Below are 144,179 nucleotides of genomic sequence, written 5' to 3'. Positions count from 1 at the left end.
ACTGCCATCACTTCTCTTGATTTAGTGCCACTGTCCTACCTTCTTCAATGGTCATGCTTGACTATCACAAGAATTCTCTTATGCAATCCACCCTTTTTTTATTGGACATCCTCACTTCCTCTTGCCTTCTTCATGTCTCTCCCAGATTTTCTTCTCCATATTCTCTTCTGCTTCCCTGCACGTGTTCACAAATGATTAGAATCTGTTTTGTTTGACCTTCTCTGCAATTGGAGCTACTTTGATTTCTGCTCCAATGTCATCATTTCTTTATCTGGCCCACACTGTATATCCTACCACCAGCCTAGGTTACTTCATCTCCATCGACTCCAGCTTGCTCAACTGCTCTGACTTGGTTTCTGTACCATACTGAAGTACTAGTCGCATTGATGTTCTGTACACCTTACTTTTCAGACACTCTAGCATTCTTCTGTCACATACTACTCCTGACACTCTGTGCCATTTAGCTGCAGCCCCTCTGATTCTAACTTTGACATTCTCATTCAGACGTTCTTTCTCCTCAATCACTTCCTCACAGATACTTGAAGCTGTTTAAAGGTTTCACTATTTTCCTTCTATCTCAGTTTTAGCTATTTCTGATTTCACCCATTTGCTGCCATGGCATTTGATTCTATCTCATCTGTAGTCCATTTTATCTCACGTCCCTCTAGCTTCAGATTTCAATCCTCTATTATTTGCTCATGTTCCTGTTCAGATTCTGCTTGCAATCTCATGTTACCAACAAGTTCAAGAGTGTACTGGAACCCAGACAGAGTCCAAAAAATACAACATTAATAAATAAACCAAACGTCCACCAGCTGAGGATAAATCCAATTTTAATGTTGAAAATGGTAAGCACTTTCGTGGTCATCTGCTTCTTCAGACCTCCTCCTCCTCTTCTCTTTTGGCTATTCCCATTAGGGGTTGCAATAGCAGATCATCTGTTTCCATTTCTTCCTGTCCTCTGCATCTTACTCTGTCACACCAACCACCTGCATGTCCTCTCTCACTACATCCATAAATCTTATCTTAGGCCTTCCTGTTTTCCTCTTACCTGGCAGCTCCATCCTTAGCATCCTTTTCCCAATATACCCAGCATCTCTTCTCAGCACATGTCCAAACCAATGCAATCTCACCTCTCTGGCTTGCTTCTTCAGACCATATTTTAAAATTATACAATTAAAACACTTTAAATAAAAAAACTCTAGCCAATCAAAATCAAACACATAATCACATGACACTAATCAATGATGTAAACCCCTCTTTATTAATACTGGTTTTAAGGGGCCAGCATTATTAAGACCAGGGGGCATATTAGCTCTCAGGTCCACAATCCACCTTAGCTCTGCATATTCAGTATCATTTACTATATCCTCCTCCCTTTAGCTACTATCAACTTTCTGCAAAACTAAAAATTTAAAATATAGGGTTCTCTACATTCATGTACACAGCTAATGCATTGCTTAACTTTTTATTGTGTATATCATTCAAAGTGTTCTAATACCCTCTCTTTCAGTGTACAATTAGTCTTACCTATGTAAAAACTATCACAGAGACTGCATTGCGCCAGATATATTAAATTTTTATTAGCACAATCAACATAAAAATAACTCAATATGCCTCAATGACCTAAGATGAACAAATGAGTTGACAGACCGGGTATTTTTACATGCTTTGCATGATCTACAAGCAAATGTACCTTTACGTTCCAAATAAATTTTACTTGATTGAGTATGCTTATAGCATAGTCGCTGTTTTAATGTTCGATTATTCTTAAAAGTAAATTGAGGATAGGGTCCTACAACTTTACAGAGATCAGGGTCTGTTAAGATTACAGGCCAGTTCCTTCTAACGATATCACATACCATATTCACATTGCTTGAATAAGTTAAATTCACTCTACTGATATGTCCCATACCATTCATCTGTGTCTCTACTGTAGGCTGCAGTGATTTCTCAGAGAAATAGGTTTTATTCTTATCAGTCTTAGACCTTTTTGCATCTTTATTGGCCCATTCAATATCTCCAATTCTATGACCCCTATCCAGAATATCAACTCGTAATGTGTCTAGGTCTACCTCTAATAATTCCATATCAGTATGCAACCTCATGGACCTCAACATCTGATTGTTAAAGACATTTCTAGGAATGTGTCTTGGGTGCATAGTCATCCTGTGAAGTATGTCCTACTTCCTACAAGGTTTTCTATACATATTGGTGGACAGTTGGCCAAACATGTTCTTACTAACAGTAGTATCCAAATAATCTATACTCTCAATGGATTGATGCAAAGCAAATGACAAAAAAGATGTTGTACTTTCTAAGTAATTCACACATTCCAGCAGCATCTCAAAAGGGCCATGCCGAACAAAAAATACGTCATCCACAAAGCAACTGTAGAATATGACATAAACATTTTAACATTCATTTTAACATTCCTCTGACCTAGCACACATCTGTAGGGGTCATTTATTGCACTGTTCTGACTAGTTTGCTACTTGTGTGTCTCTGCTATCCTTAAACAAAAACAAAACAAAAAAAAATCTTGCTATTTTCCCACTTTCTATAATTTAAAAGAAAGTTCAGTTACAGAGTTGCTGTTCTGAATGATTTGTAAGTTTCTTGGAGACCAGTGCTTACTTGGGCTAAAGGGAAGTCTCTGCATTCACTAGTGGCAGTGGTTAACACTGAGCAGCCTGCCTGTTCCTGTAGCAGTGGTTACTGCCTAGAAACTGTAGTTTTATTGGCCATTTTGGGTCAATTCCAAATTCCTTGATCTCTATCTCTCTCTTAAAACCCTGCAGCCGCATGGTTTTGTCATCTTTCCAGGCTTTATAGTTGTTGCTGAAGCTCCTACCAAGAGAAGAAAATGCTGAGAGCAGAAAGGAGCCACTTTTGAGATTTTAAGTATTTTCTTCTGATTTATTTCTTAAAAAAACTGCATTGCCGCCTACTTTTCGGCATTTTCCTGCTTGCAAAAGTTGATATCTGTGTTAGAAACAGTGTTTAGAACATACCTAGAGCCTGTTTACTGCATTTTTTGTGTTGCACTTAAATTAAAATCGTTTTTTCTTAAAATTGCATTTTACCTGCTTCTGACCTAGCACACACATGTTGGGGTCATTTATTGCACTGCTCTGACTAGTTTGCTACTTGTGTGTCTCTCTGCTATCCTTAAACAAAAAAAAAAAAAAAAAAAATCTTGATATTTTCCCACTTTCTATAATTTAAAAGAAAGTTCAGTTACAGAGTTGCTGTTCTGAACTGTTTGTAAGTTTCTTGGAGGCCAGTGCTTACTTGGGCTAAAGGGAAGTCTCTGTTTTCACCAGTGGCAGTGGTTAACACTGAGCAGCCTGCCTATCCCTGTAGGAGTGGTGACTGCCTAGAAACTGTAGTTTTATTGGCCATTTTTGGTCAATTCCAAACTCCTTGATTTCTCTCTCTTAAAACCCTGCAACTCTCTTTTTGCGCGGTCTTGTGCACAGAGCAGCATCGGGGGCAGCACCGCTTAAATGGGTTTAAACTATTCCCAGCTCCACAAAGTCTACTCTTCACTTTTTCCCTTAGAAATGTTCTAACTCTCAAAGTAAGCACTCTATTTTCCTTCTAACGCCCTGCACTTGCTCAAATCTTATAAGTAAACACTAACAAACTAAAGCACTACACCCTCTTATACTCTTTATAAGTACTTGGCTCTCTATTGGACATTTCTGATCAGTCAATAAGCAGTTCCTTATACTATTCTGGCATGTCCAAAAGACAGTTTCAGGTTTACTCTCCAGTCCAGCTACTGAATCTGGGATTCTTGAGGCAATGTTACAATTGCCTTATGTACACAGACCACCCTCTCCTCCTCCCAACAAGCTCAAATATATGTGAGAGATGCAACTATACAGCCAAACTGGTGGCTGAGCTCTCTCAACCCAAGACTGGCACAGTCAGTCAGGAGGAGAAGGTAACCACTGACACCACAAATCCAGTCTCACACAGACCTATCGCATCAGCAAACCAAACACATAAACACACAAAAACATACTCTGAGGCTCTAAATAAAAATCTGCCAAAGCAGCAGAGACCTCCAAAGCAGACATCCAAGCAACCGCTACCCCACAACACTCACGTAAAACATATTTCACAAAGTCAGTGTGCCACACAGTCACAGCCCTTAAGGCTAAACAACAAACCAAATACACTTGTAATAGGTGACTCTATTGTCAGACACACTGACGTCCCACTCACCAGACTGAACAAGGAGAAGGTCACTGTAAGCTGCCTATCAGGTGCCAGGATCCACCATATAACACAAGCACTCCGGTCACTCCAAAGCAAGTAAAAATATGACTCTGTCATTGTCCATGCTAGTGTTAATGACCTGAGATGTACCTCCCTGGACTACATGAAAAGAGACAGAGGAGCTCTCTGATCATGTAGCCCAGGCCAATATGATCCTGACCTTGAGTAGCATCTTACCCTCACCAAGAATGATTGCCACAGTATAAAGACAAAATGATCAATTTTAACAATTGGCTAAAGTATTGGTGTCATTCAAAGGGTATCCAGTGTCTGTCAGCCTGGGATGATATGCTCGACAAGCCACGTTGCTTTGCTAGGGACGGCTTTCACCTGTCACCCCTGGGCTTTCGAATACTGGCTAAGGCTCTTGCCACCCCTATAGTGCCTTTTTTAAGCAAGGCTCAAAAGACAAACCCACCTCCATAGACAACACAAGGAGAAAAAAACTAAGGGTAATGCTACTCAATGCCAGAAGTCTAAACCTCAAGATGCACACACTCTAGGCTCTCCTCAGTATGGAGAATATCGATATCTGTGCAGTAACAGAAACCTGGTTCAAGGCTCCCAAGAGCACCCCAGCACTACCAGGTTATAACTCATACCATGCTTTTCGGCCCCAAAACTCAGACCAAAACACAAAAGGAGGGGGAGTATCCATATTCATCAAAGATACCCACACCTCCTGGTTAGTGGCACTGCACGAAGCATCAGAGACCATCCATGTGCAACTAACAGTGGGCAAAACTGCCTTTCAGTTTGTAGCCTGCTACAGATCACCCTCTCAATCTCAGGAACCCCAGTCCGCTTTCCTGAGAACATTGGAGAATATGAAGATCTCTCCAAACAATAATATTGGGTGACTTCAACTACGCAAACATTGATTGGGAAAACTACTCAAGCCCCAGCACCCTTGCCCAACGGTTCCCAGAATTTATAAACTCAAACACTATGGAACAACTGGTCACCACTCCCACAAAAGGGGAAAACATATTGGATCTGGTCATCACCAACATGGGGACTCTATGTTCCACACCAGAGGTGAACCCCAACATGGGGACTCTATGTTCCACACCAGAGGTGAACCCCTCATTGGTAAGATCAGACCATAAAATAATCTCACTGGACATCCACATCCCGTCCCCAACCCAGCCAAGGAAACCACTGTGAAAAATTTCTCAAAAGCAAATTTCACACTTCTCAAAACTGAGGTGGAATCCTTCAAAGCCCCCGGGCCAGAGGAAAATACTGCCCGAACCACAGAATCCTTTTTAAATGCATTCTATGAGAACCTACAGCAATGCATGGATTGTGCTATCCCAAATAAAACCAAGACTCATGCCTTCAAAAGCAGGAGACCTGTCTGGTGGACCCTGGCCATAAATAAGCTATACAATAGAAGGAGGAAGCTACTACCTGATAGAGCAAAATCCCAAAAAGGGAAGGCATTTTTGATCAGTACTAGCAAGAAACCATGATCCCTCATAAAATCATCTAAGGCCAGCTTCGAAATAAAAATTGTCCAAGACGCTAAAGATAATCACAAGGCCTTCTTTAGTTACGTCAGGAATCTGGGTGGCAACTCCCAGATATGCTCTGAGTTAGTGCAAAATGGCAAAAAATACACTGAACCCACAGACATTGCCAACATCCTGGCAGACAGGTTCAGTGTAAACCCCCCCCCTTCCCCCCCAACAGAGCAAATGTCTATCCCAACAGAATGTAGCCTCCCAGACATCACAGATGCACAGGTGAAAGATGCCCTCTCCAAAGCAAAAAACACAGAATCAATGGGACTGGACGGTGTCCCGGGATGTGTCTTACATGAACTACAAGAAGAACTGAACCCTCACATAAAGTCTCTGTTCAAACTCAGCCTTACTACAGGATATGTACCCAAAGAATGGCGTACAGCAACAGTGGTACCACTCCAGAAAGGTGGTGCCACAACATACCCTGGAACTATGGCCATATAAGCCTGACTAGTCTGGTATGCAAAGCTATGGAGTGTATCATCTTGGAACTCATAAACAAAGACATTGGGAACCTCCAGACACTGGACCCTACCCAATTCGGCTTTGTTAAGGGCAGAGCTTGCTTCTTAAACCTAGTTGACTTCTTTGAAACAGTTACCAAGGCCATAGATGAGGGGAAGGTAGTCCACACAGCCTACCTGGACCTCACAAAAGCCTTCGACACAATACCCCACTCGGGCATCATAAATAAGTTTACCAGCTTAAACATCAACCCCTATGTCACAAGATGGGTTGCAAACTGGCTCAGGGATAGAACCCACATGGCCAGAATTGCAGGTGCCATGTCAGACTCTAAACCAGTTACAAGGGGTGTCCCAAAAGGCTCAGTCCTGGGACCTCTCTTGTTCAGTATATACTTCTCCGAGGTACAGGCTAACATGGGAGGACTATGGCTGACCAAGATTGCAGATGACTGCAAACTGGGCGCCATAATTGACTCTCCATCTGACACAAGCATCCTCCAAAAGAGTCTCACAGAGATGGATACCTGGTGCCAGAGCCACAGCCTCAAGCCTATAATTGAATACAATGCCCCATTTGGGATGTACCTTACCCGACACTTGCAACTGGAGGGACCCCAAAAGTACCTCACCAAGAGGATCACGGGCCTTAAACAGATGCTCTATGCAGTTCGACTAAAGAAACTCCAGCTCTACTCAGTTGCTTACCGCCTATGCTTACCGTCTATGCCTGACATACAAAGCCATGTCTAACCCAGAATTAATGAACATACTCCACCTCAGGAAATCCAAATCCCTTAGAGCTACACGCTCCAGGGACTTAAACCTCAGCACAGCAATAAATAGGACATGCTGGAGGGACAGATTCATATCCCAGAGGCTCCCCTCACTCTGGAACAGAATCCCAATTCATGTTAGGCAGAGCCCCTCACTGACCCTCTTCAAGAGAAATCTTGACGAGTGGATGGGAGATCGTACGTTTACCCCTGGGATCTCTTCTATGTCCCTGCTAGACAGAGGCACAGTAAACTAACATTAAAGGGCTATCTTCTGTGACCTACTATACAGAGGCACAGTTAACAAATCTAAATGGGAGGTGAAAGCCAAACACACTCTGGCTAGGCTTATAAATGCCCTAGGGCAGATAGCTTAGCATCTACCTAGGAACCTATAAAGACAGACCGTTTCTCCCAGTGTGTGAGCACTATGTTAGTGCATGAGTTCACACACACTGTCCCCATTGCAACCCCCACTTTCATGGCGGTTGCAATGGGGACAGCATGTTCAAACAAAGACATTAATATAGGGGACAGCATGTGCGAACACATACGCTAACATACAGCTTGCACACTGGCTGCGACCCCACACCCCCCCCGCTCTTTAAATATACCAACTCTGAGATCGCACTGCAGTGTAGTAAAGGGAAATCTTCCCTTTCCACACTGAGCTGCATTGTAGTGAGATCTCGAAAGTTGGAATATTTAAAGAGTGGGGGGTGTGAGGGGTGCAGGGGGCCTTGCCCCATTGCGTACAACCATCAGGTAAGGTTTTTCTTTTTTTTTTTTTAAACATTTTCGAAGTTTTACAACTTCGAACATATGGGTTCGACCATAAGGCATTTGAAGTTGTAAAACTTTGATAACGTAATAGGAACCCCTTCTATTCCACTGTCTATCTCACTGCAAATATCAGGTCAGTTGCACTGTGTTTTGATCTCAATCTGACCTGCTCATCTACCATTATATTTTCTATTGCCCTATGCAACACTTACATACAGTGTGACAGGAGTTTGATACCTCCCTACTGCACACACTTGTTGTACACAAGCAGTAAGTTGTTTATTTCCAGTCATCTTGGATATGCCTTTCATTCCATACTGCTATGAGTACCCTCATGAGCTTTTTCTCCCCAGCTTGATCAATGAATTGGTCATATCTGCCATGACTTCCTCTGAGCCTGCTGCATTCCTTGGCTTCATTTTCCAAAATACTATTATTTCTTCCAGGCTGGGCTCTTCCTTCTCTTTCATTTTAGATCATCTGTATGGACAGTACAGCCTCTGTGGGGTTTTCTTCATGCAGAAGCCTTCAAATACTTCATTCCTTTTATTAAAAGACTTCCTCTCTGTCTCCTTGCTCCTTATCAGGGACATGGCTCTCTTAACACCCTTTATCACCTTTCTTATACTTCCCTTTAATGCACTAAATCACTTATCCTTCTTATCGCCTTTTAATATCTCACATTATTGTACTTCTTAAACTATTATACCTACTTCTAATTAGCACAACCAAATGACTAGTCTATCACTACTTTTCTGTTAACACTACCCTTGCTTATCTCCTCTAATATCTCATTCTATTGTATTTCTTAAATTACTCATACCTGTCTTATACACCACTCTTCTGTCTGTAAAGTCTCAGTACAAGACTTATAAATATGTCTATGAATACCAGTACACATTTTATTATACTAACTTTTATGCTCTGTATTCACTGAAATTGTATTATAAAAGTTGTTGTTATAAATATCGATTGCATTAAATATGATACCTTATAGCTTTTCTCCCCAATCCTCCACTGAAAAAGGGCACCTTTGCCCAGTCATACTTTACTGGTAAACAAATGTCAGTAAATAAACAAGTAAGTAAATACATTTTATTCATACGAGGGGGCTTTACTAGCTTTATTGTCAAGGTTTTACTTCATATTTGTTACCTTTGCTTCATTTTACCTGCATTCTGAAATGTGTGTAAGGAAGATCTGTATGGTGTTTCACTACCTGCAAGGCAATACTATCAGCTTTTTGATTGTTTCGGGTGATACTGTATATTGCCTCTTAAGGATACCACAGACACTTCCCCTCCCTTATTCTTCAGATATGGGACTTTGTAGATTTGATTACTACACAGAGATAGGGATTCAGCCATTTTACATGCATTTTATGTACACCATTATATCTCCACAGAAGTTCTACTCCATTGGAGTTATTGCTTGTCATTCTCATCTCTCATATCATTAGGCATGAGACTTTAGAGTTATATATATTATGCCAGTCTACCTGAATTAAGTTTTTTTTTAGAATCCCTCATGCAGGACTTTTACCAGGTACATGTTATTGATTCATATGTTCCTCATAACCTGTGGAATGCTTACAAGTACTTTTAGCAGGCCTGCTGGCATATTTGGCAGGTATGGTTTACAGGCATCTTGGCAGCCAGAAATATTACTGTTCAATAAGGACTACTTAGGTATACAGGTGATAAATCATCTTATAAGTTCATAGGTTCATAGTTTAGTACTAGGCTAACTGCCCTTATTGGCCATTTTAAGCCTAGCCAATTACCCCTTGTGAGAATCAAGCCTTGCACCTTGTGATTGTAAAGTAAACACCTTAACCATTATGCCAAACTCACACTCCCCTATTACATGATAAAACACTGCTGCATTGAAGTTAAATATTGGATGCAACAGCTAATTAGTTTTAAGACAGACTTGGCTTTAGACAGGCCTAGATATTCTTTGTTTGTATTCATGGTCAGCCGGAATATATTGCATGGGTACCCTGTTATTTTTTTGGGTGGTGTTGTATTTCTTTATCTAGCAGATAGCAATAAAGACATTTATGAGCTCATTTAGCTTATATAGTAGTATAAATACCACCCTGGATCTCCCCTAAAAAGAGGTTCCTAGCTCAATGGGCTAGCCATGTCAACAAAGGATAAATAAAAAAATGAAAATAAATCTCACTTTAAATTAACATATGAAGTGCCCATCAATTTATTTCATTAACAGGACAGAATGCATAGGAAAATAAGCTCTTGTAACATTTGAAATCTTTCACTGCTAAGGTTATCCAGGCTGTTAATCACTACTATCCAAATAGGTGCTTGTGATGTCCATTTCCAAATTTTGTTTTAACAAGCTTCCAGGAATGATAGCCTGCCAGTTGAAGTTAGCTAGTACCTGAAATCATGGACTCTAGAATTACTTTGACAGGTGCACAGTTCAATTTTATAGTAGAATCTGTGCCTCACTTCCTGGAAACACACTTTAATAGCTTCGTTATTAATGCCTGTTGGTTTGTATTAGTTCTAGTTAGTTACAGACCTATTTCACTCCTCATCATGAAGTACAAATAGTTTATAGCCATTTGGCCCACCAGACTGAAATCCCACTTGCTAAGCATTAAACATTCATTTCAATCAAGTTTTCTTAAAATTGGCAGATTTTAGCAAAATATCCATGGGAGAGACTTGTGTTTTTTTTTTTACAGAATAAGATCATAAATAACCAATTGCAGGTTATCGCATTGATTATTCCGGCTATTGACACTGAAAGTAAGGAAAAATGATTCTCTCTGTAAGGCCTTTCAAACATTTGAAGAGAGCCATGTCTACAATTACTACCCATCTCCTCTTTCTCAAGCTCTTTTCCTATCATAAAGGGAAGTTTGCCAAAGTAGTTATATGAACAACATTTCCTTCTATAATAACCATGGAGCTCCTTGGCGCTTCCTTGTTTGATGCCATTAATTCCTCATCAACCATGGAGGATGGTTTAAGTTATCACAACCAGTTAGATCTCTGCTAGTGATCTTATCTTACCGTCAAGGGATCGTCATATGTTTTTCCTTCAGTAAAGAAGTATAAATAAGATAACAAGAAATATCAGGTCACAACAAGAAATATCAGGTCACAGGGTTAATCCTGTTAAGTCCATTTGGCTTCTGGTAACTTTCCCATGTAGATCTGTACAAATCCTGGTAGTCTTTTTATCTGAAATTGCCATTATTTTAAATATATAGGCCAATAAAACCAACCAATTACAGCATGTGTCCATGCAGCCAAAAATATAAACTCTAAAGAAACACAAAGATGTGGCTCACATAGTATCTTCAAACTAGACATCCAACACCAGAGCAGTGTGAAGAAATGGAGCAACTCCTGACAAAATAACAATCCAGATTTTAATAACAAAAATTTCCATAAAATAAGTGGTTTAGCACTTTCATCCCACTACATATATGGGATTTCATCAGAACCAAATTCCTTGCAAAATACGGATTAAATAATCCCCCAAGGCAAAGTCACATGTAGATGCATCACCCAATCACAGTAATACTTGCTAACAATAATACAGAATGTACATTCTTAAAAAACATAAAACATTAAAAACACTACTGTAGATAAAATGGATTGTGAACATTCTAAATATAATGTTACAATCTAAGGAATTGAAAACACTTAAACATTATTAGCTCAACATTTTAATACTGGAACAATGGATACTTGGTCATTAAGGCTAAGTCTGTACGTGGCACCTAGCCATAATTGCCATATAGTTCCTTATATTCCAGTTTAGTTTTCCATGAGCCATCCCTTAAATTACAGGAAACAATTTCTAAAAATACAAATAAAAATTTCACTATGTTGCATTTGATAGTAAAAAAAGGGGGAAGGAAAAAAAAGTGAAAAAGTGAAAAGTGTATTGTTGGTATTACATTCTGATATAACAAATAAATGTTCATAGATTCTTTTTCTAACCTGTTGTTCTGTCTTTCCCACATAGAATGTTGAACACATCTTACAAATTGCAATTTACACCACACCTTTGGTGGCACAATTACTCAATGTCAGAGAAACCTTATGTGGGAACTGTCAAAAATAGAAATACTGAGGTTGTGGCCATGATGCTGACAAATTGACAGCACTTTTTCCTAGCTCTGCTATCTAAGTATATTTCTGAGAAAAAAATTTTAAAACTGAGACTTCTAAATATTTTAAACTTATCAAGTAACGTCTACTATAATCTTTGGACGTCTACACTGGTTTATTTTGTTTCATTATTTGATTTTTCTGTCAAAATTCAAGCAGAACGTGCTCAGACTTCTCCTGAAAATGGGTTATTCAAAGGACACATCACAGGACTAGTCAATGAAAAAGGAATTATAGACTTTACTGTCTACTATGCAGGATTTGTCTTTGAAGTTTGACAAAATAGATAATAAACTGGACTCTTTTAAAAAAAATGCACACAGCAAATGGAGCAGTTACAAGAATTAATAACGCAACATAACATTCAGATTGAAGGCACTGATAGAGCATTCAGTAGAATGGAAAGCAGACTTACTGAAGAAGACCTTCAACTTGATTTTCTTTTGTAACAAAACTCTCTTTTAATAAACAAACTGCATGACCTGGAAAATAGGTCTAGAAGGAATAACCTGCATATTTATGGGTTGCCAGAAAGGACTGAAGGAGACATTATGTTGAATTTTCTCGCATTCTGGCTTCCAAGTATTCTGAATTTACCCAAATCTCTTTCTTATGGAATCAAAAGAGCCCACCAGCAGTTCCTTCATCTTCTAATACAGTTACTAAAAGTCTGAGATCAATAATAGTGAGATTCATCTCTTCGCAGCACAAGGAAATGGTGCTAAAAAACTGCATGGTCAAATTCATCTGCCAAATTTAAAGAAAATTTAATAAGACTTGACAATGACTACTCATTGGAAGTAATCTCTAAAAGAAAAGAATGATTGCCTTTAATAAAGGAACCAAAGAAGAGACAATTCAAAGTTCTTATACTGTTTTCTGCAAGGATTAAAATTGTTTTTCCAGAAGGTGCGAAAACTTTTGAAAAATATCTTTAATGTTGTTTTTTTTTATAGGTAAAAAATAAATTAAATAAAAAATTAGTGGAATCATCACTTTTAAAGAGGGTCCAGTTCCTCCATATAACATTTTCTTTGGGATCAATAGAATAATGTAAGACACTATTGTTGTTTAAATTAAAACCAACTCCCTCCCCAATGAACAAATCATGTTTGGCCTTGAGTTCATATTTTATGATAGAGCTATATCTGTCATTTGAAAAACACAATTCCAGCACTGCACCAGCAATTCTTTATTTAAAAAGCAATCTGGTACCTCAGCAATTCGCCCTCATGGATCACAATTGCTTCAAGTTTAAAGCAAATATATATACACACACACAAAAATCAATTCACAGCTGTTACCAATGAATTCATTAACGAAATTCAATACATTTAAAGTAATAAATACATATAATAAATGTATAATATTTGATGAATACAAAAGCATTATAAAAAACACATGAGCAAAACTAATAAATACATAAATTAAATGGCCAGTTCCTGATTCAGACCAAAGGGCTTCAAAGTTTTGTACTTTAAAATCATTCTAGTTTCTAATTCAAGTATCTGTCATTTCTCCCAGCCCAAATACTGGCCTCAGTAGAATGAACAATGTCATTTGGATAGCCCCCCTCTACAAACATATTTTTGAGCTTAACAAACTCCTCCTTAAAAACCTCATCATTAGAGATAAGTCTGGAAATTCTAATAAATTAAGTATGTACAATGCCCTTTCTTGATGCCAATTATTATTGATGCCAAGGAAATTAAAAATGTTATACAAAGGAATTGGGCCCTCTCTGAAAGTGATTCAGAAGGGAAAGACAAATTTAACTAACAAACTGGATGAGATAAATAAGAAATACTCAGGCACACTACATCATAAGACAATGACTAATCTAGAGAAGATCAAGCGTATTCTTGTTTAATGAATCCCAGGAATCAGAAAAGAATAGCAAATATATAGAGGCATTTCAAATATTTTGGAAATTCTATGAGAGTCTCTAGAAAGCAGAGAAATATGAAATTCAAGAAAAGATAAAATGAAAGTGTTTATGGAAGAATTAAATATGCCAAGGTTAAAAAGTAGATGAGGCTCAATTACTAATGGTTAGGATAGGAGGAGATGAGATAGAAATTGTGATGTATAACCAATCTACAAGTCCCCAGGAATAGATGGTATTCCTGTGGAAGTTTGGAAGCTAGGAGGAAACCCCTGATAAAGATCTGGAAGGCTTTAACAGTATTTTAAGAGGAGGAGAAGTACCAGTGTTCTGGAAGAAAGCAGTGGTAGCAGTAATATCTAAAGAGGGCAAAGGTCCATCAGATCCAGCTTCATACAGGGATATTTCAATACTAAACAATGACTATAAAGAATTCATGTCTATAATGGCTAAAATAATGGCAAATGTAATGCCAGAACTGATAGATATGGATCAATGCTGTTTTGTGGAGGGGAGGCAAACATTTGACAACATTAACAGGACATTGATAATCCAGAGGGAAGCAGAATGTAAGAAAATACTGTTGTTGGTGGGTCTTGATGCAGAGAAAGCATTTGACAGAGTAAGCTGGGACATTATCAGTAGGGCAATGGAAGCATTTGTATTTCCAGAAAATAATGTACAGCTGATTAGGAGGATATATGAGGAATTGGAAGCAAAAATTAAAGTAGGTTGGGTCCTGTCTGATAATTTCTGCTTTAGCAGAGGAACCAGGCAGGAGTGTTTTCTTTCCCCTTTATTATTTGTAGTACATTTAGAGCCATTGGCAAAGAAAATAAGAGACTCAGAAATTCAAGGATATAACTGGTATGGTAGTCAGAAAAGTTGGTTTTATTTACAGATGATATTATTTTGTACCTGACAAAACCAGAAAAAGACATTACAATGTTATGGACCATTCTGGGAAAGTTTCAGATCTTTTTGGGATACAAAATCGATGAAGCTAAAACAAAGGCAGTAGTGGTAAACTACGTACCCACACATTAACTCGTTCAGAAATATCCATATTTATGGGGACATGATAAAATTAAGTATTTAGGAGTATGGATTAAAATTATTCTAGTCTTGCAGCTAAAGATATGCAGGAAGAGGCTAAACAAAAGATAATACAAAAGCTGACAAAATGGAAGCTTTGTTATATGGATATGGCTAGTAAGATACAAACAGTTAAAATGGTTTTAGTCCCTTTAGTCTTATACACAGGTCAGGCATATTTTTATCAACAATTGGAGAAGCTGTGGATAGCAATTAATAAAGAGTTGTAGGACTTTATCTGGGAGGGGAAGAAGGCAAGTGTCAAGAGGGATAAACTGATTCTTCCAGTAGAACAGGGCAGATTGGGATTACCCAGTTTGAAGGGAGTTTTCAAAGCTACACAGTTAAGACTCCTGTACATAGCACAAGCAGAAAACTTTAAGTCAAAGTGGAAAAGGATGATGATGAAATGGCAGGGAGCTCAAGAAACAAGAAGAGACTGGGATTCTGGATGCACGCCATTAAGTAGAATAACAATAATCATACATAATATTATATATCCATAAGGTAGCAGAAAGTAATATTCTAAGAACCAAACCAATATGAGAAAGAAGATTCTGCTGATAGGGGTGACTACAATTAGGGATGCAGACTATAGGCAAGAGGGGGTGGAATTTATTGGAGAAAACTGGCAAAGGAACCATGCTATTGCAATGCGTATAAACAAATCACAACTTAAATACCAAATTAATAACCTAAAACTAAATAAAGCAGCTGGCATAAATAATATGATCCCAGAAATGTTTAAACTTCCAACTACCGAACGTTTGGCATTATTTGTGAAAGTGTTTATATTAGTAAAATAAAACAAACATGTTCTTCCTTCTTGGAAATACATCATATCCCATATTTTGAAGCTAGACAAAAATGCAGACGATTGTTCAGCTTACAGACCTATATTTTTATTAAATATTGACTTTAAGATGTTCATGATAATACATGCAGCTAGAATTAAACAGATACTCCCTTTATTAATAGATGAAGACCAAAATGGTTTTATAAAAAAATAGAAATATATATGATAATATTACAAGAATCATTTCATTAATTCATTATACTAATTCTACAAAAAAATAATAGGACTATAGTCAGTCTTGATATAAATAGTGCCTTTGATTCTGTCCACCAGGATTATCTTTTGTTAATTCTAGAAGAATATGAATTTTCAAAAAATGTACATTATTAATTAAATTGCTTTATGAAAACTCATTAGCTTATATTAAAACTGGATCATGCTTTTCCAAATCCATAGTAATTACCCAAGGCAGAAAACAGGGATGCCCTTTGTCACTATTATTGCTTGCCATAGTTGTTAAGCAATTTGCAAATTGTACTTGGGAAAACAAAATATCAAAGACAATCAACTTGATTATAGTCTAGAAATAAAGGTTCAACTGTTTACAGACCATATTTTACTTTCTTTAAAAGATAATAATTTCTCAATAAAAGCTTTACTAAATTTAACTGAATGTTTTCAGAGGCTCTCAGGCCTGAAATTTAATGAAAATATCATTAAGATATTACTTATAAATTCCAGTAAGAAAGACTTAAATAAGGATTTTTTTAAACATTTAGCTGTTGACAATAAAATCAAATATTTACGAGTCACATTAACAGATGATTTAGATAAAATAATTACAATAAACTACACTAACATTCTAAACATTATTAAGTCTCTCATACAGAAATTGAATGTTTTTTTACAATGGAATACAGGTTATATCTAAAAAAATTATTATTTTTCCAAAAGTATTATATGTCATACAAGCCCTTTCTCTCCCCCGAAAAGATTTTATAAAACAATTCAATAAATTGATGTTAAGTGTCTTATGGTACCCTAATAAACCCAGAATAGCTATGAATCACCATTTAAATGATTTGGAGGAGGGAGAAATCAATTTTTCAGATATAGAAATTAATGTATTGTCATCCATCACAAAAACAATATCATTTTGGATAAATTATGCTTACTCTGCCAGATAGAACAACTGCAAGAAAAATATGGCTACATTAAGGTTTTACATTACTACAACAATATAAAGAAATTGTATCAGACAACTTTCTCTGGTTGATGAGAGAAATGTTTATAGAAAGTAGACACAAACATATAAATTCCAAATTTGTAAAAAAAATATATTAAATGGTTATAAAACCTTCATAAATAGAAACCCCAACATAAAAGCTTGGTCATTCATCATATATCCTATTGCATGTATGCAAAATAACATTACAGCCTTTGATTTACACAAATTAAGGCACTTAGGAAAAATGAATTCATTTATTGGCATCAGTTGTTAGATTCTCAGGACGTCCTGACAATGAAACATATAAGAAGTAAATCTGATCTAGACTATGTATGCAAGACATAAGTAAACTTATTTAAACAGACTAGAGACAATGCAGCTAACAAGTAGACAAAAGGTACCAAAATTCATACAGCATATGTTTTTTGTAACAACAAAAGTCATACATGGGAAAGGCTACCTATCAAGCTTTTATAAAATAATTAAGAAAAGAAAATTATATCGCAATAAAAACTTTTTGGACTGCTATAAAACAATCAACAATCAATGTCCAACTGATAATGATAAAAAATGAATACTTCTCTCCACAAAGCAAACCTCTCTATTATTGCAATAGAAACTTTTCACATGGAAGTTTATTCTTTGGTCTTATATGACACCACATAAAATGGAACTTATGTTTAAGCAAAATATAGCCTCCTGGAGATGTAAAGAGAATTTAAGAGCAGACTGACAACATATGTTCTATGACTGTCATTTACCTACGCCATTTTGGGACAAGCCAATTTTGAAAGTAAATGAATCTATGAACCTGTGCAATCAAGTCTGAATGCCAAAATATAAATCATCTGCATAAACCTAAACACCCTTGTATATAGTTTGATTTGATGTTTTTATGGTTGCTAATTTTATACTGTTGCTAATCTGTTTTAACTATATACTATATTACAAAGTTACTGAAAATATATTCACTTTAAATAATTCAATAAAAATAATCAAGAAAAAAAATAAAAGCATCTTGCTTAAATACAAGTTAGCATTGGTTACATGCCCCACATTTCCAAGTTCTCCCAATAGTAATGGTTTTAATACCCTTTGGGTGTTCAAGAAGATTTTTGCAGTTCCTAGCTGTGTTGCAAACAAAATGGAGTCTCTCCACAATCTTTTAAACTCTTCATCATTTACTTTCAAAATATTCCAATTTTGAGAGACAATATCTTTAATTTTCTTCTGTAAGACTCTGTTCTACAAAGTGTGTTAAAAAGTAGTCCAGAATTTCAAGTAGGGTCTCATATATTTTACATAAGCAATAATGCCTGAAAGGATGGTATATATCAGAGAAATAACAGACTGCTTAGGGGTGTTGTGAGGTCCACTGTTTCTACCCTGATAATGCTCCACTTGGAGGGAATTACTGTGCTTAAAGAGTTCTGTATTAAATTATTTTGCTTTCCTTTTATTACACAATTTTTATGTTTGTGATGTAAAGTAGTTCTTCTACCTAATGTTCCAAACTTGCTGTAGCATATGTAATTACTGTTGGATGAAGTATTTTGCACCTAAAATATAAGTTATGTTAGAGTTTAATGTTCAAAAACACAGACACACATACACACTGATGCAGAGGCACAGAAAGACTAAAATACACACACACAAAGACATGCGCGCGCACACACACACACACACACACACACACACACACACACACACACACACACACGCATCACAAATATGTGACCAGCAATTATAGTTTCATGCTTGACTTAAGAACACTTCAGATGTCTCATTGTGATCATATGAAAAAAAAAGTCAGTGCAAAGCACTATAACCACCCCATGCCTCTCGTATATTATTAATTTAGCTCTAAGCCCTTAAAAATATTTTATTTTCTGGAAAATCACTGAAGGCTACAATCCATCTATGAAGCCAGAAATTATAGTTTCATTCTTCTTATTGTTCAGAAAATGCATACTGATGGAAATCCCTCATGCTTTATTTACTTAAATGAATTAGGGTTACATGTACATTTTCTGCCTGATTTTACATGTTTTTCCCACATATTCTTGGCATTATCCAGACTTCTTGAGCAAAGAAGATAGGAGGTATGAACTTAGTCTGTTTCTCGCTGTTAACAAAAAAAAAAACCTACTTCTGGGCACAACAAATAGATGCTTGCAGTCTAAACTGAAGTATGTTAATTAATTAATTAATTAATTAATTAATTAATTAATTAATTAATTAATTAATTAATTAATTTATTTATTTTAATTTCATGAAACACACTGCTCAAGGAACAGGAAATTACATCAAGTATACTACCATAAGTGTCTATGACAAAACACTGCTATCTTGTGGCTGAACATATTATACATAACTGAAATATATTATACACACACAATAGTTGTGGCTACATATGTGTCTAACACCCCCACTCAACAACTACTACTTAAATCAACCCCATTTTTGATCTAAAATTTACAAACTTGTTCACTGTGAGTGGCTTTGTCATAGCATCAGCAATCATTTTATCAGTTTCACAATATAAAAGCAGAATCACTTTTTGATCACCCAAGTCATGAATGTAATGGTGTCTGACATCAATATGCTTGGTTCCTGCATTGATTTTCTCACTGGTTGCAAATCGAATGTATCCCTGATTGTCCTCATATAAGACCGTAGACTGGGACACTGGTTCTCCAAGATCTTCAAGTAACTGCCGCAACCAAATGGTGTCTTGACTAGCAGAGGCAGCAGAGATATATTCTGCCTCTGTAGAAGACAGTGCCACTGAGATCTATTTCTTGCTGGACCAGGATATAGGACTGTTTCCTAATTTGAACAAGTAGCCACTTGTAGATTTGTATGTGTTGAGGTCACCCGGCCAATCAGAGTCCACATATCCTGTGATGTTTACATTACCAATTGCTGACAACTTTAAACTCAAGCTTTATGTGTCTTTGAGATACCTCATAACTTTTTTTTTATAAAATTCCAGCCTCTTTTACATGGTTTATTTACATGCAAGCAGAGAAGCAACATGGCTGCTGCAATGTCTGGACATGTAGTGGTTGCAATGTATAGAAGTGCCCCCACTGCTTATCTGTGCTACTCATAAGGTGGTAGAAGATCTTCCTCTTCTTCCAATTTTGGATAAGCTATGCCCATGGGTGTGCTCGCTCCTTTAGCCTCAGCCATGTTAAACTGCTGAAGAACTGAATCGATTTTTGCACTCCGGTTCAACATAAAACTGCCATCCTCCTCACCCTGTATGTTAATTCCTAGGTAGTATGTCACCTCACCAAGAGCTTTCGTCTCAAAGTGCTGATTGAGTACTGTTATTAACTTTGCAGTTTAGTCATTCTTATTGTAAGCAATAATCAAGTCATCCACATAGACTGGCAGATACATCCATTTAGCATCTATACATTTAGAGTATAGGCATGGATTGGCTTTGCTTCCCATGATATCTTCATCTAGCAGAACTTTGTTTACTTTTGAGTTCCACGCTTGAGCTGCTTGTTTAAGACCAAACAGAGATTTCTGCAGTTTGCAAAGAATATGCTGTTCTCCACTTTTCACATATGCTTCTGGCTGTGACACGTATATTTCCTCTTTTATATCTCCATTAATAGAAGCTGTCTTGATATTAAAATGTTATACAATCATTTTCTGTAAAGCTGCCACTGTCATCAGTGGCAAATGGAGCAAAAGTAGCATCATAGTCTTCATCAAATATTTGTGAGCATCCTTTTGCAACTAAGCTTGCCTTGTACCTACAGCCTTTCACCTCAGAGTCACATTTCACTTTAAAAACCCATTGACATCTGATTACATGTTTACCTTGAGGAAGCTCTGAAAGTGTCCATGTCTGGAGTTCATTGAGTGATATCATCTATTCGTCAGCTGTTCTAATCCATATTTGCTTCTCGTGTGGTGGAAATTTTTGCATCTTTCCCATGAACCCAGCTCAGCCTGAACTGCTGTGCAAACGTTATAAGACAAACTTTTAGATGGAATACCTTTATTGCTTCTTATTGATTTCCTGACTGAAGTTATTTGTAGTTCAGCATCTTCTTTATCAGTTTTTGAATTGTCTGCAATAATTTCTATTTATGTGTAGCTTTGTGATTGTTTTTTCTTTAGACACAGATGTGGATTTTTCCCTCAGACTGAACAGTTTGCATCAGTTCCTGAAACTCTGAACACACAGAGCTTTCAGCAATCACACTTCTGTTGACTGTTACCTTGTTTGTGTCTGGATGTAGAATTCTGTATCCTTTTTGAGATTCACTGTAATCTACAAGTATACCTTCCTTTGCACATGAATCCCATTTTGTACATTTTTTTTCCTTTGGAATATGCACGTAGGTTTTACTTCCAAAAACTGTGATACGTCTCATATCTGTTTTTTTTCTGTTCCACAGTTCATACGAAGTTTTCTCTGTTGTTTTTTCTGGCTAGGAATTTTGAAGATAGCATGCAATCATGACATCCTCTCCCCAGTATGTGCTTGACATATCAGCATCAAAAAGTATGCTTTTTCCACTCTCATAGAGAGTCCATTTCATTCTCTCTCTGCAACCCTGTTTTGTTCTGGGTTATATGGTACAGTGGTCTGGAACATAATTCCATGTTTTCTGAGAATGGCTTATGTTGTGCCACTTATATATTCAGACCCATTGTCTGTACATAGCAATCTGGACATTCTGCCAGATTTATTACTTAGTTTAGCTACATACTCTTCTAACCTTGTTGGCATTTCATCCTTGTTATGCAACAGGTACAATGTGGTGCACCTGGAGTAATCATCAATGAAAGTAAGAAAATAACTCTCCTTTCCTGGAGTCATGTTTTTCATTGGATCACAAAGATCTGAATGAATTAAGTCCAAAGGTTATCAAGCTCTGCTGATGCTCTGTTTTGGAAAAGGCTTTCTCTTCATTTTTCCCTTAATGCAACTGGTACATTTCATTATTTGATCACACTGGCTAATTTTTACACCACTTGCATAGTTACCCTGAACTATTTTATTTATTGTGTCAGGATTTATGTGCCCAAGACATCTGTGCTAAGTGTGAATACAGTTTGAATGTTTTTCATCTTTGGCTGTATTAACCATTTCACTGCAGTTCAGCTGATACAGTTCATCTGTGATTTTGGCCTTTGCGAGTAAGCAATCCCTTTTTGTGATAACACAACTGTCACCTAGGAAAGTCACTACATTGCATTGTTTTGTAAGCTTCTTCGCTGAGAATAAGTTACTTTCAAGATCAGACACATACAGAACATTTCTCACATATATCTTTCTGGTAATTTTATGAGAGGTAGGACTGTAAATAAAACTTTCTCCAATTTCTTCTGACTTTATCACCTGCCCAATAGTTGTGTTTATTGATTGATTTTTTCTGGTCTGCTTTGATCGAGTTGAGTGAAGAAATTTCTGCCATTGGTCATGTGACTTGTAGTTGCTGATTCAACACAGCATGTCTGCACAGATGAGGTGTTACATTTGGACTCAAATGCATACTCAGTGTCCGAAGTGACATCTGCTTCTTCCTTGATATTCTTAGCTTGTTGTGATTTAGCTTGTCTTTTCAGCCAAGCTTTCCAGATTCTGCAATCTGCCTTAAGTGTCCTGTTTTTTAGACACAAAGCATGTACATGTTTCTAGCTGCATATTACTGTTTTTATTTCTGTTTTCATCTCTAAAGCAGCCTCTGTGCTGGACATACATTCACTGTTTATGCTTTCTGTCTATTGATTGCATTCATCTACAAGCTTGCCTTTAACATACTCTAATGTCAGTTCATTATCTGGACATGCATTATGTGCTGTAACAAGTTTCCCATAACTTTCAGGTAGACTTCTAAGTAAAACTGCTGCAATATGGACATATTTTATATCCTCCCCAATGCCTCTCAGTCTTTCAACTATTTCTAAGGTATGCCTTAAATAACTCTGCATATCCTGGACTTTAATCAGCTTGATCTGATATAGTTTTTGAATTAAATAAAGTTTATTGCTGAGATTAGCTCTTTCATGTTCTTTTGGCAGTTCCTCCCACAGTTCTTCAGTGGTTTCACAGTTGCATATATGTATAATTTGATCATCATCTATGCAGAGAGAGATCGTGGTTTGAGCTTTTTGGTCCTTTTCTATCCACTCATCCACGGGTTCTGCTTGCTTGACTTCATTTCCATGTACCTTCTCTTAATAGAAGTATCCTCATCTTAAATTTCCAAGACTGGTAGATTCATTACTGAAAGCTTTGCTGAAGAAGTGTCAGTAGCCATCTTTACTGTTTTTCTTATTACTTCATCTATGGCGGTATATTCCACTTATTTGCTATAACTGGTTGTATCTGTGTACTAGGGAGTCTAGGTGTCTGGGCCCATAATCTATTAGAAAAACTTCTTCTGGGCACAGTAAATGGATGCTTACAGCCTGACTGCAGTCTAAACCGAGGTACATTTATTTTATTTTTTTTTTTTTGTGCCATGAAACACTGTGCAGAAGGAACAGGAAACTGCATAGAGCATATCACAATTAAATGTTCACCAGAAAACACTGCCGTCTTGTGGTTAAACATAATATTACACATAACTGAAAAACATACACACATAGTAGTTGCTGATATATATATAGCTAACACTCTCTCGCTCTCTCTTTATTGCTCACTCATCCTCTCTCTCTCATTCTGTATCTCTCTCTCACACACACACACACACACGCATGGGCACAATATTTTTTGTTTTTATTTATTTACTTTTTTTTACAATCACTTAACATCATTTGCTTTTTTTAAGTATGTACTCAGCTTAATATGTATCCATGAAGCAGTAGACATTTTTTTTTTTTTTTTTTTTTTTGTTAACCAGGTGATATCTGTACATTAATATGCTGCTGGAGAAAGTGTGTTGTCCAACAGAGTTTGAATTTAAGTTTTTCCCATTACCCAAACTAGATTACTGCATTCAGATGAATAGCTCTCCTGAGATTTACAGCAAAATATGAGTATTTTATTTTCCATGTATTTACTCTCAATCTACAAATCTGTGGTTGTAGTTAACTGTTGCAACACAAATATGCAGTTCATAATCTTCTGACTTGCCAAACAGAGCAAGATGTCCAGTGCCTCACATATCCTAAGAGCATTTACTATATTTGTGAGACTAGTAGGAAGGTGAACCAATGTGCCCAAAAACACCTATAGGATGTATGCTGTTGTTCTAACTTTATTCTGATAGAAAAGCACTTTTAGAGTGCCATCAGTGTAATGATTGCTTGTTGTGATCTCTTTGATTTCCCATTACATGAGACCAGGTTTACAAATTACTAAAATAAGTTATCCACTCAAAAGTAAAGGGACTGGGCAATTTTTAAATATGTTACATTCGTACTGAAATGTATGCACAGTGAGTTATTACTCAAATATCTTCTGTGAAGTATTCAAAATGTTATTGGTATTTGATTCAGTAATACTTTTGCTACTGTCACATTGTTGTATTTTAGGGTAAATATATTTTGTTTTACTTTTCATCTTGCATTTTATCTTGCTGATGATGTCACTATGCCATGTGAACTGTTAAAACGTTTCTGATTGGTCAAATGCTAATTAGTTTTGGTATACAATTACAATAGTTCAAAGGCATTTAATCAGAGAAGGCAACTCTTACTGAGGTGATATAACACAAGTCTGGGTTTAAATACAGCCATATAGTAAGTTAAATTTACACCCATCCAACTGTGTCTCTGACTGGTTTATGTCAATATTAGTCAGAAAAGCATATTATATGACTAATTTAAATGTCATGCCCAGTCACTCCACTGATAGCAATGTCACTGCTTTATACCTCAGAGGTCTGGCACATTATTGAACAAGATATTATGCCTTGTAACCTTCAAACAAGCCATCTAAAAAAAATTAAAAAGATATAACAATCATTACTAGAAAAATTACTTAGTTTGAAAACATGAATTATTGAAAAAGGTTTCAGGAACTAACATATATTTTGTTGCTTACATATTATTTAGAAAAAGCTTCTGGTTGGTCTGTAAGTTGATCTGTAAAGCAGTATCTGATTCAATTATATTTGAAAGTACACACTTGGAATGCTGTCTCAGTGGAGATAATCCTAAACTTGGTGAACTTGAAGAGTCTAAACATAGAATGGCTTTAACTTTGGAAATGCTGTTCAACAATGTGCTTTTTGTGAGATCACAGTACAGTGAAGATCAGAATATTTGCCCTTTCCTTACTGTAGTGCAGTCTCGGACTTAATATATATAATTAGCAGGGTGTGTGTGGGGGGCACAGCCCCCCACAATAGTAAGTTTGAGTTCTGGCATTTTCTGCCTTTAAGCCGTTCAATGTTCAGCGTCTTTGGTGTTGTAATATAGACCCGATTGTACAATACAATTCAGGATTAAACCTTCCTTTACATTCAGTAGTAAGCTGTTAATATGCTGCAAAACTAATGTATGCATATATATTTGTATATGTAATCAAACAATGAATACAAAAAGCAATGAACTTCAAAGCAGTGAAAACAAAACACCACCACCTCAAAACATCAATAGCACCAAATACCAGTTTATAAAAATACAGCCTAAAAAACAAAACAAATCATCAAAACAAAGCAAAAAAAAAAACAGTGAAAAAGTGTTTTTGCAAGGGACCAGTTTGTCTTTACCTCCCATGTGTAGCAAGCACCCCCCCACAAAAAAAATAAATCAAACTTAAATATATTAAGTACACAACTGGTGTCTTGACTAGCAGAGGCAGCAGAGATATATTCTGCCTCTGTAGAAGACAGTGCCACTGAGATCTATTTCTTGCTGGACCAGGATATAGGACTGTTTCCTAATTTGAACAAGTAGCCACTTGTAGATTTGTATGTGTTGAGGTCACCCGGCCAATCAGAGTCCACATATCCTGTGATGTTTACATTACCAATTGCTGACAACTTTAAACTCAAGCTTTATGTGTCTTTGAGATACCTCATAACTTTTTTTTTATAAAATTCCAGCCTCTTTTACATGGTTTATTTACATGCAAGCAGAGAAGCAACATGGCTGCTGCAATGTCTGGACATGTAGTGGTTGCAATGTATAGAAGTGCCCCCACTGCTTATCTGTGCTACTCATAAGGTGGTAGAAGATCTTCCTCTTCTTCCAATTTTGGATAAGCTATGCCCATGGGTGTGCTCGCTCCTTTAGCCTCAGCCATGTTAAACTGCTGAAGAACTGAATCGATTTTTGCACTCCGGTTCAACATAAAACTGCCATCCTCCTCACCCTGTATGTTAATTCCTAGGTAGTATGTCACCTCACCAAGAGCTTTCGTCTCAAAGTGCTGATTGAGTACTGTTATTAACTTTGCAGTTTAGTCATTCTTATTGTAAGCAATAATCAAGTCATCCACATAGACTGGCAGATACATCCATTTAGCATCTATACATTTAGAGTATAGGCATGGATTGGCTTTGCTTCCCATGATATCTTCATCTAGCAGAACTTTGTTTACTTTTGAGTTCCACGCTTGAGCTGCTTGTTTAAGACCAAACAGAGATTTCTGCAGTTTGCAAAGAATATGCTGTTCTCCACTTTTCACATATGCTTCTGGCTGTGACACGTATATTTCCTCTTTTATATCTCCATTAATAGAAGCTGTCTTGATATTAAAATGTTATACAATCATTTTCTGTAAAGCTGCCACTGTCATCAGTGGCAAATGGAGCAAAAGTAGCATCATAGTCTTCATCAAATTTTTGTGAGCATCCTTTTGCAACTAAGCTTGCCTTGTACCTACAGACTTTCACCTCAGAGTCACATTTCACTTTAAAAACCCATTGACATCTGATTACATGTTTACCTTGAGGAAGCTCTGAAAGTGTCCATGTCTGGAGTTCATTGAGTGATGTCATCTATTCGTCAGCTTTTCTAATCCATATTTGCTTCTCGTGTGGTGGAAGTTTTTGCATCTTTCCCATGAACCCAGCTCAGCCTGAACTGCTGTGCAAACGTTATAAGACACACTTTTAGATAGAATACCTTTATTGCTTCTTATTGATTTCCTGACTGAAGTTATTTGTAGTTCAGCATCTTCTTTATCAGTTTTTGAATTGTCTGCAATAATTTCTATTTATGTGTAGCTTTGTGCTTGTTTTTTCTTTAAACACAGATGTGGATTTTTCCCAAAGACTGAACAGTTTGCATCAGTTCCTGAAACTCTGAACACACAGAGCTTTCAGCAATCACACTTCTGTTGACTGTTACCTTGTTTGTGTCTGGATGTAGAATTCTGTATCCTTTTTGAGATTCACTGTAATCTACAAGTATACCTTCCTTTGCACATGAATCCCATTTTGTACATTTTTTTCCTTTGGAATATGCACGTAGGTTTTACTTCCAAAAACTGTGATACGTCTCATATCTGGTTTCTTTCTGTTCCACAGCTCATATGGAGTTTTCTCTGTTGTTTTTTCTGGCTAGGAATTTTGAAGATAGCATGCAATCATGACATCCTCTCCCCAGTATGTGCTTGACATATCAGCATCAAAAAGTATGCTTTTTCCACTCTCATAGAGAGTCCAGTTCATTCTCTCTCTGCAACCCCGTTTTGTTCTGGGTTATATGGTACAGTGGTCTGGAACATAATTCCATGTTTTTTGAGAATGGCTTATGTTGTGCTGCTTGTATATTCAGACCCATTGTCTGTACATAGCAATCTGGGCATTCTGCCAGATTTATTACTTAGTTTAGCTATATACTCTTCTAACCTTGTTGGCATTTCATCCTTGTTATGCAACAGGTACAATGTGGTGCACCTGGAGTAATCATCAATGAAAGTAAGAAAATAACTCTCCTTTCCTGGAGTCATGTTTTTCATTGGATCACAAAGATCTGAATGAATTAAGTCCAAAGGTTATCAAGCTCTGCTGATGCTCTGTTTTGGAAAAGGCTTTCTCTTCATTTTTCCCTTAATGTAACTGGTACATTTCATTATTTGATCACACTAGCTAACTTTTACACCACTCGCATAGTTACCCTGAACTATTTTATTTATTGTGTCAGGATTTCTGTGCCCAAGACATCTGTGCTAAGTGTGAATACAGTTTGAATGTTTTTCATCATTGGCTGTATTAACCATTCCACTGCAGTTCAGCTGCTACAGTTCATCTGTGATTTTGGCCTTTGCGAGTAAGCAATCCCTTTTTGTGATAACACAACTGTCACCTTGGAAAGTCACTACATTGCCTTGTTTTGTAAGCTTCTTCACTGAGAATAAGTTACTTTCAAGATCAGACACATACAGAACATTTCTCACATATATCTTTCTGGTAATTTTATGAATGGTAGGACTGTAAATAAAACTTTCTCCAATTTCTTCTGACTTTATCACCTGCCCAATAGTTGTTTTTATTGATTGTTTTTTTCTGGTCTGCTTTGATCGAGTTGAGTGAAGAAATGTCTGCCATTGGTCATGTGACTTGTAGTTGCTGATTCAACACAGCATGTCTGCACAGATGAGGTGTTACATTTGGACTCAAATGCATACTCAGTGTCTGAAGTGACATCTGCTTCTTCCTTGATATTCTTAGCTTGTTGTGATTTAGCTTGTCTTTTCAGTCAAGCTTTCCAGATTCTGCAATCTGCCTTAAGTGTCCTGTTTTTTAGACACAAAGCATTTACATGTTTCTAGCTGCATATTACTGTTTTTATTTCTGTTTTCATCTCTAAAGCAGCCTCTGTGCTGGACATACATTCACTGTTTATGCTTTGTCTATTGATTGTATTCATCTACAAGCTTGCCTTTAACATAATCTAATGTCAGTTCATTATCTGGACATGCATTATGTGCTGTAACAAGTTTCCCATAACTTTCAGGTAGACTTCTAAGTAAAACTTCTGCAATATGGACGTATTTTATATCCTCCCCAATGCCTCTCAGTCTTTCAACTATTTCTAAGGTATGCCTTAAATAACTTTGCATATCCTGGACTTTAATCAGCTTGATCTGATATAGTTTTTGAATTAAATAAAGTTTATTGCTGAGATTAGCTCTTTCATGTTCTTTTGGCAGTTCCTCCCACAGTTCTTCAGTGGTTTCACAGTTGCATATATGTATAATTTGATCATCATCTATGCAGAGAGAGATCGTGGTTTGAGCTTTTCGGTCCTTTTCTATCCACTCATCCATGGGTTCTGCTGGCCTGACTTCATTTCCATGTACCTTCTCTTAATAGAAGTATCTTCATCTTAAATTTCCAAGAATGGTAGATTCATTACTGAAAGCTTTGCTGAAGAAGTGTCAGTAGCCATCTTTACTGTTTTTCTTATTACTTCATCTATGGCGGTATATTCCACTTATTTACTATAACTGGTTGTATCTGTGTACTAGGGAGTCTAGGTGTCTGGGCCCATAATCTGTTAGAAAAACTTCTTCTGGGCACAGTAAATGGATGCTTACAGCCTGACTGCAGTCTAAACCGAGGTACGTTTATTTTATTTTTTTTTTTTGTGCCATGAAACACTGTGCACAAGGAACAGGAAACTGCATAGAGCATATCACAATTAAATGTTCACCAGAAAACACTGCCGTCTTGTGGTTAAACATAATATTACACATAACTGAAAAACATACACACATAGTAGTTGCTGATATATATATAGCTAACACTCTCTCACTCTCTCTTTATTGCTCACTCATCCTCTCTCTCTCACTCTGTATCTCTCTCACACACACACACACACACACACACACACACACACGCATGGGCACAATATTTTTTGTTTTTATTTATTTACTTTTTTTTTACAATAACTTAACATCCTTTGCTTTTTTTAAGTATGTACTCAGCTTAATATGTATCCATGAAGCAGTAGACATTTTTGTTTGTTTTTTTTTTTTTTTGTTAACCAGGTGATATCTGTACATTAATATGCTGCTGGAGAAAGTGTGTTGTCCAACAGAGTTTGAATTTAAGTTTTTCCCATTACCCAAACTAGATTACTGCATTCAGATGAATAGCTCTCCTGAGATTTACAGCAAAATGTGAGTATTTTATTTTCCATGTATTTACTCTCAATCTACAAATATGTGGTTGTAGTTAACTGTTGCAACACAAATATGCAGTTCAAAATCTTCTCACTTGCCAAACAGAGCAAGATGTCCACTGCCTCACATATCCTAAGAGCATTTACTATATTTGTGAGACTAGTAGGAAGGTGAACCAATATGCCCAAAAACACCTATAGGATGTATGCTGTTGTTCTAACTTTATTCTGATAGAAAAGCACTTTTAGAGTGCCATCAGTGTACTGACTGTTTGTTGTGATCTCTTTGATTTCCCATTACATGAGACCAGGTTTACAAATTACTAAAATAAGTTATCCACTCAAAAGTAAAGGGACTGGGCAATTTTTAAATATGTTACATTCATACTGAAATGTATGCACAGTGAGTTATTACTCAAATATCTTCTGTGAAGTACTCAAAATGTTATTGGTATTTGATTCAGTAATACGTTTGCTATTGTCACATTGTTGTATTGTAGGGTAAATATATTTTGTTTTACTTTTCATCTTGCATTTTATCTTGCTGATGATGTCACTATGCCATGTGAACTGTTAAAACGTTTCTGATTGGTTAAATGCTAATTAGTTTTGGTATACAATTACAATAGTTCAAAGGCATTTCATCAGAGAAGGCAACTCTTACTGAGGTGATATAACACAAGTCTGGGTTTAAATGCAGCCATATGGTAAGTTAAATTTACCCCCATCCAACTGTGTCTCTGACTGGTTTATGTCAATATAAGTCAGAAAAGCATATTATATGAGTAATTAAAATGTCATGCCCAGTCATTCCATGGATAGCAATGTCACTGCTTTATACCTCAGAGGTCTGGCACATTATTGAACAAGATATTATACCTTGTAACCTTCAAACAAGCCATCTAAAAAAAATTAAAAAGATATAACAATCATTACTAGAAAAATTACTTAGTTTGAAAACATGAATTATTGAAAAAGGTTTCAGGAACTAACATATATTTTGTTGCTTACATATTATTTAGAAAAAGCTTCTGGTTGGTCTATAAGTTGATCTGTAAAGCAGTATCTGATTCAATTATATTTGAAAGTACACACTTGGAATGCTGTCTCAGTGGAGATAATCCTAAACTTGGTGAACTTGAAGAGTCTAAACATAGAATGGCTTTAACTTTGGAAATGCTGTTCAACAATGTGCTTTTTGTGAGATCACAGTACAGTGAAGATCAGAATATTTGCCCTTTCCTTACTGTAGTGCAGTCTCGGACTTAATATATATAATTAGCAGGGTGTGTGTGGGGGGCACAGCCCCCCACAATAGTAAGTTTGAGTTCTGGCATTTTCTGCCTTTAAGCCGTTCAATGTTCAGCGTCTTTGGTGTTGTAATATAGACCCGATTGTACAATACAATTCAGGATTAAACCTTCCTTTACATTCAGTAGTAAGCTGTTAATATGCTGCAAAACTAATGTATGCATATATATTTGTATATGTAATCAAACAATGAATACAAAAAGCAATGAACTTCAAAGCAGTGAAAACAAAACACCACCACCTCAAAACATCAATAGCACCAAATACCAGTTTATAAAAATACAGCCTAAAAAACAAAACAAATCATCAAAACAAAGCAAAAAAAAAAACAGTGAAAAAGTGTTTTTGCAAGGGACCAGTTTGTCTTTACCTCCCATGTGTAGCAAGCACCCCCCCACAAAAAAATAAATCAAACTTAAATATATTAAGTACACAACTGCATCAACTTGATGAAGAGAGATACCTCTATACATGTGACAAGCACTGTTGGCACATACAATAAAATAGTACTGGCAATTACAAATACAACGAATTTACCAACAACAATAAGCAATACAACAACTACAATCATCTATTAAACCCATCTAAACATAATATTCTTGGTGCACAAATATTCCACTTTAATACAGTCCAAGATTTGATCAATCGACATATTGTGAATTTGACATAAATACTACAAAACAATTAATCTTCTCAGACATTAACATCTACCACTGCCAAGAAATATATATTATAAATTATACATAGATACAAGTATATATTGACTTGTATAATTTAACAATTATTGCAGTACAGGCAACTGAAACTCTACATTTAGATTACACACTCCTATGAATGTCACTCACACATACATACATACATACACACACACACACACACACACACACACACACACACACACACACACACACACTGTACATTCCATCAAAATACAACCACATGCACAAATACTCCACACCTAGCCCCCGCTGATTATACCCACACATTCAAGCAAAACACACAAAAGGACACAGAACACCTCGGCACAAATACAGATAAATCACTGCAAACAGCACAAATACAGATGTATTGCTACAAATATTTTACTGCAGGAGTAAAGCTTTGCTGCATCTGACACCACCCCTATACTTTATATATACCAACTCTGAGATCATAGAACATTATGGAAAGATTATAGACCAATTCCCCGTGGTACTGCTATCATGTTCAAGTAAAATCAAGCACCTTTTCACTGCTGTCAAATCTTCCATTCAATGGATCATGACGCTATAGAAAAGATTTGATCAGCTGTGTATTAATTCATTCATTACATGGAGACATTATATGAACAAAATATATAGGAAGACAGATAAATAGATATAGGTACACATATATTTCTTATATGCTCCTACCACAAAAAGACAGTCAGAAGGCATTATTTAACTGTAATCTGTAAAAATAAGAAATAACTCACATAATTATCTGGGCTGACATTATAGATAGATAGATAGAATGATAGATAAATAAACAGATGCTTATGTGATATTTGATCACAAGTTCATTTTACTGTCAGAGAAATTTGGTGATACTCTAGGGGTCGACTTTATTACCGCGAAAGCCAAATCATTAGAATACAATTCGTGACACATAACGAGTGAAATGTAAGTACTTTGAACGGACTAAACCGCAAAAGTGGAAATATCGAATCCGCATAGTTGGCCCATCTGCAGAATAGCTCCGTAAGGTAAGTGTGCGATAGTTACGGACCTTAGGGTTAAGACTCCTATCTCTAAAAATACAACTTCTGAGGTCACACCAGATTAAAAAAAAAGTGAGTTCATGTTTTTCTATTTTCTCTGAGTTGGTGCAACCATAGCAGTACTATATTTAGACCTCTGGGGTTATGAGATCAGAGTCACTGGGGGGGTGCAGCCCTTATAAAAAATTTGTAGCTGAAATCTTGATTAGTTAAACATATTGCGGTGGTTATCTTGGTAGCAATATCATCCACAACAAACCATGCACTTAACTTTAGTAAGTGAAGCATTTAACTTCAGTAAGACCAAACAGACCCAGGGACTGTGCTAGTCATCTAACTATGCCAAAGATTAAATATTTTTCACAAAGTTCATCACTTCTCCAAATGACCTCCACAAAAACCTACCTACCTACAAAACACAGTCATTACCCATAACACTTGCCACAAGAGGACTCAAATTTTAAATTTCCCTTTTACAAAAACCTAATGACTCTTAACTGATAATCCTGATGTCACCAGCCACAAGGCTACAATTCTAAATAGTACGACTACTAATTATAATAAAGACTCACTAACCTATTCTCCAACATTTTAACACTGGCTGTGATCTCTGAACTGGGCTGAATTCTACAAAAGTGACAAACATGAATCACCTCCCTACCAATAAAAATAAATAAATAAATAAATAAAAATCTAAGTATTATTTCCTATGTCAAGGTCCCAGGTAATGTCTAAAATCTCGAATTTGAGTGCATTATCATGTTAACATAGGCAAATAAGTAAATGTGTTAAATAAACAAGTGAATTTTGACCAGCCCATCACTTAAGCTTCTCATTAATGAAATGAAAATTAGGATCAGTGCAGGAAACAACAGAGTTAGTGCTCCAGAAAGTTAAATATGGCCATTTCTACCTCTGCTGGCACCTATTGTTTAATCCAGTGTCCCAGAACAAAACCTCTTTTTTAGCACATAATCAGGGATGTTGGCAGCGAACTTCATGTAATTTACATGAAACTGATTATGTCTGGATCCTCTTACCTCATACAGTGCCAGGATAATCACTGAAATTTCCAACTATTTTTTTCTATACTTTTAGTAAACCAGTTAGTTAATATGATAAAAGTTTGAGAAACTGTGGATTTTGTGTTGATATTAAAATCTGTAGAACATGCTAAAAATGTGATATGATTTTAAGAGGCCTGCTTATGAGCCTGTGATGTATGTATGTATGTATGTGTGTGTGTATATATATATATATATATATATATATATATATATATATAATGTATATAATATAAAAATTACAAAAATATTACTTTTTGTAGTAAGTCCTCAAATTTTATAATGAGGTTGTGAAATTCAGCCATGGCAGTATCATCTATGTTAATGGTAGTTAGTTTCATGAAGGAGTGCTGTGCACATTTAAATACATGCACAGAGCTGGCAGTCCAACCCACCACCAAATATAAATGGAAATTCAAAACATACCTCCTCTGTGTTCCACCTACATAAATTTTACAATAAAAAGACATTTCTTTAAATTACACATCAAATCCAAAAATGTCACATCAAAAATGGGATCAAAAATATTACTAAAACATATGCCAGTGTTATAGCACACAGGGGCAAAACTCTAACGAAACCCCAGGTAACCTGGATTCAGTTAGGATCTAAGGCATTTGAGGCACTGGCATGGACAGGGAGAGGTGTCATCCATAGAGGGGAGTGGTCATTGGATGTAACAGGCAAACCAAAGGGAGGGAAGCACAACAGTGACACCCATTTCCAACAACCCCCCCCCCAAACAACTGTACTACCATCATAGAAGCACACCTGTTTCTATTCAGCCAATTCCCAACTTCCATCTAACCATTATCATTTTCCCAGCAAGCTTTCTCCCTGCCATACTGCTTTTCATAATATCCACTCATAGTTTCATAGTTTCATAGTTTAGTACTAGGCTATCTGCCCTGGGGCATTTGTAAGCCTAGCCATAGTGATGTGGCTTTTGCCACCCCATGAAATGGTACAAAAATGTACAGAATAAATTTAGAATACTGTGCCTCTGTCTAGTAGTGACACAATGAAGGTCCCCTTATATAATAGAATTAGTTTACTGTGCCCCTGTCTAGCAGTGACACAGATGTGACCCCTGGGGTAAACTTACGATCTCCCATCCACTCATCAAGATTTCTCTTGAAGAGAGTCAGTGAGGGGCTCTGCCTAATACGAAGTGGGATCTTGTTCCAAAGCATGGGAAGCCTCTGGGTTATGAATCTATCCCTCCAGCATGTCCTATTCATACTTGTGCCGAGGTTTAAGTCTTTAGCTCTCGTGGTCCTGATGGATTTGGATTTTTTGAGGTGGAGCATGTCCATCAGATCCTGATTGGACATGGCCATTTACGTCAGGCAGAGATCACCTCTGAGCAGGCGGTATGCTACTGAATAGAGCTGAAGTTTCTTTAGTCTGGCAGAATAAGACATATGTTGGAGACCCTTGATCCTCTTGGTGAGGTACTTTTGTGGTCTCTCCAGCTGTTGCAAATGCCGGGTGAGGTACATACCAAATGGGGCATTGTACTCAATCATGGGTCTGATGAGGGAGGAGTATAGGGGTACAATGACATCCTTGGATCTGGATGTGAATCCCTTCATGATGAGGTGTGCAAGGTAGAATGTTTTTCTAACCACTTTGGCAACGTGGGTATCAAATGAGAGGTCGCTGTCGACTTGGGTCCCTAGGTCTCTGATTACTTTTTCCGTACTCAGTGGGTTGCTGTCTATGTGATAATTTGTGGGTACTTTGTTTTTCCCAAAGGGATGACTATACATTTTTGGCATTTAGTTTAAGGCCGTGACTCCGCACCAGTTGTCCGTTTCTGTGAGGCCTTTTGTAGGATGTATGTGTCCGCTGGTGTATCGACTATGGCGCCCTAGTTTGCAGTCATCTGTGAACTTTGTCAGCCACAACCCTCCCATGTTTGCTTTAACATCTGAGAAATAAATGCCGAACAAGAGGGGTCCCAGGACAGATCCCTGTGGGACACCACTTGTGACTGGCTTTGAGTCTGACATTGCTCCAGCGATTTTAACTTTATGGGTTCTGTCCTTTAGCCAGTTTGCAACCCATCTAGTGACATAAGGGTTTACGTTTAAGCTGTTGAGCTTATCTATGATGCCTGAGTGGGGTATTGTGTTGAAGGCCTTAGCCAAGTCCAGGTAGGCTGTATGGACTGCTTTGCCCTCATCAATGGCTCTAGTGACTATTTCGAAAAAGTCAACCAGGTTCAAAAGGCAGGATCTGCCCTTTACAAAGCCGAACTAGGTGGGGTCAAGTGTCTGTAGGTCCCCTATGTCTCTGTTTATGAGTTCCATAATGATTCTTTCCATAGCTTTGCAGACCAGGCTGGTTAAGCTTATGGGGCAGTAGTTCCCAGGGTCTGTAGAGGTACCCCCTTTGTGGAGTGGGACCACTGTTGCTGTACGCCAGTGTTCAGGTACATATCCTGAAGTAAGGCTAAGGTTAAATAGCATTTTTATGTGTGGGTTTAGCTCCTCTTGGAGTTCACATAGCACGCAACCCGGGATACCGTCAGGTCCCATTGATGCTGTGTTTTAGCTTTGTTTAGGGCGGTTCTCACTTGGACATCTGAGATGACAGGGAGATTACATTCAGCTGGGATAAGTATTTCTTCTTTTGGGGGTGAGGAGGGAGAATTTGCACTGAACCTGTCAGCCAGAATGTTGGCAATATCTGTGGGTTCAGTGTATTTTTTGTTGTTGTGAACTAACTCTGAGCATATCTGAGGGTTTCCGCCCAGGTTTCTAACATAGCTGAAGAAGGCTTTGTGGTTATCTTTAGTGTCCTTAGCAATTTTTCTCTCAAAGTTGGCCTTGGATGTTTTTATGAGAGAACATAGTTTTCTGCTAATGTTGATCAGAGATGTCTTCCCTTTATGGGATTTTGCTCTGACGTGCAGTAGCTTCCTTCTATTGTTATACAATTTGTTAATGGCTGAGGTCCACCAGACAGGACGCTTGCCTTTGGTGGAGAGGGACTTGGATTTATTTGCGATTGCATGATCCATGCATTCTTGGAGATGTCCATAGAAAGCATTTGTGAAGGATTCGGCATTGTGGGATGTGGTATCCACTGGCACAGTGGGCTTAAAGGATACCATCTCAGTCTTAAGAAGAGTGAAGTCTGCTTTTGAGAAGTTTTTCACTGTGGTCTTTTGTGCTGGGGGTGAAGGTGGGATATGTATATCCAGGGTAATTAGTTTGTGGTCAGATCTCACTAGTGAGGGGTATACTTCCGGTGTGGAGCATTTTGTCCCCATGTTTGTGATGATCAGGTCTAGTATATTATCTCCCCTAGTGGGAGAGGTGACTTGTTGTTCCAGTGCATTTGAATTTATGAATTCCAGGAACCTTTGGGCTAGGGTATTAGGGCTAGAATAATGTACCCAATCTATGTTTGGGTAGTTGAAGTCTCCCAGTATGATGGTATTTTGTGATACATTCATATCCTCCAATGTCTTCAGGAAGGCTGAGTGGGGTTCCTGAGATTGGGAGGGTGGTCTGTAACATGCTACCAGTTGTATAGCAGTTTTGCCTATGGTTAGTTGCACCTGTATGGTCTCTGATGCTTCATGTGTTGCTACTAACCTGGAGGTGTGGGTGTCCTTCATGAATATGGACACTCCCCCTCCCTTTGTGGTTCGTCCCAGGTTTTGGGGCCGAAAAGCATGATATGAGGTATAGCCTGGTAGCAGTGGGGTGCTCTCAGGAGCCTTGAACCAGGTTTCAGTTACTGCACAGACGTCGATGTTCTCCATGCTGAGGAGTGCATCGAGTGCCTGCATCTTGAGATTTAGACTTCTGGCGTTGAGCAGCATTACCCTTAGTTTTTTTCCATTTTTGTTTTCTAAGGAGGTGGGTTTGTCTTTTGAGCCTTGCCTAAAAAAGGCACTATGGGGGTGGCAAGAGCCTTAGCCAATATCCGGAAGTCCAGTGGTGACAGGTGTAAGCCATCCCTTGCGAAGCAGCGTGGCTTGTCCAACATGTCATCCCAGGCAGACAGACATTGGATCCCCTTAGAATGACACCAGTACTTGAGCCAATTATTAAAGCTGATCATCTTGTCTTTGTATTGTGGTATCATTCTTGGTGAGGGCAAGATGCTGCTCAGGGTCAGGGTCATACCAGCCTGGGCTACATAATCGGAGAGCTCCTCTATGTCTCTTTTCATGTAGTCCAGGGAGGTACGTCTCAGGTCATTCACACCAGCATGGACAATGACGGAGTCATATTTGTACTTGCTTTGGAGTGACTTGAGTGCATGTGTTATGTGGCAGATCCTAGCTCCCGATAGACAGCTCACAGTCACCCTCTCCTTGTTCAGCCTCGTCAGTGGGACATCAGTGTGTCTGACTATAGAGTCACCTATTACTAGTGTATCAGGCATGGTGTTTGGCCTTAAGGGCTGTGATTGGTTGACACACTGATTTATTGAAGTAAGAGTTGCATGTGTTTTGTTTTGAGGTGGTGGATTTTTGGATGTCTGCTTTGGGAGCCTCTGTTGTTTTGGTAAGATTTTTATTAGAGCCTCCGAGTATGTCTTTGTGTTTTTATGTGTTTGGTTTGCAGTTGTGGTAGGTCTATGTGGGACTGGGATTGTTGTGTGTGTTGTTACCATCTCCTCCTGTCTGGTCATGCCAGCCCTGAGTTGAGAGAGTTCAGCCTCCAGTTTGGCTATACAGTTGCATCTCTCACAGTATTTGTGTTTGTTGGGAGGAGGAGAGGGTTGTCTGTGTACATGAGACAATTGTAGCATTGTCTCAAGATACCCAGATTGACCAGCTGAACTGGAGGGGACACCAGTAATCTACCACTCGACATGCTAGAACAGTATAAGGGAGTGCTGTACCTTTAAGGGAAGTGGATATTCACAGGGGTGGTAGGTAGATGTAGTGCTTTACTTAGTACGAGAGTGCTTACTTAGTAGAGAAGTATTGAGAACAAATGCTAGGCTTATAATATAGTGAGTAGTCTGATTATACTAAGAGTAGAGCTTCCTTAAGGGAAAATTTGAAGAGCAGACTTGGCGGAGCCAGAAGAAGTTTAACCTTGTTTAACCGGCGCTGCGCTATGCGCACAACCGCACAAAGCCGTGCAAACGCGGATTTTAAACAGGGAACTACAAAAGAGCTGAGGTCACTTCCTACAGGGACAGGTAGGCTGCTCAAGGCTAGAAACACACAGAAAATGCAGAAACAGTGATAAATCAGTCACACAGGCTAGCACACTTTAGTGGGCAGCCTCGACAGTTAAATTAAACAAACAAACAACAAACTTTCGATCAAATTTGACTAAAAAGTAACTTTAAGTGCAGATTTTAAAATAATGCAGCAAACAGTTAAAAAAACAGTTCAAGCTTGTTCAGGGTAAGCTACAGAAGCTATTCTGTGTGAAAAAAAAGCAAAGATACTTAAATCCAGAAAGTAGTCGCTTTTCTGAGTTCTCTGTATCTAGGACCACTCTGCAGGACCACGAGGAGCTTGTCTGAGCAGTATAGCCAGAAAAAACACCCAGAGGCGGATTTTAAACAGGGAACTACAAAAGAGCTAGAAATGGTCCAAAACAACCAATTACTACAGCTCTTGTGCTGAGGTCACTTCCTACAGGGACAGGTAGGCTGCTCAAGGCTCCCCACTCCCACTGGTGAGCAAAGAAACTTCCTTCTATCCAAGTAAGGTAATGGACAACACAGGAACTACACCACAGCCCAGAATACAGCAATGCCTGTAAACTGGTCTAAACTAGTCGAGGAGAGGCGGGAAAACAAGGATTTTTTTTTTTTTTGATAGAAACACACAGAAAATGCAGAAACAGTGATAAATCAGTTACACAGGCTAGCACATAGTGGGCAGCCTCAACAGTTAAATTAAACAAACAAACAACAAACTTTGAACTCATGCTCAGACCTTCCCCTAATAGTACCTTTAAGTCTGTTATTCTATATGCCAACTTCTACTTTTCCCAAGTAACCCTTCCCTACTTCCTGTCTTAACTACATCCTCATAGTCTGTACTTTTTTATGTTTCAGAAACATATTTCTTGTACAGTTCCTCATAATAGCATTTCTTCTCCTACTTACCCATTTAAAAATCGTATCAACATCCATTGCCCTCACAATTCCAACAAAAACTGTTATACTCTGTCCAGCAAGCAAAATAATTGTGAACCTCACCTCCCAATACCATATCTGTATCAACACTCATATATCCTACTGTTCAACAAAAAGTTATCCAAAGCCACAGCCATTTATTTACAAACTGGGTATTAAATATCAAATCAAGTAAAAATGCCACTAGCCATATCATTATGCCTCCATAACTATAAAACATAGTGGCAACATCCGCCCAAATCCAGGCCTATCTTGGCATATACAGGAACCAGACAGCATATCCCTATTAGCTCCTTCATTACTAACACTTTACCCATAGTCCTACTCTGGCCATCATATATATGCCACAACAACTTATGAAGTATTTGTAACAAACTCCCTGCAGTGCATGCATGGATAACACTACATACTACAAATATCTTAGTTGCCATGGAAACCTGGCTCTGCCAGCAAGCAAAAAAATAAATGAAAAATTTTCCCCACCAAGCCATTATATTATCAGATTAAACAGAGCCAACAACAAAGCTTGTGGTGTCACTATTTTCTATAAAGCACACACTCAATACCTCCCTTTTCCCCCATACCCTGCCGAGTCTCAGTAGCTCAGAAATCTTGCTAAACATATTAAAGCTAAACATTCACAAGACAATCACAATCATGGGTATATACATACCCCAGGGAAATAAAACTAAAACACTGGAAGATATTGTCCACTGGGCCTCCTCAAAAATCCCTCATGAAACCATATTAATGAGGAGTGTTAAGGAAGCAATAGTGACAAACAGGGTGTGTGTTACTGTGTAAATAATGCTCACCCAGGGGTGCTATAAGGCTTGAAGCTGCAGGTAGAGTGCCTTTACACATCCGGTAGGCTGTTATATACATAACAGCACACACCCCAGAGGATATTATTGCACTCAGAGAATATGCTAATTGTTAAATTGCTATATATATATATATATTTTTTGCTTTTTTCATATATATATATATATATATATATATATATATATATATATATATATATATATTTGTGTGTGTGTGTGTGGATTCACTTTATATCCTCAAAATACTGAAATGTCAAAATTCAGTATTTCGAAGCTATAAAGTCGAATTTTTGAAACCAAAAACTCAGAAGCGTGAAATTCAAAATCTCGCACACCAAAGATTTTGAATTTTGTGCTACTAATGCACACACACACACACACACACACACACACACACACACACACACACACACACACCATCCTCCCCACACATAAACACAAGCTCTCTACTACACAAAAGCAGGGGGGGCAAGCCCCCTTCCACCATGCATGTGGGGGCTGCGCCCCCACACCCCCCACTTAAATTTTCTAACTCCAAGGTTGTACTAAACACAAACACACACACACAACACCACCACACAAACTACATTCTGCTCACACACACACATCACAGCAACAAAACACACTAACACACACCACAGCCCCTACCCCAAACCCTTAACAATACACACACACACACACTTACCTGAATCCGTAACCACAAAAGAACCTCAGAAGCGTAAAATTCAAAACCTCCGGTATTCGAGGTTTTGAAATTCATGCTTTTGATCCTTTCGCTCTTTTCAGTATTCCACTTTATGGGCTCGAAATACTGAATTTCGACATTTCAGTATTTCGAGTTTCTAAAGTGAATCCATAAATATATATATATATATATATATATATATATATATATTAATATGTGTGTGTGTGTGTGTGTGTGTGCATGTATGTGTGTGTGTGTATATATATATATATATATATATATATATATATATATATATATATATATATATATATATATATATATACATTTATTATGTACTAAACTCTGAGTTAACCAGAATTCGTAGATGTCGGTTAAGTGTAGTTTTTGGTTCCTTGAGCATTACTATTAAAAAAAGACCTGACAAATACTGTACCCTATACTATACCATACCATATACATTATATTGATTTGATTTTAATATTGAAATACAGTAATTAAAAGCCTGGCTGGAATAATATTTTAAACTTAGATTTCTACTAGAATTCATGGCATGCAGAATGGTTTTCAGTGGCATGCTGAGTGGATTGCAATTGAATGAACTGAATCGAGAGAGAGAGAGAGAGTGAATGCATGTATGAAAGCAGAAGTGAAAGTGTGTGAGAGATCAGAGAGATATATGAAAGCTGAAGAGTGTGTGTTATAGATCGGAGAGAGAATGTGCAATCTGATGCAAACTGACTGAGTGGATCTGGAGCGAGTGTTGACATTTTAATGATTTGACTTGTTTGGCTTGACTTGTTCTCACGTTGGGGAGAGAGAGAATTTACTTGTATTTTCCTTTTTAAAACTCTAAAAATATAATGTATGTTTCTAGTGCAACAGATACACATGAAAAACTGAATTGTTTATACTGTACTGTATTTCTTTGATTTTGTTTCTGGTAACTTGAGAGTTCTGGTTGCTTAAATTCCAGTGAACTGAGAGTTTACTGTATTTTATATATATATATATATATATGCATACGTATATATATATATATATATATATATATATATATATATATATATATATATATATATATATATATATATATATATATATATACATACATATATATATATATATATATATATATAAATAAAATAATTCCTCCACCTGTAGTGTATGTAAGTGGCATTGGAAGAAGTGTTTTATATCCAAAATATAAGTTTTGTAAGTATTTAACGTATACACATACACACACACACACACACACACACACACACACACACACACACACACACACACACGCAAACACATACAGACATTCACCAAATAGTAAAATCACTGTTTTGTGGGCATAAATAATGGTGGCCATTGTTATTTTAACTGTTTGAGCTCCACAGCAACTTAATATGCTGCAATGAAGTGGTGGACTTGATTTCCAGCAGGCTTTACCTGTACATTAATACCCTGCTGTAGAAGATTCATTCTCCAATCACAGCGGCAATGCACAGGTCACCTGCTCTCTAATATAGATCAGCAAACCATGTAATATGAAAATCTAACCAATAATATACATCTGCACAAGTTTATCGAAATTATAACCACACCAACTAGATATGATAAACCCTTGGGTGAAAAATCAACCCTCTCCAAATAAAATATCATCCCATGTGATTATGTTACCCAGCCTAAGTGATCACTTGCCAATCTAAATACTAAAGTACTAAAGCAATAGCCCCAAAACAAATTATTACAGCCTGGTGCCTAGTAAGAAAACTTGTGACTTTTTATGAAGACACTTTTATTAATACACTGGGAGTCTCTAAAGATTCTCCATAGATGCTGTTGCCTTTGAATTCAACAAAATTTTCATAGCTGTTCTAAACAAACATATCACCCTCAGAATAAAAAGAGTAAAAGACAGCCCTGCCCCATGGCTATCCTTAACAACTAAATACCACATGAAACAAAGAAACAAAGCCTGGAAGTTCAAGACAAAAAAAAATAAAACAGCATATAGACAACAAAGATATCTAACAAATCACCAATGATAAGAAAACCTATTATTCAAACAATCAAAACACGCACACTAATAATACAAAACTGTTCTGGGTTTCAGTTAATGTAACTGTTAAATCTAGGGCAAGCTACACAGCTAACTCCAAACATACAGAAAGAAAATGAAACAATATCTAACCAGATCAATACCTGCTTTATATAGGCAGTACAGCCATTAACCAAACAGATGACTAATCAAGCTCCTCGGGTTCCTACTCAGTCAAATAACCTGTTTAAACATTTCTCCTTCCAACTTGTTCCCACAGATACCTTAAAAAAATACCTGAAAAAATTAAAGCCTTCTATAACTGCCCCTGAAGATCTACCAAGCGAATATCTGAAAATAGCATCTGAAGCTATTGCATAACTGGTTTCCGTTCTAATAAATCAATTCATATCTGAAAATAAAGTCCCATCACTATGGAAAAAATAATTTATTATTCCACTGCACAATAATGGAACCAATACATATCTTTCAAACCAATATTTTGTCTCCCCTATCAAAAATATTTAAAAAATGCATAAATAAGCAGCTTATCAGCTGTCTAACAGATAACCAGATAATGTTTTCAAGCCCAACATGGCTTCTATCTTCATCATAGCATAACTACCGCTTTGCTGAATTTTGTTAATGCCGTCACCACCCACAAAACTCTTGAAGCTTAGTCTTCAGCAGCTTGGCAGACTGAAACAAATGCAAAACAAGAGTGCAGGTACTCCATGACAATCAAAGCCAACCAGTCTGTATAAAAATAAATCCTTTATTTTGAGAACAGTAAGCGCATTCGCATCTACAAAGGACGCTTCATCAGACTTAAATGAAAACTTAGAAAACAATCTCATTAAAATACTCAAAGACATGATCACATGGGCCAATGACTGCAGAGTTACTAACATATATGTAAATCACCTGAGAAATATATATTATGTATATTACAAGAATGAAGTAATGTGAACACTTAAGTTATTACAAATCTCTATAAAGATAATATACTGTTAGAAAATGTATATAAAAAACATATTATAAAATCATATAAAAACCATTGTAAAAAACACAAAAAAAACTCGTTAGTTATGTTTGAGTGCACGGTCCTTAAGGAAAGGCTTTAAAGTAATTATTTCATTAAGGCCATGTCCAACATCTGCCTGCAGTCTGATGATCCATTTATTCTCTTCCTTCTCTGTAAAATTGCCAATGTTCCCTAATCTCATAGATGTATGTATTAATTCTAATGCTAAGAACTCAAAACTGTGTCTAGTACCTTTCAACAAGACATGTTTCACTAGGGCATTGGTTTCATTCTCTTTATTAATGGCATATAAATGCTCCCTAATTCTCTCTCAAAGGGTCCTGTTTGTCTTCCCTACATAAAACATTCTACATATCCGGCATACTGCAAGGTATACCAGGTTGCGTGTCCTGCAATCTGCATAATGGTTAAATTCGTAAACCTTCTTAGTGTCTGGGTGTTCAAAACTAACCTTGTTTGACACAAAAGAGCAATGGTTGCAGTTGCGACATGGAAAGGTACCTCTCCTAAATGACATGGGTCCACTATCCTTCTGTCTCTCATAGCACAACATATCCTTCAAGCTTCTGTTCTTTTTGTATGAAAAGCTGGGATGGGTTCCTAAAAGGGTTTTTAACCTGTCATCTAATAATAAGATCCCCCAATTTTTCTTTATAACTTCTGTGATCCTCTTATTTTTATCAGTGTAAGTAATGACCATCCTTTTCTTATGTGTTGGTATTTTAACTACTTCAGCACTTGTAGTAAAACTCTTATTGATATATGGTTTTGCCTTCCCTTCGCGTTCAACAAGTTGGAGAGCTGACAAATCACTATCATGATAGCCCCTATTCTTAAAGTCATCAAGTAAACTAGCTAATGCCTCTTCAAAATCCCTATTGCCACTTGTCAGGCGAGAACATCTCATAGCCTGATTCCTTACTATGTTCTTATGAATATGAGGTGGGTGCATGCTGTCACGGTGCAAAAACGCATTCTTCCTGCATGTCTTTCTATAAACTTCAGTCTCTAACCTACCTTCCTTCTTCAAGGTCACATCTAAAAAGTTTATACGATATCTAGACCATTCTCCAGTTAGTTTCAAAAAGGTGGTAGTACTGTTAATATAAGACAAAAAATCATTCAGAGTCAACAGGTCACTATTCCAAATGAAAAATAGATCATCTACAAAATGTTTATAATGTTTGATGTTTCTAGAAAATGTAGTGTTCGAGAAAATATATGTGAATTCCCAATATGCTAATACCAAATTTGCGTATGAATTAGCACATGATGTGCCCATGGCTACCCCCATGGTCTGCAAGTAATATTTATTGTCATAAATAAACACATTATTCTCCAGCACTAATTCCATTAAGGTAGTTATCCTCATAATTTTGGTATTACTAAAGCCCTTGTCTAAGAGGAACAACCTCAAAAAATCTATACCTGCATCATTCGGTATACTGGTAAAGAGGAAAAGCGCTTACTGTTTTCAAAATAAAGGATTTATTTTTATACAGACTGGTTGGCTTCGATTGTTGTGGAGTCCCTGCACTCTTGTTTTGCATTTGGTTCTTGTTGGTTTAGCAGGTACCTTACCCTGAGAGGATTCTGTTTCTATTGCAACTTGGCAGACTGACTGATACTGCCTCCCACCAGAAACTCTTAAATAAACTTTCATCCTTAGAGCTTACCAACTCTTCACTGCAATGGTTGATTAGCTACCTCTCAAACAAAACATACGAAGTGAAATGGAAAAATAATTTCAACACCTTCTTGCTAGTAACTATTGGTGTCCCACAGGGCTACATACTAAGCCCCATACTTTTCAACATATTCATCAATGACCTCTACACAGCTATAAATAAATCAAACACTTCCTGCTGAATACAGACTTACAGCAGCAAATTTAATAGTATGAGCAAACTGAGTTCCAAAAATGCATTCTCTCTTCTTTTGAATTTTCTTAGAATAGGCAGAGGAATGCAAAAGTCCCCACCATGATATGGATGCTACTGGATAGGTAAATTGGCATCAACAGCAGTTCATCATTACATCAGATGTTAAATCTTTTGTAAGTTGGCACTCCGAGAAACAATGTCATCAATAAAACACCCCCGTGGGTTGACCCACCAGTCAGGGATCTGGAAACACATAGCTAGAGTAACCTGGCCACAGACCAGCATGTGTCCAAGGTAGTAAAGGAATCTTTCTGTGTTGGCCAAGTTATAAGTAAGACCGTGGCATCTAGGTTCAGGGAAGTCACTGTACCACTATACTCGGCCCTCATTAGACCCATCATTAAGCATAATTTCCCATAATTCCCCTTTACTATGGAGCAACTGAAATGCCTACAAAAGTCCCTTACAAAAAGAATATGCAGCATAAACACAATGTCCTATGTGGATCAACTCAAAGCCCTATCTCTGTCCTTAGTCTCCTACAGACTACTGAGAGGCACTCTGTACCTGGCATGCAAGTCTCCCCCTGCTCTAATGAAACTTTTATATATCCTTACATATCCACAAAACAAACAGCATTAGAACTACTACATCTAAAGCCTAAATTTTGCTTGTGACATAAACAGGACATGTTGGAAATACAGATATGTATCTTAGAGAATTCTAATTCCCATTTGCTGGCACAGATGCCCATCCATGTGAAACTGAGTCCCTCCCTAACCATATTTAACTCTAACTTGGACCATTGGAAGAGAAATTGAAAATTCATTCCTGGTCTGGTGGTTATGTCTCTGATGGACAGAGACAGTCATTAAATCATGTCATAACCAACAATTGCCCCTAAATAGACATCTAAAACATATACCATGTGGGACTCATTTGGGTTGCTGGGTTTATAAAGTACCTGACAGTAGTTAGCCTAATATACAACTATGAATCTATGAATCCATCCAATGACCTTCTTGCCTCATTTTAGTTTATTTGCTGTAAACTTAAAATAGAGTGCCATTTCAACTGTAGTGCAATGGCAACTGATAATAATAATTACATACAGTCAGACTGGCAACTGGGAACTGCACTTTACTTTAAAAGTTAAAGAAGTTTAATAAAGGTAAAAAGCCACCAAAGCAGTTGAAAACACCTGACACTAGGAATGGCTCTGCTAAACATGAAAATTTGACATCTAGCAATCCATTACCTTAGCATCAGGTATTAAATGTCCTACATTACTTTAGCAACAGGTGTAGGCAGAGTTTAATAGATACGGGTTCATTGCAATCCTGTCCCCTAACAAAAATACTTACAGTATAGGAACAATGGTAAAATAATGTCAGCTGTGTTACTAAACTTATCCAAAGCTTTTCACACTGTATCACACCGATATCTACTCAACGAACTCTCTTCTACAGATCTCTGTCAATCTTCCCTTACATGGTTCCTTACTTATCGATCTGCAAGGCAACAAGCAGCAACATTTTTACAAGACCTCTATTCTTCTTTCCCAGTTACATAGTTGTTCCTCAGGGATCTATACCAGGCCCCTTTCTCTTCAATACTTTTATAAACACGTTTTTCACTGCTAATGACCAAGAAAATACAGAGGATTCAGTTGTTAAATGTACATCCCACAATATCCATACTTCAAGAAATCACTAACATTTCTTTTTCTTCAATGGAACTCTGGCTGAAACATTTAAACCTGCTCTTCGATCCTAAAAAAACAAAACTGATGGTCTTCACCGCAAAACATTATCTCAATAAAAAAACTGTCTTTCTTGGTTACACCTGCAAATAATACTAAAATTCAGGTAGTACCACATACTAAACTATTGGCCATTGATAACTAGCTTAAATTTGATCTGCATATTCTTCAAACAGTTAAAAGAACCCACCAGAAAATAAACTTGGCTACATTTACAGAGCCAAATAGTACCTTACAGACCCAGCAAAAAAAAAAAAAAAAAAAAAAGAAGAAAAAGCATAACCTCATCTATTTACTTCCAGCTATCTTATAGATGCTTCATCTGTCCTTACAAACTACACTAAAATCCAACTTAGCCTGCTGTTACTACCAACACTGCATGCAGAACCCACTTCTGCCAAGCCTTAAAACTAGCTAAACCGATTAGCACTTACAACAGCCTAACATACTGTCAGCTAGTTACTGCATACAAAACTGATATAAGATCCTGAAAAATGTTCTACATTAAAAATATACTTTTGCACTAAACCTCCACTACAGACCTCCATTCTGGTGATAAATTTCTACTATGCACTAGTAAGGCGAATAATTTATCAGAGGACTCACAGTACCCCTTTTACATCTCCAGACTCTGGAATGCCATGCCTACACAAGCAAAAATTAGTAACAAACTCCCAAGCTATAAAATCCTGCTCAAACAATGCCTTACCCTATCCTGGTCATGCTCATGTTCATCACTTGGTTGAGTCCTCTACTGAAATCACTTATTACCACCTATCTCTAACCCCCCCATAATTGAATCAATACACCCCTCTTTACACCCCTCTTAAAAAGTATTTCTCTTATTTTTCTTTTTCTAACTGCCCCATCTACCTCTCTACCCATCTCATGTATTCCCTATATACCTAAGTTATACACCTTCCACAGTTAACAATTTGTTAGAGACAGCCTAGGTAGAACTAATCATATACTCTCTTACTCAAATGCTATTACCAATGTCCTCCTATACAATACTGATATCTCCACTCCTACATAATTTGTAACTTACTTCTAAGCTATACTCTTCATTATATTGTTTGTTTAAATTCACTTGTTAATATAAATGCACTCTGATGGAGCTTTTCTACCCAGGCCTCTGTGAAAAATTGGCTCTGTCCTGTCTGCTTTTCTGGTCAACAAAGATAAATAAATAAATGAACATAACTTAAAGGAAATGCCAACTACCTTTTGCCAATCATGTGTAGTGCAGTTGAGACTGAAAATAACTATCTAAGTCAACAGTTGGAACTGCTATTTCTATTGAAATTTAAAAGATAAAAAAAAAATCACCAGATATATTGACTTTATAGTAAGAATGATTCTGTTATAAAAAAAAGTCACTGTTACAAATAAAATGTTCACATAAGAAAAATAATTATTCTGTATGGTACAAGTAATGACTGCAGTTGAATTATTTTGTAGATAAACTGGAATGAAACCAGTGTCGTTATTTTATCAGGGGAATTAAATTGTTCCCTGGTGACATGAAAAAGGTATAGTAGGGTGAAGAAAAAGGATTCTATCAGCTTAGCAGGTAGTACTGCCTTGGATAAAATGAGAGTAGGATGCCTTGCAGAACTAAACTGTTACAATAGAATGAAAGGTGGGAAGCTATGATATTTCAGGACATATGCTATCATTTGCTGTAAAAAAAATGTTTCCTGGAAACTGAAACTTTGACATTCTCCCCTTAAAACAGTTGAATTAATCAACTTGTATCCCCTTCTGTCATCAAGCAAATGTAATGAGATATCAGGCTCTGCTTACATTAGTCGTGAAGCACCTTTCTAATAAGCACTATACCCAATTTCCACACCTTGCAGAGGCGTACGTGTAGGGAGTATGACATTCTGGATGCTATAAAATATCTTTGAAAGATGTTGTGGAGTATTCTGAATTCTGATTATGCAAAATAAATAGAATAGCAGGGAGCCTTATGTTACAAAGAGCAACCTTTGGCTTACTTGTGATAAATAAAGCCAGTTCAAAGTAGTCAGGAAAAAGAAAACAAAACAGAACAAATAATGTAAAATGAATGACTCCTGCACTGTTGTAGAACTGATACAATTAATTGCCTGTACTCAGTGAAAAGTACCAGTAGGTTTTCTAAATATAAAAAAAATCAAGCTATTGTATTTAAAGAATGCAGCAAAATGATTTGACTATGACAACCACAGGTTTGGACTCAGCTGAGCTGTTGCTGAGACAGGGCATACTCCACAGTGTCTTCTATGCACTCCTGTTCCTATCACATAATCAGAGCATCACAGGTGACTGGATAGGGAATACAGAGAATTCCCTGAAAGATGACCGAGACCCCAGGATGCTCTTAGGATCCACCACCAGCCTCAGCAATATCAAAACAAGTCCAGGGGGTAGTGATTAGCTGGTAGACCCGGCGCAGATGTGGGTCACTGGGTAGTAGTGCTGGTGAAGATGAAGTACAGATGACCAAAAAAAAAATGGCAAGAAACAGTAAAGATGTCAGCTGTCTTCTCAGTCACTGACATTGGATCTTCCATGTCTTAAGTCTCTTTATGCTGATGATCCTGTACTACTTAAATCTATCACACGCTTGTCATCCAGCATGTCAAAAATACCTACAGATGGACAATGCCAAATCTAAATGTATACCATCTGACTCTTCCCAAAGATTTGTCAGACTACCTCACCAAACTAACCTTTGGTCACACATTAATACAATTTAAATATGTAGAGATCTCATCTACTAACACCTTGGTTTTCAAATCATATGAGAACTACAATATTACTTATGAAGCAGGAGTGAATTTACAGTCCTCCATCCATTTATCCAAGTTCTTTTTGAAGAGAGTAAGGGGCGGGCATTGTTTTATGAAGATGGGAAGTTTATTCCATAGATGTGGTAGCCTTTAGAGTCACAGATCAGGTCCATGGAATGCATAACCCTCATATAACTTTTTTGTGAATATGTAACATCTTCATCAAGGCTGGATCAGAGAATACCTTGTAGGTCATGCAGAAGTCCCCTTTCAGTAAACAATATGAGATGGAATAAAGAGACAGGACCTTTAGTCACTCTGCATAACCCATGTATGTTACACCTCATATGTTTTAGTGAAAAACCTCTGGGACCACTTGTTTTTGTGTAAGTACCTGGTTAGGTACATGCAGAAGGGAGCAGTGACTTGATTAAGGGCTTGATGAGTGCTGAGTACAATGGTACTGTGACTTCCTTTGAGCTTGATGTCTTGCCTTTACTGATAAGTTGAGCTACACAGAAGGATTTCCTCACTACTGTAGTTACCTGGAGGTCAAAGTTTATGCTACTATCTATCAATGTTCCTAGGTCCTTCACCACTGCATCTACTTTTAGGGCTGTGCTATCAATATTATAACCTGAAGGGATATCTGATTTACCAAAGGGTAAGATGCATTTTTTAGCATTTAGTCTCAGTCCATGGTTTTGTCACCAGTCATTTATCATTTTTAGGCCTGTTTGTAGGAGGTCAACATTATTTTAGGGATACAGTGAATGCTTACAGTCATCAGTGAACTTGGTGAGCCAGAGGCCCTCAACATTAGCCTTCACTTCAGAGAAGTATATACCAAACAGAAGGGGTCCCAACACTTAACCATGTGGGATACTGCTACTAGCAGGCTTCTGAACGGAAGTGGATTCACCTCTCTGGACAACATGTGCCCTGTTAGTGAGCCAGTTTGCTATCCATCTGATGATGTAGGGGTTTAGGCCTAACTCAGTAAGTTTATCTATAATCCCCATGTGGGGACAGTGTTGAAGGCTTTGACCAGGTTTAGATGAGTGGTGTGTACCATTTTACCTTCATTCATGACCCTGATGACTTTCTGGAAGAAGTCCACCAAATTGACTGGGAAGACCTCCCTTTAACAAAGCTAAATTGGGTCTGTTCAGTGTTTGGAGATTTCCTATGTCATTATTGATCAGGTCCATTATAATTCTCTCCATGTTCTTGTAGATAAGACTGGACAAGTTTATGACTCTGTAGTTCCCTGGGTCAGTTGATGAGCCCTCCTTGTGCAGAAGGACAACTGTTGCAATTTTCCATTTTTCTGGGACAAAGCCCATCCAGAGACTATGGTTAAAAAGGGTTGGAGGTTTTTTTAGTGCCCCTGACAGATGCTGTTCTAAGCTAATTAAGAAGCATCCTGGAATGTTGCTGGGACCCACAGATACCGTGTTTTTGAATTTAATGAGTACAGTAAGGACTTGTTCCCTCACAGTGACTGGTAGGGGGATGGTTGTGGGTATTTCTTTGGGTGTGGTAGGAGGTGATGGGGGCAGAAGTTTGAACCAAACTTGGCCAGCAGGTTTGCTATAGTTTCATGCTGGTTATAAGTGTTGCCTTTCACGATTAACTCTACACACTGCTGAGCATTTCTCCTGAGGTTATGAACATAATTAAAAAAAGTCTTATGGTTATCTTTCACCTGGGAGACTATCTTTGCCTCATAGTTTTCTTTTGAAGATTTGACCAGCGCTCTCTCATTTGTTTGTTTTGACTGGTGAGTGTCTTTTTGCACTGTTTTGTCTGTTCCTTCTTGGCTTTAGAGAGGATTTTTTTCCCTTTTGTTCATAGGTTCATAGGTGTGTAGTAGGCTAATGACCCTGGAGCCTATACAAGCCTAGCCCCAAAAAAATTGCCCAGGCACCGTGCCACCTGATGTTAGTTCACACTTCCCCTATCCGGTACGGCAACTAGCTTATTTATCCTAAGAGTCCACCGGGTGGTTTATTTTTGCCAGTAGTCATAGGCTTGATTTGGGTAGGTCTATGCAGCTATGAATATAGTTGTACACTGCTTTTGTGTACAACTCAGAGTAGGCCTCAGTGTCATCCATGTTTGGAGAGCCTTGAAAGTTTAATAACTCGTCACTTAGTTTGAGGTAATTGGCCTTAGCAAAGTTATTAACAGTTTTGGAGTTTAATAGGGGTTCTAGGTTAGTTTCAATACTATAGGAGATCATTTTCTGGTCAGATTTTACCAGGGATGAGTTAATGTACACAAGGGAGCAGCATACCTTCATGTTCATGAGTATTAGGTCTAGGATATATGTACCTCTAATTGGGGAGCTGACTAGTTGCTCCAGGGTGTTTGCAATGACAAAGTCCAAAACCCCCTAAGTGAATTATGGGCTGTATAAGTCTCTCAGTTTATGGAGGGGTAGTTGAAGTCACACATAGGTATGGTGTTAGACTGAATGTTAAGAGATTCCAGTAGGTTTAGGTAGGAGATGTGGTTTTCCAGACTGATGTTAGGGGATCTGTAGCTAGCAAGGATATGCTAGGAGGTTGCACTTATGGTTAGTTGTGCATGCAGCAGCTCAAGCGAGTCTTGTTGCTGTACCAGTCTAGCAGTGTGCTTGTTTTTTATGAACACTGAGACACCTCCTACCTTTTTTATCCTGAGCTGAGGAGGACTGAAATGTATGACAAGCATGTAAACACTGCAGGTCTGCATAAACACTAGTGAAAAAGTCCTTAGTATAAACAGGTGACTCCCATTGTTTTCAGGCTGTCTCATATTTCTTTCAACCACAAGGTGCTCTGTTTACAATACTACCTATAATCTGCATGTGCTCCAAATCCTATAAACAAGTTTATTCACTCAGAATTCAGACAATGGAGCCAACGTTTATAGAGACCACCAGTAAGATTGTCCATTCTTGCATACTGTTGCTAAAGTTTGGGATTCTCCATCTTCTCTTCAAAAGCAGAGTGTGACCATCTTTAGTCAGATCTCTGCATGCACTGTATGCATGGGTATGTGTTCTGGCATTTATACATGCTCTGTGTATACACATTATGCTTATATACATTACACACAGGACTCTTCCTTATTCTTAGTCATTACATACTACCTACCTACCTACTACTTTTCATTCTTGTAATTAGCACATCAAAAAATGTCTTCCTAACTCTGATGTGCTTCAATTCTTTCTAGAGTCTTTAGATTAAAAAAATAAAATTGTCTTTCAAATCACAGCAACTGCTTGCATCTACTATAGTTTATGCCACATACTGAGCACTAAAGTGGGTCAGTTCAGAAGTCCTGTTCTCGGGGGAAAAAAGAAAAAAAAATCCCTTCTCTGTAGCAACAATTTATGCCACAATTTTAAAGTCTTGTCCTGGAAAAAAAACTTGTCTCCTTTTAAACTGTAGTAACTTTGTGCTGCAACAAGCAGCTGCTACAGTCCACTCACTGAGTGCTAACGTGTTTCAGTTCTGAAGCATTGACCTGGGAGAACAAAAATCTTATCTTTTAAAATGTAGGAAAGCTGCTACAGTCCACTATGAAGAGCTAAAGCACTGTAATTCTGAAGTGGGTGTGGGTGGGTCTTGTCTCCTTTTAAAATGTGCCAGTTGCTTGCTACACTGTTAAACTGCAGCTGCTATTGTCAAAATCATGAAGCTCGGAAGTGCTTTGATTCTGAAGTATTGACCTGGGAGAAAAAAATCTTGTCACCTTTTAAAATGTAGCAAAGCTGCAACCATACACATATGAAGCTCTGTAATTCTAAAGTGTGGTGTGGTGTGTGGGGTCTTGTCTCCCTTTAAAATGTAACAACTGCTTGCTACATTGCTAAATCACAGCTGCTACAGGCAAAATCATGAAATGCTAAAGAACAGTTGCTACACTCAAAATCATGACTCGCTAAAGTGCTTCAGATATTATCTTCTTTTGAAGATGTAGCATGTAGCAAATAACTTAAATTCTGAAATCTTCATATATCTTAAAATAGCTATATTAACATTTAATAGCTAGTCCCTGCACTTGGGGCATTGTCTCAGGAACCTGGAACATGTTACTGAAAAACTAAAAAAAAAAAAAAAAAAAAAAAAAAACTACAGTCAATCCAAATCAACAATATGTCAGTGTTTCTACTACAACCACAAAAGCAGTGCATCACATTCGTTTATGAAGCCAGTACTGAACTCCTCTACCTTCAGCAAATGAAACATCAGCAGTATGAGTCTCAGCTTTTCCTCAGTTCATAGAATGTCCCCAATTTTGACATATTTTCACCTTTTTGCTCCATTAACATTTTTGATTTCCTGGTAAACAACTAAAGATTGCTGTCAGTCAATATTGCAATACTTTACACTCTTCAAACTTCTTGTTTAGCAAATGTACATTGATGGAAAGGCTATTAGATTTTCATGAGAATCAGCATAATATTTAAAAGCTGATGCTGGTTTTGGGTCCTTACATTACCACTTTATCTCCAAGTTTTGACAAAAGAAATTAAGAACTAGTAAATTAAACCACCAATGCAGAACATTAATATTATAGTTATTGCTGTATTTTTAAGTTTTTTTTTACAAGTATGATTTGTGATTTGGCAGAATCGTATATTTTAATTGTTTTTTCTTCTGTATCATATTAACATAATTACAATAACTGATGGGTGCATAAAGAGTGCATTGAACAGTAATTGACTGGTATATAAGATTTTTTGAAAGAGTGAATCGAACTTGCAGCTAATGAAGCTACTCTATTTAGTAAATAGGCTTGGGAGACAGATGTGATTGGAAACAAAGCGGCCTTGACTTTTGTTTCCCCACTGAATGAAAACAATCTTGGAAAAGTCAAAAAGGGTCATATTTAAACAACTTAGGGTGGGGAAGGAGTGTGCATGATGACACTACACTATGGGTGATATTACCTGGCCAAGCTGAAAGTGAGATGCTCCTAAAGTAAAAATGATGAAATTGCACACAAATAAAGGAGAAAAGTACAGATTCAGTGACACAGATCCACTGTATATTATTTAAAGTATGCATTGGTGTAAAAAAAAATAAAGTGTCCTGGAAGCTGCATCTTTGACACTCTCCCTTTAACTTTCAAAGCTAAAAAAGCAGTAGTTCCCAATAAACCAAGAAGAAAAATGCTTGCAATGATATCTATATATATATATATATATATATATATATATATATATATATATATATATATATATATATATATATATATATATATGTATAAAAGCTGTTTGAAATACTGTGTGTATCCCACCCCCCAAAAAATGATAGTTACTTCTGTATACCCTTCCTGTATTGGACTAAGATAAAAATAAAAACACCAATTGACCCAGGCTGAGGAGCTATGGGAGGAAACCAAAGCACCTGAAAATAAGCCGAGATAGTGAGTATATGTAGACTCCACACAGAAAGAATCTGAGCTAAAAACTCTACCAGATCACCAAGTACTGAGGGACAGTAATTCTACTCATGGTGCCACTGCAGTAATGATCAATTGTTCTTGCACACATCCTGTCCAGTTCAGAGACAGCCAACTGTTGTATGCAATTCTGATGTTTGACTATGATGTAAAGTGAAAAAAACTTATCACCAACTTACATACTCTCATTCAATTTCATCACAGACAACTTATATACCTATCAGTTACACCCAATTTATTGCATGCACATGCCGCAGATATTCTGATTTTGTTGCAATAGCCACAGTAAGACATTGCAACTGCCCTCACACAAATGCAGACTAGTTCTGCAAGGCCAGAACATAGTAAGTTAACTTGAAGAAACAACAGTAGTGTTTGTCACTTTCAGCAACATGCAGCCTCTATACCTAGCAATTAAAGACAATGTTATTGAATGTGTACACCTCAGATATCAGATTGTAATATATACCTCAGATATCAAATTGTAATAAAATAAAAATAATAATAATTGGCACAATAATATATATAACCACCTCACACACACACACACACACACACACACACACACACACACACACGTACCTCAAACACTTAGCACACACACACACACACACACACACACACACACACACACACACGTACCTCAAACAGTTAGCTCAAATATCAAAGAGAAATGTAAAAATGGATGTCAAATGATGAAAATGAGGGAGAAATATGTCAGTTATATACTTAGTTTGTAGAACAATGGGCTTTGTTTTAGCATACTTTTTAGAAAAGCTTTTAAGATTGAAACTCAGATGACTGTCAGTATTTAGTGATTGCAATCTTCTTTGATTTGACAGAAAAAAGTGCATTTTATCATACACAAGCAATGTCTGTACTCTATACATATAGTGAGGCCTGGTATGTATTTTGAGATCATCACCTACTAGCCATACATGCATGTTAGTATGTATTACATTTCTAGTAATAGATGTGAAGCTTCCTATATTTTGGGCCTCTCTTGGCCATAATGATATGTCCCTTAGTACTTCAATAAAAACACTGATTCAAACAGTGACATTACATATATAAAATGTAAATTAAAGAGCTTTTGTCCTATGAATTACAAGCAATTGGTCTTTAAATGAATCTACTGTTTCAACTACTATGTGCTGTATTCAGTATTTACCTTTTGAGTAGTATGAAGATGGCAAGGTGAGAGAAGCACAAATTCTTTGCTCTGCTTCATTCAGTCTTTTCTGATAGGAATATTTTTACATTTTCATCAGAAGCCTCTTAAAAGTTCTACATTATTGAATTGGAAGATATGTGGAATATTTTGGTAAAAATATCTACAAACATTTCATATATTTTCCTGTCATAATATCAAGAGGAAAATCTCAAAGAAAGAAGAAGAATCCTCAAAGGATGCCTTGCAAGAAAACTCAATGAAGGAGGAGCTGTATTCAATTCTTTCAAATACGCAGGACTTATCCTTGAAAACTGACAAACTAGATTCAAAATAGATAAAATAAAAGAAGCCTGTACTAAACAAATGGAATAAATCAATGATGTCATTAAAGAACAGAAAATACAAACAACTCTGGAAGACTCTCTTACAGATATTGATGACAGACCATCAGAAGGAGAGAACAACATTAACTTTATTCTACAACAACATAATAAACTCAAAGAGAAAATTGATGACTTGGAGAACAGAACAAGAAGAATTTATATCAGAATATATGGGGTTCCTGAACAAATGGAAGGTTGCAATATGGTAAACTTTTTAATATCCTGGACCCCAAAACTACTAAATCTCCCAGAAGCTCTGTCATATGTAATAGAAAGAGGTCATATATCTCTGGTTTCTTTTCCTACAAAAGGATGCACATCCTAGCTCCATTATAGTCAAATTATTTTCTACTCAAGATAAAGACCTTGTAAAACAGCCTGTTCAAATTCACCTTTGAAAACTGGGAACTCACTGGTCAGTTTTGATAATGATTATTCTCTAGTGGTCCCAAGAAAGAAAGCATACATACTATTGCTAATGTCATTGAAGAAAGCATGCATACTATTGCCAATGTCATTGAAGAAAGCATGCATACTATTGCCAATGTCATTGAAGAAAGCATGCATACTATTGCCAATGTCATTGAAGAAAGCATGCATACTACTGCTAATGTCATTGAAGAAAGCATGCATACTATTGCCAATGTCATTGAAGAAAGCATGCATACTACTGCTAATGTCATTGAAGAAAGCATGCATACTACTGCTAATGTCATTGAAGAAAGCATGCATACTACTGCTAATGTCATTGAAGAAAGCTGGAATCAAGACCCATCTAATCTTCCCAGCAAGACTTAGGCTATTTTTACCTGAAGGAATTAAAACCTTTGTCAACTTAGAAGATGCTATTTCTTTTGTTCAGAAGACGACTATATTGAATCCTGCTGAAGAAATGGATGCATGCACATCCTTAAAGAGACAAGCTACAAAAGGGGAATGGTCTGTTAAAGAAAAAAAAAAGCCTAGAGACAAATAAATCTCTTAACTGCAATTCAAATTAATTATTTTAGTTATGTGGCTGAATTATTTCTCCAAGAAAATCATCTAAAGGTAACATTTTTATTTTTAATACAAATAATTTAACACATATTAGTTCCTGTATTACTGCAACATCATTTAGGGTTAACTTAATAATAATAAACAGTCTTACCTTAATTACTATAAACAAATAGTAAAATGCCTTAGTTAAACTGTTTTGTGTACAACATCCTCACCATCACAACTTCCCATAACAGTATAATTATAGCAACATGGTAACACAAAATTCTATTACTTTAGCTACAGGCATTAGGGATGGTTTGAAATCCAGATATATCTAGATGTAAGCATAATTAGTTTACGTTCAATATTTAAATCGTTTTTTTTTTTTTGGTGCTTTTAATAGTATTTTTTTAATTTAGTTGTTTAAATGGCTATTAAGTGTAGTTTGACATTGCTGTATGTTTAAAATATACCAAGTTGATGCTTTTAATACACATTAGGTGTTTTTTCATCTTTTTCTAATGAATATTCAAAAATGGCTTTTCAGTTAATTCACAGCTTGTAGAATGCATCTGTGAGCTATTAGTGTTATTAGCTTTCCATTTTAGTGTTAGTTTCCTGCTGACTACAGTGCTTCTTAGATGTTTTTAAGCAAAGCTTGAGCTTCTGCATGTTGAAGCAGCACTCCATCTTCACAGGGGAATGCTCGCATGCCAGAAATGAAGTATGATGTAACCTTTGACCTCTCAGAAGCAGGAATTGCAAGGAAAATGATAAGAATGTCAAAATGAACTGTTTTAATGATTTTTTTGAGTAAAATTATCAATTGTAATTGAAAGAATATTGTAAGTAAAGCATTTTATACTAAAGTTACACATTAAATTAATATACTGATACACTTCAAATTATTTAATTATTTTAAGTGTAAATATAACAAGAGAGAATCTTTTTAAAGTCACACAAAGACATTTTATAAGGTGGCATCATTTGTAGTTTTTTACTATGACCTTTTGTTATAATACAAAATTAACTTCTAGCTCATTACTTTTGTGGAAAGTAAATCTTACATAACAAAGGAATTACATTAACAGTTGTATTTGATTTATTAATGCATTTGCTGCAGTTATTTTACAATTTCAAAGTCTGCTGAAGCTGCAAATAACTTGAAATCTGGTGCATAGCCATTCTACTGGTTTCAATTCCCTTTTGTGATTATTATAATACTATGTGATGTATGTGAACTAATGTCATATACATCTTAAAGGTACCCGCTAGAGTGATGTTATAGGATTTACACTAAGAAATGTTGCACACATGCATTTAATGTGATATGACTTACTCACTTACTGATACCAGATCAGAATATTTTTCTTATAAAGTGTGCTATCCTTATTTCATTTAGAGGAATGACAATCCATTCAGATATTTGATTGACAACTATGCCCCATTACCTACTTTATAAATTTGCTGAATAGCAAAACCTTGGTTACTATGTTGTTATACTTTGTTTAATTGTATGCTGAGGAGTGCATATGCATTAATCCAGTGTACCAAGTGATATTTCAAACACCAGTAATCTTAATATATGATTCTTCTAAATGTATAATTAACTTAATTCATATATATCCTTAAAGTTATTGTTACATTTAGTGCTAGATATTTTAAGCAAAACACACCACATTCACTTAATTGCTAATTATTTTGAATGATTTGAAAATTATTTCTCCATGCTGAAAACTTTTATATGAGAAGACTGTTGTTGAATGTTTACTTCTTTATATGCAAATAATATCTTCTTTAACTGCATGCAATATTTATACAGTAAGTATTAGGTTATATATTAGAAGCAGTAGCAATATAATGTCTGAAGGTGACATGGTCTGGTTGTCAAGAGGCTTGAATGAAAAAATCATTGAGCCTAGAATGATGTATTCCACATGGAAGGCTGTAAATGTTTTATATCATATAATTATTACTTTAACTTATGTATTTCTGTCCATAACAAGTACTTTTAATTTTACAGTAATGAACATAATTAAAAATAAATATAAAAAAGATTTTGAAAACCCCATACTGAATACTGCCTGTACTCAAGTGTCTGTCATTGAATGTTAATGGGTTAAATAACTCAATAAGGAGAGGTAGTATTAACAAATATTTAACACTGCATAAATCTGATGTTATCTTTCTACAAGAAAACCATTTGATGTCTAATGATGTAAACAGGTTATTTTTGAACGATTATTCGGTTTTAGTTGGATCAGTTTGAATCCAAAAGAAGAAGTATTTTAACTTTATGAAAAAAAAATCATTAAGTATATCCAAAATTGCAGACTCTTATTCAGATAAAAACAGCATGTTAGGACTGGTAGCACTACAAATGGGGAGAAAATACTACATTCTTATAAATGCATACTGGATACCAGGTTTAGCTGCAAATACTGCAAAAATGTACCTAGACATTATTACTTTACACTCTAAAGGCAAGATGTTATTTGATAGAGACTTTAATTGTAGTTTATCTCCTAATAAAACAACAAATAATAAAATAAAAAATAGTTCAGTAGAAAAATATTTAAACAAGTATATGAATTCTATGAGTTTGAGAGATCTGTCTCAACTAAAATTATCAACATCTTTGAAATTCACTCATTACTTTTATAAATTTGAAGCCCAGACAAATATAGAGAACATTCTAGAATCTAAGTTATTATATTCAAATATAGATGATGTGTTGATTTTCTCATCCCTGTTGGTTCATCACAATGCTATTACCTTTAAATTAACATTAAGCCCAAATAACCTAAGTTATTGTCAATGAATACCAGCATATATAACAAAGTTAAAAGGTTTTCAAGCATGGTTTTTAAATGAAATTAACCAGTTCATAGAACTCAATAAAAATGGTGAAGTTTCTGAGACTATACTTTGGGATACACTAAAAGTTGTTTTTTTATGGTAAAATTAAAAACTGGAACATTGCAAAAAGGAAAGAATAAGACAAAGAATTAACAGCCCTTCAAGTGAAAATTGATAAATTAAAACTAAAACTTAAACATAATGATAAAATCACAAATACCCAACTCAGAAATGTTATAAGAAATATACTGATATTCTTCAATATAGCATTTCTATTAATTTAGAAAAAGTAAAACGACAATCATTCTCAGTTAACTCCAAAAGCTTACATAAAATAGCAATCAGATCAAAAAATATGAATAAAATTAATCACATTCAGAAATTGTATATAAAGGAGGCGTGGCCAAGGATGAACACAGGATAGCAGCAGATTTCTTCAGCTCCACCAATTTCATTACATTGACAGGAATTAATTACTTAAAAAATTAATTTTTGAAGTAATTTTCTTTCTAAATATGTTTGTTTTATATAGTTCTTGAACTATATCTAAAAAAGAAAGGAAATCTTAATAATATTCCTGTCAGAAATTACTTTGGAAATTTTCCTGTCAGTTTATCAGTCTGAAATGAGTTCCAGTAAGACAAATTCTCAAGACTCCAGCATCAAGAAAGAACTTCAGTCTCTGATAATTATAGTCCAGCAACTTACTGCTAAGATGGATAAAATGGATACTAAAATAGACACTTTCATAGAAAAAACTACAAAACAAATAGACTTGTTACATATGGACCTGCAACAACAGAAGATCCAGATGACAGGCATAGAAGAAGCTGTGAATGACATGGAAAATAGAATACAAGAAGAGGAAATCAACATTGAGTTTCTGCTGAAACAAAATACACATTTACAAACAAAGCTGGATGACCTGGAAAATAGATCTAGGTGCAATAACATTAGGATTTTTGGACTGCCAGAAAATATTGAAGGTAACAATATTACTTCTTTTTAACAACATGGCTCCCTAAAACTTTAGATTTACCAGAAGCATTCTCTTTGGTATCGAAGAGCACATAGATCTATAGCTAATACTAACTCTAACAAAAACTATCCTAGATCAGTTATAGTTAGATTTCTATCATCTTTGATAAAGAGATGGTTCTTAAATCTGCTTGGGCTAAAGCTCCTGTTAAGATTAATGAAACAACAATGCGTCGCGCTTTGACAATGACTATTCTTCCATGGTATTAGCTAAAAGAAAAGTTTTTCTGCCACTAATAAGGGAGCTTAAAAAAGCACAGTTTAAAACATACCTTCTGTTTCCCACCAAGCTTAAAATCTTCCTTCCTGATGGTCCTAAAATTTTCGATGACTTAGACTCTGCTTTACTGTTTATCAAAAAAAATAAGATTTTGGAAAAAATAGAAGAAATGGAATGGGCTAGTCCAAAGAGACTGGCAACTGAAACTTCGTGGAAGACTTCAGAGAAGAAGAAGAGACTAAAAAACAAATGATTTGTACTATGGTTTTTTTTTCTCTCTCATTATTTTGTTTTGTTGTTGATCTTTTTAAATATAGTTCCTGCATTTCCAAGAAGCAACAAATATTTTGAAAAAGATTTGATCAAAGTTATTCTCTGTGTGCAAAGAAATGTTTTGTTTCATGGCTAGTCAAAATATCTGGAGATTTAATGGCAAGCTGTGATTTAACTTGTTTCTCTTTCTGAAGAGGAAAAATAAGGTCAGTAATTTGATACATTTTTCCTTTATCTTTTTCTTCTTTTCTTTGTTTAAACAATGACATTCTATTTAGATTATGTAGTGGGTAAAGGGTGGGGGAGGGCAGGGAGAGAAGAGTAATGAAATTATGATTAATAGAATAATAACATATTTATTCCTTGTAAAAAGTTTATATGTTCTTCAAATGCTATTCCTAATTATACTTTCTTGATTACACTGCTTATGCTTGTTTGTAAATAATCTGTCATGCTTTAACTAATAATAATTAGAACTAAATAATAGTAAATAATATGTTTTATTTTTAACTCTATTAATATAAACAGTAAGTAATATTCTATTGTACATACTTCTTATAGCTTTCTCTTACATTTATTTATTTCTGCCTTACACCCTTTTACTTTCTACTCTCTTTCTTTTCTTTATTAATATATAGAAATGCTTTTGATCATATAGACACAGTAAATAATAAGATTTGCATAGGAGTTGAGTTGGGACAAAAATGTTGAGTTTTGTTACTTATTAATAATTTTGGGCTTGATTTCACTTACATAGAGTCTGTAATAACCTGTAGAATGCATTGTGAAGGTTTTGTCATGTTTAGATGCATTTACACTGCTAAATGAATGTTTGTCACTAGTTTTTATAAGTTTCCGCCAAAATGTTAAGAGAGACAATCTGGGATGTGGGCTGTCTCATGCACAGTGTCCATGAGCTACTTCAAAAGCTTCAACTCTCAGAATTCTCACAGAGAAGCTGAAAGCAGCTGGTCTCACCTTTGACCTAGATATCACACTGACACATCACAGATACAGGAATAGCAGATTAATAATATGTGTTAAAAACCTATGTCCCAAACATATACATTACTATAACTCATTTAATTCATCTGATTGACAAGCATAAATAATTTTATAACTCTATACTAGAAGAAATTGTCATGTGATATATTTTAAAACAGTAGTATAGCATGTTTGTAAAATCTGGTTACTAAAATGTGTTTGCTGTGCATTATTTTGTATAAAGCAGACAGATTTATTGAAGGGACAGCAATGTAAGATGGTGCTCAGTAAAGATACAACTCAGTGAGATCAGATATATATATATATATATATATATATATATATATATATATATGTATGTATGTGTGTGTGTGTGTGTGTGTATGTGTGTGTGTGTGTTGGTGTGTATGTGTGTGTGTATGTGTGTGTGTGTGTGTGTGTGTGTTTATCTGCGTGTATATGTGTGTCTGTGTGTGTGTGTATGTGTGTGTGTGTATGCATGTGTATATATATATATATATATATATATATATATATATATATATGTGTATATGTGTGTGTATGTGTGTATGTATATATATATATATATATATATATATATATATATATATATATATATATATATATATATGTGTGTGTGTGTGTGTGTGTGTGTATGTAGATATGTATATACATGTTTCTGAGAATCTGCTTAACTATGAAGTATGATTTATAACAATTTCTATGAATACAATATTTTATTCTATTGGCAATAATGAGTTTGAGTAAATGCTCATATACAAGCAATTCAATGTTTTTTTTGGAAGCTGTTAACTGTATTTACATGACAGAAAATAGATGCATCCTAATATATGTAATGTCTGAATCATATTAACCAAAGTTTTTGATTTAAATGAATGTTAGAACTTATTTTTCTCTCCTCGTGATTTCTAACATCAAGATTATTTGAATGCTATTTGAATACAAGTGTTTTATATTACATGGATGTATATAGTAGTATGAACAGTTTTTAAAAAAAAAAAAAAGGTTTATTTTAGTTTATATGATGCTGTTTTACCAAATGTGTAGTCTTGTCTTGCTAGATAATTGAATTGAAAACTGTTAACTTCAGTTAAATATAACTAGTATTAAATTGATAAGGTGGTAGCTGACGTACTGCTGCTTAGGGTAGGGGTTAACTTGAGTGGTAAATACTACTCTAAGTTGGAGTTTATAACTCCAGGCTGGATGCAAGGTTTAATCCTTACATTATTTTCACTTGTTCATTGTTATTTGTATATAGTTTTGACATCCACAATATATTTTGTACATTCATTGTCACTACAAACAAAATTGAATCCTATACGAAATCCCATAAGAGATTCAATAAATACAGCTATATTTAAAGGTACACCTAAAGGAGGAGATGTAACATTACTTATCTTGTTATTTGTTATTTTGATCATACGATTCTTAAGTTTTAAAAATGCCAAATGACATCTTTAAAAGGAATTTCTTTAAACATTAATGGATTGAATAATCCATGTAAAAGGGCAAGCCTAATAAGATACATTAATTTACATAAGGCCAACTTAGTCTTCCTACAAGAAACCCATCTCTTGAAAAAAGATATTGATAAACTAGCCACAAACAAATATACAGTATTGGTTAGTTCAGAGCACACTCAGAAAAAGAGGAGTGGCTATTTTATGGAATAAAAGTATGCCCATTCCTAAAACCATTAAGTCTTATCAGGATGACAAAGGAATGTTTTGTATGGTTACAATACAAATTAATGGGAAGACTTACACTTTAATTAATGTATATTGGATACCTGGAATTGGTATTAATACAGTGAAACATCATCTTGATAAGATCATATCATTCTCTATAGGAGATATTATTTTAGCTGGTGACTTTAATTGTATACTACATGAAAGTGATACTACCACTATAGGAAAGAGAAGATTTACATCTAATGCAAAACATTTAAAGGATTTTGCTACTTCTTATCATTTGAATGATATTAATAATCAGATAGATTCAAAATCATTACCATACACCTTTTTTTCTAACAGATACAAAACTTATTCAAAAATAGATAGGGTCTTTATTTCTAACCAGATGGTAACAGATTTAATTAATTCCAAAATCATTTCATGTCCTATATCTGATCATAATTCAATTGTTTTTGAATTCATGATAAAAATACTCATAATGTTCAGATCAAAAGGATACCAGCATACTTAACTCAACTAAAAGACTATAAAGATTATATACTTTCAGAAGTAAAACATTTTTTAGACATAAATAACACTCCTGAAGTCTCCATCGTTTATGTTTGGGATGCCTTAAAATCATATCTATATGGACAAAGTATCAGATGGTATAATAATAAAAGGAAATCTTGGGATAAGGAATTGTAAGATATTCAAAGTAAATTAGACTCTTATAAACATAATAATAAAGAAAATATTATGGACAAGAAAGTTATTGAAGAAATAAACAAACTAAATGAGAAATACAAAGAAATTTTAACTCAAAGTTAAAATAACTTTAGAGAAATACAAGTTTTTGTCTTATTCAATAAGCCCCAAATACTTACATAGACTTAAAAATAAAACAAAAAGGTTGAATAAACAAAACCATATCAAAGAAATCTTTTCTCTAAGGAAAAAGAAGAATGTTTCTAGTATACCAGAAATACTAGATGAATTTAGAAATCACTTTCACAAAATTAACCATAATAATATTAACATGGAACCTAAAGATAAAATAAAGGAGTTTATAACCACAAATATGAATAAAAAGCTTAATAAACAACAGATTAAACTATTGGACAAGAGTATTTCATATACAGAAGTTATTACACAAATAAATAAGCTTAAATCAAACAAAGCACCGGGTAATGATGGTATTATACCAGAGATATATAAAATCCTTTCTAAAAATACATATTCATTAATACATAAGGTTTTTATTTTGGCCCAAACTGAGTTAATAACCCCCCATCTTGGCAATATACATTTATTTCGCCAATTTTAAAACCCAATAAAGATCCAACTAGTTGTTCTTCATATCGGCCCATCTCATTACTTAATGTTGATTATAAAATGTTTATGAATATCTTTGCTGATAGATTGAAGACAATCATTCCCGGCATTATAGATATAGATCAAACAGGCTTCATTGTAAATAGAAATACTTTTGATAATATAAGAAGAACTTTAACATTAATAGATTTTGCAAATAGGAAAAAGAAGGATTTAACACTTATTAGTCTTGATATAAGTTCAGCATTTGATTCAGTAAGTTGGGACTATCTGTTTACCTTAATGAAGTGCACAAACTTCTCGGATGCATTTGTAAATCTAATTGAACATTTATACAAAGGAACGTTGGCTTATATTAAGGTAGGAACATATGTTTCACATAAAATACCCATTCTTAAAGGTACAAAACAAGGATGTCCACTTTCTCTACTATTATTCACTTTAGTAATGGAGCCTTGGGCTAATTTGATCAGAAACAGTACTGACATAGAGGGTTTTGAAATAGATGAAAATACAACATCCAAAATTCAACTTTTGCAGATGATGTTCTAATTACATCAGCAGGATCTAATTCTTCTATACATCTCTATTTGATAACATGATGAATTTTAAAAGTATTTCTGGTTTAATATTCAATGAAGAAAAACTAAAATACTACCTATATATACACGAAAAAATATTCTCATTAGTGATTTTACTAAATATGTACCCAATTCAGGTCAGATAACTTATTTAGGTATAATACTATCTAAAGATATTAAATCTATTATATATAATAATTATAATACCTGTTTTCTTAATATACAAAATCTTTTAATACCTGGAATAATATGTTTTTACTATGGAGGAGAGACTTACAATTATTAAAATGATAATATTCCCCAAGATTTTATACTTAATACAATCAATAATACTTCCACCTACAAAAATAATTATCAAGAAACTGAACACACTAATGTTAAATTTCTTATGGGCACCTAATAGACCTAGGATTGCATTAAAGAAACATACTAATAGCTGGTCTCAAGGGGTATTTCTTTTCCAGACTTTAATTTATATACTATCTCTTCTATTGCAAAAGTTATTACTTTATTAATAGATCAGTCATATGTCACAAAATGGAAAGATTATTGGGAGCTAATTAGTATACACTTCATGAAAATCTCCTTAACACATAAAAATATGATTGTAAATAACTCCATGTTATGGTTACTAAAGGAATTTTGTACTTCACCTATTACACCTAAACATATGGTTTGTTACCCATTAAATATTATTATTAGTTATCGTAACTTTATATTCATGCACCCTAAGTATAGGGAATGGAATTTTATTGTATTTCCTATAATGTATACTCAGGGTATACTTTTGTCATCTACTTCTGAAGGAACTCATTTAGCTATAGATAATGATCTAAAGTACTGGTATCAGTTGATATCTGATAATAAAGTTAAAAATCTAGATTTCTTAAAACAAGAATTTGATCTAAGAGAAACTTGCTGGTTAGAGGTTCAGACCTTTAGACAACATCTCATTAATAAAATAGATTTAATGTCTATAACTGTTAAAGAATCTATTCCAACACTGATTGATTACTTGATATTAAATTTACAACATAAAGTTTCTGATAAAGGTAAACTTTCATACATACATAAAGTTATCAGACAAGAAACTTTTTACAGTGTAGATTCATACTGGAATTATTTCACTTCTATTAATGGGGACCCACCAAATCAACAAGATAAACAATATATATTGGAATCTGCTTATAGAACTACGTCTTCCATTGTCTGGAGACTTTATACATGGAAATTTTTACATAGATCTTTTATACACCTTTGATGATGAATAAAATAAATAATAAAGATAATCTATGTAAGAGATGTAATGTAGAAATTAATGCTGACTGGGCTCATATGTTTTATGACTGTATAAAATTGAAAGAATACTGGAAGTCAATTAATGAATTTTTGCAGGCTCTTTTTACAGATAATTTCATTATTTCTAAATCTCTTATATTATTCAACACACCTGTACCTCAAAGTGTTAAAAAGGTTAAGCTTCCCTTGTTATGGTCTATTCTAGCAGTGGCTAGGAAAATAATAACTAGAAATTGGATTTCAGATACACCTCCTTCGTTCAATGAATTTAAAAATGCTATGAATATAGTGTGCCATATGGAAATAAACACAATTAGGACTAGAACAAATAGAAAAACATCTTATTTTATTGTATGGGATAATTTACAAAATTTGTTAAAAAAATTTTAATTTCAATAGCATGGTATTTTAGTTTAATTAATTGATCTGATTGTAGTGGATGTCTTTGTAAATACTTTAGTTGTTTTGTTGAATATTACAATAATACCTATTTTTAATTACTTGTATAAAATTGTTATGATATTTCTCTTATATGTTAAAACAATAAACCTGTTTTGAAAAAAAAAGAAATTGTATATAAAGAAAGGGATACAGTAGTGAATGTTACAGATCTGAATGACATATTAAAATGCCTTCATAAGCACTATGATGAAATTAATAGAAAAAAACACATTTTAAGCAATAGTAGCATTTTAAATAGATTCTTAAAAAATATACAACAAAAATTTTTAAAAAGAAAAAACATAAATCCTTTAGAGAACTAAAAGAACAAATCAACAAAATAAAACCATTCAAAGCACCAGGTCTAGATTGAATAATTTCAGAACTATAAAAACTTATGTCTGATAACATTCTAAATATATTATTAAACACCAACTTAGCCTTTTCTCGGAAATACTCATTTATCACCCCTATATTAAAACCAAACAATGATCCTATCTCATGCTCATCCTATCATCCTATATCTCTTTTAAATGTAGATTACAAGATACTTATGTCTATTTTAGCTAAAAGACTAAATGTAATACTTACTTGCTTAATAAATGAAGACCAGACAGGTTTTATAATTAACAGGAAAGTTCACGACAATATGCTAAGTTTTTTTTTTCTTTGCCAGACATAGCAAATAAAAATAAAAATTAATTAACTATACTAAGTCTAAACATTGATAAAGCTTTTGACTCCATAAACTGATCCTGTTTAGAATATTAAAAGAATACAATTTTCCATTGAATTCATACAATTGAAAAGATTTATGTCAACTCAATTTCATATGTAAAGATAGGCTCTTTCATTTCTAGTTCCTTTAAATTAAAAGAAACAAAACAGGGATGTCTGTTATCCTCTCTACTATTTACATTTGGTACAGAACCAGTTGCCAACTTCATAAGACATCATTAAAGGTTATAAATTAAAAGAAAACTTCTCCCCTAAAATCCAGCTGTTTGGTGATGATATTCTAATCACTTGTTGAAACATTGAAACATCACTAAAACATGTAGTTAACTGTATGGATTTCTTAACTATCAGAAATAAAATTTAATCATAATAAAACTAAAACTTTACTAATAAATAAACAGATAACTTGGTTAGTTTTATTTAAAAACTTTAATTGGAGAAACTCAGAAATAAAACCTCTAGAAATTACCCTTGAATCCATCTACAAACAATCTATATTAACTAATTATCAGCACCTAATTAACATAATACCTAAATTAACAGAATCTTGGAACAAATTATTTTTCACTTTTAAAGATAGAGTAATACTAATTAAAGTGATAATATTACATAAAATCTTATTATTAGCCAATCACTAATACTTCCTCCATCTAAAGCAGTCATAAAAAAGATAAATTCCATCTTATTACAGCTCTTGTGGCATCCACAAAAAGCTAGAATCTCTCTATAATGACATACCTTAAGTTAGGAAGAGGGTGGTATAGCTTTTCCCAATACTGATTTATATATATTGTCTGCGATTAATAAAACAGTTTATATGTGGTTAGACTCTTCTAACACTTCATGCTGGAAATCTATTAATACCAAATAACGAATCTATATATGAACGATTCACAAAAATTAATAGGAATGTAATCATATGGGTTATAAAAATATATATTGAATGACAAACAAATATACCTTCTTTCCATTTGTAAATTAAACTTTTTTCTATTTAAAATATTTATTTACTCTAATTACATACATAAATGTGTAAAAGTAATATTATTTCTGAAAGCCTACATGAGTAGATGTTTAATATAATTTAATACAGCAAAAATGATTGAACTAAAGGAGAATGGGCTCATTTACTGGCACCAATTTCTGATATGAAATAAAATACATTCTATAGATTATTTGATTGCCAAATACAATTTAGAAAGCAATAGTTGGCTTGATTTTAAAAACATGTAAAGCATTTATTCAAGATAAACTCAAAGAAACATCCAACACACAAAACAGTAACATCTCTTAAATTCTAGACCTTCTCTCTAACATTAAAAATAACTCAACTAAAAAAAAAGCTTCATTATCAATCATTTATAAAATTATTAGAAGTGAACTTATTTTCTATGGTAGGTCTTCCTGATTATATTCATGGAAATTTCTGCACAAAATTTTTCTTACACCTGTTAAGTTGGCAGTTATCTATAAAAACAGAAAAAAAATGTTGGAGGTGTGAAACAGCCCTTAATGCTGATTGGCAACATATGATTATTGACTGCAGAATTGTTCTCTCCTTCTGCACAGATTTCAGATTTTTTGTAAAGCATTGTGGTTGGATAATTGTGTCATCACAGATTCCCTCATATTATTTAATACACTTATACTAGAAGTGCCTCTTCTGTGGAGTATTTTAGTCATAGCAAGGAAAATCATAACTAAAAAAACTGGAAAATAAAGACTACTGTCTATTTTAATAATGAATTTATTTGCTTAGCTAAATCAGTTTATAAACTCACTATGAAAATGAGAACAAAGAACGAGACCCATCAACTAATTGCTTTGCAGAAATTATATTACTTATTATATGGTTTTATACATGTTTAATTTTGTTATGGACACTGTAAATAGTTTATATATAATTTTTTTGTGCTTGTACTCCCATTAAATGTTTAAATGATTATTGCTTTGGAAAAATCAAAATAAAAATTAAAAAAAGAATTATAAGCAAGTGATACTTATTGATAGCTGCAGCACATCATTTGCTTTATCATTCTAATGAAGATGTTTAAGGAGAAATAAAATCTCTATTTGATCTAGAACAGTACAATGATAACTGAAATGCCCCAAAACAATTTTATTTTGTTCTTTTGAGCCTCAACTTGTTTGCCTAGCATTGCTACATACCACACATAGCCATCATGTTCATAGGTTAGTATTAAGCTAACTGCCCTTGTGGGCTACTTTAAGCCTAGACAAATAATTCATTTGAGAATCAAAGCTTATGTTTGTAAGGTAAACACCTTACCCATTATACCAAGCCCCTAATTAATTAATGTCTTTATAAATTGAGATATTATGGTTGCAAGCAAAAGTTTAACTATGAATTTTTAATGAATTTTTAAAGTGGTGAAAATCAATTGAGTTTTTTTTTGGGGGGTGTTAATTTTCATCTAAGTCTTTTGATGTATTTTGCTATGAAGTGGTCTTTTATCAACTGATATTTGCACATGTTTCTCTGTACATGGTGGGTTCCTATTACTAGATCACAGACGCAGTTTGTCGAATGCATCTTGATCGAACTGACAAGAGCGAAAAGGCAAAATAACCCTGGGAAATAATTTGCTTGGCCGCTTTCATTACTTGGCCATTTTCAGCATTGTAGTGAGATCATGAAGTTGGTATATTTAATTAAGGGGTGTGTGGGGGCAGAGCCCCCCACATCAGAGGGTGTGGGGACAAAGTCCCCCACATTATGTAATGTTTTAAGTTTTTTATTTTTTTCGGAACAGCGATTTTTTTCCCTTGGAAAAAAATCACTGTTCTGAGGTTTCGACATTGTAAGCTTTCACTTACATGGGATCAGTTATTTATCATTCACTTTTCTAAGCATGCAATAATATAATATAGACCCGTGCATGTTATTTTTACATGTTTATAAGACTCATGCCTGATATCCAGCTTAAATCATAGTCTGCTGATGCTGTTACTTTCTGCAAATTGGGATGGATTTAAAAAGTGGCAGTTCAGTACAAATGAGGTTTTTCACCATGAACGAATGCTGCCTTAACGTGCTTTGACTTAGCAACATGTATGCAAAACAGCAGGTCAGAGAAGGTGCACAGCATGACACAGCAATGCTCACCATCCCAACTCACTACAATAAGTTAGTATTACAAAATAAGATTCTAAGGCATGTGATGTAAAGGGATCTCCTTTTGCATTTACAGCATAGCCCAACAGCTGGCAATGTTAGTTCTAAATTAGATTAGCAGGATAGCACAAATGCATTGTAAAAAGAGTCTGTTTATTAATGTGTTCATTCATTCATTTGCATAAATATTTATGTATGTATTTATCTACTTATTTATGCACTTGTTTACGGGATTAGAGCACTAATATAACTGGACTATTTTCAAATTCAGTCTGATATTTACTATCAGGTTAAAAAAAGGATACAAGTTGATAAAAGAAGTTAGTGACATAGTAATTTATATGAAAAACAGTAATGCAATCAAAGTTACAAAAGCAGTTGTAGGATTAATTTGTTCAAGGCTGGCAATAGGTTGCTAAACATCTTACAACAGGAAGGCATAGACTACTGAAGGCATTTCTACTACATTATAAATAGTGTACTAGTAAACTTTAATAAAGGCATACTATTCTGGTACAACATAATGAATTCAGTTGCAGAAGTTAGATAATGATTTTGTACTGCATTTAGGAACCCAAAATTAGAACATAATGGTGCCAGAATTTGCATGCTACAGTATGATAAAATAAAAATACTGTTGACAGCATGATGCAAATCATGATAGGAACCCCTTCTGCAGTGAAGAGGTTGTGGTTTTCCACTTTGAGTAGTACTGCGGGCAATAAATAGAGGTTCCATAAATTTGTTATGCAAAGTCTATAGCACAGTTGTGGCATGAACACACCTGCAGTGCAATCCAGTAGAGGCTGTAGAGTAGATAGTTTGTAGCACCGATATACCGCTGCACCAAGAGGGTAATGATTTGTGCATATGTGAGAGGTTCACGCTGAATATATGTTTTAAAGGACAAGAACTATGTAAGATATGGAAAAAATAAGAATTGCAACTACAAATGGAGATGCTGTGACAATACATTAGGAGAGGAATAGACAAAGTGAAAAATAACGGTACAAGAGAAACATCACTAAAACGTAAAGTAAGGTTTAACAATCTTTAGGCAAAACAAAGCACCTGACTATCATCTGACAGTGAACAACCAAGTATAAATTGCTGACCATTATATACAAACAAACAAAACATGTTACAGCATTAAATTTGGCTCTCAAAGACATGATATCCAGATTGTGATGCTTTTGCATAGCTAATTAAATACTGAGCATGTATTTCAGCAAAGAGGCTTTCCAAAAGTGTGCACCAATTGTTATAGGTTTGTTTAAGCAAGTGTGTACATGCTGTGGTGTTTGGAGCAGTGCTCATGCAGATTGCTTAAGAAATGAGTACAGAGAATGGTTCAAACCATGACATTTTCTATACTTTACCAGGCACATACTTAGTGTAGGATCGTCTTTTGGAGTTAACTTGCACTCAGGATATCACCTTGGTATGAACTTAAATTGTTTTGGAATCTTGCTCTATTCTACTTTTGGAATCACAGTCAGACTAGCAGCTCTTATAACTTAAGCTCAGGGCATACCTTGCCATAGTTCTAAACTGTTACAAGACTCTATTCTCATTTAGGAAATTGGCATAAGTTACACCTCTTGCTTTTCCGCACAACAGATGAAAATATTAATTACACATTTTTTCAGCATCTTGACTATACTGCATGGTTCCATGTTTTCTAGCTCTAAACATACCAGAGAACAGATAGAAGAAAGAGTAAAACAGACTATCATAGTTATTGGTGATATGTAGAAGATGAAACAATCTATGACAATTTGTGAGATGCTAGTAGTAATCCAGAGTGGCTTGATGTTTGCAACTGTTGGTTAAATCTATGCAGAACAGTACATTCTACTGGACCTGAGAGCTAATTTAGCTGCAATTATTTTCTCTTACTCAGGAGGAGATAGATTTATTATATTACCAGTGTTATCTCCTCTTAGATAACAAAATGGTTTATTTAAATATCCAGTCATTCATGTGTATGCTGTGGATTTTATGATCTGTAGAACAAGGCTTACAGAACTAGTGCCACAAAAAGGAGTGCCTGCACAATTCTTACAGCCCCCACATACATGCTGATAATCCCCATGTTTTTTTAAACAACTGCAGCAGCTGCAGATGCACTCCAGTGGTCACAAGTCCCATGACCATATGTGTATAACAGAATCTAGATAAATATATGCTTACCATAGGAATATTTTGGGAAAAAACATACATTCACCTTGCAGTCTTCCTTTTATTTGGCTGATGTGCAATTTCCCATGTATATGCCAGCTGCAGTAGATATTTTGGCTTCCAGCACAAATCACATACTGCACAATTTACTGCAGAATTACCTTGCTGTTGCTGGTAACACAGTCATGTAGGTAATCCTTTTTAATCAGTTTTGATGGCAATTCTGGTTTCCTCTGCTCTTAAAATAGTGAAAGCAGTTCCTCTAAAGTTCTGTATGAGCTACATGGATGTCTTATGTCATGGTTGTATGAGCCAAATAGCTGAATGGTGATGACAAATATCTGTGCCACTCAGGCACAATTGTAGTGAAAAGTTCTCAGGACAGGTGACATGGGGAAATCAGTGACCAACAAGGAAACAAATATGGGTATCACAAACTGGGAGCACAGCATCTACCAAGCAACAGTCTGCATTAAGGGAAACACATTTGTTAACAGTTTTAATACGTTTTTTGCACTATCAGGCAGTAACAGTAGGAATAAGGGGTTACGGAGGTCACTTATTCAGATGTCAGTTTGATGTGGGAATGACTGTACATTCGTAAGTTCATAGGTGTTTACTAGACTAATGATCACTGGGGCCTTTATAAAACTGCCATGTATCCCAAATTTATCCCCCAAGTTTTTTGAGCCTTAGAGGTTATTTTAAGAGGTATATGTAAATTAGGGTATGATTAGCAGACTGCTTCTGTTCTTTAGAGACCTAGACTCTAGAGAGGGAATGAATTTCCAATTTCCTATCTGCTGGTTCACATATATGTTGAAGAAGAAGCAGACAGTGTTATTCACAGACAGAAATTGTTCAAGTATCTATTGAAATCTATTCTTGTGAATGCTAACAGGAGAAAAAACAGCAGACAAAACTCCAGAACTTAAAGTTTTTTTTTATGTCTTTTTATGTCTGGGGATGGTTATTTGGCAAGTAACACTTATTTGCCTAACCATTTACAAAACAACCCCTTTGCCTCCTGTAGAACTCAGGTCTGAAACAACACTATCTTCTACTTTAAAAACTGACCGAGTTACAAGCCGTCTTAGTTCCAGATTAATGTTCTCCTTTCATACTATGAGCAAACCAACTTGTGGGTATCGATATTCTATAGAAACAGATAAAATAGAGAGGGTTTTTTTTTGAAATTATGAAAAGTGGAGGCCCCATGAAATGCAGAGTTAAGAAAAAGTTTCTGATTTCATTATATTTTTCTTCTCCTCAACGTGAACTAGATTTCTTTAGAATTGGGATCTAGCAGTTCTTTAGAACAGGGATTTGGCAGACGCTCACACTTCATCAAAAAAAAGAAAGAAATATATTCATTTTTTTCATAGTACAAGAGCATACAACGCTGTATGCTGTATTTATGTTGGCACAACTGGGTAGTGGTAATGGGTTACACTGTGTGCATCTGACAGTAACAAGGTAATATAATAATGGCGATTGTCTTGGCTTGATTCAATCAATCACAATCAGGCATCTGCTGTGCACATAGTCAAAGTTAATGTACTTGGTGGAGACATCTGCTGGGGGGGGGTCATCTGACAGTAACAAACTGAAACATGCAGTAAAAGTAAATATGCTTTTGCTCTTCATGCATTTCATGGTGTGCCATTATTGCATAGAAAGGAAGAAACAGACTGCATTTTAGTATAGGTGTTTACATTAGACATTTTTGTCAAGTTAAAACACACTGCTACACTGTAGTCATACCAGTACTGTGACTTTGGAATGTCATGGTTGTTGATTTGTTCACTTTGCCTATCAACACATCACAGATGGAATAAGAGGATATAAGTTACTGTTGTGTCTCTTTCTTTATTGCTGTAGGTCTTCTGTCGACTAATTTGGTAGAGGGCATGTAGCAGCCTTTACTAATGTAATTGTATAATTGTGTTTAGTGGCAGAATAAGTTATCTGGGCTCTTACACAGTGTACACAATGAAGTATTGGGGATTTTCATTTCACAGGCCAAGTCAGAAAACAAGTTAGACACAAGTAGGGTGCTCAGTGAATGAGATATTGTGATTTTTTCATGAAAAAATGTGAACTTGTGTGCGTTAATATTTCTTTAAGAACAATATGCCTGGAAGAGTTTATGAGGGACATCTTGGTATCAAATGAAAGCATTTATGATGCTCAAAATGTGTGACAGCTGGTATCTAACTATTACCACTTTGCACAAATTTGTGCTGTAACAATAACGTGTATAACTTACATATTTATGCTAATATCTTAGGCAGAGTGTCCACTTGAAGCACTGTGGAATAACATTTCATAGGTACAGACAGCACAAAAGTTAGGACTATCTTAAGGCAGAGGTTAGATATTCAGTAAACAAGATACTATGATTTGTTTTAATTTAAAATCATAAATATGTGTGATACTAAAACTTGCAGTGCTGCTTTGCCCCACAAACAGTTATGTGGTATTTCATGGTATAAAAAGGATTAAATAATGCTGAGAAATTCATGCTGCTTTATACTTAAAGAAGTATGGTATGTATAAATATGTATGTAAATAACTTGGGCAATTTTTACATAATAGCATGGTGGAATATTATTTCACAGGATAGCTCTGGACAGAGATCAGGTATGTCTGCTGATCCAAATAATTTGGCCAGTAAGTAAGAAAGCATGATTTCTTATTATACCAAATTATAAATATGTCATATTAATACTTTTAAATAACTTGACATAGATAAACTTTATATGAAACTTCATGGTATCAAATGAAAACTTACAAAGTGTGACATTTTTCACTGATACCTGCAGTCTGCCTACTACCAGATTGCATATAATTGCATTTGTTCAATATAAATATGTATAGATGCATAAATACCATACTTTTTTAAATATCTTAGACATTGTTCACATGTATGCATTCTGGAAGAGTGCTTCAAATGCCAAATCACCCCAGATGCCAGGAATTACTTCACAAACAAATGAGGTCTTTCGTAATAGAAAATTTTTCAAGAAATATGATGAATATATAATCAGTGTTAATAATTATATTAATGATTTGAACCGGATGGTGTTTATATGGTACTCCATAATATCAAATGAAAATATATGCAATGATGAAAAACTCTGACAGTTGTTATCGAACTAGTATGGTTTTGTAGATATTCACATTTATTTGCCCATTAAATTTGTAAATATGCATAAAAATAATAATTATGTAGTTATCTCAAAACAGCAGTGGCATCTACAAAACTGCTTTGCAACAAATCCAAGATCCCATCTATGGGAACAAAAGTCACATTTGTAGTTGGGTTCTATCTACTATGCTTAGAGAGAGATTAGTAGTTGTTTGAATAATCCTAATAACATGCACATATTATCGAATTATTGTTCAGTATAACTTCACCATTATATCTGTCTGACAAATTAATATCAAGATTGTGAAAAGATGCGTGCGGTGAAGAATTTTCATATAACTGTTATAGTTTTTGTAGTGTATTCATTTGTTTACAAGTAGTTAGTAAAACTGCATTTTCAGGAACTTGGCTCCAGCAAAAACTGCTCAACCAGGAAAAGTGCGGAGGTAGGGAGGTATGAAATTCCACTCACGCTACGTGTTAATGAGATGGTGCGCTTTACATTTGTCAAGTAAGCTACATCAACCAGAAGCAATTAATAAGGTCCATTCATCTTTCTGAAACAGATAAACGTGAAACCATTTTGTTGTGTTAAAAACAGTTTTCCCAGCACTGCAGTACAACTGAAATGATCAGAAGGACACAATGATATATGCAGCTATAAGAAATAACATAATTAATCTTTTCTAAGTTAATCAGAATCACTATAACTTGAGAACTATCAATACAAGTCTGCATTTATGAATTTCAATTACCCACCATAATTACAAAATGGGCATATGGGAAGAAACAGACCAAGATGGGATGGCAGCCCATTGCATGAAATGTACACACATGCACATACACATACACGCACATGTACAGAAGCACACATGTATACAAAAACACACACACATGCACACTTGCACAAGCACATGTGCAGAGCATGCTCACATTCATACATACATGAACTCACACATGCTGATTCACTATGTGAACATCTAAGTGACTTTTCAGACAGCTCAGAACTTTTCCAGTCCAACCACAATGTATATCCTAGGGATGTGTGCAGAAACTGGATAGGGAAAAAATCTCATACAGACACAGTTTACATGCAGTAATCTGTATGGAAAGCACCTATGCCAGGATTTATCTCAAAGAAGTACTAATTTCAAAAGAAAATATTTAAAAATGAATGTCAGTTATCATTTGTCTGATGTAAAATAATATACATTCTACATGGATACTACATAGAAGGCTGGAACAGTAATTCTAGAATGGCAAACAATCATATTAGTCTCTATTTTCATAAAGGGCAGGATAGTATGATCTGGAAAGCCTATACTAGGTGTGGGGAGAGGGGATTGCATATTATTGTTAAGTCTTTGATTCAGCAATTTAAATCCTGTTATAGCAGCGGAACACTGGATCAACTCTTTGTCCTTGTACAGATACTAGAAGTGTAGTTGTAGTTTTCCAGTACAGTCAACATGTGCTTTATACAATTACAGAAAACATATGAGCAGTTGTTCATAGGAGGTTACTAGGCTAATGGCCCTAGAGCCTTTATAAGCCTAGCCATGCAAAAAACAAAATTATACAATGCCTACCCTAAAAACGTGCACGCTGATTGGCCAGCCCAACCAGCGTGCCCGTTGTAAATCCCTCAATATACTAACGGAAAAAGGTCCGGTCGCTGCTTTTTTTAAAGCTGTCTCGCTATGTTAAACTCCTTTAACATAGCGACACAGTGTGTAAAAAGCAACGGAGATCTTGCGATCTCCGTTGCTTTTTTTTAAACTTGTCTCACTGTGTTAAATGAGTTTAACATAGCGAGACAGCTTTAAAATAAGCAACGGAGATCTCCGTTGCTTATTTTAAAGCTGTCTCGCTATGTTAAACCCATTTAACATAGCGAGACAGTCAAAAGCAATGGAGAACTTGCGTTCTCCGTTGCTTTTGCCCACAGCTCTGATGTACTGCGTAGGCAGTACATCAGAACTGCCGCGGAACACCAGACAGGTGCGGAAGGGCAGCAAAGAGGCATTATACAATGCCATTATTTAAGAAAAGTAATTATTTCTTTTCTTAAATAATGGCATTGTATAATAGCAATAACCCACTTCTGGGTGTGGGTAATGCTGGATTTACCCACGGTTGTCTTTGTTTGGTCCCTCGGGCGCCTCGGGACCAAACCACGCCAACCGTGGGTAAATCCAGCATTACCCACACCCAGGCGTGGGTTATTGCTATATGAGTACCCATATTGACAATGTTTACATGATCATTTTTTGCAGAGAGATTCTGTGTTCAGCACCGACTGCCCCTGTCCATGAAGGACATAGGTGCCACTCCAAGAATGAATTTATGGTCATGCATCCTGCTGTCAAGGTTGTGCTTGAACAGGGTCATTGAGGAGCTTTGCTTCACATGGAGTGGGAGCTTATTCCAGAGGAGTGGCAATCAATGTGATATATATCTCTCTCTCCAGCATGCTCTGTTAATGTCACAGGGCAGGTTGAGATCCCTGAAGCAAGTTATGTTTGTCCCATTTGATTTTCAGATGTGCAGCAATTTCATTAGGTCAGGGTCCAACACTGCTCTCTAGGCCAAGCCTAGGTCACCTTTCAACAGCCTGTATGATACAGAGTACAGTGGCAGGACTTTCAGTCTGTCCATGTATATCATGTTTTGGAGGCCTTGGATTCTCTTGGTGAGAAATCTCTATATATTTTCCAATTACTGCAGGTGTTTGTTGAGGTACATATGGAAGGGTTCATTGTACTCAATTAGTAATCTGATAAGGGTCGAGTACAGTGGAGCTATAACCTTCCCGGTCTTTGATGCAACTCCCTTATTTATAAGGTGCATAATGTAGAATGCTTTTCTTACTACTATGAACACATGGTGATCGAAGTTTAGGTTGCTATCAACCTGTGTTCATAAGTCTCACACCACTGAGTTTAAGCTTAGAGGGGTGATATCTATGTCATAAATTGCAGGGGCTGCTTCTTTGCCAAAAGGAATAATAAGGCTTTTTTTTGTGTTACGTTTTAGTCCATGAGTTTGCCACCAGTCATTTCTCTGTGTCAGCCCTTTTTGAACTATGTTAATATCATTTTGGGACTCTATGACTGCACCCAGTTTACAGTCATCTTCAAACTTGCTAAGCCAAAGGCCATCTGCTTTAGCCTGGACATCAAAGAAGTTGATTCCAAACAGTAGAGGTCGAGTACAGATCCCTGTGGTACCCTACTGGCAACTGGTCTGCTGGTAGAGGTGGACTCCCCAACTTTGACAGTGTGCATTCTGTCAGTGAGCCAGTTTGCTACCCATTTAGTAATGTATGGATTATTCCCCAGCTTAGAGAGTTTCTCTGTGATGTGTGAATGGAGGATTGTGTCAAAAGACTTGGCCAACACCAGATAAGAGGTATGGATTGTTTTGCCCTCATACAGGGCTTTTTTGACACCAGGTTTAATAAGCATGGTTTGCCGTTCACAAAGCCATACTGAGTTGGATTGAGAATTTGAAGGTTGCCTATGTCCTTGCGGATGAGGTCCATGATGATTCTTTTCATGACCTCGCAGATGAGGCTAGTTAGACTTATGGGTCAATAGTTCCCAGGGTCAGTTGATGAACCCCCTTTGTGTAAGGGTATTATTGTTGCTCTTCTCCACTCTGCCTAGACAAAGCCTGTTCACAGGCTGTGGTTAAGGAGTGCTCCAAGTGAATGATTGTTTAGTTAGTAGCCTGGGATGTTATCTGGTCCAACAGATGCTGTGTTTTTCGCCTTGGAGAGAGCTTGTATGACATGTTCTTTGGAGATACTCATTATAGGACTGGTGTCAGGAATGCTTTGAGGTATGACAGGTAGAGATGGGGGGGTTATTGCTAAATCTGTCAGCTAGCAGGTTAGCAATTACCTCAGGTTCTGTGTAAGTAGTGCCAACCACTACAAGTTTGGCACACAGCTGGGCATTCCCCTTTAGGTTTGGGATGTAGCTAAAGAATGCCTTGTAGTTGTCTTTAGTTAGGGATGCTAATTTAGACTCACAGTTAGCCTTGGAGGACCTAACAAGACATCTCATTTGCTTGTTCAGGCTGTGGAGGCTATTCTTCCTTTGTTGAGTTAATTCCCTCCTGTTCTTGATATCAGGTTCTTTCTTTTGTTGTGTAACTTATTTATGCTTACAGTCCACCAGGGTGGCTTGTTTTTTCAGGAAGACTTGGTTTTGTTCCTGGTTTGTACAGCCAAATCAAGTTGTCTAACATGGAAATGTTTTGTGGAAGGTTCATAAACAGTGTTGTTTTCCAAGACATGGATGTGTGACATTTTATTCGTGTACCTGAGCATGAGACTTTTTTCTGTATTCCTGCTGGTGAGTCAAATACATTCATAGTGCATATTGGATTTGATAAAAAATATGTCTTGCTCTCTCTCCTGTTCATAGCTTAATTTCATTGTTAGGCTATTGAGGTGCAAATGTCTGAATAATATCCAGTTTAGTGGCATCCTATGCCCCTACTGGTTTATTCACCCAGTGATAATGTTCTGTGGTTGCCTCCAATGGGACATGTGTTAGCTCCAGCCCACTGGAAAAATACTCAAGGGGTGACATAGAAAATGATGGCGGAATTACCACTCTTCGCATAGTTGGGAACACCTGAGAACTGCACAACATGTGGTCAATACTATTGCTGGGAACAGAGAAGACTTTTCAGTCCAGCTTAGCTTGACTCTACCATGACCATCACCGGGTTTAGAAAATGGATGGAAGTACTGATGACTAGATGGATGGGCTACAACTACATTGGTATAACAGATACTCAGCACAAAGGAATTATTGATATGTAATCTGAAACTGACAGTACTAACTAGCAGGTTTCAATGCACAATGTTAACAAACAGTTGGGGTATTTGTCTCAATCAGGAGAACGATATTCTATCATTAATTTTCCTGCACCATACCACATTGTGTGGCTACATGACATTATTGCATATGATGGTGCTCTTGCTTTTATTATTATGGTGATCTGCAGCTGTGAGCTCCAAAAAGCTGCAATGCACGTGGATTTGAATTGACCACTTCAAGCAATATATACCATGCAGTGTAAAAAGTTTGCACAATTATTACTCATAGCAAAAACTATCAAAGACTAGTACTTCTTGATGGAATAATTTATCTGTTTATTTGTTTATGTCTGGTAAATGGCTAGGTTTTATTAGCTCTATGACTATGACCCAGCCAATCTGGAATCAAACTTCATCCTACACACTGGAAGAGCTGACAGAGTGCAGAGAGAGAAATTGTAAAGAAATGCTTGCCCTTCTTTTTCAGGGAAGGAGAGTAAGGGTGCATGTTATCATACTCAGTGTGTTGTATTCTCATGGATTCTGGAGTTGTAAAAAGGGCTCAACTAAGATGTGCAGGGGGATAGGTTACTGGAGGTGCATATCACTGCAGAGGTGATCAAGGATCCCTAACTCCAATCACAGCATACACACTCATAATGACATTTCCTAGCACATTAGAGACGTAGGACTAAGCATGGAAAAAAGCCCAGCCAGATGCCTTGCAATGTCTACTCCAGTCCTTAGCAATGGAGCAGCTGCAGAGCCAAAAAGCCATAAGGCTTTCAATACCAGAAATAAGGGATCCACTAAAAACAGCTAATGTTCACATGTTTGGGGTGTTCCTCATACTATAAGGTTTAACTACTCCCAGGACATGTGAATATATTTCTTAATGATAGGAGAATGGGTGAATAAGAGGAAATCCCTGAAGCATTCCAGAGGGTATGAGACAGATGGATAAAGGGGTACAGGAAGTCAAGGGATTTCAGAGGAGGTAGAATGCTAATGGCAGAACAGATAACATTGTCTCCTTCTGACATCAAGCAAATATAATGCCTACCTCTTAGCTTTCATTTGTACCTCATATTTTTGGTGTGCTGCTAATAAAAACTCTAATTTTCTGGCAAGTCATACAGGACTGCAGTCACTAAATAATGACAGACCTTTGAGTTTTAGACTTCATGCTGGCAAGAAAATGTGCGCTATTTTTTGGAAGCTACCCAAATTTAACTTAACAAGACCTTACTATGTCTAGGCAGTTCAGATCCTGTATCCCATCTCAAAAAATCATTTCCTTAGTTGCACTCAAAATTTCTGAATGAATATTCTGTAGAGAATTTTTTAAATCTGCCAACTTATTACACTCCCAAAACATATGTTCCCAGTTACATTTTTCTTCCCCATCACACCTCCAACATTTACCATCTACCAGAGGAAAATACTTTGAAGTCTGCTTGGGTTATGAAAATACCTATGCAAACACTTTCCAGCAAAATTCCAAAACCTTCTAGACTTTGTTGCATTTTTGAGAGCCATACATATGTCCTCCCAATGTTTCCTTGTGAACTGATTATCCAGTCTCTCTTTCCAGTCTTTTCTAAACTCCTCTAATTGATTCCTATAATTTTCATACAATATTTAATATACCATACTAATTATAGGTTCATAGGTGTGTACTATGCTAATGGCCCTGCAGCCTTTACAAGCCTAGCCCATAGGATTACCCTGGCATCATGCCACCCGACCTTAGCTCCCAGTGCCTCTGTCAAGTAGAGCTACTGGAGTGATCCCTGGGGTGAATTTTCTATTTCCCATCCACTCATCAAGATTTCTCTTGAAGAGGGCCAGTGAGGTGCTCTGCTTCACATGTATGGGAAGTCTATTACATAGCACGGGCAGTCTGGGTTATGAACCTGTCCCTCCAGCATGTTCTGTTGATTGTGGCAATGAGGTTGAGGTATCTGGAGCATGTGGTGTGGAGGAATTTAGATGTAGCATTTCTAACAGAGCTGGGTCAGACATGGCTTTGTATGTCAAGCAGAGATCGCCTCTAAATAAGTGACATGAGACAAAGAACAGTTGGAGTTTTTTGAGTCTGTCCATATAGGAGAAATGTTTAAGGCCTAAGATCCTCCTTGTGAGGTACTTTTGCAGCCTCTCCAGTTGTTGCAGGTGTCTATTAATGTACATGCCAAATGGGACATTATACTTGATGATTGGCCAAATGAGGAAGAGTAGAGGGAGACAATGACCTCTTTCTTCCTGGATGCAAAACCCTTAGTAATGAGATGTATCACATAGAAAGACTTTCTCACCACAGTGGCAATGTGGAGGTCAAAATAGAGGTTGCTGTCAACCTGTGTTCCCAGATGTCTTATAACACCTTCTGTGCTCAGTGGACTACCATCAATGTGGTAATTCAAGGGAACCAGGTTTTCCCCAAGGGGGATGATGACACATTTTTTGACATTGAGCTTATGGCCATGGTTCTGACACCAGTCGTTGGTCACAGTGAGGCCTTTCTGTAGGATGTCAACATCAGTTGGGGAGTTAATAATATCTCCCAACTTGCAATCATCTGCGAACTTTGTCAGCCAGAATCCCTTCATATTGGCCTGGACTTCAGAGAAGTAGATATCAAATAGGAGAGGACCCAGGACCGAAACCTGTGGGACTCCACTCTTGACTGGTCTGCAGTCTGACTTGGAGTCAGCTACTTTCACACTGTGGGTTCTATCTATGAGCCAGTTTGCAATCCACCTAGTGATATATGGGTTGATGCCTAGCTTAGTGAGTCTTTCTATAATTCCTGAGTCGAGAATGGTATCAAAGGTCTTGATCAGATCAAGGTAGTCTATATGAACCATCTTGCCTTCATCCAAAGCTCTAGTGACGGACTCAAAGAAGTCAACCAAGATGAGCAGGAATGATCTACCCTTCACAAAACCAAACTGTGTAGGATTCAGAGTTTGGAGATTCCCCATATCCTTGTTTATTAGGCCCATGATGATGCGTTCCATAGCTTTGCATATCAGACTCGTCAGGCTTATGGGGAGATAGTTCCCAGGGATTGTAGTCACTCCTCATTTGTGGAGATGGATGCACCATTTGGTAGGGACAAAGCCTGAGGTGAGGTTGTGATTGAACAGAGCACACAAGTGAGGTGCCATTTACACTATAGTTCATGTAGAACACACAGGGATATTGTCAGGTCCCATAGAAGCTGCATTATTGGTCTTGGACAGTGCTGTTTTAACCTGGGCAGCAATAATACTGGGTGCCTGGCAGTCTACTGGTATTGTGATTGGTCCTTTGGGGGAAGAGGGGTAAAGTTGGCACTGGATCTGACAGGCAGTATATTGGCAATATCTGTTAGCTCACTATAAGAGGTACCATAGTGCAGTAGCTGAGAGCAAATCTCGGTATTGCCATGGAGAATCTTTACATAACTATGAAAGGCCTTGTGGTTGTCTTTACTATCTGCTGCAATTCTGTTTTCATAGCCAGCTTTAGAGGATTTGATGAGAGATCTCAACTTTTTGTTGAGGCTGATAAGGGAGATTTTCCAGTCTTGGGACTTTACCTTATTCCGCATCAGTTTCCTCTTTCTGTTATAAAGTTTGTTTATGGCAGGTGACTACCAGATTGGCTTCCTTTTTTTGGAGGAGAGCATCTTGGTTCAATTGGGTATGGCAAGATCCATGCATTTTTGAATGTGTTTGTACAGTACATTGGTGTATGATTCGGCATTCATGCATCTATTCTCCATTTGCATGGATGCCGTGAAGTTAGCCACCTCTGTTTTTAGGAGCCCAAAGTTAGTTTTGGAGAAGTTTTCCATGGTTATTACCTTTGTGTGGTGGTGGTGGGGGTGTGGATTTCCAAGGTGATTAGTTTGTGGTCAGATCTAACCAGGGAGGAGTTGACTATTGGTGTAAAGCAACAGTTGCCCATGTTAGTAATGTCCAGGTCAAGGATGTTGGTACCTCTAGCTGGGGTAAGAACAAGCTGGTCCAGGGCATTGGAACTAATGAATTCCAGGAAATGCTGGGCAAGTGTATTGATTCATGAGTAGTTTTCCCAGTTAATGGAGGGGCAGTTGAAGTCGCCCAGTATGAAAGTGTTAGGTGGGACCTTAATATTCTCCAGGGTGCTTAGGAACGTGGAGTGTGAGTCTTGGGACATGGTTGTGGAACTATAGCAGGCTAGGACCTGAATCACTGTCTTACCCAATGTTAGCTGTACCTGAAGTATCTCAGATGCATTACGTTTGGCTACTAGTCTGGAGGTGTGCGCATCCTTTATGAATATGGAAATACCACTGACTTTGGAGCTTCAGTCCAAGTTCCGGGGCCGAAAGGTGTGGAATGATAGTGCAGGGGTGCTTTCTCCTGCATTGAACCAGGTCTCTGTTACAGCACAAATGTCGATGCTCTCCATTTTAAGGAGTGCTTCGAGTGAGTGCATTTTGAGATTTAGACTTCTAGCATTAAGCAGCATGACCCTCATATTGTATTTGGTTGTAGCTGTTATGGTGGTAATTTGGTCTTTGGAACACTGCCTAAAAAAGGCACTATAGAGGTGGCAAGAGCCTTGGCAAGTATCTGGAAGTCCAGGGGTGACAGATGCAGGCCATCTCTGGCAAAGCATCGAGGTCTGTCAATCATGTCATCCAGGTAGACAGATACTGGATCCCCTTAGAATGACACAAGAAACTTAGCCAATTGTTGAAATCAATCATTTCCTGTTTGTACTGTGATATCATTCTGGGTGATGGTAGAATGCTGCTCAGGGCTAGGGTCACACCCACCTGGGCTACATAATCCGAGAACTCTTCCATGTCTCTTTTCATGTAGTCCAGGTAGGTATGTCTGTCATTCATATCCACATGTACAATGACAGAGTCATATTTGTACCTTGTTGTTGAGGGACCTCAGTGCATGAGTTATGTGGTGGATCCTGATGCTTGGCAGGTAGCTGACTGTTACTTCCTCCTTCTTCAACCTAGTGAGTGGGACATCAGTGTGCCTCACTATCGAATCACCTGTGACTAGTGTGTTGGGCATGCTGTTTTGCCTTAGGGGCTTTGGTTGAGCGGCACACTGTTTAGGAGAGTTGTGTGTCTCGTGATTAGTGTTGTGGAGGTCAAGGGGGGGGTTCTACCTTGGAGGTCTCTGCTGTTTGGGTAGATTTTTATTGAGAGCCTCCGTGAAGGTGGGTATGTTGTTTGTGTTTTTATGTGAAGGTAGTGCTGGTGTGTGTTCTAGGGGCCTATGTGTTCCATGTGGTGTGGTGCAAATGTTGACCTTCTCCTCTTGACCAGCTATTCTGGTCTTAGCTGGAGAGTGCATGGCTTCCAGTTTGGATATATAAGTGCATCTCTCACAGGTCTGAGTGTTGGTAGGTGAGAGGAGAGGGTTGTCAGTGTACATGAGGCAGTTGCTACATTGCCTCAGGTTGTCCAAGTTCACCAGGTTAATAGGAGAAAGCACAGGGAACTGACCTTTAGGCATGCATGGAGGGGAGGACATTAACAATAAGTACTGAAGTTGTTTCCTTGTAGAACATTTAGTGCTGGCAGCACTTTTGTGTGCTACAATAATTGCTATAAAAACTAATAAGCTAGTAAAAGTGTAGGAGAGGAGAGAACTAGCAGATCTAAGGGAAAAATTGAAGAGCAGACTTTGGCACCACTCAGAAGCTTACAAACAGTCCTGGATACACAAATCTGTATCTGGACTACACTAGTTATAGGAAAGGCGGGAAACAAGGGCAGATGTGGGCTTTTAAACCAGAAAGTTGAAAGAGATGGAAAAACTGCCCAAACGGCCAATAAGCTACAATTTCTGGGCCAGAAACCACTCCTCTTGTGGTAGAAAGGCTACTTAGTGCTTTCCACTCTAACTGATAAGCTAGAAGGCTTCCATCCAACACAGAAAGGCTTGGGGGGTTCAAAAGCTTACAAACATTCCTAGATACAGCAAATCTGTATCTGGACTAGACTAGTTACAGGAAAGGTGGGAAACAAGCTTAGCTAAAACAGCACTAAAAACAATTGAAAGTGCAGTGCAAGCAAGCACACTTGAGTGTGTAGCAGTGTTAAAGTAAATACAGTTTAAATAAATGCAATGTATTCAAAATGTATTCTGAACTGAAATCCCTTTTGTTACAGCAGATTCTCTTCTAGATTCAAACAAAAAACTGTACAATGAGCAAGTCTAAAGCAACTATATCTGAAGTAGTGACTATTGTGACAGAGATAAAAGAACTGGACGTTGGAAAAGAGTAGGAGCAAATTACATAGAAAAAATTGGAAACTGTAGCAACACTGCATGCAGAATAATGTAATGCCGGATTGATGATAATTGTATACAAGAATGTATGTGGTGTATAATATTTAACTGTGAACATGTTAATATGGCTTATTTTATTTTGTATAAATGCATGCTTGCCTAGGTCTTAAGTGATAATTCAATAAAAAGTGTGCTAATGAAATACTAGCTATTCTAGCAATATTCTAAATTTATAAGTGCATTACCTAAATCTCTACTTGATTTTGGACCTTTGTTCTCATTTTTTGCTTTGTGCAGAAAAATTTGGAAGAAGTGATGTAATGACGATATATTACTGTACTTTAATATAAATTATCAAATGGGATCCATGTTTGGTGTTATCACCTTCCATGAATTAAATAGAAGTTCTGCGTCTCATTTTAGTAGTCTTATAATTATATAAGCTGCATGTCTTAGGCTCATATATTGAAGGATTTTTAAATTATCAATTCAGCAGCTAATTTGAATAAATAACTTTCCTCTCAGCATTATACCTGTGTATCAGAGCTTTGTATTTATCTGTAAGTTAAGTATCTTGAGGGTGCTTTTTTTTTAATTTTAACTGTTTGCCCCACTTGCTTACTTGTCATCATTGCCTGTCACTTCTAATATACTCTGCCCATTTGCTGTTCGCATTAGAGTTGAGAACCAATCACAATGAGGTCATCAACCAAGCCATAGCTCTCAACCTTCCATCGCCAAAATGAGGAACATTTGTCTTCATAATGTGGAACAAATGGGCTAAATGTGGAACACATACTAATGGCTTACTAACAACTTCAAGGAAGGTCATAGAATGGTTAAAATATGCTGGTTTTAATTATAAAGAAGATCCTTTAATGAATTAATATGATTAATTTCAATTTACCATGGATTTCACTTAAAAAAAATTCCTTTCAATGTGGAACTTTGAGGAATTTCGAGGAACATGAACTTTTTAAGACCCCAAATGAGGTACGTTCCTCGTAATGAGGTACACTTGAGAGGTATGAACCAAGCAGCTATGCAGGGTTTTCCTGACGCAACCCTGACTCTCCACTCTCAAAATGTTTATGGTCATGCCTCAAGCAGATGATTCATAGGCCTGATATATTCATGCTTCTGTGTATATCAGACTTTAGCTGGTTATTGTGCTACCACTTCTTGGTGGAACAGAACACCTGTCTGGCAATTTGCACTACTGCACTGTTGTTCAGGCCACATTATCAACAACCATGGACACCTCCCTTACACTTACATAAGTTAACCAGCATCAAACTCTCACTCTCACCATCCCTGCAATCTTCTCTAGTTGCCAAGACACTAGTTAATGGCATGCCATTATGATCATAGTCAGGGCTTTATCCCTGCACACAATGGATGTGGCTTGGGGAGAAATGAGGCTTGGTAACAAACCAACTTGTCCTGGGACATCTTCAGAGTGGAGTTGGATAAATATATTAAGAAACAGCCAAAAGGAACAAACAGTGCACTAAACAGTAATAACCACGGAAAGCACTGTAATGAGAAAAACGGTGCACCGGACAGCTCACGAACAAATTCAAGGTTTATTAACATAAAACGTAACGAGTATAACAAACATGTTTTTCATCTAAAATTCAGACTTCATCAGACAATTAATCACAATTCAACTCGTAATTTATATGAAATAGGATAAGACAATTAATTCAAACCACCCAATAGGGAAACTTGCTCATGAATATTAAAAACATACAACTTTCTGACATTAAAACACCATTTCTCTAAAAGAAAACAGTAAATATCTGATAATAATATTTCATAATACATATTTGAGGAATGTGCATAATTCTGAATCAACTAATGTGAATATGGATAAAATAGATTGATTCCTATATAATCTCTTAAAAACTAAAAACTAAAAAACAGCAATAAACATAGCAACTTTTTTCAAGCAGTTATACAACAGCACCCTCTAGAGGTCTTCAGGAAAATAACTCCAAAATTAACAAAAATAAAATTAAATTCATGCTTCAAATAAAGTTTATAACTCTCCAATTAGTATATATTTATTAAGATACTATCTCAGATATAGAGACCCGTTTTATGGGAGACTTTTGATGTTTTCTCAATTGGAGAGTTATAAGCATGAATTTAATTTTATTTTTGTTAATTTTGGAGTTATTTTCCTGAAGACCTCTAGAGGATGCTGTTGTATAACTGCTTGAAAAAAGTTGCTATGTTTATTTCTGTTTTTAGTTTTTAAGAGATTATATAGGAATCAATCTATTTTATCCATATTCACATTAGTTGATTCAGAATTACGCACATTCCTCAAATATGTATTATGAAATATTATTATCAGATATTTACTGTTTTCTTTTAGAGAAATGGTGTTTTAATGTCAGAAAGTTGTATGTTTTTAATATTCATGAGCAAGTTTCCCTATTGGGTGATTTGAATTAATTGTCTTATCCTATTTCATATAAATTATGAGTTGAATTGCGATTAATTGTCTGATGAAGTCTGAATTTTAGATGAAAAACGTGTTTGTTATACTCGTTACGTTTTATGTTAATAAACCTTGAATTTGTTCCTGAGCTGTTCGGTGCACTGCTTTTCTTATTACAGTGCTTTCCGTGGTTAAATATATTAGGAGTAAAGAGGGTAGGGGGCGGTAAGGGTTGAATGGGGAGGGAGGGATGATTGCGAGGAAATGAGATACTGGTACGAAGGGGCTTAAGGGGCTTATGCAAGTGTAACTGGGTAAGGAATCACATTTTGGCATGAACTTGCTAAGGCAAGGTCATGTCCGAGAAGATGCCAGGAATGCAGGTAGGGCTTGGGTTGTTGGTGGATGGTGGGTTATTCAATGGTAGGTAGTTGTATGTTTTTATATATATGTGTGTGTGTGTGTATATATATATATATATATATATATATATATATATATCAATATATCTATATATATATATTTTTTTTTTCTTCTCTCTTTCTTCATGATTTGCTGCAGTTTGGACATGGGAACAGAGGAGAGGGGACAGTGATGGTGGTGACATTCATGCCATTGATTGGCTTTGCTTGCTAGTTTGTGTCTGGATTGTCATGGGGTACATTCATACTTTGACAGAATGGCCTTCACAGTATCATTGTTGGGGGGGTACCAGTTACTGGATATCATGTCACCCTGTAGAAAAATAAATAAATATATATAAAGCTTTTCACAAAACAGGTATATATACAGATTTTTTTTCTATTTATTTATTTATTTTATTTACATGAATAATAAACCTATACAGTATAAAATGGAGGGGTAGGCAGGGATTGGTGAGTGTGGTCGACTGCATTTTCTCATTTGGTTTCCTGAGATTCAGCAGCTGACTGCTTGATGGGTTGCTCTGGATCTGTTACTTTTGACCAGCTCTGCTTTCTCCCTGTATTATAATCATGCTGATGTGTTTCACTTAGTTGAAGCTGAGAGTGGCTTTTCCCCGAGTTCTGAATAAGGTTTGTTAACGGCTGTGGTGCATGCGCAGTGCGGAGCTAATTGCCAGTAGAGTGGGGCCGTTATCTTTAATAATATACAGACTGGGAGGGGAGTAAAAAGAGTATGCCTCTTGGGTACGGAGTTTTGGATGTCTTGCCCTTCACTAAATTTGTGTTAAGGCAAAACCTGTTATTCTATTAACCTTGAGTTTTGCACAAGTTCCACTGGCTTTCAGGGGGGATAGGGAGAATGTTTTGACTGGTGTCCCTGGCTTGGACTTTTGTTTCCCCGGTTTGGGGTTTGTTGGATTGCTGGACTAGCAGATTGAGAGGTTGTCTGGTCTGTGTCATGTGTGGATCCTGGAGATCATCGGCGAGTTGGGGGGATGATGAGGGAGGGAGTGCTTGCATGGGATGTTACTGGACTGTCCGCGACCTCGTGCAGCACAAGCAATGTGCCTTCCATTCATGCCGAACTTGAATGAGGCATTAACTTTTCAGCTTGGATGCTTGAAATAAAGAGTATCAGATGATAAAGCTAGTATGGTCTCTGAATGATGGGCCGAGTGACAAAATGCGTCTGTAAGTCAGTGTACTTTTAATAACCCTCTCCTGTCATATGTTTCAGGTTTTGCATTAGTGGTTCATTCCTGAAGGTCAGGGCTTAGCATCGTTGAATGTTGGAGGTTTGTCTTTCTTCAGTCTAGGAGAGGAGGTGGGCTAATGGAGGAGCAGGCAGTGCTGACAATTAGTGGGCTCTGAAGCACCCGCTAATAAGGGGCATGCTTGGTGCATGTGCTGTTGTGGCCTTAATGACTCAGGAATGTTTTCCAACACTGGAGTTTCTGTTTATGCACCTCAGGAAGGCTGTCCAGTGGAACCTGCTATTCAGTTAACCATTGTGGGTTGTTGAGGGTAATATGGGATAGTCCCTTGGTGTCCCCATTATTGTGGAGACCAGGACAAGTTGATATCTTGGTTGTCTGTGAATCCATGAGTATTTATAGAAAGCGAACATTTGCGACCGTAGCAATGTGCACTTTCCAGGATTTCTGGGCCTGTCCTGCAGTGTCACAGGGGTTTCCAATGATTGAATTGAAAACCTATTCTTGTTTGGCTGTAAGTGATGACTGCTGGGATTTGGCTTCTGGAATATCTGCTCCAAATCACTTTTGGATTGCATTTCATTGGTGTGAAGTGTACTGCCTTTGTAGATGTGTGTTGCAACTATGCTATTTTCCAGGTGAGTTTGTTCTTAATTCCTTTGTAGTGTGTTGGAGTTTTGGCTGCCTGTTGATGGGGAGGGTTGACAGTTGTGTGCGGCAGTGGTGGTTGTTGTGTGGTGGGGTGCTTTCCAGTATTGATCCTTTCTCTCAGCCTTTTGCAGTAGGAAATCTGGGCAAGCTATGAATGGGGGGCTGACAGGGCAGTGGAGGGTATATTTTCTGGGGAGGCTTGCTGGGATAGAGCATCTTCTGGTGTTGTTTTATCATTCGGTTTTTCAGAGCAATGAAGGTTGGTGTGACTGGAACGTTTGTGATAGTGAGTTTCTTGTCAGGTGCCATCCTCGCTGTGTGAAGATGTGTGTGGCGGTGGATGAATATATGTGATGAGACAAGCTCTGCAGATGTCCTGTTGTATTGGACAGTTGACATTTCTGGTGGTGTTGGGAAGGAGGACTGGGATTGTGCATGTACTGGTTGTTTGGTTTCAGATTTTGACTCTGCTGGTTCTGGCAGACTTGCCTTGAGAAGAAGCCCATGAAAGATGAGTGCTCCCTGCACATGTGCAGGGAGTTGTTAGCAATTGTAGGGGGAGACACCTGAGGAGGGTTGTTGCTGGGCAGAAGTGCAGTATGCTTAGAATGCCTGCTGCTGGTATGGTTAGGGAGGGCAGCAAGCATGATGCAGTCCATCCAGCTGTGTTAAAAAAAAGAAAACATATCCAGCCATTTTTCTGCTGCTCCCTTGAGGTGTTGAGAATGAGGAATCCTTAACCGTCACAGGCAGGGCGCAGGCAGACTGGAGGAAATGCATGTTAATAGGGGACTGGGACAAACATTATTTTATTGTTCAGTCTGTCTCAATGTGCACAGGAGTTTGGTTTCTTGGTTCACTAAGCTTCATTGTTTAAAGGCCTTATCACACTAAAAATCTTTCTGCAGCTTAGTCTGCCAGAAAGAACCCAGTTAGCCTAGTAAGATAAAAGCTTCCACATCCTGTGCAGCTCACATAAGTACTGGCAGTATGCATGTAAGAAGCCTAACACGTAGCTTACATTCTTACATTTTCAGCAGTGTGAACAATCAGGCTGCAAACATATTTACAATGACACACTCAAGAGGGTAGGGGGGAATGTCATCACTTTTCAGACAAAAGATCATATCTCTGGGACTATAGGGGTTATGGAAAGCATAAATGGCAAACCCTTCAGCACAAATTATTTTATAGTGGTAATATTCTAGAGGTTCACAGTAAACACAGTAACTGTTACATTTGTAATATTTTGTTAACTTGCAATAGCTCAGCAACCACTCGGGTTGCACGCACACTATCAGCAGCATTTTCTTCATCTGTCTGAGAGCTTTCATATGAGATAAGGAGCTTTGTCAGTATTACTTGGTTGTGGAGATATTTAGGAAAATGTGAAAATTGTAGTTATATGAATTAATATCATAAAAACAACAGTTAAAATATCTTTACATGCACTAACCTTTATGATAAAATTCATTAAACGTTATACATAGCATGGTTTGGTATTATTGATGCAGATATGAGCAGGCAATGTTTGACGCCTGAGGGGATCAGTGGGAGTTGACTGCAGATGCACCTGGAGGTGTCACTCGGATGTAACGGGTTAAAGTAGCTAATCTGTGATTTATCAGGGATAGATTGAGAGGATGTGGTTTTTCACATTATAGGAGGCACCTGCAAAGACTGCCAGTTAAGTGCACATGTGTTTTGCATTTTAACAGATGTAAGTGAGGGTTTGGCAGGCTTAGCTCTTCACTGGGGCCTTGGAGGTGGCACTGGATGGTGGATTATTTCATGACATTCACGGGGGGGGGGGGGTAGGTTGTTGTTAAATGTATTTATGTATTCCATATGATTTACACCCATTTTTCTTTGCAGATGATGGTGCTTCCAAATGTTGGAGAGCTATGTAATGAGGTCATAGGTGTCATTAGTGCAGACTTCATATCGTTTGGTGTTTCAAAGGAGGTGGTCTCATCAGATGATGGATGTTGCTGCAAAGGGTTCATGGCAGCTGGAGCTTTCAAGGAGTGAGGACACAGGTGGGAAGGTGAACAGTGGACCTTGGCTGATGGCCAGAGTGAAGGAGGACTAAAAGGTGATGGGGTGGTTGCAGTGGATGTCCCGGTCTCCACAGGTGTCCACAACGAGGTCACAAAGGAGGTACATTTGGGGCAAGGTTAAAGCAATGTGGGGATTATTTATGGGGAGCGTAGGATTTCCACAGGTGGGGTAGATTCACAACAGCATAAGATCATAGGATGTTATTATTAATGATTCCAGGGCTCTTACAAGTTGGCCAAGTTCAGCCCTTGCTTTTAGATGGGTGGAACCCGTAGGATGAATTTAGTTACCCATCCAGTTGCATAAACAGTATTTGTTGATAGTCAAGGACATGTTCTGTCTGACAGGAAGCAGGTGTATGATCCCAGGTGGTATTCTTGGGATGACAGTTATCCTCCAAGTAGATACTGTTAAAGTCACATACCAGGTTAGGGTTTTAGAAAATAGCACGTGGGTATGCACTGGATGGATGGGAGGTTGGAGGTTATACGTAAGCTTTTAATAGTAGGTCACGTTTGAAGGGTATTGCAGATCTGTGAAGGTGGATGATATATAGGAAGAAGGTATTTCTGTGTCTAGGCTAAAGTTATAGGGATTAGGCAGGACAGGGTTTTGGGTTTCCTAACAGATGTTTCCAGTTGTTTTGCTATGGGATGTGAGGTGACATGTTGAAAAGAAAGCTGTTAGGTAGGAAGCCAAGGGTAAGCAATGCATTAAGGATGTTGTGTTCTGGTAAATGCATTGCATTGCTAGTATGCATTTTATTGAGTTTCAAATGTGGCAGGAGGGTTGGGTTATATTTTGGGGGATTTGGCTTGTACATTGGCTGTCTGGAGGGTGGGTTGGCTGCATAAGTGATGTTGGTTTCAAGTTGGCAGGTATCAACTTCACAGACGAAGTTGGGGGAATAGGGGCCAGTGTTCACTTAGTTGATTTGATAGTGGTAGAGTTTGTTGGTGCTGGCAGCCGATGCATGCCAGGTGGGGGTTAGTAGGATTAGATGCTTGTGGCAAGATCATGGGGCTGGTTTATAGGTTGAGTGTGTAGATGGATAAATGTTGACTATTGTAAAGATAGGTTTGTGCAGAGATTGGTCTTGAGATATCGAGTTCAAGGGGTTTAGTTTCTGTGGCAGTTTTTATGGCTGTAGTTAATCATTCTGGAAATGTTTTGAAGGTAAGCAAAGGCGAGGTTGGTCCTTAGGTGCTACGCCTGTATTGAACAGTTGGAGGGATGGCAGGATGACTCCGGGAGGTTATTATATTGGGCTGCTCTTAAGAATAGTTGGCAGTTGCCCTTGTGTGGTTTCAAGTGGCTTTTGGTTACCTTGGAAAGGGATCAGGAGTTTGCTTCCAGCCAGGTGGCCTGTTGGCTATTTTGTTATATATGTGATAGGGTTTATAAGTTGGGGGGGTTGGTGGGACTTGATTGAGGGGATATTGAGTAATTGGTTTCTGTGTTAAGCTGGTGTAGGAGGCTCATTTGGGTTTGTTGGGGATTGCAGTTCATCTTCAGTTGTCAATAGGGAATGTGTAGGGTTTAAATAGATTTCATTTGGTTATTACATTCATTGGATGGTAAAATGGGGTTGCAATGTAGCTCGGTGGTATGCAATTGACTGTGCGTGGTTTTCAGTGGCAGTAGGCTTAGTATTTGGTTGTCCAGTTGGCTGGTATTGCATTTGGAATCATTGCAAAGCTTCCATTATTCATGAGATAAGGATTTGGTTCATACGCAGTGGTTATGGTTGTTACCTTAGCATAAGAGAGGGATCAGCAGTTGGCCTTCAGCTGTTTAAGTATCTAGTGATTTTCATTAATTATATGATAGGGTTTTAGGAGGGGATGACTCGGAAGCAATTTGGTTAGAAAGGATGGGGTACACCAAATGATGTTTGGCCTAATGCATTAATGGTGGCTAGGTTGCTGGAAGTTTATCACAGAGGGGGGTCTGCCTGGTTAAGCTGGTGGGTGAAGAAAAGGGACAGGCGTGCCCTCTTCTATTCCCCCTCTGTTTTTGAATACGAGTATTTGAAGGTGGCTCTATACATAAGCAAGTGGGGGTAAGGACACTGCTTATTTGGTTGGATGTTAATTCAATAAGTGGTAAATGAAGTGAGTAGTGGGACGATTCTTCATAAGTAAGTGAGTTGGAGGTATGGAAGCTGCTTACCGGGTCAGGATGACCAAGGTCACACTGTCCTGTTTAACATTACATGGATGTGGATGTTGGACTTCAATCAGCTATATTGTGTTTCAGTTGTAATTAATAAATACTGGATAACAAAGTTATGTTTATGAAAGATTAATAAAGGTCGTCAGATGTCATTTGGTGTGATATGTTTATTGAAGGGGACTGGGACAGTTTCAGTTTACTTGAACCATTAACATTTATTTGCTAATTAATGATGGAAGAAAAGTCCGCACTTCACTATCTCACTAATAATATTGCAAACATCCTCTTCATCACATACAACTAATTACTATGCTCTTGTTATTGTCCAGAACCATATAAACTAGGGTCTATATTATATTCTCGAAAGCTGACAATGTCGAATCTGACATTGTCAACACGAGAATATCGAACGCTCAGAATCTCGAGCATGTAAATGGAAAACTCCGTAAGGGGAGATTTCCATTTACTGCAATGCAGTGCGGTCTCGGAGTTGGTATATTTAAGTAGTGGGGGGTGTGGGGGGCACAGCCGCCCACATGGGGGGTGAAGGGGGGCTTGCCCTCCATCTTAAACCCATTAGGGTGCTTTTTTCTTTTTTTTTTTGTCTTTTTATAAGGTCGATGTTTGAAGACATCGACCAGATGGTGTCGACCATATGTTGTTCGATGTTTAAAAACATTGATCTTATAATATAGACCCATAAACTATTAATAAAGCTATGTCAAGCAATTCATGCATATTATTGGCCTCAACTTAAAATGCTCCTACACTAATTTCAGAAATAAAATTATGTAAACTATTGATCTTGAAGTCTTTCTCTCTATATTCTCCTGAGGCTGGGCTCTATCAAATCCTATCAAAAGGAAAGTGAATAAAAAATAAACGATCCAGAATTATAAGCTCTTTTTTTTAACATGTTATATATTTGGCCTTGTCATATAGGCCAGAACTGTCCTTTAAAGATTCCTTATTAATAAGCAGTTATTTTCTTCTTTCCATTTTTGCATTCCATCAGTATATGCATTTACCTCCGTTAAAACAAAAAATATTCTGCTATAACCTCACTCAGAAGCCTGGAGCAAAACAGGAGCAGATTGTAGGGTACTCACAAAACCTGCCTTTAGCCTCCAGCCACTCTTGCCACTCTCACTTCTAAACATTCACCAATATGTACACGACTCACTCACCTTTCCATGATGCACTGATGTCCAGTGCAGCTTGCTCTAGAGGTGACCATTATTAAACATCTCTCTGGTCATGGCAGAGTACTCTTCACTTACTTACACGTTCCATGTTCTCTTCTCATGTCAATACACAGTCCTTCAGACTACCCAATATTGTGTTTCTATGGAAGTCCTTTACAGATTCAGGCTCTAGTCTTTAACCTGAGTCTTGTCAGAGTGGGACATCTTGTACCAGTAAGCAGGGGAATGATTAACCATTTGTAAAACTGAAATTTATTTTAGTGAAAGGAAACCTAGGAATTATAGCTATTATTTTTAAATGTAATTTTGAGTCATTAAGATAATTTCATGGTCATTTTAAGTGCATATGCACTGTATGCATTTACAATTAAAACTTTAAGTTCAGAACACTCCAATAAAACAAGCTGGCATTATTATAAGTAGTAACAATAAGAATAAATACAAGAGGAAAGAATGCTACAGCCTTGAATATCAAATTCCATAAAAATTCTTGTTTTCCTCCTAATGTGCGGGCAGACCAAATTTTGGGATTTTTTAGTACGTTTATAAGAAAAATAGCCAGTACCCCTACAATACAGTAAAATGTTAACTGCTTCTGGCTGTATCTCTTATCTTATAAAAGAACTAGACTGCATTCCTTTGTCTGTATGGTTGGCGAGTGTGAAATGGAAAGTATGTTTTACATATTTCTGGCTATATTTTATTTTATTTGCATTTTTGTAAATGACCTATGTCATACCAGGGTAGCTAAGTCATTATGGCAGAGTTTCAGTAGAGTACATTATATTAGGGTATGTCATACAATATGAGGAATCATAATTAGTGACGCTTACCATAAACTGAAAAAAGAATACTGTGACAGGATTCAGAAAATATTGTTAGGATTATATGTGAGTTTTAAATATGATTATATTATTTAATAGATACTGACAATGAATGTAATTATTGTAAAGTCTGACAATAACTCACTTTTGTGTTACACTCAGAATTGTCCCTAGTGTCATGGTGGCAGTTATTATGAAACAACCAAAAATATGTAATTAAGATAGTCTCTCAATGCATTTACAATAAGTGGAAGGAAAGGCTATAACATGCAAACACTATCTATTCTAAAATAGGTTTCTGTTATGATGGCTGACTCAATATTAAGTATATATCTAACAGTGTCATCATGAATGTTTGAGAAGTTCATAAATAATACTAGGAAATGGATAGTGTCGACTACTGGATTGTGTAACTGCCTGATGCAGGAAATATTGATTAAGGAGTAGGTATTTATAAACCTTTCTCTACTGAGACTACATGCATGCTATTTTTCTAAGATGCAGAGACCTTCACTTTCACTTCTTCTGGAGCCTGGGGCAGTGCATTTCCATTAAGATAATACTCCTGCCCAAAGAACTGAGATGGAATACTTTGAACATAATGTTCAGACATTATGGGGCAGAACACTAGCCATCTAACTCAGTAGATGCCAATCTCATCGACTGCAGTAAGTGGGAAATCAGCTGCAAACTGATATTGAATTTCTTGTTATATCCCTAGCCTTTATAACAGTGGATAATAGACAGTGTGGTCAAACTGTGCAGTTAGTCATCAACCTGACAAATGGTGAATGAATGAGACTTGGAAAGACTGTGGTACCCGTTGTACAAAGTGATGGTCAGCTGATACATTGCACTTTATGTTCATTTTGTATGACACGCTGTTAAAGAAAATCAACAAAAGACAGTATCAACTCATACATTTGTGGCAGCAGCACACACACACACACAGCTATACCACAGCAACCGAAATACTGAAAATATAATTAAAATGAAGTTGAACATTATATAGAAAATAAGTATTGCAATAACACAGACTTTTAGGCATTATGATATTTCCTTCTTCTGTTTCTCAGTTTCTTTCCTAAGCACACACAGTATCACTCTTTGTCTTACCCTTTCTCTCAGTCAGTCAGCATGTGCCTTGCTTTCATTCTCCAAAGTTCTGTGCACTCTGAACTATGGAAGTCACTGTTACAGTGTGGGGCTCACTTGTTCAATTCTGACATTACCTTCAATGATAACAGCACTGCTGACTATATTCATCTACAAAAACTGACATATTTTTCTAAAGTTTCAGGGTTAGTTCCTTTAAAGCCTTTCTTAGTGTGCAAGAAAAAGTTGCACTTAACTTAAGGCACAATATGATCATTTGGAATCCAAAAACAAAGATGGCCCAGCAAATGCAGTAAATAAACATAGCACAGAAAATTAAAGAGGCGAATTAACATACAAAGAGAGGATTTTAAAGAAAGCAACAACTATTTGCCTTTTACCACATTTGCCCTTTTAGACTTTCTCAGGATGAAAAGAAAAATAAAAACAAAACAGTGATTGAATGAATGAGTAAACAAATAAAAACAGCTGCAGCACAGTTGACACCTTGTGCCACCGTCAACCTCACAGAAGCCAAAAAGGTGATAATATTTTCAGTCAGTGCTGATGGCTATACAGTGTGTTTCATGACTGTAACAACTATGCAACAAGTGAGATTTCAAAATGCACAACTAATGCTTTGGGCACTGAAAGAATGACGTCAACTTTATACCGGGCCAGATGATATATATTTTTGGACACTCAAAGAAGGCAAAATTGTCAAATCTTTTCAATAAATGCAGCATTGCATCCTACTTTTAAAAAGAAAAAAATACAGATTACTGAATGTGAAAGTAGAACATTTGATATCACAATATCTTCTGCATTTACAGACTACATCAGTATTACGTGACTTAAAAAATTATCTTCTAACAACAGGAGATTTTTTTTTACATTTTTTATCAGATGCAAACCTATGGTACCTTATTATTACAATAGCAATATATTTACTTTAAATAAATGGAGTCAGTACTTCTCAATCTTTTGAAATGTATTTTATATTTATCTTTAGGACTTATCTTCCTAACTTAAAATGGCCGTGGTTTACACTTTTTTTTTACTGGTGCAAAAGGAACTGTTTAATCTGTCAAGAAGTTCTGGACTTAGATAAACACTCTTCTGACTTTCTGTTGCCTCTGAATACTTCTCTGATTACTTTTTTGCTGGTGGTATGATGAACAAATTCCAACTATTTAACAATCGCTACAAGGTATATTTATTTTATAGAAACTGGACCACCATTTCCTTTTTAGCTGCTTTTCAGGTCTCAGAATGAACAGCAAATGATTATATAGCTCTGAAAGCTTGCCATCAGTCAGCATATTTTCCTTCCTTTCATTATTTCCCCTAGAGCAACACACATGTGACATCTCTTCTACATGGAATATAGATAAGTTCGGTATACCCTCACTTTAGTTTTCTATCTGCTTCTCTGTGGATCTGTGCGGCATTCTCATTTTTTCTCTCTCTCTCTCTTCCTTCCCACTCCCCCTCCCACTTTTCAAGAAGACAAGGACTTTTCCCTCAGAACAAAACAATAATTTTGTCTACATTGATTTTGGTTCAGTCTCTCTTGAATATAACCAAGGTTTTCAGGCTGTAGTAAAGACGCATAGATAGGAATTCTAGCATATGCAAGGGTGTATTCCAATATTCCGTCAAAGTTAAGCGTACATATATTTAACAGAAAGTCTTACTAGCTCTGTGACTTTTTCAGGAGATTTTTTTCTTTTAATTTGTACTGGTAAACAATGAATTGCTTGAGAGGCACTAGCTAGGCCTAGAGGTCACTATCTCTTAGTAATTGTTTGAATTCCATACCTGCAAATGATGGACTTATCAAATATCACCACATCAAGTAGTCTGTGTTTGGAAAGCATTGATTTAAGTACATAAATCACATCTCTGCTTGAATACCTTCTAAGTTCACAACACCAACAACTTCAAATAGCAATTTGCACAGATCAAGTGTACAGTCTTTATTCTACACTTAAAATCTTTCTCCATTTTGATGATAATTCCATAACCAAATATGGTTCATAGGTTGGTACTAGGCTATCAGCCCTAGGGCCTATACAAGCCTAGCCATAACAATTCCCTGGCTATTTCTTCCCACATTATTTACTTTCCTGGACCCCTGTCTAGCAGGGCGACTGACGTGATCCCTGGGGTGAATTTCCTTTCTCCCATCCAATCGTCAAGGTTCCTCTTGAAGAGGTCCAAAGAGGCACTCTGCTTGACATGTATGGGCAATCTATTCCAGAGTCTGGGGAGTCTCTGGGTCAGGAACCTATCCCTCCAGCATGTTTTGTTTATTGTGATGACAAGGTTTAGATCCCTGGAGCGTGTAGCTCTGAGGGATTGGAATTTCTTTAAGTGTAGCATGTCCAACAGCTCTGGGTTTGACATGGCCTTGTATGTTAAGCAGAGATCGCCTCTGAGTAGACGATATGCGACAGAGTATAGCTGGAGTTTTCTAAGGCGGTCAGCGTAGGGCATCTGCTTTAGGCCTGTGATTCTTTTAGTGAGGTATTTCTGAGGCCTTTCCAGTTGTTGCAGATGTCTTGAGAGGTACATACCAAATGGGGCGTTGTATTCTATAATGGGTCTAATGAGGGATGAGTACAGTGGGACAATGACCTCCTTTTTTCTGGATGAAAAGCCCTTCGTGATGAGGTGTGCCACATAGAAGGATTTCCTGACTGTTGTGGCGATGTGGTTATCGAAGGTGAGACCACTGTCCACCTGTGTCCCTAAGTCTCTTATCACACTTTCTGTGTTTAGTGTACTGCCACCTATATGGTAATTCATGGATACATGTTTTTCCCAAAGGGATAACAATACATTTCTTGGCATTGAGCTTGAGCCCATGGCTCTGGCACCAAGCATCTGTTTCTGTAAGGCCCTTTGTAGAGTATCCACATCATTTGGGGATTCAATAATGGCTCCCAGTTTGCAGTCATCTGCAAACTTTGTTAGCCAGAGTCCCTTAGTGTTGACCTGTACTTCAGAGAAGTAGATGCCAAACAAGAGCGGCCCCAGGACTGAACCCTGAGGTACTCCACTTGTCACTTGTCTGGAGCTGGATTTGGAGTCGGCTACTTTTACAGTGTGGGTTCTATCAGTAAGCCATTTAGCAACCCATTGGATGACACAGGGATTAATGCCCAACTTAGTAAGTTTATCTATGATTCCAGAGTGGGGGATGGTGTCAAAGACCTTGGCAAGGTCTAGATAGGCTGTGTGGACCACCTTACCCTTGTCCATGGCTCTGGAGACTGATTCAAAGAAGTCAATCAGGGTCAGGAGACAAGATCGGCCCTTCACAAACCCAAACTGGGTGGGGTCCAGTGTTTGAAGGTTGCCAATGTCTTTGTTTATAAGTTCCATGATAATACGCTCCATGGCCTTGCAGATAAGGCTTGTCAGACTGATGGGACGGTAGTTTCCGGGATCCAAGGTGGATCCCCCCTTGTGGATTGGGATAACTGTAGCTCTGCGCCACTCAGAGGGCACGAAACCTGAGGTGAGGCTATGATTAAACATGACACTTAGGTGAGGTGCCAGTTCATATTGTAGTTCATGTAGTACACAGCCCGGGATGTCATCTGGTCCCATGGATGCTGTATTCTTGACTTTAGAGAGTGCGTTTTGTACCTGTGTGGCCGTTATTACTGGAATTTGGCAATCTTCCGGTATTGAGATGGGCCATTTAGGGGGTGAGAGGGGTGAAGTTGGCACTGAATCGATCTGCCAGGATATTGGCAATATCCTTCGGATCAGTATATTTAATGCCATTCTGTTTTAGCTCAGCGCAGATCTGAGCATTGCCATTTAGATTCTTGACATAGTTATAGAATGCTTTGTGGTTGTCTTTGGAATCTTTGGCAATTTTATTTTCGTAACTAGCTTTGGAGGATTTTATGAGGCATCTCAGTTTCTTACTGAGGCCAGTAAGTGAGTTTTTTGCATCCTGGGATTTTCCTCTTTTCTGCAAAAGTTTCTTCCTTTTGTTGTAAAGTTTGTTTATGGCAGGGGACCACCAGATTGGCTTCATTTTTTTGGATGAGAGCATTTTGGTTCTATTTGGGATGGCACGATTCATGCATAAGTGGATGTGCTCGTACAGTGCCTTAGTGTAGGATTCAGCAGTTGAACTTTCAGTTCCCGTCTGCATGGGTGTTATGAAGTTTGTCTCTTCTGACTTGAGTAGCATGAAGTTGGCTTTGAAGAAGTTTTTTATGGTGGTTTCTTTACTGGGGGGTGGGGGTGGGATGTGGATGTTAAGGGTGATTAGCTTATGGTCAGACCTGACTAACGAGGGGGTGACCATAGGTATGGAGCATTGATTTCCCATGTTGGTAATGACCAGGTCTAGGATATTGGAGCCCCTGGTGGGGCTATGGATTAGTTGATCCAGGGCATTGGAATTTATGAATTCCAAGAACCGTTGCGCAAAGGTGTTGGGACATGAGTAGTTTTCCCAGTTAATGGCAGGGTAGTTAAAATCACCCAGTATTAGGGTGTTTGGTTCTATCTTAATATTTTCCAGTATGTTTAGAAAGGTGTAGTGAGAATCTTGGGGTATATAGTGGGGGATCTGTAGCAAGCTTCAATTTGGATTGCAGTCTTACCTAGTGTTAGTTGCACTTGGAGAATTTCAGACACATTGTGTTGGCCAACTAGCTTGGAATTCTTTCTTCTAAATTCTTATTATAACAAACATGACATACTGCATAATTATAAATGTGGATAAGGAATACTTTTGAAAAAGTACTATGATAAGCATTTTACACTATACAATTCTGTACTTACCATGTTTGTCCTGATAATCTGGGCAAGTATATTATATCACAAGATTTCTCTGAACATTTTACAGTTCTAACATGGGAATCATGCATTCTTGACAACATTTATTTCCTTAGCTGATGTGGCATTATTAATTTAGCAACCTTAAAAAAGACAAGGCTTGAAAGAAATGCTCAGATAATGAACAACTAATCTCTCATGTAAATGAAATGTATAGTTACATTTTTTCTTTTACAGTGAATTTCTATTTGGACCACTGTATTGTAACCTCTTCTCAAAAACATTTGCAACTATGAGTTGTTCTAAGTAAACTGTTAAGATTCTTTTAAGATTCTCTTCTGTCATAGACCATGGTGATATTGCCTAGTTTATTTCCATTTCCACACCAAGAAAATATTCTTGCTTTTCTAACACATACAAATGACTCTGAACATTCTCTGTGGCTCCTGACTTATGCTTTACAAGTAATCCATATGATTACACCAACAATATTACTCTCTGCTGTCTTCGAGGTGACCGTTTATCTTAGTTCCTGCACTCTTACTTAATAAGCACTTTCTCTACTCCTACCCTTTTTGTATGTGTTGTCATCTTACACTCTTTCCAGAAAGCCTTTATTATACATGGTATAGTAAACTCTGCATACATAAACAGTGTAATACATGATGTATATTCTGACATCATCAATGCATTCTTTTTAATGTTTTTCTTTTACTATACTGGACTGACTACAAATCTGTTTTTTTTTTTTTTCCAGTGAATAAACCTGAAATTGGTCCATTGTGATCAGTGGTGGATCCAAGTAAAAATAAAAATAATATAAAATAAGATAAATATACTCAGTATTTGCTTATGTGCTGTTAAATTCCACAACCACATACTATGTCAAGTTTCTCTTTTTGTAAGGGAACAGACTTTTTCTAGCATTCCTTGTTGACACCAAGCTTATAAACAAGTAATGTATCTTATTTATCTTCACTCAGTATCACTGCATTAATTTAGTTCTGTCTGGCATCTATCTGAAATCAGAATGACTTACCTCAACACATTTTACTTGGAATCAGAATGACATATCAACATATTTCAGTGGGGGCATTTCAGTTGCTAAATGGTTAAGCTTTTCAAAAAGATGTTCCTTGTTTTATACTTTTATATTATTCCACATCATGATTCAGTAATTCCCTTGATGGAAAACCAATATCTGTAATATATGAAATAAGTTTAACAATGTTCTGCATTTCTGCAGGAAGTTTCTTGAGCATTTCTTTCCTTTGTCGGCAGTATGAGGCATTTGTCCTGTTGACCTTTCTATATCAGCATACTGATTAATGTCTTTTGATATTAACATAGCCATATGCCTCAGCTCTGTAATTCAAATGTCATAATTTCTTCTTTTCATCTTGAGTATGTTCTGTTTCAGTCTTTTAGGTAAAGCAGGCCTTGAATCGTGCTCTTCTCTTCTTTAACCCCATATCTGTATGTCTTGAGATACAGTAACTCTGACATTAAGACATGACACTTTTTCTGTGGGAATTCCTTTGAACAATTTAGTTGCTAGTGGTATACCAAACATATATATCAAAAATATGTATCAACCCTTAGAGAAATTGAAGGTTAATCCTAGGACTTTCCTCACCAAGCTTGTTTTGTCAAATCATTTCTTGTATCAGGATCAAAAAATACATATTTTAGATATGATAGAAAAACTTCTTTGGTTTATGAATCACAGTTTTCTCCTTTTATAGCCTTATTAAGATTTGGTGATACAAGGCAAATGTGAATTTTATCTGGTTTCATAATAACTATAACTATATTGTTAACTCATTCAGTAAACCCCTCATGTTTTTTTAAAACTCACTCATATGATCCAGGTAGTTCAGCTCCTTCTGGAACTTTCTTTGGAGTATTCACTACTGGTAATACTACCAGATCTATCTGCATATGAGACATTCTTGGTAAGAAGCATAAGTCTGTACTCTTCATGCAATATGTCAGTCTGGCTAACCTTTACCAGGTCAGAGATGAGAGGTCATCTGGCTTCTTACTTTTCTTATCCGTTACCTCGGAGGGAGTAGATGTTTCATGGAGAACAGGAAAAGAGGAGAAGAACAAATTACCTTCATACTCCTCAGATGAATTAATGCATTGTTTCTTTGACTCAGTTTCTTTAATTATTTTGCAAAAAATAGATTTAATCATTTCAGTTGCATGTCAACCAAATGTATACAATATTAAGAGTTTACATTAACACTACGGCTTAATTTATTTTGTGAAACTACTTACAGTTAGCTAAAATAGCTGCTTAGAAAATGATTTATAATAAATATCAGATATATCAATGTTTGTGATTAGAAGAGGATTCAACTCCAGCTGTGTTGGCTGTTGGGGGGGGGGGGGTTGAAAAAGTTTTACTCTTCCTTTCTGCTCTCATTGTAACACAAGCCAATATAATCTTGCTTGTGATATAAATAGGATACTGTTAGAGACACAGATATGTATCAAAGAGAATTCCCTTTCTCTGGAACAGACTCCTCATCCATATGAAGAAAAGTCCCTCCCTAATCCTGTTTAAGAATAACTTAGACCATTCACTTAGAAATCAAAAATTCACCCCTCGTTTGGTGTCCACATCTCTGAGACAATGAGTAAACCATGTTATAACCAACAATCACTGTTACATAAAAGTCTGAAATATATAACTTGTAGGGCATATTTTGTTTGCTCGGCTAGGCTTATGAAGGCCCTAGTGATCTTTAGCTTAGTATGCACATATGAACCTGTGAATTGACTCATGCTGGTGGTAGGATTATGACCAAAGGAGTTTTACTTCAAGCCAGGGAGACAATTCATCAATCAGAGGGATCAAAACATTGGCCAGTTAAAAGAAACAAACAAGATTGAATGTAATAGCAAGACTACATGTATTCATTTTGCATCTTCGATCTAGGAGGGTGCTCTCACCCCATTAAATGCAACCAGATTTTTTCAGAAACCAAAATGTATAAATATCACTTCAGAGTGTTATTAGTACTATAAACTAAGCTTGAGATAACAGAAGGACCATAAAACACATCAACAGGAATATCCACATACATTAACAGATCATAATTCAAGAGCTGTAATTCTACTTCATCAAAGACCGAAGGCTAAGATGGAATACTTTGAATAAGTTTATCAGGGTGTTGAGGCATGTGGAATGGTACATTGCAAACCAGAAAAATAGTTACAGTTAATATAAACGTGCACCCAGAGCTGATAATCCAATACCTTTTGAGGACTTTTGTTAAAAAATTGGAAAGAAGTAATAAAGAAGTGGATATGCTGGTCATTTGTCGGGGGGGGGGGGACTTCAATGCTATGCTGAGTCCAGAATTGGAGAAGTTACATGGGAAAAGAGCATCATGTTAGGGTACAGGATAAGATTAAGACAAAAATGAAAGAGCAAGATTTAACTAGTATAAGGAAAGAAAAGCAGGATAAAACCATAGCATTCACTTTCCCCGTAGAGGAGGGCACCCAGGCTAATAGGCTGATTTACGTAGGCAAGGAAGATCAGGCACGAGGCAGATTACAGTGTCAGATCAATAGGTTTCATACCCTGTCCCTGTAACATTGTCAGTAAATGTGGAGCAAAAGTAAGATAGATTATGAATGTGGAGATGGGTTTGGTATACATGGAGGGGTGCGGAACAGCAAGAGATGCTTAGAAGTGAAGTACCAATGGTAATTATACGTAACACCTCAGGGAGGGGTGCTTTGTATATTTTATGGTCAGAAGTATAAAATTATATGAATAGTATTAATTGATAATAACCCTGGGAGGTACACTTTGTATGTTTTATAGCGGGAGAAATAAGAGCAGCTTTGAAGGCTCAACAAATGGTGATAGAAGGTAAAAACAGGTGGACTTGGAACAATATAGTCACAGAGATGGAAAATGGGTTAAAAATCTTAAAGGATTTAATATCACAAGGGAATGATAATGTGCCCTCTCTGATCAAGGAATTGTATATTGTAAAGGAAGAATTTGTGCAACTGACAATATCAGAGGCAGAAGCAGAATGTATAAACAAAAATGACATTTAGTGGTTGCAAGGGGAGAGAACTACAAAGCATACAGTGTGGGCATATTAAGTGAAATACAGAGAGCACATAGTGGACAGCATAAAAGACAAGGGTAGAGAAATGCTAGACCTGTCAAACTAAATAAGGAACCCTTCCTCATCCACCCCTGGTAAGAATCATATTGACAACACACCCAATAGACTAGACCCAGTAGTCAGGGACTTAGGGACACACATAGACAGTAATCCAGCCTTTGACCATTACGTGTCTACAGTAGTGAGGAAATCATTCTATGTTGCGCAACTTATAAACAAAGGTATGGTCAAGGTCAAGGAAGTCATTGTTCCACTGTATTCAGCATTCATTACACCTATCATTTGAGTACAATGCCCCTTTCAATATGTATTTAACCAGGCATATTCAAAAAAATGCAAGGTCCACAGAGGTTCCTCACTAAAAGAATACAGGATATGTCAAATGTTTTATGCAGACCACCTTAAGGCCCTATCCCTGTATTCTGTCTCCTACAGGCTGTTAAGGGGAGATCTATGCCTGGCATACAGGGCTTTGTCAAACCCTACTCTGATCGACCTTCTGCATATCAGCAAAACAAATGGGTCTATATCAGAACATCAAAGTATTAAAACTTTGAATGTTCTGATATCGAACACTATTCAGTGAATGCTAAGAATAGCAAAGTTGCAGAGCAGCTAATTCTTTCCACAGGAAAGAATTTGGTTGGCCGTTTCTGTGGCTTCGCTATTCTTAGCGCTGTGGTGGAAAGTTACGGGTTGGGTTCAGGTAAGTGTGCAATTGTTTGTACGTTAGGGTTAGGGGCAGGTTAAGTGAGTTAGACGTGTGTGCAATAGTGACATACTTTAGGGTTAGGGGTGGTTTAAGTGAGTTAAGGTTAGGGCACGGGTTAGGTGAGTGTGTGATAGTAACGGACCTTAGGGTTAGAGTTTGGGTTAAGGTAAGTGCGTAGATAGTAGTGTATGTTTAGTTTAGTGTAGCGTTAGATGTAGGAATTTAAGTGTATGTGTGTGGTCGCTGTTTGTCTGATGTGCTTGTGTTGTATGTATGTGTTTCGGAGCAGCAAATTTTTTCCATGGGAAAAAATTTGCTGTTCTGAATGTTTGGTATTTTCATGTTTAGATGTTTTGGGGCAGATGAAATAGCACTCGCTATTTTCATCTTTCGATAATGTGATATAAACGCAAACAAACAGCACCAGTATTACCTGTTCTAAAGACTTCAACCTTGCCTGTGATATAAATAGGACCTGCAGGAGAGACAGGTATGTATCCCGGAGACTACCCCATCTCTGGAATAGGCTCCCCACCTATGTGAAGCAGAGTTTCTTCCTAAACCAATTCAAGTGTAACTTGAACAACTGGATGGGGAACAGGGCATTCATCCCTGCCTTGGCACCTATGTCTGTAATGGATGCAGGCAACCTGCAAATGGTTCTTCTTCAAGGTCCCTGCTTGTAAATATTTCATCTCCCAAGCCCCTGCTTATACTTATCAAGGGTACCAGAACTTGTCAGAGATTTTGGATGCATGGCTAGGCTTAAAAAGGCCCTTGTGGTCATTAGCCTAGTAAACAGCTATGAATATGAAGGTATTTAAAATATGTTTTGAAGAAGTATATTAAGTAAATTAGGGAGTACATACAGAAGGTTGATTTCAAAGTCCACTGTAATGAAAGACAGTAGGTGAAGAGGATCGGTTCTAGTTATACATGCCTATTAAGTTTCAGGAGATTCTGAATGACATATAGAGCATAAAGAGAGGGAAAGGACCTAGACTGGCTGTTTTTCCCACAAAATGTTATGAGCGTTGGAAAAAAATCAGTTGTATCAATCTTACTAGACCAGTGTATGAACATTTGGAAGACAGAAATGATCCATGATCGTCTGAAGCACACAAATTATTCTAATACAGAAAAGGAAGGGAGATAAAAGAGATTTGGCTTATTATATACAGATCTCAGTTTTTAATTTTGATATAAAAATCCTGGCAAAAGTCTAGCAAAAAGGATGGATGGGGGTCCTACCAAACATTCTAAGACCAGAGCAAAATGGGTGTAGGCAGACTACCAATAGCTGAAATAATTTGGTTAGCTTTTTTGAAAACCACCAAGTATGGCATAATAATGTGGGAGTGGCACTGTTCAATGTTAAAAAAAACTTTTGATATAGGATATTGTGACTTTCTGTTTGCAGTGTTACAGAAGAGGGATTTGGGGAAGTGTTCATGGGTTAAAATGTTATATGATTAATCTACCATTGATGTATTAGTAAATGAAGAAATATCTACACAAGGAGAAAACCCTTGTAGGAATCATGCAGTTGCGGTCTTTGTCAACAACAGTGCTCCTTTTTATAACCGAACATTTGGACTTGCAAGTACATGAGACATTACAAAAAGAAGCAAGGAATTAGGGATGTTAATAACTGTATTTTAATGGTGGAATATACAGATACGACTTTACCAACAGTTTTGAATATATTTCACATATTCAGTATAGTGCTGCAACATTAGTTAAGCTGTAATAAAACTGAGAGTATCAAGGCAAATGAAGAAAATGAATGGGTGATGGTGACATACAGGAGATGGAGTTTCCTACCTTTTTAGGTTTTGAGGTGGCTATACCTAAGACAGGGTGGTAAGAAGTAATTTAGAGAATCCTTATAGAAAAATAAGTAAACATTTGTTGGAGGTGGTAGTAGAAGTACCTGCAGAATGGTTGGCAGAGTAAATGGTATCAAGAATATGATTCTTCCTCTGATTATGCATGTTATAAGACTTACCAAATTTGGCCTGACCTTCATTTAGTGGATAAGATTCTGGTCCTGCCTGAAGTGTATTTTGGGGAAACAAGCTTTCACAGAATTCCAAGTTAGGTACTGCTACGTTTTCCTTGTAAGGGGGCTATTTAATATAGCACAACAAATTAGGCTGCATGGAAAGAGAAAAGATTTAAGATTATGTGGCATTGAATCCATGTGTCATTGCAAATATAACTTGGTTGGCACTTAGGGGAAAAACTGAGAAAAAAGGAAGTCAAGTACATGGGAGATATGTACTAGAAAATACTCACCTACAAGAGAATATTGGATCAGGCAGAAGTGATGGATAGCATTCCTAGATATAACCAGATAATTTGGGGAAAAAAGTAGACAAAGATGGAAGAAAACAGCTATGGCATATACGCAAGTATGATAATGGACAGGTGGTTGGAGTCGGCCATTACCAGGAGCTACAAAAACATTCTCAGCTTAAAAATCAACAGGTTTAGACATTTAACATGCTAATATAGATGCATGCTGAATGTTCAAACAATGAGCAAAAGAAAAAAAAAATACGAGGAGGCCCCTTGTAGCTAGTGGAACAAGACGAAAAAAAGGGGGCAGCGATAGCTTAACATAAGAAGGTATTAGACAGCATAGAAGCTCAAAAAGAAGAGGTATATTAGAGATGGTCTGGACAATTAATGACATTTCCAGTGAAGAAATAAAATAACTGGAGCTTATATGGGGAAATACTTTTCATCTTATGAAATGGTCACACATTTGGTGTCAACACATGGATGTTCCCCTTTGTAGCATAATACAGCCAACAAAATAGCATGGGGTACAAGAATTTCTAATTTGAAATGTTGGAAATGTGAAGTTGAGAATGTGAAAATGATTCCTATATTTTGGAAGTGTAGGAGAGCACAATGGTGACGGTGACAAGCAACTAAGGGGTGGACTGTGATGTCTGGTTAATTCTTACTTTGTTCCTAGGAACACTATGCTTCTGGGAAGACTCAAGTGCAGCAGGTTGAGAAAGGAGGAATTGGCTACTTGAATGCTATTATCATTTGTGCCAAAAACTTTTACAGCAAGGGAATGGAGAACAATGTCGGGGATCTGTGACAATTTTATTGGAATTTTAATAAAACTAAGGGATTGTAAGTTATATGAGATGAATAATGTTGTTCTGTATTGATAAACTGGCATTTGGAAGCTAGAACATGTCTTTCTTGCATATAAATATGTATATAGTATCTGAACATTAATATAATTGTATGAATGTATCTTGTAGATTATGTATGCAAGACTGCAAAATTGTTTTCTTGTTTTAAAAATCCAATTAAAATGAACACGGTTAATCAAATATGCAATAAGAAAATAGTAAATAATTCTGGGGCTTCATTATAGGTTCTAGCATAAGTCGTATGGTTTAAGCTAAAAAGGCCATATTCCCATTATGAGCTAATTTGTGATTCAGAGTAATGTAAGCCACGACAAGTTAAAATCTCATTATCAGCTAATTTGTATGTTTCTGAATCTCAGTTGCTCCCTAGATGTGGAGATCAGTAATGATTTGCACATTGTGGATGTAAACTGCTGCCTGTGTAGACATTGACATTCTCCCTACTGTCACTTTCCCACATACTGACAGATACACCTTCAAATACAAACATGTACACACACACACACACACACACACACACACACACACACACACACACACACACACACACACACACACACACACACTCACACACACACACACACACACACCACAGTCTACCTACCTGTTCCCCCTGACTTGTATTATCTCCCTTGGTTCTCTGCTACCCCCAATCAGTTTATGCTATTATGGCACATTTGTACAATCCCTGGTGTCTAGTGCCCTGCCAAACCCCAATTCTTGTAATAATCAAAGTGCCATTACATCACAAATGTATCATGCCCTGGTAATTAGTGTATCCTCCCAATCACTGTAATATCATATGTATCATTGTGGCATGCCCTGGCGGCTAGTTTATTCCCCCCAATCACACTAATATCATATGTATCATTATGGCATCCCCTAGTGGCTAGTGTGTCCCCCTTCCCCCGGTCACCACACTGCTGCCAGTGCCATTATGTCATTTGCATTTAGAGTAATCCCTGATGGCTAGTGGTTCCCCCAATCCCTGTACTGATGTTGGTACTTTTAAGGCACATACATTTAGAGTAATCTCTGGTGTCTAGTGCCCCCACAGTCTAATCCCTGTAAAGATGCTGGAGACATTAGGGCACTTAGGTTGAATGTATCCCTGGTGTCTATGCCCACCATCCCCTTATCACGATCATGGAAGGCAGTTAACATGGAATTTTGGCCGTATTCAATACTGTAATGTGTGGGTGTGGGGATGGGGGCAGCCATGCTGATCTTCATGACCGAGCAATTTCTTGAATTGCTTGGCATTTAAATGGCTTCTTACAGTCGGTTCTGTGGAAGAGATGAAATGGCTAATTAACAAATTCTTCTCCCCTGGACTGCCTCATTAGGATTCAGCACAACCACGGGAGCAACCCTATGCAGGACTGCTCATCTTTAGTCTAAAGCATTATGTAGCATTGTGTAAGGGCAGTTGCTGGATATGCAAAAAGATGCTGCAACATCTGGCAAGCAATGATTGGAGGGCCAAGTATTTGTTAATGCACATTTGGCCAAAGTGTGCATTTATTAAACAGGGCTGCTCCTCTCACAGTATTTTCTCTTGCCCTTATGTGCAGTATTTTCCGATTTGATTATAGTAGGTCTGTGATATAACAGACTTACCACAGCTCTGGTTGACTTTTCCTTGTAAAACATATATTTCCTAGACTTTAACAGAAAAATGTGTTGTATCATTTTTTCATTCAGTGGTATTTTTGTTGAAGCAGGTTTGGTTTAGTTATGTGAGAAACAACAGTAAGTAATGCAGCACTTTAAAAAACAGAATTCAAAAAGACTTTGTGTCTTTAGTCAGAAGAGTTTTGCAGCTTAATACTATACATGTAGAAGTCAAGTGTTGTGTAGAACAGAATGTGCATGCTCTGAAGATCCAAACTTTATGTCTTACCAGAACTGCCAAACAAAATAAAACTGTGTTCTTGGACAATTTTAAGCTAAAGAGAATCTCCTTCTCTATCTAGCAGTCAATAAGAAAAAAACAGAATGAAAGAAGGGAAGGATATTTACACATATACTTTACATACTGTTCAAAACCTTTGCAGACAAAGGAATGTGCTTCTATGCTGGTATGATTTTAGTGCAGTGATGTTATTCAGTTACTAGTATACTCTGTTTCACTTATTAAATTGCTATCCTCTCAAGTAGAGTTGATCCTCATTTTTCACTGGTACATCAATTTATTCAGCAATTATATATTAACCGTTTTATCACTGGACAGATGCATATTATGCAACTCATAATTGGATAGCAATCGTTGTGCTGAAACATACAGATATAGTTACAAAGCAGGCGTGTGGAGCAGGTCTTTCCAACATAAGATCTGAACCAGCTTAAATTTCGGCCAACATGATATATAAATAGGATGGAAGAAAACATAAACCAGAAATGAGATTTCACAGAAAATCTGATGTTATTGAGATAAATGGATACTGCAGGTCAACATTTTTAATCAGTTCTATGAGGACTGTTGTGTACCACATAGCATTAACCAAGATATTGAACTGTTATCTTACTTAATCTTTAAATTAACATTATATCCAAACAGTTAAAACTACAGGCAATGTTAAGAATTTTTTTCTATACTTTATAGTATATACACATTTTCTTAGAAAAAGAAACAATATAGTGTTCAGTGAATTAAAAAAAACACATTATATAGTCCTAACGGTTTATATTATGAAATAAATCACAAAAGGGCAAAGTCTAATAACAGATCATGCATTTATAGTACATTAACGGATAATGAAAATGAAGACATAAACGCTAAGATGTTATACTGTCTTTGGCCTCAGTTATTTTATGATACTTTGGAAGCACTCCAGTTTTTGTGATATCATAAAAACAACTCTATTTAATTAAGGCAGTTAAAATGATCATGAATATAAATTCATATTTACAGTGGGATCAAGACAGAGAGAAGAATCTCGGTTAAGATGATGAAAATAATAACAGAATCTTCTAAGGACATACCATAATGTATACTATAAATATTAATATTATTTAGTTACAGTATCTATCTAAATTAATGCCAGTTGTAATACAGATCTGCAACACTCTACTTTGCAAATAAAACTGATCAATACATTTCTATGAGTTAATTGTATGTCTGAATACTCCAAGAGCAAACTGTAATGCTTCTGTAATGCATAATGGATAATAATTTAAATCTGTCTCTCTATAATGCTGAGAAGACATTGCTTTAACAAAGTTGAACGGTAAATTATGCAGAGAGTATTTTTAGTATGTATTGATGTAAGGTATTACATGAAGCTATCATAAGTTCAGAAATTTAAAAAAAATCATAAGATGTTTAACAAAAAATGTTTACTTGTTCACATTCGTTGTTAATTACTAAGTGGACGTATGTCAAATTCAAATTAGATATCATTACCTGGTAAATATAGACTGGGCTAAGGTATGTAAATCTGTCAATAATAGCCCTATACTTGTCAATCTTACTTAAACATTTACATTGATTAACAGAACACAGGGACATAAAATTATTAATGTAAAGATATACAAGCAAATAGTACTTTTTAAGTTTTGGAAAGATGGACAGATATAGGTTTCTGAGAGTATATGAAAAAGGTAGCTATAGACTCATGCAAAATCAGCATGCAAGAGTGTTATAGGAAGAAACACTGAAGACACTTGGGTATGTAAATACTGATTGAGCAGATGGAAATGATTCACTAATGTAAAGTATATCAAAGTCTAATGAAGTATTGGGGGCAAAGATGTGCGGTGTCATGTTTATATGCAGAACTGCTATCAAGAGGTGCAGTTGGAGTAAGCAGGAGGGACTAAGTAATAATTAAATAACTGTATGCCAAGAAATTAAGTTTATAAGAAGTAAGAATTATGGCAAAGAATGAATAAACGCCTCAGTATTAAAGGTCTTTATCATGCATACCAAGTTGCAGACAAGGTAGATGGTTGACAGCAAAGCAATGTATTCACGAAGAAGTATTAAGTACACAAGTCAGCACAAATCTTCTTCTGCCTTTTTTGTTGTATACTTTTTCCTGTCAATTCATAAGCCACATAAGTGGATATTAAGGGCTCATTTAAATATATCCCATGGGCATCTACAACAGCAGAGTGAAGTTTCTGGCTTAGCTGGGTCTTTCTTGTAGCATGACATTTTTACCCTTTGGAATAGATGCTTTCTTTATTGAAAGTGTGTCCGTAAGAGCTTGCACAGTACTAATACAGGAACAGCATTTTGTACAAAGCATTTACCAAGTGACAACTACCATGATACTATCACTTGAGCCCAAACAAGGACATAGTAATAATACGTCTGCTATAATCGTACCACTGAGAACCAGTAAGACCTACTTTGATCTAGAACAGTATTGTGTCCAGTCATCTTTTCTACTTGATGACTCGGCATGCAAAAATAGTGGGCAAATTGGGAACAAGGGCATTTTAAAGGCATGCAGCGTATATTACAAGAATGTCATAAGAGTCCAATAGTACTTTCTCAACTAATCAATCACATACATACAAGAGCATAGCTAAATGATTGCATATATACAAGAGCACGACTAATCGACTGCATACATACAAGAGCACAACTAATCATTTGCATATTTACAACAGCATAACTAAATGAATGCATACATACAACAGCACAGCTAAACAATCTCATACCTATAGGAATACATATATATGCTCATGAATCAAAGAGTTCACAGGACATCCGAGTCTGGAGTGGGTATGTGAACAGAATTTTTTTGTGAAGGCTTTCAATTGCTTCTGTATTTAATTGAAGTATATTATGCACTGTTTTTAATCTCACTGTACCTTAGTGAACAATTAATACATTATGGAATGGAACCAAACATAAGAAAGGGGAGCTGAAACAAGGCAGGCATAAATTACCAGCAACATCATGCTACTTATGTGGTAGTAATTGTAATTGCAAATTACACATGACAAAATATGATCCCAAAGGGAGGAATGAAAGTTTGTTTTATTTCTTTTACATTTATTTATTCTTTGTGGACTAGGTTAGTCCAATTAGGCTAGGAGCCTTTTCAGAGGAGACCCGAGGTAGTATATATACTGCTAAAGGAAATATGCCCAGGGCATCAAGGAACTTCTCCTGCTTGTCATTGTTGTGAGAAGACCCCCTTTTCCATGAACACTTCCTATTTCTACTCCAGGTGCAGGGGTGTCCCAGAAAAAGAAGAATGCAATTGGAGGGAGACAGAGATAATGGAGTGGTACGAGAAATGGAGGAAAAATCCAATATCAAGGCCAAGGAAGTCATACAGGATTCTGAGGAGATGTTTCAAAGAAATCTGTTTGATGGAGATGAGTTGGCAAATGATGGATGTATAATTACAATCCCCATCTAGAGAGTTGTAGGATGATATACTTAAAGAAATGATGATGCAGAGTACACCAGAAAACAAAGGGCACGTTTCTGGAGGGGGGGGGGGTATTATGGACAAAATACAAAAGGAGGATGCAGAGGCAATTCTGAAAAGTAGTGGTGAGATGGAAAAATAAATCTTATGTAAAGGATATATAAAAGAAGGCAAAAGGGAGGAGCAGAAAAGAAAAAGGCAGGAGAAAATGATAAAAAACAGAATTGCATTGTAAGGATTCAAAGTAAAGAAGACAAAGAAATGGACAGTCATGAAGTGTGGGGCAGTTTAATAACTCCTTTGAGTGTAAAAGCATGTGAGGTAAAAGCATTTATTCTTATTAACAAAGAGATATTTTGTGACATTATACTGGGGACTCTTTTTCCATGGAAAATTTTCTTGGAGAATATGAAACAACGAACATAGATTTTTTTTTGTGATAAAATAATTTAACAGAGAAACAGAAAAGAAAATTGATGTACAATTTCAAACAGAAGTGGAAAGACAGACATTGAAAGGATATTTGAAAATTTCATGTAAGGAAGTACTGGGCATTGCAAAAGTTTGTGTTTGTGATAAAAGGGGTTTAAGGACTGGTGAATGGGGATTATAATATTGTGTTAAAAATATAAAGAGAAAACATTATACATACACTGAGCATGATGGATGTAGAGGGAAATAGTGTTGTGAAATACTGGGGACAACCCAAACCATGTTTTTTTTTTTGTGGAAAAGGACATTTGATAAGTAACTGTGATATAAGAAAACATTATACTTGATAGGACACAATGCAAAACATGTGAATTGGAATGTTATCAAGGTAACAAAATCAGACATTTTTGGGATGAATTGTAAAGATGAAAACAAGAGTTAGGCGAAAGAGAAGAAATTTAACAAAGAGACTATAAATAATAATAAAGAGGACATAGCAGAAGGCTTTAAAATAAGTGATGAAGAAGACATGAATTAGGGGATAGTAAATGAAAAAAGAATTGTACTGGCAAATATATAAAAAGAAAATTTAAAGGGACAAGTACAAAATAAAAAAAAACACCAAAGGAATAGATGAAAAAAATATATCCCCAAATGGCTGGGGGTTTGGTATAATGGTCAAGGTAACTGACTCAGAGGCAATTTACAGTGTTCGATTCTCACCTTTGGGAGTGAAATTTGCTAGTACTAGAATGGACCATTAAGGCAGCCAGCCTAGTTATTAGCTATAAACTTATGAATATAAAGAAAATTAAAAATTTAGAACGCTATTTGTAAATGTGAATAGTATTAAGAATACAGCAAGAAGAACAGGGATTTTGGAGTGGTGTAATACATGTGATATATTCACAATGATATTAGAAGACACAAAATGTTTAACAAATGAAGAAAGATTACAAACAAGGAAACAATAGAGAGGAAAGATAAATTGGAATTTGGGAAATGAGAGATCTTGTGGAATAGCCATACTCTTTACAAATACAGTAGAGATATTAGATGTAACCTTAGCAATAATGGGAAGATTAACCATCGGAGATCTGAAATGGAAAGAACAAGTACATATAATTCTAACACTGTATGATTACACTAATTTTAAGGAAAGGGAAAGCTCATTTCATCAGATTTTAGACTATGTAGTGATAAATATGAATATTATAATAAAGGGAGACTTCAACTGTGATTTAAGAGGCAAGCATAAAAAGAATAGAAACGATATAAAAACTTTGACGTTATAAAATGTGGTAAGTTACAACTTTGGGACAAATAACATGGACTTACAAAAGGGGCATGAATAGAGCTAAGATAGATTATTTTTTATTATCAGAAGCTATAGTTATAGAAGAAGGGGGAAGTTGAAACAGGATTTTCTGATCATCTTGCAATAGGGATAGAGATAAAGGAAAGCAAGGAATCTATAAAAATAAGCAAAGGCACAAAAAGGATAAATGAAAAAGCATGGAATGAAAAAGGAAATAAATTAGTAGTACAGTTATGGAAAGGTCATGAGAACATTTATAAAAAATTGTCTGAATGGTGTATGATGTTTAAGGATTTTTTTTTTTCTTTTTACAGTGGCAATATGATGTGACAAAAGTAAAGAAAGAAAAACATGAAAGGACATATAATGACTCATTGGAAGATTTAGAACATAAAGATAGAAAGTAATTTCACCAAGAAACAAATTATATGAAAGAAATTAAGAAAAAATATATGAACTGCTATATAAGCGATTATACTTTTTACAAGAAAAAAGAGAAATATTGAGCTACTTAAACACATTATTAAAGGAAGATGGTAGTGCGATGAGAAAAATAAAAGCAAATGTAAAAGGAAAAATAGAAGAACTCAGGAAATCATTATGAATAGCGCAGTATAATATGTACAAGGCGTGTTTAAAGAAAAAAGAAGGGAGTGAAAAATCATCGACTCTGGTATTCAATAAGCTCTGTGTAGGCTTTGTGCAAAGCTTACACAGAGTTTACGTGTTTGTGCAGTGAGCAGTAGCACTTCATGAATATTCATGCCATGGCTCAACTTCAAGTGTAAGCAAGCAGGGTTTTCTGGCAGCCAGGAAACCATGTAAAGCAAGACGGATAGCAAACTTAGTTACAGCATAGCAAACTGTGTTAGCGAGATTGAGCGGAATGCCACAAGAACCACCAGGGTTTTTTCAAATATTAAAGTATTATGTTGCAGGGACAGGACAGGGCAGCAAATGTGTACACTCCAGCATACATGGTTTGTGGGATTGCACAGAATGCCACAAGGACCACTAGGGTTTTTCAGATATTTATGTGATGTTGTGGAGACAGGGCAGGACAGTATATGTGTACACTCAAGCATACTGGGCTAGTGGGATTGCATGGAATACCATAAGGACCACCAGGGTTTTTCATATATTAATGTACATGTTACAGGCACAGGACAGGATAGTGTATATAAAACAGTTTTTTTTTTAAATATATATATATTTATAAAAGTTAATAACTTGAAATCCATGTAAATACATAAATGCAATAAAATTTATTAAAAATACAATTACAAATAAATAAAAATGTATATGTTGTGTGTAAAAAAATTTTGTTTTAAAAGGTTTGGTAGAGCCAGTTGTGGTAGATTTAGTCTTTGAGATTTAATTAATAATATAATTATTCATTTTATTCATGTTTTTTATTTTGTTTTTGTTATTTTTATTTATTTATTTAATTGTCATTTTAATTTCTTCAATTTAATATTCATTCATTTAAGGATTTAAAGGTGAAGATACATATTTAATGATTGTTTTCATCTTCTCACAAACTGTTAGACTTGGATTTACTGCTCGAGTTGGTTTCTGCTACTTACAGCATTACAGTCTTTAAGCCCTAATATTGGCACTATCGCTGGGTCTCTGGTGCATGTTTTTACTTTACTAGTTTCTTTTTTGCACCTTCCATTCCTTTGTATATAGTGCTGAGTATTGTGGAATCCTATTCCAGGCAGTCTGTACAAGTTGTATAAATGATCTGTAAGGGTACATGGACTGTCATTTATAAGAAACAGTCATAGGAAGTGCGTTTATTGAATAGGGACACACAGATGAAGTTTAGGGATGAACACTGGGAAGGAGGACAGGTGAAACATTGTAATGTAGCTCACATGAGGAAATGTAATAGGAAGACAGTTACAGCAGGAACACTAATCACATTTCCACATGGTACAGTATTGACTGCACAGTGACAAATGTATTTGATGCGACTCTCAATCAAGGTGACATTGGACAGTGGAGGATGTTAGTGTGATATAAACATCCAGACATGAACAATGGAGTGGACATGTATCATCAATTAGGTTCATAGGTTGGTACTAGGCTATCAGCCCTAGGGCCTGTACAAGCCTAGTCACAACAATTCCGTGGCTATTTCTTCCCACAGTATTTACTTTCCTGGTCCCCTTTCTAGCAGGGCGACTGACGTGATCCCCGGTATGAATTTCCTATCTCCCATCCAAACATCAAGGTTCATTTTAAAGAGGGCCAAAGAGGTGCTCTGCTTGACATGTATGGGCAGTCTGTTCCAGAGTCTGGGAAGTCTCTGGGTCAGGAACCTATCCCTCCAGCATGTTTTGTTCATTGTGATGACAAGACTTAGATCCCTGGAGCATGTGTCTCTGAGGGATTGGGATTTCTTTAAGTGTAGCATGTCCAAACAGCTCTGGGTTTGACATGGCCTTGTATATTAAGCAGAGATCGCCTCTGAGTAGACAATATGCAACAGAGTATAGGTGGAGTTTTTTTTAGATAGTCAGCATAGGGTATCTGCTTTAGGCCTGTGATTCTTTTAGTGAGGTATTTCTGTGGCCTTTCCAGTTGTTGCAGATGTCTTGAGAGGTACATACCAAATGGGGTGTTGTATTCTATAATGGGTCTAATGAGGAATGAGTACAGTGGGACAATGACCTCCTTTTTTCTGGATGAAAATCCCTTAGTGATGAGGTGTGCCACATAGAAGGATTTCCTGACTGCTGTGGCAATGTGGTTATTGAAGGTGAGACCACTGTAATTCATGGGTACATGTTTTTTTCCCAAAGGGGACAACTATACATTTCTTGGCATTGAGCTTGAGTCCATGGCTCTGGCACCAAGCATCTGTTTCTGTAAGGCCCTTTTGTAGAATATCCATATCATTTGGGGATTCAATAATGGCTCCCAGTTTGCAGTCATCTGCAAACTTTGCTAGCCAGAGTCCTTTAGTGTTGGTCTGTACTTCAGAGAAGTAGATGCCAAACAAGAGCGGTCCCAGGAATGAACCCTGATGTACTCCACTTTTCACTTGTCTGGAGCTGCATTTGGAGTTGGCTACTTTTACAGACCGGGTTCTCTCAGTAAGCCAGTTGGCAAACCATCAAGTGATGTAGGGATTAATGACCAGTTTAGTAAGTTTATCTATGATTCCAGAGTGGGGATGGTGTCAAAGGCCTTGGTGAGGTCCAGATAGGCTGTATGGACCACCTTACCCTTGTCCATGGCTCTGGAGACTGATTCAAATAAGTCAATCAGGTTCAGGAGACAAGATCGGCCCTTCACAAACCCAAACTGGGTGGAGTCCAGTGTTTGAAGGTTGCCAATATCTTTGTTTATAAGTCCCATGATAATACGTTCCATGGTCTTGCAGATCAGGCTCATCAGATTGATGGGGCCATAGTTCCCGGGATCCAAGGTGGATGCCCCCTTGTGGAGTGGGATGACTGTAGCTGTACACCACTCAGTGGGCACGAAGCCTGAGGTGAGGCTATGATTAAACATGACACTTTGGTGAGATGCCAGTTCATTTTGTAGTTCATGCAGTACACAGCCTGGGATGTCACCTGGTCCCATGGATACTGTATTCTTAGCTTTGGAGAGTGCATTTTTTTACCTGTGTGGCAGTTATTACCAGAATTTGGCAATCTTTTGGTATTGAGATGGGCCCTTTACGGGGTGAGAGGGGGGTGAAGTTTGCCTGAATCGATCTGCCAGGATATTGGCAATATCCTTGGGATCGGTACATTTAATGCCATTCTGTTGTAGCTCAGAACAGATCTGAGCATTGTCATTTAGATTCTTGACATAGCTATAAAATGCCTTGTGGTTGTCTTTGGAGTCTTTGGCAATTTTATTTTCGTAACTAGCTTTGGAGGATTTTATGAGGGTTCAACAGCTTCTTACTGAGGCTAGTAAGGGAGTTTTTTGCATTTTGGGATTTTCCTCTTTTTTGCAACAGTTTCTTCCTTTTGTTGTAAAGTTTGTTTATGGCAAGGGACCACCAGATTGGCTTCCTTTTTTGGAGGACAGCGTCTTGGTTCTATTCGGGATGGCACGATTCATGCACAAGTGGATGTGCTCGTATAGTGCCTTAGTGTAGGATTCAGCAGTCGAACTTTCAGTTCCTGTCTGCATGGGTGTCATGAAGTTTGTCACTTCTGACTTGAGTAGCATGAAATTGGCTTTGGAGAAGTTTTTTACAACTGTTTCCTAACTGGGGGATGGGGGTGGGATGTGGATGTCAAGGGTGATTAGCTTATGGTCAGACCTAACCAACGAGTGTGTGACCATAGGCGTGGAGCATCGATTTTCAGTTTTGGTAATGACCAGGTCTAGGATACTAGAGCCCCTGGTGGGACAAAGGATTAGTTGATCCAGGGCATTGGAATTTATGAATTCCAAAAAACGTTGGGCAAAGGTGTTGGTACATGAGTAGTTTTCCCAGTTAATGGCAGGGTACTTGAAATCACCCAGTATTAGAGTGTTTGGCTGTATCTTAATATTTTCCAGTATGTTTAAAAAGGTGTAGTGAGAATCTTGGGGCATAGTGGGGGATCTGTAGTAAGCTGCAATTTGGATTGCAGTCTTACCTAGTGTTAGTTGCCTGGAGAATTTCAGACGCATTGTGATGGGCAACTAGCCTGGTGTAGTGAATATCCTTGGTAAATATGGACACTCCTCCACCTTTAGTGTTTTGGTCCTGGTTTGCTGGCCGAAAAGTGTGGTAAGAGTTGTAGCCTGGTATTGCAGGGGTGCTCTCTGGAGCCTTGAACCAGGTCTCAGTTACTGCACAGATATTGATGTTCTCCATTTTTAGGAGTGCCTCAAGAGAGTGCATTTTGAGGTTTAGACTTCTAGCATTGAGTGGCATTACCTTCAGATTTTGCATGCTTGTAACTGTTATGGTAGTGGTTTTGTCCTTTGAACTTTGCCTAAAAAAGGCACTATAGGGGTGGCAAGAGCCTTAGACAGTAATCTGAATTTCAGGGGCGACAGATGCAGACCATTTCTGGCAAAGCATCATGTCGTCCCAGGCAGACAGATACTGGGTCCCCCTTTGAATGACACCAGAAGCTTAGCCAATTGTTGAAGTCAATCATTTTGTCCTTATACTGTGGTATCATTCTGGGTGAAGGGAGGATGCTCCTCAGGGCTAGGGTCATACCTGCCTGGGCCACATGATCCAAGAGCACTTCCATGTCTCTTTTTATGTAGTCCAGGGAGGTACGTCTCAAGTCATTCACTCCAACATTGACAATGACAGAGTCATATTTGTACTTGTTGTGGAGTGACTTGAGTGCATGCATTATGTGGCGAATCCTGGCACCTGACAGGCAGCTGACTGTAATTTTCTCCTTATTCAGCCTGGTGAGTGGGATATCAGTGTGCCTGACTATAGAGTCACCTATGACAAAAATGTTGGGTACATTGTCTTGCCTTAAGGGCTGCTGCTGGGTGGCACACTGGTGTTGTGAACTATGTGACACTTTGGTTGTGATTGGTGTTTGTTTGCATATCAGCTTTGTAGGTCCTTGTTGCTTGGGCAGATTACTGTTAAGGACCTCCACATATGTGGGTTTAGTGTTTGTGTGGGTGTTGGTGGTGTGGGTTTAGAAGGGCTATGTGTTGCTTGAGGTGTAGTGTGGTTGTTAACCTTCTCCTTTTGACTGTCTAGCACAATCTTGGGTGGAGAGACCTTTGCTTCCAGTTTGGCTATGTAAGTGCATTTCTCACAGGTTGTAGTGTTGGGTGGTAGGGGGACAGGGGTGTCTGTGTACATGAGGCAATTGCTGCATTGCCCTAGTATGCCCAGATTCACCAGGTGGACAGGAGAAATCACTGGAAACTGACCCTTGGACATGGCTGGTTTGGTGCTTTTTTTTTTGAAAGTACAAGAGCTGTTTTCGCTTACCTTAGCAAGGTACTTTGCAATTATAGGTTGTTTAGTGCCTATGATTAATTTCTCCTTATTAACAAGGAGAGTTGAGTGCTTGTATCAGTTTAAGACTTCCTATTGCTTTCCAGCAGGTTTTAAAGCAAATGCTAGTTACAGAGATGTAAGATGAAAAAAAATGGTTTATCCTGAACACTGCAGTGTGCACTAGAGGAGTTAGAAGTTTATCCTGAACACTGCAGTGTGCACTAGAGGAGTTAGATGTGAAAGTAGGTAACTTAAGTTTTACCTGTCTAAAAAGTTAAGTTTTAGTGGAGAGACACTCTTTTTTTTAAAACAGCAAGATACATTGAAAGGGGCTAGTCAGTTTTGTATTCTGGTATTATGGAATGCAGTAGGATGGCCAATAAATTTAAATAGTTGAAGGGGAGTGATTTCACAAAATGATAATTTTGTGCTTACTCAAACAAGCCAGTAAAAACAGAGAGGAAATGAGATATATGGTCAAATTAACATAATGGGGAAGGCAACTAGAAAGACAGCGGTGTTTAACAACACTTCAGTAACCGGGTGAGAGGGTGGGGGAAAAAAATTCTGACTGACTCACAAGAGACAGAGCTGTGGTCTCTTTTCTAGTATTAATATGCAGTTAAAAGCAGAATACAAGTAAAACACAGGGTAAATAAAACAAATCACAGTATTCAAAATAGAAAAAGGCAATAAAGTAATACAACAAACAAAAAGCAAACTAACCATTCTCTCACAGCAAAGTGTAGCAGAGACTGGGTGAGCATTTCTAGTAGGATTTTAAATAAAACTGGGATTGGGTACATATTGTGAAGCTATGCAAACTGATTTGCCTGAGTATGCCTGTATTATCAGCAGAGGCATCCAACAAGTAGGATACAGATGCAGGCTCATGGCCAACAGTAAAACCATCAGGCACAATCATGAGCAGCATCAGAGTAACACCACCTGTAATACCAATATCTCTGGCACAACATACATGCTTCTGAGTGAACACAGATGGTTCTGCACCAACACACTTGTACAACTATTAGGAAATGTCAGCAATCTATGAGTGTAATCCAGCACACTATCCTGACACCAACATATGCAGGAGTTTTGAGGAGACACAGTTGACATTATGATCACTACAGGCTAGTAACTAGTGTGCATGGCAAAGATATAAATGGCACAATCCACACTGTCAGGAATGTAAACCATGCCATCAATGTCATTAAACAGCTGTGTATGTCACAAGTGCATCATTGAAACAAATATCACACATGCATGTGGTATTACTCCTTGATGGGACTTCCACACCATCAGCAGCAATGCTTATGCAACTAAACTAATACCTACATATGCACAAATAGATGTGTGACAGCACAATGTGACAAAGGTGGTACACTTCAGTTATACATCAGTGGAAGATATGTATGGAGTGACATGGGGAAGGGTGCATTGTACTCAGGTATTGGTGTGGTGAAGGCTGTGAGCTATGAAGGTATTATGGCCTGTCATGTAGATGTCCTGCATAAACTTAGTAGCTGTGTTACATACAAGGGGGTACTCACCACCATGGGCACATGCTGGTTGACATCCCACATACCATATATCCCAGGATATAGGCCACACAGCAAATGGTCTGCTGATAGGGTGCGATGTCTACATGATCCTTCCTTGATTTGTTCATTTGTTTGCATAATGGAACAAATCCCCGCATGTTTTATTTTCATTGCATGTGTTGTCATGGCTGTGACAGCAATCTTTGATGTGTGTTCATACTGTATGTATTATACCAATATCACAGTTGGAGTCAATGATTGTTCACAATCTGCAGCACTCCAGACAGCTGCAGGGACATAGGATTTGTATGTCACTCTTGCATCTGTGATTTCAATCATATACAGGAAAGGGCCTAGAAGACAGTCCTGATATAAACACTAGATCAATGGACATAAGATATAGGTCACTTCACACATTTCTACATATTTAGATGCCACGTATGTGATCCACTGTTCTACCCACTTGGTAATATAGCTATTAATGGCCACATCTGTCATTATGGAGTTAATAACTCAGTGTGGACTCCTGTTGACTGCTTTGGCCTTTTCAAGTTCCACAGGATGATGCTCTTTGAAGACATATTGGTCTACCTCACAGATCAGGAGAGTCAGCATGTGTCTATACATGCACGCATCGGGTGCTGCCCCCAGCCCACTCAGATAGATGCATGTCGATGTACACCCTTCTATGAGAACATAGTCCATCTGAAGGGTGTGTTGAGGTGTGTATCACACCATGACAGGTAGTCATATGTTCTGAGTCATGCTATAGGTGATCTGTGATGTTTTCACAACCCATTGTTTCTGTGTGGTAGGCCTGCATGAAGGTAACACAGTGCATACTGCCTATCTTGATCTGTCCTAGGGTTTGAACACAATCCCCCTACTCATGTATCATTGACAAATTCTACTAGATGGGGATTAACATTTATGTCTCTGGATAGTTAACCAATGTCCTCACCGATATACCACATACTGTAAAAGTTGGTGAATCAACCTCCACCATTGCAGCTTTCACCACTGGTGTTCCCCATGGATCTGTGCTGGGCTCTATACTGTTTGGAATCTATTTCTCAACAGCCCAGGCTATGGAATATAACCTGTAGCTTAATAAATTTGCTGATTCTTGCATATTGGCTGCAATCGAGTCCACCAATGATGTGACTATAGTACAAGAGGGGCTAACACATACAAATGATTGATGCCAAAATCCAGACTGTCTACTAATAAATACTAAATGTGTCAGGATTTGTGCCTTATGCAATGTGGAATTTCCTTGTAAATTCAGCATTGACAACACTCCCCCCATGCTGAAACCAGGCGTCTATGTTTGTGCATTGATACAGATTTCAACAAATGGCTTATAATCAAACGGAAAAGAGTGAAACATTAAAGTATCAAAAACTATTAACATCGTAAAATAATTCATCAAAAGGCCATAGTTGGCCAACATTGCAAATTTAATCAACCAAGGTGGGTGACTTCTCACCCTACACCTCCTAACTATATACACCAACTCCAAGATCACTCTACAGTGGGGAATAGGGCAAATTTAAACATTAAAAAAAGGCTTCCTTCACTTACCTTATGTATCTCTGTTCTTCCTGGTTGTTGGCCAACTATGGCCATTCAATGAATTATTTTATGATGTTAATAGTTTTCGGTACTTTAACATTTTGCTCTTTTCCATTCAATTATAAGCCATTCACTGTCATCCATATTTGATGTGCGAACATAGGCCTGAAACCAGTGGTGCAAGAATTCGGACTGCACGTAGATAGCAATCTGAACTTCGACCACGTGTCCACAGTGGTATGGAAAGGCTACGTCATGTACCTCAGATGTCAGGCCATTGTATCCAGATCTGAGGAGAATATAAAACCATTGCACTCAAACATCATCTGAACACTAATACAGTATAATGCTTCTTTTTGCATGCACCTCACCAGATGCCTGCAACAGCTGGACAGACCACGGGGGTTTCACAAGAAAATACAGGTCCTACAAACCATGTCATGATGTAAGTGGATATACTGAAAGCCCTGTTCCTGAAATCTGTATTGAAAGGATGAGGTGGCATTTGCCTGGACTACAGAACATCTCTGGCCATTCCCTGATGTATATACTGCCCATCCACAAATAAGCAGAGTCTGTTGAGAGGAAAATGATAAAAGCAATGTCCCACATTTTGTTATAAAATGCTTTCTCTACTGTCAAGCAAGTGCATAAACTCACAGTTGACTGCAGTGAGAATAGAATCCATAAGTACACAGACTACAGAACACAGTGCTTTAAGCAAGCTCCATAGTTCAAGTCTGACTTGGTGCGTCTCAGACAACACTTTATAGCTGATGGCATCAGCAGTGTCTATTGAGGAGAATATAACAGTGTCCCACATGCTGGTGTAAAATACTCGCAACAGTTTATACACACACACACACACACACACACACACACACACACACACACACACACACACACACACACACACACACACACACACACACTTGACTGCAGTGAGAATAACTACCCATCTAAATACACAGACTACAGGACACAGTATGCTAGACAAGTGCCATGGCATAAGTCTGACTTTTACAAGACTGCAGGTGAACGTATAATAGGTGACATTGACAGGCCATGTGGGAGAAAAAATGTTGGGAGTCCTGCATAGGCTCACAGCTTGATATGTACGTAGGAGGCTAATAGCCTCATGGCTCTACAGTGTTTAGAAGCCCATCTGTGTATAAACACAAGTACCCTTATTGAGTATAGGTCAATGGTCATTGTTTGCAGAGCGATTTTGTGAGCAGCACCAACTGGCTGTGTCCATGAGGGACACAGGTGTCACCCAGTCAGTTTTGTATCAATTTGCAATCACACAACCAGTAGTCAGGGCTGCACTTGAACAAGGTCATTGAGGCACCAATTCACATACAGTGGGAAACTATTACAGAGGGGATACATCTGTCTCCCCAGCAAGTTCTGTTTATGTATCAGGCTAGGTTGAAAACCCTGGTCAAAGTTATTCTTGTCCCATTTGATTTACAGATGTGCATCATTTCCAGTAGGCCAGGGTCTAAGAAGGCTCTGTAGGGCAGGCTTAGGTCACCTGTCAGCAACCTGCATGATACTGAGTACACTGACAGGTCTTTCAGTCTTTCCTTGTATGTTATGTTTGGATGCACTGGAGTCTCCCAGGCACAACCCTGTGTTTTCTCCAGTTGATGCAGGTGTTTGGTGAGGTACAGACAGAAGGAAGCTTTGTACTTAATTAGTGATCTTATAAGGGTAGAGTACACCTCAGAGGTATGACCACCCTGGTCTTTGATGTAATGTCAATATGTATGATGTGTGCAATGCAGAATGCCTGTGTCACCAGTATGGACACATAATGATGAAAGTGTAGATTGCTATCAACATGTGTTCCCAAATCTCACACCACTGTGTTTGAGTTTAGAGGGGTACTATGTATATCATAATTACGAGGAATAATTCATTGCCAAAGGGGACAATGAGCCATTGTATGCTTTAAGGTTCAGTCCATGAGTTTGGCATCAATAATTTGTGTGTGAGAGCTCCTTCCATAACATGTTAACATCATTGGGTGACTCTATATTAGTACGTCCAGTTACCAGTCATCTGCAAACTTTTTAAACACAGGCCTTCTACCCTTGTACACATTTCAATGAAGTAGTTTACAAGCAGTTGAGGGCCCAGCACATACTTTTGTGGTATTGTAATTGTAATTGGCTATTAGTGGAGGTGCAGTCCCCAATTTTCAGAGTGTATATTATGTCAGTGAGTCATGGAAGTTCTTCACTATGGCACATGAATGTGGGATAGTATCAAAGGCCTTGGATAAGTCAACATAGGCAGCATGTCCTGTTATCCCTCATCCAGGTCAGTGGGGTCAGTATCCAAGAAGTCTAGAAGGTTCAATAAGCAAAATCTACTCTTGACAGAAAGAAAATGGATAGGGTCAAGCGTGTTGAAGGTCACCCATGTCCCTGTGTATATGGTCCATGCTGATTCCTTCCCTAGCCTTGCAGATGAGAGTTCTTAGGCATATGGGTCAATAGTTGTAGTTTTGCATGTTACCAGATTGATGTGCATTACACAGCACACAACATTTAATATTACATTTTATACTGTGGTTGATAGGGTCTATATCATGACGATGAAGGTACAGAATCTTGAGTACCTGTTCATCACGAACGGCCACATCATTGATTTCTTTCCAAGGGAAAGAAATTGATAGGCCAACTAAGCATGACATAATTTAACAAACACTATGAACTGGGGGTGGGCCTGTGCCCCCCTCCCCCCAACTAAATATACTAACTCCGAGATCGCACTACTACAGGGAAAAGGGCAGATTTAAAACAATGGCCAACCGATTTTTTCCCGTGGAAAGAAATTGATGATGTGGCCATTCACTGAAAAGAACGTTTGACACTTGTGTCGATGAACTGGTAATCAAGATTCTGTACCTTCACCATTATGATACAGACCTGGTTGATATATGTGTGGAAAAAGTACAGAGACACCAGGGTTGCAGTACTGTAAATTTGTGACATATTGTTAGGGCTCTCAGTTTGTAATATTTACACATGCAATTTCATGTCATACACAGGAAATGGACAGTAAGCAGCAGTAATACAGCATAATATACACATTTCTATAGTGTGGCGCAGCGGGTTTGCAAAGTGTATAAGCATGCAAGATACACGTGTTGCACATAGCTAAGCAGTGCAAAAATGCAAGCCACATTGCTAAAGCCTGACAGTTAGTACTGAGTCAATGAAATGACTCTGCTGCTTAAGTGATTCTGTGGCAGCATGTGTTAATGCATTAATGCATTCCTTTTTTTGTGCAGATGGTACTGGATTCAAATACAGGTGTATCTAATACTTTAAAATACTTACCATTACAGAGTAATAATGCAATGATGTGAATTGTTTACATGAGATGTGTTGCTGCATTTTGCTGCCGGTCGCCGTTGCTGCACATTGTTGTGCAATGCACACCTCCTCACAAACATGGACCCCCAAAAAGTAAAGTGATCCATTGCTTTTCCTGGCACTTATGTGCATTGTGTGATTCTATTTTTTGACCAGATTAAAGGGTTAAAATGGGGTAGATAGGAAAGTGGTGAAATGGGGAGCAAGCAGGGGGAAGAGCAAAGTATGACAGTTAGTACTGAGTCTCTGGAATATACCTGCTACTTAACTGACTCTGTGGCAGCACATGTTATTGTACTTAATGCAGTTATAAATTGCTTTTTTGGAGCCAGATGGTACTGGGTCCGATTACAGCTGTATCTAATAATTTTAACTACTTTCACATTACTGTTGGCATGTTTTGGTGTGTGATACGCACCATCGTGCAATAATGCAATAAAGAAAAGAAATGGGGAACGAAAGACAGTGGTGAAATGGGGAGCAAGCAAGGGGAGAACAATGGGAAAGCAGAGCAGAATGTGCAGGAGAGAGGTAGAAAAGAGCTCAAATTATTTATTTCTTATTTATTTATTTGACATTTGTTGACCGGGATAGTCCAACTGGGACAGAGCTCTTTTTCACTGGAGAACCAGGGAGAAAAGCTTCAACATACAATAGATAAATAGAAGATTACAAATTTCAGTAACAAAGAAGTACAAAGAGTAATGATTGTCAAATACATTTACAATAATGGAAGGAAGAGTTAATCACTAATAGTGTTAGTAATATAGCTTTAAAAAGTAACATATACTGAAGACATGAAGTCATGTTTTTTAAGTATCACAAGTTTGAAGGATTGCAAAAGGTGGTAGGACAAGCCAATTAATAGGATTATGTGGGGGGCTTAGAAGGAGTAAGCATTAAGAAATGAGGTGAGAAGTTAAGATCGTAGTTAGTATACTGGTGGTGAAGGTTTGAATAGTTAGGTAGCTTACTGATATGAGGTAAGTAGGAGAAAGGAGGCCTGAAGTATAGAGGCAGGAGGTAAGTGACTGAAGGAAAGTGGGGAAGGAGAAGTTAGTAAGATGTAAAAATAAAAGAAGAGATGGGTATTAGCAGGGGGGAAGCAAGTGGTGAGGTGATGTGTAGTGAACCAGATAATGACTTGATTCAGGGGGGAAGTTACAGGGGCATATTGTGAGATGGGTTAGGAATTGTTTGAGTGAGCTCTTGAATTTTTTGGTTGGGGATATGCTTCTTAAAGTCAAGGGAAGCTTATTCCAGAGGATGGCTGGAGAGTAGCTGTATAAATTCTGACCTCCAGATTTGTTAGTTTGTGAATTTGCAGCAGAGATTGATCAGAGCTCTTAAGAGGTCAGGTGGGGGTATATAGGGAGACTAGTGAGGAAAGACTTGGACAGGAGGAGGGTTTATTGAGTATGGAGTGGATTATAAGGAGTTGGGTAAGTCTGAGGTGGAATGGAAGCACAAGCCATTTAAGTGACTTGAGGGCCAGACAGTGGTGAGATTTAGATGGCAAGTTAGCAGCAAATCTGGCCACTTTATTATAGGTAGATTCAAGTTTGGAGATTAGTGAAGACTGGAAGTTAGTAAAGATTCATGAGCTAGAGAAGAGGTTGAGAAGGAGGAAAGCATTGGCTAGTGTTATTATAGATTCGGGAGTGAGGAATTTGTTTGGTACAAGAGACCAGGTTTTTGATGGATTTGCTTTACAAAGTGATGAATGTGAAGATCAAATTTCAGCTAGTCATCTATGATTACTCCAAGGAGCTTGGTTTTGGCTTCTATCCATTTCTTTAACAATGTAAAGTGAACATATCTGCCAAATATTAACTGAATTTGGACTGTCACCTCCTGGACAACAACACAACCACAGCAATTGTATTGCCATTTACCAATGTCAAGTATGTCTAGAAGACATGGAGCTAGCTATGGATGGGGTATTTTGTTTTTTGAGAGAGAAAGAGAGGAGAGGAGGGGGGGGGGGGATGCATGAATGGCTGGGTGGAGGTAGTGAGGGTGGGGAAAGGACACTGACCTGACAGACCAGACAAACAAGACAAGAGACAGGGACAGTGATGGATATAAAGGGTTAAGGACACTATCATTGAGGTGAGGGTGGGGACATCCCATCAGTAGGAGTGGTAAGCACTAGGTAGCCTATTTACCACAAGAGGAGTGGTTTCTAGCTCTGAAATTGTAGTCTATTGGCCGTTTGGACAATTTTTCTATCCCTTTCAAATTTCTGGTTTAAAACACCATGTTTGTGCAGGTTTGTGCTTGTTTAAGCTCTGTGGATCCTATTTTGGTGTCTTGCAGACTACAAGAGCAACAAAAAGTAGAAAGAGCAACTTTAAGTGGCTCCATTTTGATTTTTTTCTGATTATACTGCTTTCTGCACTTGAAATAAGTCATTATTTTTTTTCATTTAACTGCATTTATTTTAACTGAATTTGATTTAATATTGCTACACACTCAAGTGTGTGAGCTTGCACTGCATTTAAAGTATATTACCAGTGCCAGAAAGTCTGCTCTTTAATTTTTCCCTTAGATCTTGCTAGATCTTATCTCTCTTGCACTTTATTTAACTTATTTACTTATTTCTGCCCCAGGTGGGTATGTGGATAAGTTGATTCAAGGCATTGGAATTTACAAATTCTAGAAAACATTGAGCACAAGAGTTGGTACATGAGTAGTTTTCCCAGTTAATGGTAGGGTAGTTGAAATCACCCATTATTAGGGTGTTAGGTTGTACCCTAATTTTTTCCAGTGTATCAAGAAATGATGAGTGGGAATCCTGGGGCATGGTGGGGGATCTGTAGCAAGCTACAATTTGGATTGTGGTCTTGCCCAGAGTTAGTTGCACTTCGATAATCTCGGATGCATTATGCTGAGCAACTAGCCTGGAGGTGTGGATATCCTTAATGACTATGGACACACCTCTGCCTTCTGTGTTCCGGTCCAGATTAGGTGGCCAAAAGTTGTGGAACATCTATGACTGTGTGTGATTAGGTAGTACCCATGCCTCTTTGTAGTGCATTCATTTGAGCAACAGAAAAACTTTTTTTTTAATTTCTCCAAATATTTTGGGTTTCTTATACCATGATAGAAATGGGCCCTGTTTCTAAGTCAAAGTTTGATTAAAGCTCATGAAATTAGTATTGTTTCAATCTTTGATGTTAACCAGAAGTGCTCTTCACTACACCCACAATGTGATCAGTAGTGACTCCTTAGTTGAGCCTGTCATGGTCATGCAAATTCCCCATTAATAAGATAATTCTCTTTGTGGTACTACTTTTGAGTATAAATCACAAAGTAACACATCAGCACAAGCAAGCACTGGTGAGAATGTGGAATTGTTAACGATTCAAAGACTGTGGAACTTTCTAGAATTCCACAGTGTACCTAAGTTAAAGCAAACAACGTGAAAACACATTTGTACCTTCCAGGCTGTAACATATAATAAAATACACTGAGAATTACTGACCACTATGCCATTTATAAATTATATATATATAAATGTAACTAAAACTAGGCTGAGGTACATGCAAATAGACGAGTTCAAAAACACCAAAGAATTCAAAGGGAAGGATTGCACCCTGTTTTAGTATGAAAACTGATATATCAGTGAAGAAAAAAGTAGACATAAACAATTTTTGCAGCTTTATGGTGAAGGGTAATGTGATGACTGATAAGCATTAGAATGGATTTCTTAAGCAATCTGAGATGGCTTCATCTCATTTATAAGTTTTATTATAACATACTTTTCTAGTAATGATCTTATCAGGGTGTGAATCTCTGATCATTGCAGAAAATTAAAATTATTTTGAATAAAATATCACTGATATAACTAGATATGCAGGCTTTCAAAATTTAAACTTTAAATGAAATATTTGTTTGAAGCAGGTACTAAATGAAATAAAATTGCACTAAGAAATTCATGACTTTGTGACAATGTCCATTTTAAAGTGTGCCCTTGATTTTATTATGCTTTGACATTAACTGAAAATATCTATATGGTACTGTTATTATAAAGGTGTTTCTGTATTTTACATTAAATTTTATCGTATTGCAGATGTAATATTAGAAATCATGCACTGTGGTATTTTAACTGAAAATAAAATGGTTGTGTCTGTCAATGAGGCATTTATAAAAGCAGACAAGGTTGATTTTTAATACTTTAGTACATTTTTCATTCAACTTTATTTCTAATGAGTAAACACTGTCAAGAACTGTAGAAGAAAGAATATTAGATATATGGATTAGATGACAATGCTTGATTAACTTTGGCAGAAATGTACAACTGACATTAGTCTTTATCAATGATTTAACCTAAACATGAAAAGATATATAAACTTTGGGCTGCAATTTACAAATAAGTTAGGGAAAATATTATGTATATTCTTTTGAAATAAATTTTGACATTGTCAGAATGTATTATTATATTCCAGATTCTGCTATGGCTATGCTTAATTTATAAAGTATTTGAGCAGGCAAGTTAGAATATTTTAGCATTAATAAAAAAAAGTTATCAAGTTACAAGAATTCAGCCACAAATGTAAATAGAAAGAATATAAAACAGAGCTACTTGAGCTATAAACCAAATATTTACTTATGAAAATGATAGTACTGCTGGACCAGTTGTGTATCAAAAGGAATGTAACACATTAAAGAGTCACCTCAATTAATGAAGAAATAATTGTATACTACATAAGAACAGAATGAAATGGCAGGAATATATTTATTGGTAAGACCGTGTGTGTGTGTGTGTGTGTGTGTGTGTGTGTGTGTGTTTATTATGCATAATGTTAAAATATCTAAATCAGAAAAATGTTACTGAAGCCAAATGGGAAAGCCTAGAAAAGTTGTTATGATCTTAAGTGAAAAGTAGTATCGAATCTGAACCCAAGTTACATGAGACTTATTTTTAAGGGCTAGAAATGTACCACGAAATACTACAGTGAAGATGTAAATGGGTTAACAATGTGAGCTGTAGTTCTTGGATTTCCCCAGCTGTCATTTGCCTACCACGTGACATTGAGTAAGCCACTTAACAAGACAGTGCTTAGAGGCAATTGGGAATTTGGGCACTTGGCTCCTCCATACCCCCATCCCCTTCATTGCAAGTCTAATAACTATCTGTGAACCCATTAGCTAAAGGGAAAAAAACACACACATATATATATATATATATATATATATATATATATATATAAATCATGCACAGAACAGGGCTTACATTAAAGAAAAACAAAAATGAAGACAAGATGAAACACAAATTGATATATGGAAGTGAGTTTACTGCAACTAAATACATTTGCAAAATTAATTTCTGTGCATAAATCAGACTGAATGCTAACTTATATACTTGTATCTCAATATAAAACTGAGCTATGTGTTTTGTTTTGCATCTGAAAGAGTAACAAAATAATGAATTATTATAAATGAATGACTGAATACATGAATGAATAAAGAAAAATGTGCCTGGAACTTCATACTCAGCTTATTTGGCATTGATAATGATAAACATTTAAACAAAATTTCAGAACTGTTCTGTATGAATATAACAAATTCTTACATACACAAGAAAGATTTATCTATTACCATTAAAATTGTTTAATATCATGTTCTTTTTCAGAGTAGTACAAATTAAGCATTTAGCTAGCGATGCTGTTCAAAGGTAGAAAGAGATGATTAGAGCAGCTATATTTCCTCTTAGTCTTGCTCAATCCATCTCTTCAGCTAGGACTTTTTCACTATAAAATTAAGTAATCTTATCATAAAAGCTCACATTTTCAGGCAAAAATTAAGCAACTTCATTACAAAATCTCACTTTTTGTGGCAGGAAGAAAGGTTTTCAAATTATCTACTTGCTGCATAGATGGTTTAATTTGTTTTAATTTCATTACTTTAATCAGTGACTAATTGTTTTTATTTCACAAAATGTACCATAGAAAATCATTGCTTCATTGAATAAATGGCCCCTTAAATTAAACTTTGTTTACTATGTGCCCTCGTTATTTGATATTTAAGACATTATATGCTATTTGTTCTTGATCCAATTCGTAGTTCATAGTTATATACTAGGCTAACAACAACCAAGGCCTTTATAAGCCTAGCAGTGCAATCCAACCCATTTGTGTCCCTATGTATCATGGGCATTTATTAGGAGGGGGTATGTTAGGAAGTTCCTGGAGGTTATGTTGGGGGGTATGTTAGCTTGGACATTACAGTCTGTCTCTGTCTATCATAGAACCCAGGCGATTTAATGATTTCCCACCCACTGGTCAAGATTACACATAAATAGGGTTAGGGATGGACTCTGCTTCACATGGATGGGAAGCCTTTCTGGAGCTTGGGGATCCTCTGAGACACATATCTGTCTTGCCAACATATCTTATTTATGTCACAAGCAAGATTTTACTTCCTTGGAAGTAATGGTTCTGATGCTGTTCATTTTCCTGATATGCAATAGGTCCATCAGAGCTAGATTCGATGATGCCTTGTATGCCAGCCATAGATTGCCTGTGCCTGTTAGTAACCTGTATGAGACCGAATATACAGGTGGGGCATTAAGGTGATCCAGTGTAGGCTTATGTATGTGTTGCTCTCTGCCTCATCTCTGAGGCTGTGACTGAAAAGTGTTTTTGACCACCTCTTTTTCCTAGCTAACAAAGTTATAAAAGTAAGAAAGTCAATAAAAAAGTAAGTAAATCAATCAATCAATAAACTTGCACTTAGATGAAATAGTATGTCTATAAAATGCAGATTATTTATATCTCAGCAGGTGGCATGTTTCTTAATAGTTTGACCTATCTCTCATGCTTCTTAACCCTGGTCAGCTTAGCTGGGTCCTGACACCTGTACCGCAGGTGTCAACTTAAACCTTGCAAAGTGTAGTGTGCATTCAACTTAAACCTTGCAAAGTGTAGTGTGCATTCAACTTAAACCTTGCAAAGTGTAGTGTACATTACCAATGTGATTAATTCCTTTATTACTCAGTAATGCACCATCACTACATGATGCCCACCTGTGTCCATGAAGAAGAATGGGATGATGGGTAATGGCTGTAGTAAATCAATAATTAATGCATTATTTACCAGATGCTACTTAAATTGTCCCTTTCCCAAACAATACACCAGGGTCTGGATTTTACTTTTATACATCTCAGTTACCTCAGGTATATGAAGTTTTAGTTTTACAGTAGATGGTACTTCTCATGTATACACATCAATCAGCTCTTTACCTACAATGCAAGGATGCAAATGCAGACAAATTAGATGGTTATTAAGGTGAAGTTGGTACTATGAATGGTGCATCATTGATTTATCTTCTGTAATTAAGTGAAATAATATACATTTTACACCTCTTCTAATAGCTGATCTCCAATAGGGCTACTCAATTGGCTAAATAGTATATTTTTGTGGTGGTGAACTACAATTGCTACTACAGACAAATCCATCCATCTGACTAGGGGATAAAAATCAAACTCGCTGCTCTCATTAAAATGTTGACAACAAGTTTGTGAAAGTAAATTTATTAAAAAAGATCACACAGCCCAGACAAAAAATAGTCTAAATATAAAAACACACTGAAATCTATTATTCTCAATTAGACAAAGTATCCATTTTCACTTAATGCCTGAAAGGTAAACAATGTCTATTTAATGTACTCTGGTGTACAGTAATAATAATCACCACCCAACAGAAGGTAAAGCAGGTTTTAGCCACTCCTGGTAAAATATAACAATGAGTATTTATTTGCATTTTATTAACTGTTTGTTAACTGGGTTTGAAGACTGGTCCAAAGACCCTTTTCAGGATCAGTCTTGGCCATATAAGTCTCCTGAAGTGATTTTGAATATCTCCTGGCGACATTGCTCTCTTTTATATGGTTGTATATAGCTTTTACTGTTTATCTGATTAGTTTTTGTGTCTCCTGAATTGATTAGAATATCTCCTGGTGACATTGCTTTCTTTTCACATGGTTGTATGTAACTTTTACTGTTTATTGATAGAGCAAGCTGATCACTCATTTGCAAAGTAGGCCTGCTGAGTTCAGATGTGTTTTACCCATTTTAATAGAGTCTATAGCACCAGGATATTGTATTATTGTCTGCTTTACTGACTGTATTGTGCTTATGGTTCTTTATTTTACCTGCATACTACTTCTTTTAGGTAATAAGGTGTTGTTACTATTATTTTGTTACTAACTCTACTCATCTCTACCTCCTACCTCCAGCTTTTGCCCTGTATTTTTCCCTTGGGACCTCGCCTGGGTGGATACATACTCTCAACTAAAGTCACCTACTCTATCCACACTTTTGCGTTGGAAATATACTGCTCTGCTGCTTCAATCCCCATTTTGGAAATTGGAACAGAGTCTCCCAGTGGAAACTGAGAAAGTATGTGCATCTGTAGCTACTTGGGCTTATACATCTTTTAACTCCTGCTTGTTAGTTTTTGTAAGCTATCTCCCTGCCAGGACAGCCAGCAGCCTAAACCCTTCTTATTTCTCCCTCTCCATTCTCTCTCCCATCTTTATCTGAGTTTTCCAGCTCTTCCTTATTCCATCATATTCAGTCCCAAGACCTTCCTAGTGGGCCTAGTGCACTTCTGCATTTGGCCACTAGAGGGTGTCCCCTCCTCATTGTCATTACTTTTCTTCACTCATTTCTTGCTTTTCTCTGCATTTACTTGCATTCCCCACTTTCTCCCCCATACTTTTGCCCACTTTACCTATTAAATATAGAACCCTTCTTACCCTGCCACAACTTACTCTCCTGTAACCTATGCTCCACTGACTGATTGGCTCTCGATCCTCTCCTGGTGTCTTCCCTTCAGGCTCACTCCGCTCCCCTACCCTGCCCCCAAATCTCACCCGTCCCCAGTACCTCTAGCTATATCCCTTTTGTTACCACACCCACTTCCTCCCTACACCAATCACCCACAACTCCCTAGACACACCCCCTATCAGCCTACTATCCAATTGTAACCACACCTACAGCTAATCTATAATAATACACTTCAATTCTAAACTCACACCCACTTAACTACCTTTCCCTCTAGCACAATTCTTACTAACTCTTTACTCCACTCGACCTTGTCAAACTCTTTCTTCTTCCCACTGCGCAATAAACTTACAACATATATAAGATAACTGTAACACTTAACACCAAGTAACCTTATCAACATGCCTTTACATCCCCCATCCATCTTTATTTTACTATTACTATCTCTTAAGTTATCATAT

Source organism: Protopterus annectens, chromosome 7.part1 (genome assembly GCF_019279795.1).
Source record: "Protopterus annectens isolate FY-2018-M chromosome 7.part1, PAN1.0, whole genome shotgun sequence".
Lineage (NCBI taxonomy): Eukaryota > Metazoa > Chordata > Ceratodontiformes > Protopteridae > Protopterus > Protopterus annectens.
The sequence above is the reverse complement of the archived record's forward strand: the minus strand, read 5'-3'. Positions refer to the sequence as shown.